At 39.7% G+C, this 144179-nt stretch overlaps 4 protein-coding genes and 1 long non-coding RNA gene across 15 annotated transcripts; 2 read left to right on the top strand and 3 right to left on the bottom strand.

Annotated features, from left to right (window-relative positions):
- Positions 1-3163: 3163 nt before the first annotated feature.
- LOC119741232 lies at positions 3164-5970 on the bottom strand. The gene is made up of 3 exons (XR_005272730.1): positions 5756-5970; positions 4311-4419; positions 3164-3550 (listed from the first exon to the last, which is right to left on the bottom strand). It is a non-coding gene; the product is annotated as an uncharacterized LOC119741232 (long non-coding RNA).
- Positions 5971-6113: 143 nt separating this feature from the next.
- On the top strand, positions 6114-33876 carry LOC119741231 (inversin-B-like). 2 transcript variants are annotated; one of them, XM_038216975.1, is made up of 16 exons: positions 6114-6707; positions 10680-10867; positions 12760-12976; positions 14453-14705; positions 17255-17560; positions 19806-20004; positions 20765-20898; positions 21892-22052; positions 23969-24440; positions 25470-25714; positions 26550-26692; positions 27702-27823; positions 28675-28789; positions 30201-30364; positions 31724-31752; positions 33199-33286. In XM_038216975.1, the coding sequence occupies exons 1-15, from the start codon at positions 6240-6242 to the stop codon at positions 31741-31743; spliced, it is 3207 nt and encodes a 1068-aa protein (XP_038072903.1). In that variant the 5' UTR covers positions 6114-6239; the 3' UTR covers positions 31744-31752; positions 33199-33286. The 2 variants fall into 2 exon arrangements, with proteins under 2 accessions (XP_038072903.1, XP_038072902.1); XM_038216974.1 differs by lacking the exon at positions 31724-31752 and having other exon boundaries at positions 6115-6707; positions 33199-33876.
- A 3709-nt stretch (positions 33877-37585) lies between these two features.
- On the bottom strand, positions 37586-47467 carry LOC119742140 (protein-L-isoaspartate(D-aspartate) O-methyltransferase-like). Of its 8 annotated transcripts, none has more exons than XM_038218172.1 (10): positions 47415-47467; positions 46904-47070; positions 45919-46029; positions 44620-44651; positions 43493-43597; positions 43003-43123; positions 42394-42479; positions 41322-41494; positions 39598-39683; positions 37586-38342 (listed from the first exon to the last, which is right to left on the bottom strand). In XM_038218172.1, exons 1-9 carry the CDS (start codon positions 47432-47434, stop codon positions 39617-39619), a joined length of 882 nt encoding a protein of 293 aa, XP_038074100.1. In that variant the 5' UTR covers positions 47435-47467; the 3' UTR covers positions 37586-38342; positions 39598-39616. The 8 variants fall into 8 exon arrangements, with proteins under 8 accessions (XP_038074100.1, XP_038074101.1, XP_038074102.1 ...); XM_038218173.1 differs by lacking the exon at positions 47415-47467 and adding an exon at positions 47241-47324; XM_038218174.1 differs by lacking the exon at positions 47415-47467 and adding an exon at positions 47237-47252.
- Positions 47468-74841: 27374 nt separating this feature from the next.
- On the top strand, positions 74842-121953 carry LOC119742138. Of its 3 annotated transcripts, none has more exons than XM_038218171.1 (16): positions 74842-74933; positions 87002-88086; positions 88573-88670; positions 96646-96715; positions 97450-97647; positions 100269-100430; positions 105873-105908; positions 107142-107258; positions 108038-108133; positions 109266-109377; positions 110375-110524; positions 112611-112637; positions 115289-115317; positions 115915-116022; positions 117361-117454; positions 117818-121953. In XM_038218171.1, the coding sequence occupies exons 2-16, from the start codon at positions 87010-87012 to the stop codon at positions 120277-120279; spliced, it is 4836 nt and encodes a 1611-aa protein (XP_038074099.1). In that variant the 5' UTR covers positions 74842-74933; positions 87002-87009; the 3' UTR covers positions 120280-121953. The 3 variants fall into 3 exon arrangements, with proteins under 3 accessions (XP_038074099.1, XP_038074097.1, XP_038074098.1); XM_038218169.1 differs by lacking the exon at positions 74842-74933 and adding an exon at positions 83487-83552; XM_038218170.1 differs by lacking the exons at positions 74842-74933; positions 112611-112637 and adding an exon at positions 83487-83552.
- Positions 121954-138212: 16259 nt separating this feature from the next.
- On the bottom strand, positions 138213-143817 carry LOC119741595 (protein yippee-like 5). Its single transcript, XM_038217411.1, has 3 exons — positions 143672-143817; positions 140291-140486; positions 138213-139273 (listed from the first exon to the last, which is right to left on the bottom strand). The coding sequence occupies exon 3, from the start codon at positions 139240-139242 to the stop codon at positions 138883-138885; it is 360 nt and encodes a 119-aa protein (XP_038073339.1). The 5' UTR covers positions 139243-139273; positions 140291-140486; positions 143672-143817; the 3' UTR covers positions 138213-138882.
- Positions 143818-144179: the final 362 nt, after the last annotated feature.

The raw sequence follows: 144179 nt of genomic DNA, 5'->3' as shown, positions 1-144179 counted from the left end.
GCACCTGAAGTGTGTGAACAGTAGAGGCCTGCCTGTCACCAACGACAAGCCAATCATTAAGGTACTTGAACACACGTAATCGGCGAAGGAAGGGGGAGGGACTGAGATGGCTGTTGTCGCAATTAGGCCCAAACAGGCAGCTTACTGTAACTGATCAACTTGGAAAAAAGCTGTTTCAATCTAATTGCCGGCAACATGCAGGAAAAGGTCCTGGCTGTAGCACGATGGCCAATGTCAACGGCAAGTATGTCAAATTTCATCCCCCATGTCTGGGAGGTGAATTGTTTTGTCTCTTCAGCTGGGGCTCGGCGATGCGAGGAAGGCTGCAACTGAGGCACCTCAAACGTTCTCTGAGTACATACCCTGTCAAATGGACCATCTGGCTGTGGTCTTGGGGTCTCATTGTGCATGTAAGAGGCTTACAGGGGTTTGAATAACTTGGGCTGTTGGGGAGCTGTGACATCCGGCTTGGGAAAACTCAGTTCATGGCCATGTCACACTGAGCTATATACGGTTTCTGGTTGCCAGGGAGCTGGCATTGTAGTGTCATCAAGGTCACCCATCGAAGAGCTATACAAAGGGGGGGGGGGGTAGTGATTGGGGTCGTGCTGATTGAATTAGGCTCAAGTTGCTTTGTCTTGTGGCAGATCATCATAAAAGCCGAATTAGCTGGATAATCCATCAGCCGGGTACATGTAGCTGTGTAGGTATACCTTTCTTGGGAGGGGCGAGGGTGGGCGCCGGCTTGGGTAACTCACAGTACAAATCTGATTTGGTGCGTGAGGAGTCTTAGAAAAGACCAATGGAAAAGCAGAAAGGCTCTGAATATAGCAGCCTGGAGCAGGGTGCATCGCAACTAGCAGACTGAGGTGTTACTACTGGTTGTAGACTCATCATGAAATGTCTCTGAAGAAAGCCTTGGGATTGGGATTAAGTCTGAGCTAGGCTGTGGAGATGGGGTCCCAGATGCAACCATGAAGTCTGATGTTGAGGAACAGCTCACTAGTGCAGGCGAAGGTGGGGGAGACCTGAGCTGTATCATGGCTTGGGAAGATATGGAGCCAATGGTCCCAAGTGCCAAGCAGTAACGGCTGCGGGCGCAGAAGGGACTGGAGAAGTGGGAAAAGAGGCTGTGACAGTGGTCTGCTGAGAGACTTCTTGCTGGAACTGGTTTGGCAAGCTTTGGAAGCAATCTTGGGATTCAGCTTTGCTTTTTCTTGGGTTGAGGTGTTTAGTCAGATGAAGGCAGTGCACCTTCAGAAAGGATGGAAGCAGCACGGTGTCTAGAAGGGGCGCTGTTCCTGTAGTTGGCATCATCATATATACATGTAGCAGGAATTGATTGGGGTAAAATCCAGACGAAGCACGTTCAACAAGAAACTCCTTTAAGTTCAAGGGCGTAAATCCTGAAGAGGGGAGGAATGGGGAGTATATCCCCCCTTTTGACCAGGGGATGGGCCTTTGGATCATTCCTAGCTCCAACAGAATTTTTTTGTGGGAAACAAAAAAAAATTATTTTAAGGTTATTTTCTAACTTTCCAAAAGCCTAACGGTATTAAATAGCACAGAAAAATGAAGAATGAATACATAACAGCTTTATGCACCACCTTGATGTATTGTAAGTGCGCCTGTTTGCATAAAATGAACATCATAAACAGTGCCCCCTAGTGGCATGTGGTGTCCGGCACAGATTTACGCCAATGGGAACAAGTGCTTCATTTCAGGCCATCTGACAGGACGTGAGAATAAATAGCCCAACACACGGACAGTAGCGAAGATGCATTCCGAGAAAATAATCAATGCTTCCCAAACATCCGATACATTTGGAATGCCTGGTAAAATAGTCCAATGTGTGTTCCGGTCTTCCTTAGCTGGATGAACCTTTTTCCTCAAAATTACATAGTACAGCTGAGCTGTACAGTACAATGCCACAAAAATGAAATGTAAGATGACCTTTCGATTGACCTGGCTAAAGGAGTGGCCTAGTCATGCTGGAAGACATGTATTCTGATGAATCATCATGAGTGCTCTTCAGGTTCTTCTGGGATCTCTGCTTCATCAACGTTACAGTAGAACACCGCAACAACGAACATGCACGGGATCCATCGTAATAGCGATCGTTCGGTATAGCGACTTTGAGCTGCCAGTGCTCCGGTACTCATTTTTCAATAAATAGTTTTGATGAATAGCTAGATGAACCTTTTTCCTCAAAATTACATGGTACAGCTGAGCTGTACAGTACAATGCCACAAAAATGAAATGTAAGATGACCTTTTGATTGATCTGGCTAAAGGAGTGGCCTAGTCATGCTGGAAGACATGTATTCTGATGAATCATCATGAGTGCTCTTCAGGTTCTTCTGGGATCTCTGCTTCACCAACGTTACAGTAGAACACCGCAACAACGAACATCCACGGGATCCATCGTAATAGTGATCGTTCGGTATAGCGACTTTGAGCTGCCAGTGCTCCGGTACTCATTTTTCAATAAATAGTTTTGATGAATAGCTGGATGAACCTTTTTCCTCAAAATTACATGGTACAGCTGAGCTGTACAGTACAATGCCACAAAAATGAAATGTAAGATGACCTTTTGATTGATCTGGCTAAAGTAGTCAGATGAGTCTGAGTACGATGATGATTGGATGTATTCTGATGAATCATCATGAGTGCTCTTCAGGTTCTTCGGGGATCTCTGCTTCATCAATGTTACAGTAGAACACCGCTATAACAAACATCCCCAGGATCCACAGAAATTGTTCGTAATAGCGATCGTTCGGTATAGCGATTTTCAGCTGCCAGTGCTCTGGTACTCATTTTTCAATAAATAGTGCCCTTCAGAAATTCAGCCAGCATGCCCTGGTACTTCTAGTTACTGAAAGATGACTTTGAACACATGCCGACTATTAAATAATGTAATTACACAGATTGTAATTACACAGATTGTGAGCTTACTATCAGTACCTACAGCAATGGGTGGCTTTTTCCTTCTATTCCTTAGGGAAATAATTGCCGCTTTTCGCTTTTCTGTTGACATTTTTTAACAGCAATATTCGGTACACTTTGTACACAAAAATTAAGAGCCAAGGACGATGTTCGGTATAGCCGAATGTTCGGTATATTTTGGAGTTCAGTATAACGACGTTCCACTGTATCTTCTCCTGCAGCATGGAAGTCTTCGTTGCAAGGCTCAGGCTGTAATTGTGTGCTTTTCTTCAGGCTGGGCATGATCGGTACTGTTGTCTTCAAGGAAGTTGAATGCGCTTCAGCATGCACTGCGACTGTTCATGCAGGTGCAAAATTGTATCCGTATAGGTTGCAACTCACTCCTCAAATGTTTCTGCATGGTTCATTCATTTATAGCATGTGGGCAATTAACCAACTGATTAAATGAAAATAGTGCTTGAGTAACAACAATACGACTCAAGGTCAAATGATGTAAAATATACAGAAACACACTTACTAGTTTTTAGGGTAGGGCTTGGCTTCTCATCAACAGTGTCCGCTTGGCAAGCAGTATCCTGGAATCACAGAGGATCCATGTCGGATTCCTAAATCAAGAAAATTCAAACAAAACTGGAATAAACCTGATAAATCCTGGGCAAGGTAGTAGGGTATAGGACACAGCCAGACCCAGATATTTCCAAATCAGCACGGTCAACTGTTCGGAAACACAGTCAGATGTTTTATTATGGAATTCACTTAAAGTTTTGGAAATGAGATGACTTCACAACGGAGGTACAATTTGATCGATGAGGCTGCCAAGTTTCTCGACTTTACAAAATGATTTCAAAATGCTTAAATGGCATAAAAAAAACCCAGGGTTTTTTAAAACTTTACTTTGTCAATATACATGGTAGACAAAAACTTTGTTTGAAGCCACGTCTGTAAGATATTTACATAATACATCCTGACCTCCAAAACAAACTGACAGCCTCAACCTCAAAAATCCTCCAAAACGTTGAACATGCAGTTTAAATGTTTCTATGAAGATGGTCTACATGTACAAGAGCATGACTGGTCTATACAGAGCTACATGTAGTAATTTATGGCTCAAACTGCGCCCAAACAAATACAAAGTCTGCATTTATCAAGTAAATTTTGGGCATGAGATCACTGACATGTTGCAGAAAAAAATTTGGTCCTCTAAACATTCTACACTATGCACACTGCACAAACCTTATGAGACGGCCTATTATGCTCGACTGACTTCAGCAAAAACCGCAAGCCTCTTCATAAAAAATAAGTTAAGTGAAGTACATGTAGGCCTAACGAGAATGTGCTCGTAATGTGACATTTTTTCAAACCAACCTGTTGCTGAGCAGCAGTCAGTGCTGTGAAGCACTGAGGGAAAGCCCTGATTAGTTGTCTCATCAAAAAGACAGACATCTGTAGTTGTAGTTGGAGTTGCATCACATTCCTAGAATCAAAACAAATAATGAAACCAACTGTCAAGGGACAACATCGATGCACATATGGTCTTCATTTTGCACAAGTACCCACTCAACGGTTACAAATATGGCAGCACAGAGGGATCACACCACAGTGCAAGAGGCTAGTACATTGTAAAAGTCAAAATATTTGGCGAAAAAAAACATGTTTAGTATCCTGCCTTTTTGAAAACAAGGAAGCAGAAGGCTTTTTTCCCCTCAAAAATGGCCAACCAACTGGGCTATTTTTCAAGATGGCCGCCAGTTGTTTTTTGCCTTTGGACCCAGAAAGCGGAAGCTTTATATGGGCTGGATATGCAACAGATAGAGGCCAAAATTATTACATGTCAAGGAGGCGGCCACCATTCCAAAAACTTGAAAAAGGAAGGGGGCGGGGACGCTTACCATGTGTTTTTTAACCGCCTTTAAGCCATGTCAACACTGGTGTGGCCTAGTCATGCCGGAAGACAATTTTTCAACAAAAACATGCTAGGGCCTACTTGTTGAAACGTTGTACTATTGCTAGCCTATATATCTCACGTTTCAGAAAGAATGTTGGGTAATCCTTACTTTTAGGACACCTCTATTTTGTATGAGTTCTGTTCAAAACTGACTTTTGCAGATGACTGTTCAGTACCAAAGTGACTTTTGCAGGCTAAAGAAGTCTTTTTTCTTCAGACAAACTCATGTTATTGTTAGTTATAATTTGGAAAGCACTTTCGAAGAAAATGTGACTTTCCTACCTTTTTTTGCAGTTCACCATCTTGCTTTTTAAATTTATTTTCTGTTTTTCATCGTCGTCTTTAACCCCTCATAAATCAAAACCCTGCCCTCTTTCTACAAAATCAAACCTGCTGATATTCAAGAGGTGTCATTGCCAAATGTTCAAATGTGTCAATAAATATCAGAATGTCACTTTTGAGTGTCATTTAGTCAGCTGTTTTGGTGAGTCTTTCAACCTTATATAGGAAAGGGGTCCTAAAAGTAAGGATTACCGAATGTTGCAACATGCATGACGCTGCAATAGGCTATCATCTCAATAAAGGTCTGTCATTGCAAAAGTTATAATAAGACATGAATCTAGGACTGAGAATTCGGTTCGGAAATACTTAAAAATGTTCTCGACTGATTAAATTGCACAGTACACGTGCATGCAAATTATGCCTCACGAAAGCCACGAAAATCGCTACATTTCCCACACCATTTGCCCTCAAAATCACTCTCAAAGCAATGTGAGATTTGTTATGCATCATTTTATTTAAAGTAAGAGGTAATTAGAGCCATCATTTGGCACCGGTTTAGTGTAAAATCGAGAAACTTTCTTACATATCGCTCCCGCACATCATGGCTGTAGTGTCACACGTGCTTTTTCGTATCAAATTTCCCGCATGGCGCGCACACGTCATCAGCCTCGACTTCGAATGGCCATGCTTGAATGGGTCTGAGCTAAGGAATTTTTGAAACTCGGGATTTGTTTCCAGTTTAGCTTTTTAGCTTCAAAAGCATGTAAGCATTTAGAACTACTTCATGTCCAAACCAAATATAAATCAACTTGAAATTATAGTATAAGAGATTCATGAAGCAAAGTGTTGCCATATATTGAGATGAAGTCCCCAAGACTCGCCAAAGATTATCCTGCCGAAAGTCAATGGAGCCTAACTGACATGAGTCCGGGGTTTGGAACTCCTACGTTGCTGAGATTTGTTGTTTGGCCTTGAAAGAAAGTAGCAAGAGCATGCCCAATTGACGACCGACAAAATGCCCTGATTTATTCTTCCATCAAACAAATGTGGTGTTTCGTTAAGTCAACATGCCGAAAGAGGAAGAAGAGTTTCTACGACTCGCCAGCTGCGGAAACCCTGAGAACCTCGAAGCTTTTCTGGAGGGCATGGGTCAGAAGGTTGACGCAAACTGCAGTTCCCAAGACGGTGCAACTCCGCTGATTCAGTGCGTGCAGCGCTCGGGCCGTGGAGCGGCCCCCACAAGCCCCGGCCCCGGTGGTGCTGCTTGGCACCGCCCGCTTGTGCCGACGGACCATCTCGCGTGCTGTCGTCTGTTGCTACGCCATAATGCTAATCCGGACGCCAGGGATAACTTGGGCAGGACGGCCTTGCACTGGGCTGTCTTCTACAAGAACGTGGACTATGTGGAGACACTGCTGGACCATAAAGCCGATGCTAGTTTGAGAGACGATAAAGGCCAGAATGTTGTCCATTTTGCTGTGCGAGTTAATGCCGATTCCTGTTTACAGTTACTTTGTGAAAGAGTTTCCACTGAGGTACTGCAATCAGTTACAATGCAATCCTCCATGTTGAAACAAAGGTCCCTCACTTCTGCACTAACCAATTTGGAAAGAATGTTACAACCCCAAACTGCTTTTTTTCTTCGTAATATCAAATTTATCATTCTCAATGAAGGTAAGTCGTTGCAGAAATGATTGATAAGCCATGAATCTGGGACTGAGAAACATTTCCAGTTTTGTTAGGAAAATTTTCTTGATTGTCCATAGACTTACATGTAGTGTCAGGTTGCAACATTCTTTCCGCCAATTTTGCCGTTCTTTTTCCATGACGTATTTTTAAAATTTAAATTCAAAAAAGTTAATTAGGGATTGCAAAACATTTAGTTAATAAGGTTGCGCTCCCCTTTGCCCCCACTTGTGGCGTCAATATTGCTGCGCAAAGGTTCAACGCAAGCACAAAGGTACTGACATCACGGGGCAAGCGCTTCCCATGCTAATTCCAAGTTTTACTCCAGAAAAAAATACATTCTTTTTAAATTGCAAATTTTTAGGCTCTAATACAAAAGTTATTCACTTTTGAATGAGACATAAAAAAAAATAATAAGACCGCGTATTTTCAGAGGATTGAAAACATCCAAATTAGGAAAAAATAACTTTCAAATTGAAAATTTGTTGAAGAGAAGAAATTTGAATATGTTGAAAACACCTGTGGAGAAATTTAAGCAAAACGTCTATTCATGCACGACTAATAATGTTCTTGATACCCCACACACTTGTACAAGTTTAACCGGTAGGTATGTAAAGTACGAGTACTACATGTACATGTATACAGGTGTAGTATCCTTAATCCGCAGCCGTTTTTTATTGTTAATTTAGCAGCAAAATTATAATAATGGAAATAGGCCAGTGTTATAAAGAACTCCCCTCCTTTCTACCTTTCGCCAACATTTCAAATTGTCTTTACTTTTCCATGATGTTTTGTCCAAAAAACGAATGTATGGCTTTGTGTGTGTAAGACATAAATTACATTATTTCTTTTGTGCACCTCCCTCAATTAACCCTCGCCCGGCCCTTAATGATGCATTCCCGTGCTATACTTGATATTCACCTGGAAAAAATAGAATGTTTTTTTTGTTTCAATTCTTAATTGCCCAGAAGTATAAAAGTAAATTCAATTTTGAATGAGACAAAATACAAAAAATCCACTGACATTTAGTTATCAAATTATTTCTTCACAAAATTTGAATTATTAGCTGCCAGACAATAATTAGGCTCTTGCAGGACGGACTCATCTATGTGTCTTATGCACAAAATGAAAGCCCTTTTTTTCAGAGTGTTGCAGATGTCAAAATTGGAATAAAGTAGGTTTTTTGGTTAGCAAAATATACACATTGAAAAGTTGTTAGGACTAGGAGAAAAAAAATCTACTTTTTGACTTGCATGGGGTATTTTACTTTAAGTGGCCCAATGCTTGGTGTGAACATTGTTTGCCAGTCTGCATTGAGCATATCTTGTTTACCTGTTTTGCACCACAAGACTAATCTGAGAGATCCGTTGGTTTTTTTTTCTGTCTCGCCAGAATGGTTTTGGACTATTCTTAGAATTTTTTAAGACCTTTGCAGATAATCAATACTGCCTGGATTTTAAAATTACAGTCTTGCATCAAGACTACTATTATATTCTACTTCTCATTTGCCAAAAAAAAAAAAGTCTCCGGTTTCTGGTATGCGCGCGTGTCGCCGTAGCCATGCGCGTCGGCAAAGTGAAAAAAAAAATTTTTCAATGAAAGATGATGTCTCAAAACCGCCAAACTCACTGGTTTGACTGGAATCCTGCTGCTGCACAATTTTAACGTGTTTTTGGATGGGGTTATGATCGAGAATAAGCTTTATGTGGCCTCTCTGGACTCCCATATATTTGCACTAAGTTTAGTTGGGCACCATTTGCAGTCATCAGCCGACATTTGAGGCAAAAAAAATCAGGTAAACAAAATAAAGCCGCGTCGCCGCACCACTTTTTGGGCAAGCTCCATACCAGAAACCGGAGACTTTTTTGGGGGGGCCTAATCTGAGAGATCGTTGTTGCATTCATTTTTTCTGTCTCACCAGAATGGTTTTGGACTATTCTTAGAATTTTTTTAAGACCTTTGCAGACAATCAATACTGCCTGGATTTTAAAATTACAGTCTTGCATCAAGACTACTATTATATTCTACTTCTCATTTTGATATGAATGCCTCTCGACCATTGATGGAAGTAAGCCAAGGTTGTATGCTGCATATGGAATACTCCCACCACTTGAAAATGAACTGAGAGAGTAATGAATTCCAATGGCTTTGAGTCAGTCACTTAATGAGAATTCTGTTGTAAATCAATAGAATTGCTGTGAAGTACTGTGGAAATTAACCTTGGAAGTGTTCAATGGGCTATTGACTTGGATCACTCACATTGGTTGTATCAGAGTAATTGGCTTATTGCGCAAAGGGTTTATTGTAAGTGTGGTAATGAGGTTTTACATTTATCTTCACTCATTTGTTTTTGGTTGGTACATGAAAGTGCTGCAGCCGTTACTACAAGCTTCGTAGCAAAATTTTGGCTTGTCAATGTGTTCCTCTTAACAGTTAAAGGGAAAATACAACATTTGCAAACATCAAAAAATAAAACTACCAAATCATTTTGAAATACCTTGCTGGACTGTTAGTGAATGACAGTGTAAAGCATCCTGTAAAATCATGGCACCTGGTATACTGTCATTTTCAAGAAAAGTGGTATTTTTGTATCAATTTCCAACGCTGATCGGCCGATCAGCGTTGGAAAAAACTGGCTTTTTTTTCAAATACTGGCCACAATTGACCATCGCACTTGTTTGCAATCGATTACAAACCTATGAACGGGCACGAGCCAGCTAGACTGGTTCCCTGACCTTACAATTCCCCAACGTATGTAAACTGCTCTGTTTCTTCTTATATGGAGTCAGGGAACCAGACTACAGGAAAATGATTGTTTTTCTTTGTTTTTATAGCGTTTTCGAACCCAAAACCTCAAAAAGGTCAGTGTAACTATATTTGCTATATATTTCCAACCCCCCAATTCCATCCATTTCTGAAAATTACAGCAAAAGCAAATGATGTATATTCCCTTTAACTGTAACTGTTCCAAGAAATTGGAACACAACAAATTCCCTTGTGTAATCCTAGGCCGGCTACTTGTAATAGAATTTAAAAAAAAATATAATCTTTATGGACAAAAAATATATTAAAGGGAATATATTCCCTTTAATATATTTTTTGTCCATAAAGATTATATATACAACATTTGCAAACATCGAAAAACAAAACTATCAAATATTTACGAAATACCTTACTATGATGTTGATAAATGACAGTCTAAAGCATCCTGTAAAATTATGGCACCTGGTGTGAAGTCATTTTCAAGAAAAGTGGTATTTTGTATAAATGTCCAACAGTGGTCGGCCGACCACCGTTGGAAAAACCTAACTATTTGTTCAACCACTGCTCCAAATGTACCATTTTTTCAGTCCAAAATTTGTTTGCTGTTGGTTACACGTCATGAACGGGTGCAGACCAGCTAGACTGGTTCCCTTACCGTACCTTACAATTTTCCGGCATCTATAAATTGATCCATTTCATCTTCAGTGGAGTCAGGGAACCAGACTACTTGAACATTTTTTGTTTTGCTTGGTTCTTCCAGCATTTTTGAACACAAAACTTCAAACATGTCAGTGAAACAATATTTGATCTATTATACTAACCCCTCAAATAGTTCATTTCTGAAAATTACAGCAATGATGTACATTCCCTTTAATGTCACTTTTTTTCAGAAAAAAGAAATGCCAACCTCCCCGACCCCACCCCTCCTGCACCCAAAACATATGCCACCAGCAGGTGTATATTAATTTGTCATTGCCAGAATACTTTATATTGATCTTAAGCTGGTTTCCCAATACATTGACAGGTGCTTTTTTTTTAAATTAATTAACTCACTACAGGTGTTGGAGCAGCGAGATGTGGAAGGCACACCGCTGCTCATGTACGCTGCCCAGCTGGGTCACGTGCAAGCCGTCAAGATCCTTCTGCGCTACGGTGCAAAACCAGACGCCTGCAACCGGGAGAAACAGACTGCCGCTCACATCGCCGCTTGGGCAGAACGGACGGATTTGCTTGAACTTCTGTTAAGGTGAGTGATTGTTCTTGAAGAGCAGTTGATATCTATCTATAATCTGACATCAGCACTGAACTTGGTTGATTTTTTTTTTTTTTTTGTGTGGAAGCTGGTGTTTGGTTTGCCCATTTTTAAAATCAGGAGCATTTAATTATATATAAGGGTGGATCCAGAGAGGTTACTGGGGGGAGGGGCAGAAGAGCTCTCTCAAGTGTAAAAATGGCCTTATTTGAGAAAGCTTCGGTCACTGCAGGGGGAAGGATTCCCCCTCCGCACCCCCTGAGATACAACATGAATTGTGAACGCAGGTTACAAAGTTGCTCTCGCCACAATTTATTTTATTGACGTGTATTGTTCACTATTTATAAACCAGAGTTAGTTGTCAAAAAACAAGTCTGTGATATTTTGTGATGGGAAGCTGAATTTTTTTTTCATTTATTATATTTTAATTCCAAGTTTGATTTTAGTTAATACTTTTGCCCATGTTTTGTTTTTATCATTTAAATTTGAATTTTTTTTTTGGAGAACAAGTATTGTTTGTTTTCTGAAAAAAACAACTTGATGACAGCTGTTACTCTACAATATTTTTTTTTTTAATCTCAATATATGTTGAGAAATATGTCGGTTCTAAATCAACATGAATGCACCAAACCACCAATGCACACACGTGCGACTAATAACTGTGTCGTACTGTTGTCAAGGTTTTGTCACGTCTGGTGGTAGGAAAAAAAATCAAAATAGGATAAAGTGTATAAAAAAATGTGCATGGGTGAATTTTGCACTGGCTCTGGCTGTATTAAAAATTGAATGGTGGTGGTTTGATTGTGAGATTATTACTGGCGCTGATATAGACTAAATTAATGTATATGGACTTATTGCAAGGAGGATACTGGCAAAGAGCGTGACTTTGGTGTATTGAACTGAACGTTCATGACCAGCATTGTTTTGAAATTGTGAAAATATTATTTTTGTCTAATATGGAGATATTTTGTTTGCTTTCTCTGAATTATTTTTCTAATTTGCGGTTAGTTTTTGTCCCTTTTTTATTGTTGGTATACATTTCTGGTGATGAATTTAAGGTGTTTTTTTTAAGATACATGCCAATGACATTAAATCAGCACAGTTTTTCATGTTTGAAAAAAAAAAGAACTTTGTTACTCTTGGAAGAAAAAAAACATCAGACAGACATCCTTGTGAAATAGAACTTAAGAGAACTGTGCCATCCTCACATTATTTTTTTGTTTGTTTATTTGCTTATTGTTTGTAAAAGATTTCTGATTTGTGTAAAAGATTTACAGTTTTTGTGAGCAGTGCCAGGCTGAAGTAAAGTTTGGAAAGAAAGGAGAGAAATGTTTTTCTTGGGACCAAAAAAACAAAAACAAAACAAAACCAGAAAAATACCATAGTGAAATAGAGTATGACTGTGCCACAGATATAGAACGTGGAGAGGAAAGATTTCCATATAAGAAGTTCACTAATTTTCCTCTGTATTGACTAACAAGCCCCCAGATAGCAATTTCATGTCATCAAAGTCAATTTGAGCAGTGAGAAAATACAAGCAAATTCTTAGAAAACACTTAGATTTTTTCAGTCCACTCTCATAGGATTTGTACACAGGGTGTTGAGTGAACTTCTTATATGGAAATCTTTCCCGTGGAGACACTGTGCTGTCAACATGTTAAGATGGGTCTCAAGATTAGGCCAAAGAGGCAAGACGCGCGAAAAAGAGTGGTGCTGCAAATAGCGTGACCCAAATGGTTTTACACCACCAATATCTAGTGTGATGAACCTCAATTTAGAAACCTCACTACACTGCACGCGTAAATGTCAGTAAACTATCCAAACTGTTGAAAACAATTCTTACCTTATTATTGTACTTTTCTGTACACGTACCTTTAATGATACAGACACGGAGCCAAGTCATACGCTGCAGACGTAAACAACATCACAGTGATTTCTGCGGCCAGTGCTTGTCATAATCCAGAGGTGCTCAGGTTGATCTTGGAGCAGGGTCAGGTAGAGCCCGAGTACCTAGACATCGCTGACGGGGACGGCTTGACACCGTTGATGGTAGCCTGCAGCAAAGGGGGCTCTGAGGTTATGGAAATGCTGATCGATTTTGGAGTGAGTGGGAATATTTTGAAGTCTGTGATTGGAATGGTTAACAGTTGTACTCACCACAGGAATATGTCTAATTTATTATTTATTACTCAATAAGCATACCAGTACTGACTACTAGTTTCAGCATAGGTAATTTTTTCCCCCTGATGAAATATTTGAGGAAGACTGCCAAATTAAAGAATATTGTCACAGACTGACTTTGCTTTTACGTTGCTTTCCATGAAGTGGCCACAAGACTTTGCCAAACTTCCTGTTTGGAGCTTAGCCCTAACAGAACTCAACCCATCAAACCCCAACGGCATGTTTTGTTAGAATCTGTCAGGATGGGTACGGTGCCCCTAAACTGACAGTCTTTTACATTGGGTTGGCACACCTCCAGAAACAAAGTCAGAAATATGTGTGTGCAGTTTCCCATATGGTGTTGGAATTTGCCAGGACGGGTATGGTTCCTAGTAAATCATGCTAGGGAGTTAGGGTTAGTAACTTATATTTTTCCAAAAACAGTTGGTGATTTTTTGGTTTAATTTAACATCAACTATATTTCACGTTATTAAAGCATTTTCTTATAAGTAAATCTAAATTTTTACAACTTCAACAAATTGGATTTTTTTTTCTCGTAACGAATGATCATGTTTCTGTTGAAGAAACCTCAGCTTAAAAAACAGGTGTGGGGGTGGGGAGAAATAACCTAGAAACAGACTTTTCACCTCTGGTTTATCAAACATTTATTTCACAGTAGCATAATGTATGAACCCCCTGCACATACAGGAGATGACGCTGTGTGACAACTCACAAGATTGGTTTGAACAAACAATTTTCATGAAGGTGCACAAATCCGCACGTAGCATCTTTGTGTGTACAACTGGCATGGTGTGGCCATGAATCTAACCCAGTTTTTATGCCCTCGAGACCAATTTAAAGCTGTTAAAGGGAATATACATCATTTGCTTTTGCTGTAATTTTCAGAAATGGATGGAATTAGAGGGTTGGAAATATATAGCAAATATAGTTACACTGACTTTTTTGAGGTTTTGGGTTCGAAAATGCTATAAAAACCAAGAAAAACAATCATTTTCCTGTAGTCTGGTTCCCTGACTCCATTTAAGAAGAAACAGAACAGTTTACATACATTGGGGAATTGTAAGGTCAGGGAACCAGTCTAGCTGGCTTGTACCCGTTCATAGGTGTGTAATCGATTGCAAACAAGTGCGATGGTCAAGCTGGGGCCAGTATTTGAAAAAAAGCCAGTTTTTTCCAACGCTGGTCGGCCGATCAGCGTTGGAAATTGATACAAAAATACCACTTTCTTGAAAATGACAGTATACCAGGTGCCATGATTTTACAGGATGCTTTACACTGTCATTCACTAACAGTCCAGCAAGGTATTTCAAAACGATTTGGTAGTTTTATTTTTTGATGTTTGCAAATGTTGTATTTTCCCTTTAATGTAAAAACTGTTGATTGTTGGTTTACCACCAGGCCACCCTTGATGTGACTGACAAGTCAGGCAAGACCGCAGTGCACCATGCCATCGAGCACCACCACAACGACTGTGTCAGGGCGCTCATAGAAACAGACCCCTCCCTGGCTGCCGTTACCGATGCGGAGGGCAGGAACGCATTGCATCTGGCGACTATAGAGGGCGACATTGAGCTCGTCCAGTTGGTGTTGCCACACGTGGACGTGAATGCGGTCGATAAGGAGAAGCATTCCGCTGTGCATTGGGCAACAGGTGAGATCATCATCATAGAAGTGTGCCAAAATAGTTTTCTATATGAAATCAGAAAAAACTTATATTTTTCACGTACATGTTTTTCTTTAAAAGTGGGAGTACTTCTTGAAATGCAACCAGATTGTACTAACTCTGTATGAAACAGCCTTTCCGTTTCAACCCCCCCCCAAGAAAATAAGGAAGTACTACCCAAGAAACGCACAAAAATACCACAAATCATATCAATTGATAACATTATAATCAAAGTTACAAAAAGTTGCCAGCACCGAGAAAATGTCTTACATGCAATGCTAAATGACCAGTCAGGCCTGTTCTGAATGCTGTGCTACTGCTGTGCCAAACTCAATTAATTTGACTTTTTCAGCTTTAGCATGGTGTTTAGAACCATTTGGCTCGGGCAAATTGAGTTCGGCATGGCACCGTCCTTTGGCTTGACAGGGTTGGCCGTGGTGTTACTGTTCCGAACAGCAGTAGGGGGGAGAATATCAACACCCTCCTCCTCCCCCCCCCCCCCCCCCCCCCCCCCCCCCTCACTGACCAGGGGGGATGGGCCATTGGCCCATCCTCCAGACTTTTTGATGATGGACAAAAAAATGTTGATTTTAAGGTTAATTACTAACTTTCCAACAGCCTAAATGTATTAAGTATCACTGAAAAACGGAGAGCAAACCGCACCGTCTTGATGTATTGCAAGCATACCAGTTTGGATCAGATGTACATAAACAGTGCCCCCAGTACGGATTTAGGCCACAAGTGCACAGCTCAATTCAATTGAGTTTGGCAAGGCAGTGGCAGGGCAGTGGTACGGCTTTTAGAAAGGGCCTCTGTCTACTTAATGTCAAATCTGAGATTTTCATCAATCCCTGTACATGTACAGACGTACATCAATACTGTCCTGATTGATTTCTGCCTTTTCATCAACTCAAGAAAGTTTGCAATTTGAGAGGCTGACTTTGGAAGGCAAACAAGATCAAATGGCACTGTTGACAATAGGCATGCTTATTGATTGATTATTGACTTTATACCCAAAACCTTTTGTGGATTGAATTGATTGACCAGGATTAGGCAAGTACTACACAGGAGAATTCAGAAGGTCGGAGTGTGCACAGCTCTCTGCATTTAATGAGATGTTGTTTTCTATTTTCTGTAGCCTTCCTTCTTTTTGAGTGGTCGGGCACAACCCAACAAAGATTAATCGGAACAATTCTAAACAATGGTCGGGCTGACCCAAGCACAAAAGATTAATCGGAACAATTCTAAACAGTGGTCGGGTCGGCCCGACCACTGTTTAGAATTGTTCCGATTAATGCTTGTTTTCTTTCTTTCTTAATAACTATTCTCCGTGAGTTTTCTCCTCAATGGTTTATGGTATGAAATTGTAAATTTCACCAGATATTGACCCTCATGTCACAATGACGTCATCGGGTATCAAATTATAAGCGATTTTCGTTGAAAACTGAGCAACTTCTTTCATCTATACCTCTTAACCCTAAAGGGGCCGGGTTATTTTGACCATCTCTCAGCAGGGGGGGGGGGGGGGGGGGGGGGGGGGGGGGGGGGGGATTCCACCCCCCCCTAAGATCTCGGCCATCGAGTGACGAAAAATGTTGAAACTCGACAAATGCATAGAGCAACTCTTCCTAAACATACCCAAGAAATTTCATGACTATAGGTCAAAGGGTTTTGGAATTATGGCTAATTAATTATTCATATGTACGAATGGCAATTATGCTCTGTGTCACGACGTATATGCATAAATTCAGTTTTCACGGCGCATAGCGCCGAAAATTTTTTTGCTACGTGGCAACCCGTGGTGTGATTTTTATGTTTTTGGTATCAAAAGATGCGCAAAGCTCGAGGCTAAAAAGTCATAACAGCTCGGGTCGCGAAAAAAAAATTTTTAGAGGCTAGACATGAGCCTGAATTTCAAACAAGCTGAAATTTCTTCCAAACAGTTCATGGGATGCCGATAAAACCTGGTATGAATCTGAACCCTGGTACAAAGATGTTATAAATGTGGTTACACGTACGTCATCAAGAATCAAATTACAAGCGATTTAGGGGCAAAGTTTGACAAAGTAGTTTCAGTTTGTTTGTTTTTTAACTGAAAGGAGTATCGGGTTCGTTTTTGAAGACGGTGCCTTCAGCGACATTTCGTATTCCAAGGCACAAAACTGCTTGACCTTCACTTTCGGTGGTGCAAAGGAAATTGAATATTACTAAAAAGTGGAAACATTTTACTATATAAAAATAAATTATAGAAGTGTTTAGTGAGGAATGGCAGACACCAAAAACTTCATGATGACGCCATCATCAAAAAAGGGTGCCGTCTTGTGGCATACAAATAGAGCTTACTTTTTAAACTGCCATTGAACAAATCTAAAAGCAAACCACAAAGGGAAACTGATTAGGTTCATTTTGAATCACAATCTTACCAAAAAAAGTGACTTGAGTTGGATTTGAACCTTGGACTTCCTGATCAACATACATGTAGCACTCTAGTTTCCCAGTTTATCAAAATGCCTGACATTTTTTTATCTATGTTACAGTGTGCGGCCTGTACAACATCATCGCGCTTCTCATCGAGCGTGGATGCAACCCGGCTACACCAGACACACACGGCGGCTACCCAATCCACTATGCCACCCAGATGTGTGGCGACCCATCTACGGCCACCGTGGGGCTGCGATGCCTGCAGGCCCTGCTGCGTAAGGGAGGCAGCTCGGTGAATTGCGTGGATAGCGGCGGCAAGTCGCCGCTCTTGTGGGCGGCCAGCTCTGGTAACGTCCGCGCCTGTAGGCTTCTGGTGGACCTGAAGGCGGACACAACCATGGCAGATGAAAATGGCTTAACAGGTTAGTTAGTTGGAGTTGTAAGTATCAAGAAAATAAGACAATATCATTTAAACCGTGCACTTCTCATAAATTCAATCTGCCATACATAAAACATATACTAATGTAAGGCCAAAAAAAAAAAAGTCTCCGGTTTCTGGTATGCGCGCGCGTCGCCATAGCCATGCGCGTCGGCAAAATGAAAAAGTTTTTTTTTCAATACAAGATGATGTCTCAAAACCGCCAAACTCACTGGTTTGACTGGAATCCTGCTGCTGCACAATTTTAACGTGTTTTTAGATGGGGTTATGATCGAGAATAAGCTTTATGTGGCCTCTCTGGATTCCCATATATTTGCACTAAGTTTAGTCGGGCACCATTTGCAGTCATCAGCCGACATTTGAAGCCAAAAAAAAAAAAAAAAAAGGGTAAAAAAAAAAAAAAAAAGCCGCGTCGCCGCACCACTTTTGGGGCAAGCTCCATACCAGAAACCGGAGACTTTTTTTTTTTGGCCTAAACCTTTCAAATAAGAACCGTCATAAAAAAAATATCCTAAGACAAAACATCCACCGGTACAAGATTTAAAAGTAAGGTGATATATTAGATTAAAAAGTATAAGTTTCAAAGGTATTTGATTAAAATGTGGCATTTTTGAAATTCCATATTCAAATGATGATCTTTCTTTATGAATAGCATAAATAGATTGTTTTTGTCTCGAATGAACGAAGTTCAGGAAAGAGACCATGCAATCACTATGTCTGTACGTCCGTACTGACCAGGGCCACTTGTGGGGTACTGGTACAAAGGGGGAAGTACCCCACAAGTGAAATCATTTGAGGTCCTTATTAGCAGTTCATACAATTCCACCCTCATTACTACCCACAATTATTTCTACACTGATCAGGGTCCTTTCATCCGCATGACTACCCCTTGCCATTGCCACCCTACAGTGCACACCTCACTCTATCAAAAAAATCAAAAAGAAAACAGGCAACACGAGTGGTTCGAGAACAACCTTGTTGTTGTAAAGTCCCCAAAATATTATTGAGGGTGTACAGTTGCATGTAGAACAGTTCGTAAGCACCAAAATCAGATGTTACTTAGGCACTGAATACACATGAATCCTTAGCACACACCGTGTGCCTTACTCTGATGTTTGCAATACGGAAATACACCTGTGCACATACAAGACGGGAAAAGATCCTGAAGTTCCCTCACCTAAACTGAAAGAGACATTCAACAAAAACCATGGTAAAGGGCCAGTCATATATGCAGTGTTTCTGTAAAATAAACAGTTGCTATATCTGGAACACCCAGAACGGTTCTACATGTTAATTAGCATGAAGTATATATTTATATAAGTCAAAACACCGCGCTGTTGGTGTTTTTGTAATTTTTGTTTAAAAAGAAATTATTGGCCATATTAATTTTAGAAAATATTTGGTAAATTTTGAAATGCTAAAATAAAGGCAAGTTATAGTAGTTGGTTCATCTCATAAATTTGGGGTAAATTTTTTGTGTGTTCCTGTTACATCTGACATGTATAAGATTTTGTAATTCAGGACACATTCTGTAAGGCCTTCTATCTCCAAAAGTGATTGCAAAGCAAAGTACCTGCCAAAAAAACCCCCAAAACCACCAAAATTGGGTGGAGTCAAGTTGAATGATTACTTGAATGGCAAATTTCACAGGTCAGGTGTAACAGGGACAAACAAGAATGTCACACTTTTGGACCCCAAGTTTATGGAATGACCCAGTTGGGTAAACACCATTGATGTGACAAAGAATGCAAAATTTGCCAAATGAACTCCCTGGAAACATCTTAACCTTGAGGCATTTTGGAAGAAATTTTCCTGAATCCTCCGAAATCCCCCAGTGTGGAGGAGCCCAATGGCGCATTCTTTGCTCTCACTTCTCAAATCCTGCAAAATCCTCGAAAACTTCTTGGTGGATTTCTCAAAGATCTGTGAGTGTTTGAGCTCATCATGCTAAATAATAATAATAATAATAATTGGGCTTTTATAGCACTTTCCATCGTATCAACAATCTCAAAGCGCTTTACAATGATCACCCCGTCATCAGGCCGTGGGATCACGCGGCAGGCGATATCAGCACTCAATCGGTCCTTGACCCTCACAGGTACCCATTTATACTCCTGGATGGAGAGAGGTAATTGTAGTTAAGTGTCTTGCCCAAGGGCACAAACACCACGTTCCTGGCCTTCAGGCTCCCTACTAATGCTGTCGGTATTCTTCACTTTATTCATCAGCACTGCACTGTGCAACCTGTCGCAACCACCCAGCCTGCCTGGAATCGCTCCTGAGGGACTGTAGGTGTGATCCCAACCCGGTCGACAAGAAAGGCTGCACGCCGCTGTTCTACGCCATCACCATGGAACATTTCGAGTGTGCTCGCAATCTACTCAAGTACGGAGCCTCGCCAAACTGGCAAGATCAGGCCGGGAAAAGGTGACTTATTGTGTCTTCCGCCTCAGAAAGATTCATAATGTCATTTAACTTTGGCAAAAATATTTTGAATGGACCCTTTTTAAATGCTAAAGTTTGTACAATTCAAATGCCTTTTGATTGACCTTGGTTATTATATTATTATGATATTTATTTCTGGTAATGAAACCAAGGATTCCTCAAAAGTGCCCTAGGCACTGTAGTTGGCAAGCCTGAAGAAACCTAGCTGTGGAGAGGAGACAATGAGAAGAAATAATAGTTTTAGAAGTGGGGGGGGGACCACAGAAGAATATTCTAGGAAAAACCCACAGAATCAACTGAGTAGGGACTGAAAACCCAATCCACATGTTGGCCCATGTGGGATTCGAACCCAGGTTACAATGGTAAAAGACGAGGAAAGTACCACTATGCCAACCTGAAAAGTCGAAAAGAACACCCATTGTGGATGAGTTCAAGTAATTTTACATCGGAATATTAAAGATCCAAATTTGAAATCCATAGTGTTCAACTTATAATTTCCCTCTTTATCAATGGATATTAATTTTTGAGTGTTGCATAAAAAAATTTGGAAACCAAATTGAGTGCACTGTGTAGTAAATGCTATTCTTGCTCAAAAATGCAGATTTCCTCCATAATCTGTTAGCGTGGGAGTGATCCATTAAATGAAATATTTTCAGTAGAGCCCAGTCATACCAAACTTTAAATCTCAAGATTGGATAATGTTCTAACCATCCATTGACATGTCTCGACTTCCTTTCTTCAGTCCTGCATTCTGCGCTGCAGTCCGAGGCTCTCTCCCCTTACTGAAGCTGTTGCATGACTACCGGGCTTCATTCAGTCTCCCTACGATGAGCAAAGACACTCCACTCACCCATTGTGCTGAGGCCGGGTACACAGGTAGCTAGCTTGCCCTAAAACAATTATGATGACAGTCTGTCTCGCATTAATTGTCTACTGCGGATGATGGGCAGAGCGTACTGTCCGAAGCATCGAGTTCCCACTGTATTTTTCAACACTGGTTAATAGTGAATTGAGTTTGAGTCAGACACTGTCAGAGTCACCAAAAAGTGATGCAAGTGAAACTTGAACCTGAGTCTGAGTCACAAGGCAAACATCTCTGATCAACTAGCATGCATCCAAGTTAAGTTAGTTAAACTCTGGTTAAGCATAGTTGATGCTGTGATTGGCAAACTAAAAGGCAAAACAATCTCAAATTGAGCAACCAACATCTCAGACAGTTCAGTACCCAATATACTCTCTCTTAACAGGATTCTGCTGGTATACATGTACATATACAATAGATTTAAAGGCAGAGTACATCATATGTCATTTTTGCATTTTTTTCTTAAAGCTATAAAAGTGCTTAAAATCTAAAGCAGGGTGAAGTTTCAGCTCAGTGAATGCTGTATTTTCCGAGAAAACAATTTTCTAGGATCTTGATTTCATTTCAAAAGTTGCTGAGTCATGTTTTTAATTGCCCTTGAAGTCAATGTTTGGGACACGTTCGCCATTCAGTCGATTGCAGCTATGCGATGTCACACACTGAACTTGCGAATAAAAGCAACTGCGCATGGCGTGTGCTTGTGTCAATGCTTGCGCGCAAAACGAACTACTACCGGAAATTTCCAAAAGTGCGTCTTTAGATGCATCGTTGGAAAAGGTCTTCTTTTATTGTTTTCTTCAAAATGACATCATGCCAGAAAGAATAATTTCATAGGGAGTTTAGTACCATTACCATCTTTAAACCAAGTTTGCGTTTCAACAATAATTTCATTACCTTTTGGATAGCTGCAAATGATGTACTGTACCTTTAATAGACCCGAGCATGATACGATAAGTCATGTTCAGTGTGTTTTAATTAATAACCTAAAATCATTTCTTGGCTCACAGATATTGTGTCATTTTTGTTGGAGCACGGCTGCAATGTCGAAACAAGAGATGGGGCCGGGCGTACATCCTTGCATCTCGCTGCCTTGAAGAACAATTTGTTGCTGTGTAAACTTCTGGTTCATCATAAGGCAAACATCAATTCAGTTTTCAAAGAAAAAGAGGTAAGATACAGCACACTTAGATCACTCATTGCAATTTTTCAATTCATAATGGAACGTAGAATTGAAGATGTGATTTTTATCAATGGACTTTCAAGTCATCTTCCAAATCCCCCAAACTGAGTGTATGTGTGCATCTTGTAACATCAAAATCTGTTGGCGTTACTGGTCCCAAAGTGCCAGCCTAGTGTCCTCTTTGTACCGATTTCATTGACTGACTGACTGACTGACTCATTTCAGTCCTTCTGATTTGAGGCGTGCGATCACACCCCCACACCATCGCACACCTAAAAGCTTCCCGAGAAGTGTGAATAATTGCACGCCTGAATTTCCCTGGACCACAGATCACACACCTAGAAAACCACACACCTAGAAAAAACACACACCTAGAAAAAGCACACACCTACAAAAATCCAGGTGTGCCTTTTTCCACACGCCTGTGATTTTCAAAGCAGAAGGACTGCATTTGTGAGCTTGGCAGTGCTATCATATAGGATTACCCCGGTACGCCAATGAATAGGTCTAAATCTGGCCCATTGTGTAGACCACAGATCCTCTACTCAAGGATAAACGACTTCCCTAAATTTCAGGTTAGAGGCGTGATATGGCACTTGCGTGTCGTGCGTGTGCATGTGCGAGACTCGGCGCGTGACTGCAGTCTTTAAGTGGTCAAATTTCTGTCAGGAAGCCAGCTGCCGGCGATCATGGCGCATGCGCATTGTTCTACATGTTCTGTGCGTTGTTCTATACGCGGACGCGGCATATCACGCATGTAGACAAACCTTGCCGTACATTTTGTAGACAAGCTCAGATGAGTTGTTTATGTGTGTAGACCAGATGCATAAAAGACCTACCATGAATACCCATTCTGAATCAATTGAACACAATTTGTGTGATCTGGGACCTGCTTTACTACATTGTAGGCTACCGATAGTAGGCTTACCTTGGCTTGTTTTTCCAGTGATTGCATTCTGGCCTGAATTAGTTATAGTTCGTATTAGACATTAATTCAATGGTTCTACATATACCAATTTATTATCTGTGTTTGCTTCAATTCATTGCTGAAAATCTTGGGCTGCAAGCTGCTGAACACAGCAATCTACTAAGCACAGAACATATCTATTTAGCAAAAGTAGTTCAGTTCAGTTCAGTTTATTTCCACAAAATATCAATTACAGTGACAATGAGAATCTGATAGAGAATAGCAGAAAAACACTTTGAATAATGTTGAAGATAAGTGAACAATAAGTTTGGAAGATACTGCGGAGGGGCCCATAAAGAAGTAGGGTAGACGTCCCGAATTTCGGCACCATAAGAGTCGATTATTATTTTTCGACATATGCAGTATCGATTTACCCGGTACTCCCGTCAACACACAGCATGTGGGCATAGTGCATGTTGCGATACCAAAACTTAATCAATCCCGAACCTGCTTTGGTAATGTCACGTGACTTTGAAAGACGTTCATGTTGTCTGGAAATTCGGCACCGTGTGCCTAAGTTCGGCATTGCGTGCAGTCACGTGCTTCTGCAATGGGCGGCACCACGTTTCAGCGCGTGGGGAAAAAGTTGCGTTACGCACACGTTTAGTTCCGTAGGTTTATATTTTTACGCCCGTAAAAGTTGTATTCAGGACGTCTACCCTACCTTCCATAACGCCATGCGTATTGATCTTTATTGGTCCTCAGCTGATGTTGGCCAATTACATATATTTCTAACCAGTAGAAAATATATTGTTTAGCAAATTTTCTGTGCTAAGCAAGACCAGCTGAGAATCAGCCAAAGCAATATACATAATAATAAGCTGTTTTGTTGGTACCCTTTCTTTTTCCTAGCAAGTATTTTCTGTGCTAAATATATTTCCTCGCTTAGCAGCGAAGTGAAATTGGACCCTGATACATGAATTTGCCTTTTTTGCAGAAGCCACAAACTCCCCTCGACTGCGCCAAGGAGAAATCCAGCGCACAGTGTGAGGACTACCTCCGCTCCTTGGGGGCCAAGCATGGCGCCGACATCCCTGAGGAGTTATGGCAATGTGAGGTAGAAGCCGGGGACCCAGACCCAAGGAAAGAGGATGAAGATGACGATGCGGGAGGGAGGAGCACCTCGGAGGAAGAGAAACACCAAGAAGGATCTGAGACGGGAAAACAGCCAAGCCCACAAGGGCAGGACGAAGAAAATATCCAGTTAACAGATGACTCGGCCAAAGACCAACATCCATCTCAAAATCTGGCATCCAACGATGGCATGAGTACCGATAGTGCCTTGCTCAAGCCCAGCTCTGATTGGATAGACAAGGAGGCACTTGAGAGATTGTCACGTAATAGCAACGGTGGTGTGGATGCCGAAGAACTACAGACGAAACTCAACAACTGGAACACGTATTTGCAAGGTTTGGCCTTCATTTTGTCCGGAACGTAGTAGTTATTTTACTTTCTTCTTGTCCTTTGAACAAAATCAAATGAATTTTTAATTGAACCTAAGTTTGAACTTTTCTAGTCCCATGCACAAGACGTCACAACCTTCAGATCTTATGATGTAACTCACAGAATTAAACAGCTCAGGAAAACGGACTGGTGAACCAGATATATTTTTCATTCAAAACGAATGTGAGCAAATGCTGTGGCAAAGATGTTTTTTTATTGAGCTTTTTTATTATGTAAAGATTTAAGTTGTCTGAGTCACATTGAAATTTTGTACGAAAAAACTTAACTTTTAAATTTAAATCAGTCAATCAATTGATCAATCCAATGAATGAATCAGTAAATTAACTCAATTTGTGATGCGATCTTGGGTAGAAATTGGTGAGCAAAATGGATTAATTGCTACAATGTAAATGAGATGTTTGTCGACCCTGGTAATTTTTTTTGAAAGGTTTGAAAGGAGCTCAATCTCAGCATTACTGCTGTGAAAACTGCATGCTGATACATCTTTAGTTCAAAAATTATGGAAGTTGAAACACCAAAAGAAGTGATGAAGTGATGTGATGAAGTGGCCCTATTTTGGCCTGAATCTCCAAATGAAAGTTCCCGACAAATGACTTTAGTTTGATCGCATTCACAAAGTCCATTAGTCAAATTGTCATTAAAGTCAGTGATTCTACCCAGTGAATAGTCATTGAATCTGAGTCATAAGCTTGAAAAAATGATCGAACAATCACAGCCACTTTATATTTGTTAGTCTTTGTCAATATTTATATGGGTTTTTGTATAAAATGTTGGCTACACGTTTTTGCACTCCGTAATGAGTCGTCCTCCAAGAGCGATTTCGAATAGCGAACTACCCATCCAACACATCAAAAATACTTGAATGACAAATTACAAATACCAAGGTAGCAGGGACAGGAAAACCTCTTACATTGGACGCTAAATTTACAGAATGACCCACATGTGATGGTTTATCAATCCATGAATCCCGCCAGACAACGTGGAATTTCTGGACGTGGTCATCAACTCCCAAGCCCCCGAGCTGTCGGAGGCGCGCAGACAGGCCAGGAGTCAGAAGAAGGAGCTAGTGGGAAGGCTCGAGGAACTCAAGACCGAGCTGGAGAAGAGCTGTCGACTGCTGGTCAAAGATGTGGAGAGGAAAGAAGAGGACAGGAGAGAGAGATCCATGGCGGATGTGGCCGTCGTCAGAAGATTGCACGACATTGAGGAGAGGTTCCAGGTACAAAGCCTTATCCTCAGAATCACAATAAACATGTATTCATAAATACCTAAGACAGTTTCGGCATTCCTATTGGTCGATAGCCCATGAAATCCGGTGCCTTTTAACGTTTCATTGGTTGAACGTTCAAATTTCCCACGTATATGCATGCGCAATACTACCAGTGAATCAGTTTTTCATGGTCCGAAATTCTTACTACACCAGCCCAGCTGCGTTTTGCCTTGATGACACATATATTATGTGGTCTTTGTCTGTGGCAAGTTTGGAGTCGATCTGATAAGAGACAATGTTAAATTTTTAGAAGAAAAAAATCTGCAAAATTTACAAATTCACCAAAAAATCAACAGACGATTATTGTGATGTAAGTGTACACAGAATTGGGGAAAATTGTTTTTTTTTTTCCTGGATTTAACTTTGGAGTTTGCGTATAAGATATAACTTCCCACCAAGTTTTATAACAATCAGATTTTCCCTTATAAAGTGGCATTAAATTCACCAAAAAATCAACAGACGACGTCATCATGATGTTAGTGTACACAGAATTGATTTTTAATTTTTTTTTTCCCTGGATTTAACTTTGGATTTTGCATATAACAAATAATTTCCCACAAAGTTTTATAACAATAAGATTTTCCCTTACATGTGTTTTAAAAAGTGGCATTTTTCTATGATGTCATGATGACGTCACACATTTTTCACAAATTTGTGCTTATATCTACGACCAAACAAATGCATTAGCACGGTTTGTTCTTGATATATGTTGAAGAAATTCAAAATTCCATAACGAAAAAAGAAACGTGAACATTGAAATGCAGATAATATCACTGTAATTCAGAGAGCCAATGCGTCAGCAGCAGCCAGCCTGGATGAGTTCCTTGCCTCTCATCCCAAGTCCATGGTGAGAGGAGACAGCCAGGATCGTCATGGCGATGAGAGTGATGAGGACTCGGCATGGGAAAATATTTGCAGTAGTGACAGGTAATTAGACTGAGTTTAAAAAAAAATTCTCAACCCGGCGTTTTGGAAAAATGAAGGAGGCTCCCCTTTTTTTTTTAACCCCAAGTCGGCGGATTGTTCAAAATGGTGGATGGATTCATGTCCAAAGGAGCCTGCAACCTTTCTACATACATGTAGCTACAATTTTTTGGGACACAAATTGAAAAGACAATATATTGACAATATAATTTGCAAGATGTATTGCAAAAGTATAAATTAAAAAAAAAAACTAAATAAAAGAAGCCAGGCAGGAAAAAGGAAAGGATGGGGATGGGAAACCGGTTTATGTTTTTACCTATAGATATTATTTTAACAATATGTCAGTGATGGGCAAAACCCAATATTGAATTTACATCACCCTGACGCAACTTCCATCTTATGAATATATTTTTACTTGGTCATTTTCCAAAACTCGGCTGTGTATCTCCAGATTCGGCTCTATTTCCAGTTTTGACTTGAAACATTAAAAACCTGTTGAATATCTCCAAACTGTAGCATTTGGTAATATTTTCTTAAAACTTCAAATAGTGGGATGGGAAAGTCTTGAAGTTGTCTGAAGGGGCAACCAGCTTTTCATGAACCCCAACGACAATGCTGTGAATTTTCCTGTACTAATAGGGCTCACTCAATGACGGCTCAATAACTGCAACTGCGTATTTTACGCAATCAAGCACGCATTGCGCAGTGTTGAAAATGTTCAAAACAAGCGGGCTTGTTGCTCGAATTGAGTTCAAAATATGACGCAGTTACGCTGAAAATGCTGATACACGTGGATGGTCTGTAGGAATGACGTCATTTGAACGAGACCTATAATCCTAATCATTTCATGATGATGAAATTTGTGATGGGTGAGACACACGCAATAGAGGTAATGGTTTGTACTGCACTGCTGAATTTTGTGAAAATGATGCGAAAAATGCCCTTCCAGTAAAATGTAGCATAAGTGAAGTTGTATACAAATATGCGTTAAAGTGTATGGAGTGATCTGCAGGCATGATTCCAGAAGGCAGAAGCACGAAGCTTGGCTGCACAGAAAGAACCAAGACTACATCAATAGAAAGAAGTCACTCCAAGCTCCAACGGTCATCACGTTTGCACCAAACTACAAAGCAGGTACAGCAAAGGTTCCCAATAAGATCAAATTTGAAAGTAGTGTTAAAGGTATAGTCCATCATTTGTAATTTGTGCATTTTGTTCGTTTGAAGCAACAAAAGTGCTCAAGATCTAAAGAAGGGTGCAGAACAACTAACCTGATGAAGTTTCAGCTCAGCTTCAGCTGTATATTTCGAGAAAAACAACATTCTAGGATCTCGATTTCAAATCAAAAGTTGCTGAATCATGTTTTGAATTGGGCCTGAATGCAGCGTCCGAGACATGTTCTCACTGAGCTGACTGCAGCTACGCGATGTTGCACACTGATCCGACGAATTATAGCAACTGCGCGCACGTGTGCGTCGTGCCAATGCTTGCGTGCGCTTTGCTGAATAACAAAACAAACTACTAATTTGAATTAGGCCTTCTTTCTTCAAAATGACAGCTTGCCAGAAAGAATTTTTTCACTGGGAGTTTAGTCCCCTTACTATCTTTCAACCAAGTATGTTTATCAACAGTAATTATGCCAGTTACTTTTTGGAAAGCTGTACAGAAATGTAACTAAAACAATTTCCCTGAACATTTTGGATTTGAAATTCATTTGTAAAAATATTAATTTAACAATAAACCTAAATAAAATTTAAAAGAAATTTGAAATCTTAGAGCCTGTGTCATCTTAAAAACTTCAGTTTCACTCCTTCAAGGTACCCAAACTGAGGTTTGAAAATCCCTTCTTAGACTGAAAATTTAAAGGCATTATTATCTAAGATACCGTGAGCATTATAAACTACAAATCATATAGAAGTCAACAATTTTGTTATAAAGTGCTGGTCAAAATTTCATGGGTTAAAAGGGCATTTTGTTTGTAACAGGCAGCCACCAGGACGGCAGTAAGAACGTCGTGATTCCAACAAGACGTAGTCACTCCATCCCTGACCACCGCACCGTCAAGTCACCGTACAATGCAAAAGTGGTGCTGCCTCTCAGGTAGGCATGTCATAATCTTCAAGGAGGCAAATTCCATCTTATGAATAGTAATAATAATAATTTGGGAGGCTAATCATCCTTACTCGTAGCTGGTTTGCTGAATTGCAAAGGACGCGGCTACAACGTGGTCGGGCCGCTGGCACGTAAAGGCGCCTGTGGCACAGCCTGAGATCGAAAGTGTCTGATTTTTCCGGAGGGAGGAAAACCAGAGGGCCCGGAGAAAAACCCTCGTGGCACAGGAGAGAACCAACGCACAACTCTACTCACATGTGATCCGCGGCCAGGATTCAAACCGTGGTCACCTTGGTGAGAGGCGAGCGCTTTACGCACAAGCCACCCATGCCGCCCAGTTTCAGTTGCTGTACCCGCTGTAAAATGTACATCAGATTCGGACCAGCCAACCGATCCCGCAAGCAGGAGGTCGTGGGTTCGAGTCCCACCTGAGTGGTTTTTTTCTAACTTTCACTCGGGAGGTAACACGCTGAGCGTACAGTGTTTATACGTCGGTGTAGGGCAAAACCTAATATTGACCACAAGGAGGCTATTCTTACGTGGTATTTTTTTTGGTCATTGACAAGTTGGGTTTGAGTTGGAACTGTAGAGAATGCTGTCAATTTTTAATGTGTTCTGGTAATGACACCAAGGATTCTTTAAAAGTGCAAAAACATGGTACGTCGCAAGCCTGAAGAAATCTAGAGGAGTACAGTGAAGAAAGGAGAGAGCCTGAATGGATATTCTGGGGAAAGCTACAAAATCAGGTAGGGACTAAAAACACAATCTCTGGTGCAATTGGCCTGGGTGGGATTTGAATCTGGGTCACAGAGGTGGAAGGCGTGGAAAGTATCACTATGCCAACCTGACTACCTAATGTAAAGTGTACAGTATGCCCTACTCAGAGTAGGGGCACATGCTGCATTTTAGGTCCAACTTGTTATACTATAGTTATCCCGCGAGCGCGAGTAGAACGCGGATTAATGTAGTACATCTGTGTCCCACGTACCACGAGGCCGAAGGCTGAGTGGTATGCGGGACACAGACGCACTACATTTTCTGTGTTCCACGAGCGCGAGCGTGATAACGAATTTATCTTCAAGCAAACTTGACGCGCAGTACAGTTTGAAAGAGCACGCTTTACACGGACATTCAGCAGTTTAGCGTATGCAGCTGGAATGTCGCTCGCATCTTGGAACAGCAGAATACGCGGAGTGCGGTATGGACCGAGACTGTGCTACATGGTTATATGTAGCCAACTTGTTGCCATGGATCGACCAATCAGGATCGAGGATTTAAGTTTACTTAAAGATAAATGTCAATATAGCTATGCCTACATGCACATCATAGCAAATGGGCCTTGGACTTGCTGATTGTCCCCTGCTTGCTGTAACAAGCGGGCCATCATCCTTTCTCCCAGACTGCAGGAGCCTAGACGTCGACGGAGCAACGAGAGTCAGCTGAGCGGCCATGAGCAAGCCGAGCTCCGACGTAGGATGGGAGAACTGAACAATGCCTTTCTGTACCCGAAGGCAGGCCAGTTGCACCTCCGACACAACCATCAGGATGTCTTCAACTTGAAAGGTGAGGTCATTCTTTTCAAGACACACTCCCTCCCCTTGCTGTGAGCATGTGGTACTTCCTGAGCACTAGTTTGTGAAGTATGAGAGTGTACAGGGTGAGTAAAAAAAACGAAACCAAAATGTCGGGACTATTGTTTTATTGAACTTCAAAATCTAGGACATGAAAGCCCAATTCATAAGCTTTCTTTTAGTACAAGAATCTTTCAAATCACTCATGTACTTTTCAAGTTACGGAATTTTAAACACAACCACCATTTTAAAGATCTGTCCACGGATCACAAAAAAGGTGTGCGTTCTTTTTGCAAAACGAAAACAATTCACACACATCCCTATGTGATTTGTTTTCGTTTTGCTGAAAGAATACTGATTTTTTTTGTTATCCGTGGACAGAACCTTAAAACAGTGGTTGTGTTTAAAATTCTGTAACTTGAAAAGTACGTAAGTGATTTGAATGATTCTTGTACTTAAAGAAAGCTTATGAATCGGGCTTTTATATCCTATATTTTGAAAGTGCTTCATGCAGAACTTCACTAAAACAATGGTCCCAACATTTGGGTTTCTTTTTTTTTTTACTCACCCTGTAGTTCTCCTGAACTCATCTTAAGTGGTAGCAGATGTCATTCTGAGTTCATGGAAATGGGGATTTCATCATCCCCTCATGTTGACCTTTTCATATGCAACATGGCAAATAATGTTGTAGTCGAGTCCATCGGAAGTCCTGTCACAAGTAAAAGTGGAATGACCGCATAGAGCTGTATCAAATTACTAGAGCACTCACTCGATGTACGAAGTGATGGCTGCTGGGCGCATCCATGTTTGTGCACAAACCTATGGAAAACTTGAAATTTTGTACGGCTTTTTACAGCTAAACAGGTGCGTCATCGAAGCCGATATGCCCGAAACTGAAACGCACAGTCTCTCCGTAAACAATGCAAATGCATGCGTGTATCTGCGGTTTTATATGATATAGCCGTTACATTTTTTTAGCGTCATGACGCGCTTAAGTTGTTTGAGTATGCGCGTTGCATCTAGAGTACACTTTTAAAATTCACTCCATCTAATTGCATTATATTCTGCAAGCAAGCACATGAATTCAAAAATGTCTGCACCCAGGATGGCTTCAAAGTATCTCCACGCGTAAGAATGAGGAGTTAGCGCTCTAGTAATTTGGTATAACGCTATGATAAACCGTTACAAATGCCATCATCATTTCCATGCCCAACAGGAGTCCCAGCTATATGTCGCTATTTCATGTGGCGATTGATCTAATTATTTTCAAGTATTTCCACATTTGGTGGTATTTTTTATAACATAATGCATTACCTTTGTGTTTCTGCACCCATGCTTTACTGTGCATCAGGATCTGGAGCCTGGAAATAGCGTGTAATGGTAATATATGTTCACATTAGTGTTGAGTTGGCATACAGTGTTGTTGTCTCCTCTTCTCACTGTTTTAAACTGCACATTTTCCCACGGCGGGTGTGAAACACGCCGTGGGCTTGAGCTGGTAATGTTGGTTCGCTCGTACCCCAGCCCTGCAAGCAGGGCGCTGGGAAGGGCAGATGAGCTTCACAGAATCTTGTGAAGGAAGTGGGGATGGTATTCTGGGTCATTTATCATGACCTACATGTATGTATAAAGCATCTGGCTGCAGCTGTTGACCGCGGTTAGCCAATGCGCGCAAATGCAATCGAAAAATTTGCCATAGAAATGCATACACACCATACCAGATGTGATTTCTGTTACATTGCGGACCATGTGGACAAATTTTGTGCGTCGAATGATATGCCTTTCGACCCTACGTGAATTCGAAACCGAGCCTTACAGTAACAGAAAAGTTTTACAGATTTTCCTACATTATTATGCTTTTCAACCAAAAAGGGCGCTGCATTTATAAATGGGAGTGATGAATGACTCGGTTTTAAACGGCCGTTTCAAACCTTGCAGGGTTGTCATGATGACTTGCAGGTAACAGGTCACGCAAAATCTATCCAATCAGAGCGTTAATTCGTCAGCCCTTCCCAGCGTCCTGTTTGCAGGGCGGGGGGTACGAGCGAAGTAATGTTGGTTGGTTGGTGGGTGGAAGGGTGAGTGGGTGGGTTGGTTGGCCATATATTGTATTCATGCAACTTGAGTATTACAGCTTTGCATTCGAAGACCGGATTCGAAGATGCGTCTAATTTGCATATTTTTGCACATTAGATCACAGCCCATTTGTTTTGGTTTTCTGTACTCGCGAGGTACCGGTACGGCCCGGGTGCACAAACGGTGCCTTAAGCCGTCTTCACATGTTACCTCGCTGCCGTGGGTTGCACCACTTGGTACTTGTATCTTGAGCCAACAGAGTCCACGGTTAATCCACGTTAGACTATCTTTGCTTGAAACCAAAGCTATGTCGACCAGTTGAACTAGTGTAGTTGTTTATTAAGGACCAGGCTGAGGTCGGTCACATTGTTAGTTAGAATAGCTGTGTGCGCAGTAATGGGAAGCGGGGAGCCAGAACCAATAAGTTTCATGATTTTTTGACCATCAAATCTAGACTTTGTGCCCGGGCATAAGTCACATCGTGAATCAACCACTAGTCGATTAGTATTCTTCGATTGAATTGCTCTTGGACATATCTGTAAACAAAAGGTCACTTTTGTCACATGGAGCTAGACCTGTAGTTACATCTATCATAAGGAAGGTTCATGTAAATAGTATTTTTAATTGACTTGGAGCTTTTTGCTTGGCTTGAGACAGACTTGACTACAGCACTGTCGGGAACAGCAATCATACAGTCTATCCACACTTTACTTTAATATATTTTTGTCAATTTTCCTGTGTATATTTCAGGAGCGTGTAGTCCAAAGTGGAACGGCAGTGAGAGACCAAGATACGGTCTGCGCTTCGTGGCACCAGAGGAGTTCAAAAGACAGACCCAGGAACAGAAGTAATCAGGACTGTTGATCCACGCTTAGTTCGCAGGAAAACCAAAGATGAATATGATCTTATTCTTGTTAGTAGAACGGAAGTTTTAAACTGTTCCAAACTTCAGTGGTGAGCATCATGAAAATTAATCCGTAGTGCAACCATGGGACATCTGTAGGCAAACTGTACATATTCATAGTGCTATTCGTAGCTATTCATGCATATTCTTGGAGATTTGTTGCTCATTCGTGGTGGAAATCTCTGCAAATTCGTTACGAATGTCCCAAGGATGTGCCCGGATGTGCTAGGGTTCTGCTAAGGTTGTACTTTGAATATCCATGCTTTATTTGTAGAAGAACCTTGGTCACCCGTGACCCAGTTGCAGACACCCGTGGCATTAACTTCATTATTCTTAGTAAATGCAATCAATATTCTTCACCAATCCATCTACATTCTTGACAAACCGTGGTGTATTCGTAGAGAAACCGTGCGACAGTCGTGGCTATCCGTCCTGAAACCGTAGTGCATTTTTAGGAAGTCAATTCTCCACGAACCTTACCAATTCATCATGATCGATTGATCCTTGGTATCCCCTCCGTTCACAAGTACAGTTGGGTATGACCGACCGACGCCATCTTGCCCGACTGCAATTCATTTGCCGCGAAGGCGCGGCCACTGCGTGTACATAGAACAAATCGCCTGGTGTACGTGCGTCACACACAAGGAACGGTGCGCGTCAACCAGCGAAATGTCCCACCCATGGGACGTCGTTAGGTAAAAGGGCGCGCTCATACCATGGATATTTGTAGCTCCAACCGCGAGTGTCTGACTGGGGCTTTCGGTTCTTTTTGACCAAATTCATTTCAACATGACTGTTTATGAAACAGCACTGGACCCAAGTGGGGTATGTTGCTAGTTCATGTTGTTAGGTCAGCTGACAGAGGAAAGATGTGGAAATAGGCATGCAACTTTCCCTCGGATCAGCAGATTTCCTCTTTTTTCACTTCACACTAGTGCCATTAAAAATTGAAAAACACTATACAAAGTCTTATATAGATTGGAGTTTCCTCGTTTTTTGTTTCTTCCAAGTTGCATGCCTGACAAAAGCAAGTCTTGAACAATTCTCATTGAATTTTGCTGCTTCTTTATTTTTCTATTCATATCGCCTGCCACAAACTTTAAAATCAAAGAAGATATTTTGTATTTTAATATGTACATAAAAAGTAATAAAGCTAGTACACTATACTAATAAATGGGTTTTTTTCTTGCAGTAAAAAAGCAAAACAATTGTAAATTATTGAACTTTACAAATGTTGGATTTAGCAGAACAAGAACATGAAATAAATTGGATGAAATAAATTGCTTTTTACACGTATTTGATTCACAATTACTAAATATTAGTATACAACTATAGTATACACACTATTCATCACCGAATTTAACCAATTTCTCAGATATAAATAGTTGTATGTACAAAGGATGCAAATAAAATAAGCCGACTTGTGCATTCCAGTAACAATCCGATCTTTTGTTGTTGACATAATAGTATCACACTTGTTTTTCAGTATAATTGTCCACATAACCATAGTCTACAGTGCATGCGTAAAATGCAAGAAGTTCTGGCAGAAGTATGTTATAAAAAAGTAGCTCTGAAGTGTGCTTTATTAACGTGAATTCCAACATGTAGACCGCTGCATTGCATCCTAGGCAACCACTGTCTAAAGCTGCTCTCAGGTTGACCTTGTGACGACACAAATCAGTCGGTAACTGACTTTCGGGATCGAGCTACGACCGTCAGGAACATATCAGTATTAGGCCAAAAAAAACAATAAGTCAGTCTCTGGTCAGCGCGCGCGTCGATTTTAATCACGCGCGTCAATCTTTTTTTTTTCCCAAAATGTTCCGCGGTAGCTCCAACAGCGCCCTTTATTTCTGCACCTCCTCAATTTTTTTTTTACCAAAGAGCACCAAGGAATGGGAAATTGCACCAAGTTGACGCGAGCATGTTTGTGATTACTTTGTGTCGAGATGCCGCTTGTCACACGACTTCACAGTTTTGTGACACGAGCATTACTTTTCTGCTTGATGCCGACAGTTGCGTCGCGGCGCAAGCAAATCGCGGGCCAACCTGAGGCAACCTAATGAGACTTTCAAACTGAAAGATCTCTGTATAAGCAGCCACTATTTTATAGAGCTGCTAAGCACAAAATAACAAATACAAAAATTACAAGCCTTCAATGGTGGACTAACTTTTTTGGAAGAACTCCCATATGTTTTGTAGTCCACGCTCTCAAAAAGTGGACAGTCGCCCCAATCCTGGACCCCAATGTCCTCTCTTGTTCAGGGTCCACTATTGAATACAGATTCATACTCGGGTTTAAAATGCCAGCCAAATTGTCATGGTGTATTACATTTGACTGGTGTTCAGCCATTCTTGCCAAGAACAATGAAATTACTAGGCAATTGTTTCCTGCTCGGCTGTTATAAGCAATTTGTTACAAACACAGTGGGTAGTGTACTGGCTTGCTTTTATTACACTGCACATGTGAAAGGATGTAGTTTAAATTGGATAAATGCACAATTCAGTAATAAAAGACGTTATAGCTACCTGGTAGAGGACAGTTCATACTTGGCGCGAACGCGAATGGGAATTTGTGAAGTTGCATCAAGTTTTCCCGCTATAAAGTCGCAAAAGTTGAACACGTTTCAAATCCAACAAATTTCACGGCGACCATGTTTCATCGAATTTACATTGCATTCTTATTCAGATTCTTGTGAAGTATGAACTGGCCTAAAGACTTGTCTTGTCAAATTGTAGGCAATGAAAATGTATTTTAATTTCTCACACTATTTCTTATAAAGGCCCACAGTACAATCAAATGCGAGCTTTGAAATTCTAACAAATATTGCCACACCCCTCCATGCCAAAAAGGAAAGTGTGGCTCAATAGTATGTGGTTTTTTCATACATTAATTTTTTATTATTTAAAGCAAAATCAAACAAAAATAACTGTAAAAAAATAATAGCGATATTTCTTGTCCAATTGACCCATCGCAATAGAATCCCGTCAACACAGCTTGTGAAATATTGTCCAATTACATGATAAACAAAACAAATGGATGCGGAATGCGCAAAATCTGAGACAAACAAACAAAACATACCAAATTCCCCATACGGTTGTCTAAGGCCAAAAAAAAAAGTCTCCAGTTTCTGGTATGGAGCTTGCCCCAAAAGCGGTGCGGCAACGCGGCTTTTTTTTTTTCTTTTACTTATTTTTTAATCAAATGTCGGCTGGTGACTGCAAATGGTGCCAGATTAAATTTAATGCAAAATATATGGGAATCCAGAGAAGCCACATGAAGCTTATACTCGATTGTAACCCCATCTAAAAACATGTTAAAATTGTGCAGCAGCAGGATTCCAGTCAAGTCAGTGAGTTTGGCGGATTTGAGACATCATCTTACATTGAAAAAAAAAACATCATCTTACACTGTAAAAAAAACTTTCATTTTGCCGACGCGCATGGCTATGGCGACCCGCGCGCATACCAGAAACTGGAGACTTTTTTTGGGGGGCCTAAGGGCGTGGCTAACTCGCAAACAGCAATAGGTCAATTGGAAGCGGGTTGCATCACCATAAATTTAAAATTCAATTTTTGGCAAAACTCAAAAGCTAAGAAAACAACGCACCTCTTCGTAAAACTGGATCTGTATATCAAATGAAATATTTTTAAAACTCGAGCGAGTTACTAGCAACTAAAAGTTTATGTGGAAAGTACATTTGCGACATGCTCCGACCAAACCCGACTAACGTTTTAATATATTTAATATATTCTGTTAAGGCCAAAAAAAATAATAATTCTGTTTCCGGTTTCCGTACCTTCCCTATTTAGACAGCCGCTACCCTAATTTTTTTTGTGGAAAAATGAGGGAAAAAAATCGAAAACTATCAATTACTACCTTTTACCCTTTACTACACGCAGACACCTCCATATGATCGTACTCAAAAATTGCAACAAAAAAAAATTAAAATTCCCTACCTTATTTTCAAATGCCATGTAATCGGAAGCAGAACCTTTTTTTTTTTTTGGCCTAAGCAGAAATTATTGCTTTGCAATAAAGTGCTTAGCAGAAAGAGATGAGAACCAGTCACAGACAAGTCAGTAAACTGTGTGATGTTTTGGCTGGTAACCATGTTTTTGAAAAGCAACTGCAAGAAATTAGTGCTGTCCCAAATACTCGAATATTTGATAATCAACTGAATATTCCAATAGCTTTTTGTCGGTTTGAATATTCCCCCCAAAAAATTATGAGCATGTATCTTAGGGTATTTACAATATAATTTGAAATGTTCCTAGAAAGGTACATATACTTACTTCCGCTATATGGTAAATTTTGAGTCTTAATATTACATGTATACTGCAAATGTGGCACGCTATGTGTCCTACATGTATGTGTACAAATGTATCTAGGAAATAGTATTAAAAAAAAAAAAAAAAAGTAGAAGCTGATTGGATACAAGCAAAAACGCAACTCACATGTACACCCATTTTTCCAAGGCAGTTCTCTGGGCCACGAAAAAGATAATGTTCTCAAGATTGATACTGGGTTTGGCCTGGGTGTGAAATTTGGGAAGCTGATATAATTACACATTAGAAATGTAAAAAGATAATGTTCTCAAGATTGATACTGGGTTTGGCCTGGGTGTGAAATTTGGGAAGCTGATATAATTATACATTAGAAATGTAAGGAAACAACTAGGCTGCACTCTTGTCTAAAGAAAGAAAAATGTATATTTTCAAAGAGGAAGTTTACTTCTGATTATGCTTGTTTATAAAATAACAACTTTTTAAAAATATACTGTCGAAAGCCACTTTCAGACCATTTCTGCCAGACATTGTTTGACAATCTTCATGCAATTTACAATAATTATTTCAGGAAAACTGTGGGCATATTTACAAGACATCTGGCAAAACGGCAGCAGTAGCAAGTCCACAATATGCAGCAGGGGTCAAGGTTAACAGCTGCAGGTCACGGCCATCAGGAGCTCCTTATAGATCATCTCTACTCCTGTAACAGAAAAGAGAACAAATTTTTTTAGAGAACTGATATTTAAACTTAAAGGGAATATACAACATTTGCAAACATCGAAAAACAAAACTACCATTTTTTTTTACCAAAAACCTTACTAGGATGTTGGTAAATGACAGTCTAAAGCATCCTGTAAAATTATGGCACCTGGTGTGAAGCCATTTTCAAGAAAAGTGGTATTTTGTAAGAGTTTCCAACAGTGGTCGGCCGACCACCGTTGGAAAAACTTAACTATTTTTGAACTACTGCTCCAAATTTATCATTTTTTTTTTCAGTCCAAATTTTGTTTGCTATTGGTTACATGTTCATGAACGGGTGCAGGCCAGTTAGACCGGTTCCATTTCCTTACAATTTTCCGGCATCTATAAATTGATCCATTTCATCTCTAGTGGAGTCAGGGAACCAGACTACTGGAACATTTTTGTTTTTCTTGGTTTTTCCAGCATTTTTGAACACAAAACTTCAAACATGTCAGTGTAACAATATTTGATGTTATACTAACCCCTCAAAATTTGCCAATCCTGTTAATGACAAGAGGGCCCTTCGATTACGTTGAAAGTTGAACTCATCAGCACCTATACTACATTGTACAGGGCGAGTCGGAATATGGCAAATAGTAATTCATATGAATGGTTATTACATTGTCTGCCACAGGAATTTTGAATTTTTCAAATAAGTGGCTGTGATGAGGAGTTAAGCTATTTTCATTGAAGTGGCTCATTTTCCAGTCTGCACACGGAATCGGTTTTGCCTTTTTTAAATATGTTAATAACTTCAAGTGGGTCAGTCACCATGACTAGGTTTTATTTGTTATTACACTGCTTCACATCAGTACGTGATTTCAATACATTTGTTGAATCAAGGAACCGTGGTCAAGCGTGTGTTCGTTGCTAGCGCTTTTCTTCAGAATGGCACAATGGATATATCCATGAAACTGTCACCACATATGTCCAAAATACCGGCCTATAACATATCTCATTTGCACTTGTTTTGATAATTGCTACATATTCTTAATATTTTCTTTAATTTGGGTCGAGATCATTCTGACTCACCCTGTATTAAACAGCATTTATTCACATAAACCTACAGAGTGTTTGTATTTGGCGATTTCTGGCACTACACGGAGTAATGGGTTAAAATGTCAACGTTTGATCTTTGGCAACAATTACAGTAGCAATGGGCATCTTGGGCACTTTCCATGCAACTGTTGCCACGGGTCCGAAACCAGACATACCTAGTTCAACTTTTGTTTTTCACGACGAAGGTCCCGCCTCTTTGCTCTCTCCAGACTTTTGCCGCTTCAGAATTGCCTCTAAAAGTCTGGAAAGAACAAAGAGGTTTATGGCTTCACAAGGCTGCAGCAATGAAAATCGAGTTCGGAAAATTCAGTGAAAGCCAGATACATTCGACTCTCGTTACTAAAAACTCTGTTAATACAAAATTCTGGTTATAACAAACATAAAGCCTTGGTCCCGACTGTGCATTTATGTGCACAATGAATGGGACTGATGTTCCTCTTAAAACAAAACTCTGATATAACAAACAATTTGGCTAGGTCCGAACGAGTTTGTTACAACGAGAGTCGACTGTATATGAGTTTGATCTGTTGACTTCAATATGAGTCCGTGCAGAGCATGTTAATTTTTAAAAAAACAAAACATGCAGGCAATGTACCAAAATGTGTATCCATTTTTTTAAATCTTTTTTATTACTCCAACATTTGTCGGTCAAAAAATTAATATTTCACAAGTTCCTCATTTAAACATAGCCAAATAAAGTGGTGAGAGCCCCTTTACAGGAGTTCAGTGAAAATCCAAGCCAAACCTCAGCCCCTCTGACAGAACCACATTTGAGTAAATAAAATCCCTGTAGTGAGTCTAACTGGACCCACTACAGGGCATGGATCCTGTCAAGACAAGTCTGCAAGCTCAAGTAACGGCCGTTTGCGGTCTTCTGACCACTTTACAACCTAAATTTGATACTTGGCAAATAGTCGAGTGAATTTGGACCCCTAATATAATGTGTACTACAGACTGTTGTTCGGTCCTGCAACCATGCGTGGAAAATGCCATACTAGCACAGATTTTTAATTAAAAAGGTCTTTTATCTGTTGATTTACCCGCGCACACTGCAATGCCTTTCTTAGCTTGACCTCTAACCCCCTGAACAGTCTTCATGGAAGCTTCTCGACTTGACCAATATCCAACATTTTGCAAAGTGCTGCATAATTCTAGACTTTCTTTGTAGCACAACAAAACCGCCATGTCATTTGGACTTGGAACAAAACTGATGGATATGTGTGATTACAGGCTTACAGGCTGTTTAGTCAAAACTTTCAGTTTTTTAGGTCCATACATACTTGAAGAAAGTACATCATCAGCTTGAAAATACCATACTCAAAAAGGAGAAAACTAAAAACTAATCATTCCTGACTAAGTTTTAACTGAATTTTCACAATGCAATACAGTCCTACTGATTTGAGGCGTGCGATCGCACCCCAACGCCATCGCAGCCTAAAAGCTTCCTGAGAAGTGCGAATAATCGCACGCCTGAATCCCTCTGTACTGCACACCACGGCATACATTTATGGCATAATCTGTGAGCCCTTGAAATGGCTTTACTGTAAACCAAGATGAATATTATAAAAAAAAAATACCAGATGGCTAAAAAAAATCCTGTTTGGACCACAGAATCACAAACCTAGAAAAATCACACGCCTAGAAAAATCACAAGCCTAGAAAAATCACAAGCCTAGAAAAATTACATGCCTAGAAAAAACCAGGTGTGCCTTTTTCCACATGCCTGTGATTTTCAAATCAGAAGGACTGTGCAATGCAACTTGACATCCCGTTGAAGGTAGATGGTCACATATATATGCCTCCCTCCCCCTACGCAACACATGATCCACCCCCGAACTCCTATAACAATCAGAGAATATTAACTGACTCTTAGTACCACCTTCCAGGCCACTGTTGCTCTTTACTCGTCAGTGGCACATAGACCACGCCCATCAGGTTCTTCTTTGTCACCCGGCCTTCCATGTCTTTGTCGTACTGTTCTAGCATCTGATTGGCTCCCTGCGGACCAACGGGGATGATCAATCGGCCGCCCGGTTTCAACTGCTCTATTAGCTGTCAAGAAATTTTCAAAATTTTTTTTTCGAGTAAGAAGGAGGTTACCTTGGGATCCTAACAATAACCATGACTCTCTTGGCATTATGACTTGACTAGAAACCTTCCTGCATCCTCCAAAAGGCTGAAAACCAATTGAACATTCTTTGAACTTTCACCTTTACCCCTAACTCCCTAGGCCTTTCTGCTAGGATGTAGCCTTAATCCTGCAAAATCCTCAAATTGGCCTCATGGAAAAATAACATATAGCCTCAATCCTGCAAATCCCTCCATTATTTCTTGAATATGGTCTGTGGAGGGATGACCACTGCCTGAATCCTGCAAAATCCTGCGGCATATGTTGAGGGTGGGCCAGTGACATCCGGGAGCAGTACGGAGGATTTCAAGCATAATCCAACCCTATATGTATGCACGGCTGAGATATGTATGCACGGCTGAGCAAAAACAACACAATGTCCGGCGCAAGACCTTGACAAAGTGCATCCTATGAACTTAGTAACGCACTTTTGCCATGTAACCTCAATCCTCCGAATTCCTTCACTTTGGCAAAGAGGATTTTGAAGGATTCAGGGCAGTTAGGGTTATTAAAAGTAATAGTATTTAGGCTCTACTTTCCTCACTTCTGCAAAATTTGCAACATCTCCCCGTGGAGCTTATTTTGTTTCCCCAACTCATGTGCAACAGAAGGAGGGTTTTAATCCTGTTGGGGATCATGGTGCTTGTGTTCCTTGGCAAGACACTTTACTTCAATTTCCTCTCCCCACCCAGGAGTTTATGTGGGCAAATGCCAGGTACAAATGTGCGTAACTGCACCGTTACTGCCAAGGGTAAAGACGCTTGGTCAAGCTCCGTGGTATAATCAAGGTGGTTGTCAAATTGAGCCAACTTTAAGAACTTACAGCTGGAGGTAAAACTGGGGCTGCTGCACCAACATGGATGGCATCATATGGTGCTCCCTCAAGGTAGCCTCTTCTTCCGTCACCAGCTACATGTTTAAAATAATCATGCAGGGATGAGATTGTCATTTTCCGGAAATTGATGAAATGTCTGGAGAAATGCATAACTTTCTACACTAATAATGTCTTTCTCTCAGATTCAAAAAGTCCGATTTCAAACAAAAAGTCTGAAAAATATCATGCCTGAAAATGAAATTGAACTCATAAAATGTGTTTGTACGTGGTGTGTTTAAAGTAAAGTAACTGTGACACACAGAGAGTCAATGCACACAAAAAACAGCACTGTGGAGAGCAGTGAAGCGTGACCGAGTCTGCCTGCTTGCCCTGAGCTTTTTAACCACACAAAAGAATTGTGCAAGGATTTGAAGGGTTATCCATACTCCACAGAAGATTGCCTCAGAGGAATTTGAAGTATGGGCGCTAACTCTATACGAATGATAAAGTGGTTTTGCAAAACTTGAAAGGTTGAGCTGGGAAGAAGACTCATAGGAGGGTTCAAAACACACCCCAGACTCTGAATTGAGATCTGAATGAACACTGTTGTGCACTTACTGATGAGCTTGACTCTGCCCGATTCCAACAGGTAAGCATGCTCCTTCTGGACGTTGGCTATGGACCAATCAACTAACTCCTTGATATGGTCGATGCCCACGACATGTCCAGTCTCCCCGACCTGCAATAAGATGGCAAACGGGGTGACTTAACAATGGGTGCACAAATAATAAACATCTTCATGTATGCCCAACTTTTGCAGTCTTACAATAGAATTGGGGTTTCATTCAACCCACGCAAATGTTAGCACAAATGTTAGTTATGCCCCTGCAAATATGCCATCCTCAAATGTTATTGAGAAATGGTGGCACCCATTGCTACAAGTCAAGTGTCACAATCAAAAGACTCAATTTCAACTAGAAGCAAAAAACAAACAAATAAATAAATAAATAAATAAAACTAGAAATGGCATTTCACCAGGAATTTCAGTTATCTGGAGATTTTAATGTACAGGGCAAAATTTTAACCCAAAAGACCAAACCAGACTCACCATGATTCCCATACATGCTGTGAGATAGCCGCTACCTGAACCGACATCTAACGCAGTCTTGCCCTCTGTAAGATGATCCTTCAAGAGCTCAAGGGCATGGGCGTGCTGGTGAAAGACAGAAGAAAAAAATGCTGTAATAGACGTATCTTCAGCAATTGGAAATGTCTTTACGTAATGGAGGACTCGATCTGGTTCGTTTGTGTGACGTCATCTCAATTCAACCATGCGTACTTCACAAGGTGTAGCATAGCACAAATGGAACAGAGAGTTAACACAACTCAAGCGTTTATCAAATGGGCGCTAGTTATCAGTGGTGAGCGCGCGTGTATGACCCTCTTACTAACGAAACGGATAATGAAAGTCCAGTCTGTCAGTCCAAGTTTTATTTTACCCGAGGAAGGCACCAAAATACTAAATCAGGACATCTGACTCTTTAAGAGCATTACCGAAATCCTCCCAAATCCTCCCAAATCCTCCAAGTACTGCACAGGAACCCAATGGTACATGCTTTGTACTTTCGGAGATACCTTACACAGTTCTTCAAAATCCTCCAACACCCCAGGGTGGGTTTTGAAGGATCTTGAGGGCCTTTCACACTATCCAAACTCTCAGTGTTGGATCCAGGTCTAACACCAAGATTTTCAGGAACCCCTTTCACTCTAGCAAAAATCCAACAGGGCTTCTTAACACGGGTTCAGGACCTGGTCAGGACCAGGGTTGGGAGGCTCTACCCGAGTAGAAAATCTCTCTGACCTGTGTACAGCCCAGTGCAAGACGTGAACAGTATGCCTTGCTGACCTGTGTTTGATGGTACCCAGTTCTACTTACGGACGACCCGTGATGTTTTCAACAAGGGTAGGGGAGACAATAGTGTGAACGGGCCTTAAGTCAGGACAATAACTCTTAAAGCATAATTTACTAACACTCCAAAATATTCTTCTTGCACAGGAACCCAATGGAACATGCTTTGTTCTTAAAAAAGTTCTACCTCCCACAATCCTTCAACATTCCTCTTTTACTTTGTGAGGGATTTTTGTAGGATGTACGAGTGTTAGGGTTAAGATATTGCTTCTTTTTTCAACATCTAGACACACTGAATGCCTAGTCTAAGAGAAAGCCACACTCACCATATGAGGTGCACTAATAGTAACCGCATAACCTGCAGAGAAGAAAGACCAACTTTAACGTTGCACATTTTTTCTTGCCCTAATAGTATCCAGTGCTCAATAAATATGTGGCAACTAAATATCATTTATAAACATTATATTTACCATTTTGTACTGCGACGGCCACACAGTACAGTACACCACAGAATACCATTACTTTTTTTATGATCCACAAATAAGCCCTTTGAATTTTCCCTCTGCAAGCAAATTTTCAAACGTTCCCTCTTGCAAACAATTTGATGGCAGAGATGTCCCCAAGTTGTCGCAAGACGTGACACAAGTCACAGAACAATGACAAAGTCACCAAAGTCACAAGTTATTCATGAGCCAATCGCAAGTGACTTGTGATAAGACTTGTGATCTGACTTGGGATACGAGTTGTGATACAACTTGTGATACAACTTGTGATACAACTTGTGATGACTTGTGATTTGACCTGTGATTTGACTTGTGATTTGACTTGTTACTTGATATGTGATCTGACTTGTATGACTTGTGAGATGACTTGTGATACAACTTGTGATGACTTGTGATATGACTTGTGATCAGAATCATGATTTGACATGTCATATGACCTGTGACTTGATGTGTCATTTGACTTGTATGACTTGTGAGATGACTTGTGATACAACTTGTGATATGATTTGTGATATGACTTGTGATCAGAATCATGATTTGACGTCATATGACTTGTTACTTGATATGTGATCTGACTTGGATGACTTGTGAGATGACTTGTGATACAACTTGTGATATGACTTGTGATCAGAATTATGATTTGACATATCATATGACTTTTGACTTGATATGTGATCTGACTTGTATGACTTGTGAGATGAATTGTGATACAACTTGTGATATGACTTGTGATATGACTTGTGATCAGAATCATGATTTGACATGTCATATGACTTGTGACTTGATGTGTCATTTGACTTGTATGACTTGTGAGATGACTTGTGATACAGCTTGTGATATGACTTGTGATCAGAATCATGATTTGACATGTTATATGACTTGTGACTTGATGTGTCATTTGACTTGTATGACTTGTGAGATGACTTGTGATACAACTTATGATATGACTTGTGATCAGAATCATGATTTGACATGTCATATGACTTGTTACTTGATATGTGATCTGACTTGTATGACTTGTGATATGACTTGTGATTGACTACAATTCTGCCACATGGTGCCAAGTATATAACAAGCCAGCAGGACGCAGAAAGGTCTTGGGAAGGAAAGAATCACACCCACCTATTCCCTGGGGCGAGTCTGCATACGGGTCAGTTTTGCTCTTGCTGTAATGTTTTCTGTCAACTTGTTTCAAAGCATCGTGGACACTCTCTGATTTGATTATGCCATGTTCTGCAAAGTGAAGAAAGTAAACCTGCAAATTATCAACCAATAATATATACCAACAAATGTGTTTGCGACCATAGTCAATATCATGTGAAAACAATTCAGGAAACACAACTTTCAGGAAATTTAGCATGCATTGCTGTGTGGCTCTAAATATTGAGGAAGTCCAGTACTTGAGAGCAGGGGTGGCGGAACCGGGAGGGGGGGGGGGGGGGAGGGACACTTTTAGTGCCCCTCTCGCGGTTATAAATGTGCTCCCTCGAGATGAAAACAAAACTGCCCCTCAATCAAACGCACATGAAACTGAGAGCACATGATCGCACTAAAATCCTCTCTTGTTATGCAAAACTACCCCTCAAAAACACAAACAGCTCTCTTGCAATAATATTCGTGACATGGCAAATATTATCATAAATATCTGCGAAGATAGGCCAGCTATTTGGAATAATTGAGACATCACAAATATCGCAAATATTTACAAGATACATGAGATATATTATTATTTACAATAATATTTGCAAAATCGCAAATATTTGCGAAGTATTTGCGATATGTGATGTCCCTTCAAGGCCACAATACAATACGGAGGAAGTCCGGTACTAGAGCTTAATTTTAATGGGGCTAGGGAGTAGGGTACGGGCACATGGGGCTACATATAATTATAAAGGGTGGGGAAATTATGCGAGTCAGAGATTGGTTCCCATGCACAGTACTGCAGTAGCGGGGCCGGGGTCCAGAGAGAAAACTTGTCACAGATACATGCATCATTCACTGCTTCAACACTGGAAGCTTGTCATGCTAACGGGAGTTAACCATAACCTTTAAAATGTGTAGCACCAAAGGAACGATTTTATCGCAACCTTGGACAGAATGAACTCACGTTTGAGCTTGTAAACAAGCTCTTCGTGTGTCGAACCGCTGGATCGCCACGCCATTACGGACCGTGAAAATGGCGCCCCCATCGAAATGATCGAATACAACACGGAAAAGGTCACGGCAGCGAAATAGAATCGCCCGGCTGCGGGGGTGGTACCACAATTTATCATTCTGTTGGGAATGAGAAAGTCCAAAGAATAGCAGAAAATATTTATTTAGTCCTGTAGAAATAGTTTTACGGATTCATTCAGACACAAAATAATGTGTAACAAATAAAATTTAAACTCCGTATTGCAGTCTTAAAATGTGTCCTCCCTATTTGGAAAATGCCGTCTACCTACTTCGGGTCACGGCCCTGTTTGTGTTCCTTCCTAGCGGACAACCCTTCCTTGCTTGATGTTTAACTCACAACTGACGGAATTCTTCAGAATCTAGGATTAAAAATGATACATAATGCTAAACATTGTAATAACGATTTTCCAAATTAAGATATGGATTTTACCACGAAGGTTTACCTGGGGGTTCTAAACACCATCTAATGAGTGCTTTCGTCTGTAGCAAGTTGGTGTCAAATTATAAATAAAGGTTAATATTTCTTGGTTATTCCAAAACCATTTTAGGGGTATTTGGTCTTGAGATGAGAAAATATTTTAATTTAGTAGTACTGATTTAATACAATTCAATTTAAATTTTTATAACTAAATAATCTCTTGTTTATTTCACAGGCGTGTATCTTCTGAAATTAATACTTCTTCCTGAAATTACTTGGAATATATGAGCCTTTTTTAATTTTCTAAAGAAAATCCCGTCCCCCGAAAACTGAGGTGTTTAGTGACTAAAAATAGATAAAATGCCAGGTGCGTGGCATATCGCAAGCAAGCATGGCGCGCAGATATCGAGTGGTGGCGCTGTAAACGGTACCGATAACTAGCTAGCGCTAGCTCTCTTCTCATTTTACGGGAGTCCTGTCTGCCGGATTTCTTACTTTTTCGTCTTGAATGACAGCCAGCTAGGTTGATGAATTAGCGATGGAAGCTTGGAAGTCATGGCCAACCATTACTCATCTGCTCTATCTTTAGCGGTTTCTGTTTCACTGAAGTCTTCGTGGAAAGGAAAGGTAAGCACAGCAACACGATATCGGATTATCTCGTTGATCTCGAGCTCGACGTCGTCTTCTTGACTTGTCATGTTTTCGAATTTCGTGTACGTGGCCTGGAGCTGAGGCGGAGCGTGTTGGTAATTGGCATGTCTCAATTTATGTAGCCTACATTCGTAATATTTTATTTAATTCGAACAATTTAAATTTAATCCAGGCCTAAGTAACTCACTATTTATTAATATTCCAAATCAAATGTATTTGTGCCCATTTTTTTTGTATAGCTTTCAGGCTGAAACTAAAGTGAAACTTCGCATAGGCCTATAATTGAATACTCCATTCAATCAGCATAAAAAAAATTGGCAAAAAAAAATGTCCCACCGACCGACCCTATTTTTGATAAATCGGAAGCAGAAGTATACATTTTTTTGGCCTTATCAAAGAATGTTTGCACTCCTAAAATAGTGTTCATCAGATTTTCAACTGAGTTTAGTTTTGCCTTTTTGGTACTTTTTAAATTTTAGGTCATATTAATTATTTAATTTTAAGGAATATGATTATGAGTGGAGGCCGTGTATGGAATTCTTTCTGGAATAACATTAACAGTTAGGGCCTAAATCGCTAACGTTACTCGTTAGTAATTAAAAACATTTTATTTTGCTCCATAATGAATGATGAATGATCAGACTTGTCAGAGGAGGAGTAGGGCAAATCACAAAATGCATTAAACGCAGCAGGATCTGATTTTGTTTTCTTTTTAGACGCCAGCTGATCTTTTTTTAAAGATCTTTAATATTATTGCATGATCATGTTGATATTGAATCATTTAATGTGACGGTATTAGTTCGTACACACGTTTGGACAACCTGGTGCAAAAAAATACATGTAATGTATACCTTTTGGTAAACAGACTTGTAAGCTGTTCCTTTTGTAAAAAAAAAATCTTTCTACACAAGAAAAATATGCTGGTTGCGGACAAGTTGGCCATGGTGGAAGTTGGTAGGGGACAAGTTGGTAAGGGGCGAGTAGTTCAGGGGGGCGAGGGGGCGAGTTGACCTACAAACAATCCTATAAATACACGTACCAAAAACTAAGCACTGTCCTCTTTCCTCAAAAAAACCCATCATGTGCTCAATACCGGTACATCTGTTAGGTTAAAAACTATTAAAAATGTTTGATTCATGCCATTTACAGGTACATGTACTTGCTAAACTTGTGACAAGTTTTATCACATTTTTATCCCATGGGCAAGATGTAGTACCTGAACTGGCTGATTGATAAATTATATTATGGTGGTTTATTAATCATTGAGTTTCAAGAGCATCATACAGACAGAAATCAAAATTCATTTGTTAAATACGTGTAATGTACATACATTGTACATGTACATGTAGGTGTGCTTAATACAAGCACCGTCGCCATCACGGGGCATTAAGGGAGGGGGGGGGGGCACAGTATCAGCTAGTGGGGCACACCACAAGAAAAAAAACACATTGTAGATATTTTTATGCTTATTGTTTTTGCCCCCCCCCCCCCCCCTGTTGGCTGGCTGGCCTGTTGTTGGGGGGGGGGGGGGGCAACAACAGGCCAGCATACATTTGTACATGTACAAGGTACTTTTATTCAGGAGAAAAACTGTAAATTGTACACGGAATGGCCCAGGGATTTTTCTTAATAAAAGATCAAACAAGTAGTAGTTTACTACTACTAGTAAACTAAATTTTAAAAAAAAAGGGTTTGAGGAATTCTCTGAAAAAAATACCAAGGACCAACAAGAGTCAATTACCTCCATGAAAATTCGACGGCGTCACATTAATTTTGTCACAAAGAGCTGCTTTTTATGGAGTTCTCTCCGTAATAATGTGTAGAAGATCCAGGTGGCCCAACTCTTCTTGATGGGCTTCACAACTGTTTACTCCATCGGAATTTTTTCTTTTTATTGTAATCACTGTCCTCTTGCAATGTTGAAGGTTAGGAATGAAAATAAGGGATTATGGCAAGTGTTGGCTTTCACAATAACCATTCACAAACTGCATGATTTGCCAATCCCTTATTCTATAGAGTGGATATTTTGGCCTGTGTGGAAAGGAAAACAGCTTTAACAAGCTTCAGAATGCGACTTCATCAGGAGTTATGGAATGCAGAACTTTGCAAATCCGCAGTGTGTACAATCTATTGTGTTGTCAAATCTTTTGTTAGCTTTTTATGAACCCAGAGAAAAATTTGCTTTGTAATATATGCTTTTTAAAATTTATACTGTATTCAGATCAAAGTAGTGTACCGTGAAAGGTCATTTGCATTAATGGTGATTTATTTGCTGCCAAAAGTTGCGCAAGATGCAGGTTATTTTATGACACTGATGGAAGATGTACCGGTACGTGTACAGACTTTTGCACATTGTACAAATTCCAATTTTTTCTTTGTGAGAAAATACACTGCTTGATGTCTACCATTACTGTGCAATGGGTTTTTTTAATGGAAATTTCACATTTTGCACAGAAAAAACATTGAATTGAATCATTCTCTATTCCCTTGAAAATATAACCTTTGTATCTGTAGGAATACCAAAATATTTATCTTCACCAATTTAAAAGTAATACAACAGTTGCTTTTGCTGTAATTTTCAGAAATGGATGGATTTGGGGGTTAGTATTTTATAGCAAATATTGTTTCACTGACCTCTGTAAATTTTTGTGTTCATAGATGCTGGAAAAACCAGGGAAAAAATGTTGTTCTTGTAAACACTTGGTTCCCTGACCCTACTTCAGACGAAATGGAAAAATGTACATTGTCAGGTCAGGGAACCAGACCAGCTGGATTGCACCCATTCGCGGATGTGTAATCAATTGCAAACAAAATGTGGACTAACTACATTGTAAAGTTGGGGGCAGTATTTGTAGAAAGTCATTTTTTTTTCCCCCAACGATGTTCGGCTGACCATCATTGGAAATTGATACAAAAATTCCACTTTTAAAATGACTGCACACTATGTAGGTGCCATGATTTCACAGGATGAGAATTTTCATCACTTGCAGTCCAGTAAGGTATTTCACAATAATTTGGTATTTGGGTTTTTCAATCTGCAAGTGTTGTATATTACCTTTAAAAATGTCTCAACCTGCCTCTAGAGATCTTGGCAGAACAAAAAAAAAAACCATTTAGCCCTATTCCATTTAAATTTACTTTAGCAATGTAGCTTACACCATGCTTACACCGCCAATCATCTTAAAGCTTTAAGCTTGTCATCAGTCATTCCTGGCAGTTTACAACTGCACTTGTAAGGCCATAGTTTCCTCCATGGTTCACTCCATGTTTATGAGCAAAAACTCGTGGGCTGCCACATGTTTGCAGCTGGAGGTAATTATCCATTTATTCCAATAGATTGATCACAGCCAAGCCCCCAGCCCTCCTGGGCTGACATTACGTAACCCTATGTACAATGTAATTGTCCCTGTACTGACAATAGTCAACCAGCACCGACAACAAGCTGCCTGCAGTGTGCCATATGTGACTCTACATTCTCATCAGATCCCAGACAAGCCAGGCCATAAGCACCCAAACCTGTCATGATGGGCTTGGATGTTGTGTGTTTGCCTAGTGAGCCATGTGACACAGGCTGGGGGATCAATAATGAGGGATTAACAAGCTTATCTTGGATCTGAAACTAGTAATCCTACCAGTAATCCCCTAGAGTTATTTGTGGTGAGCCAGGCCTGAATATGAATAGTGAGGAGGGAAGGCCTTTGGGGATAAACCATTGATCATTGTCTTTAATAACAAGGTAATAAAAATCTGACTCTGTTGTTTCAGGTTTGGGGACTTTTTTCATCAATTTGCTCTGGGTATTTTGACAAGGTGCAAAGATCATTTAACTTGAGTCACAGAATGAGATAAGACATTGTATTTTTTTTCTTTCAAAACGAAGCATCAATATTAATATCATGTACATTGGAACACCTTTATACAATGTAACAAAGTCCTTGGGACTTAAATTACCTTGTTTTTTAACAGGTACCGGTACCTTGTATTATCAGTAATGGAAAACAAAGAAAAGCGAAGACTTGGGACCTAAACTTGTCCTTGTCATAAGCAGGATGTTGTATATTTAACAGTGTTTTTCTTATCAGGTTTTGACTGTACACGTATTTGAATAGCAGTGCAAGGTGACTGCTGTCCTCGGATTGTTCACAAGTTAGTTTGGATTAATTAATAGAAGGGTTTGTTAAGTTATTTCAGCTCACTGAATACAGGTTAAACTTGGTAACTTTTATTTGCCCATGTACATAGTGTATGAATGATACATGGCCAAATGTCCGATTTATTGCAAAATTTGCATTTTATGATGTTGGTTAAGGCTTAGTACATATGTATGTGTCCATTTGGGGGATCCTGGCCAGCCCAACATTGTGTTATCACTTGTGCCAGAATCAACATTTGTGCAAATGGTTTTTTTTCCCAGAAAACAATTAATTAGTACGCCTGAGCCAGACTGATACGGGTATGTACACGGACAAACATTTTTTTTCCCAGAATGGGGTGAGGGGTGCTATCATAGTTTCTTAATTTACAATGTATGATACAGCATACCGTATAATTGATAAGTCAACTGTACAAAGATTGCAAACAGAAATTTGGCATTGATCCAAATGTGCCAAAATTAAACATGCGCAGACCTGTCATTTCTGTATGTGTGTATGTAACCCTATGATTAGAAAAGAAAAAAAGTTTACACTACATGTACATGTACATCCTGATATCAAATCCGGAGATGAACATTGAACTGCTTAGATTACATGGTTATCTTCCAGAATTACACATAAGCTACATGTACATGTACATGAATGTACATTAATTGTATGCAATAATGTTTAATTTGATGCATGACTAGCCAGAATCCAAGTGATTTGTATTCATCATGAATCGCAATTACTGTATAGGCCTTAACTTAATGTACAGTATGTATGGTACCGGTACAGTATGTAACTGGATGCAGAACAGAGGATGAGCTTTCTTACAGATTCTAATGTCCACTAATTTAATAATGATGTAAATTATACACTGTTCAGAATTTCTGAGCCATTGCATGTAAACAGTCCATGCAAAGTGAAACCTTTAAAGTGGGAAGAACGCGTCCAGCAGCTTTTCGCAGTCACCTGCCGGAAACCCACAGCCGGCCAACATGGTTGAATTAGGCAGCAGCTGCTCGGCCATGCCAACCAATATGACAGCTACCCACTTTGGGATGGCTGTTTGATACATGCGGTCATTAAATACTGCTGTGGCCTTTTCGCTAAGAACACCTTGGTCTTATTTATTGATCTAGTCCAACGATTGATGCCGTAAACAAGGGATAATTTTTTAATGCGGTTCTCATGAATGAATCATGTTTCTTAGAAAGCATTCTCATTTATTCCTAATATTCAGGATGATTCCAAATGCAAATTTCATGAATGTTACATTATAGGTATGACCTACAAACAATAACTTATTAAACCCTCCTGTGCAAACATACATTCTGTGCAAAGTTGTCCTTTCAGTCAAAATCAGTCAAGTGACCATTTTTAACAGTTGAGTGCTCCCTGCCTACATGTAAAAGCAGGATTGACTGGTTGTGACCGTTAATGTACAATACATTGTGTGTTCTTGATACAGAGCACTTTGGCTGAAGGTGATTGATAAGCCATGTGTGCCTACCAATTGCCGGCTTTTGTCTGTTGACTGAATTTGACTAGTCACATTGCTTGCTCGAAATTTGATCTGAGTGTTGGTGACTAGCCTGTGTAAAAGGCATGGCCGGGGAAGAGGATTGATTTTTTTTTACTGTCTGTGACTGGCGCGCATTTACCAAAGAGTTTTCAAAAGATTATTTTTTTTTTCTTCTAAAATGTATACATGTACACGTAGTATGTACACACGTTCTCGCTCCATACTTGTGGGGACATACATGTACATGTACACTCGTTTTTGAGGTACATGTACATGTATTTGTGGGAACCGAAAACGCTGTGCATGGGGACTGCAGAAAGTCCCCATAACTCTGTTCTAATTTGGAAATTTGCCTAACAATAAAATACTTCCCTATAACGTGGTGACGGCCGCCCACGCAAAAAATGTATGCATACATGTACAGTATGTGTAGAACACATTTTTTTGTTAACCTTGCTACTGTAAATACAATTTACAAATGAGGACTCGGTACGTGTACACATGTTCATACATACATTTGGTAGCCCGTCCATAAATCATGAATATGTGTGACTTTGTCCCCACTTATGTTTCCATTGTGGCCCAGAAATTCATTTTTTAAACCTCCACTACGAGTATGTAAATCCACTTTTAAACATGCCCATGTAAATCATGGCAGTTTTTACCCGTTGAAATATGATATCGCTGTCAAATTGACAAACGACACCACGTCATGGAGGTATTTGCGGTAGATGTGTCATAAGCCAGTCATTGTAATGTACATGTACAATCAAAGATACAGCAGGTGAAGAATAATGCACTACAAAAGGCATTGTACAGTGCATCAATGGAAACTGCACAAGGGTGGTTATAATTGTATGCAGGCATATTTCAAAAATCAATCCTTTATGCATGGCAAGATGCGTGTATCCAAACACTATCCATTTTAGAATTTCTGTATTGAAGTCTTTTTAAAGGCATACCTGTATAGGATCATTTGCTTTTCATGCATTGTGTTCATTTCCAATAATAACACCCGCAAAATCTAGAGGACCTTCAAAACCTAACCTGTTGAAGTTACAGCTCAGTGGTTTTTCCTTTTACGTTTTTCAAGAAAACAGTGCACAACCTTTTGAACACAAAACACGATGTAGCACTCTGTATTTCCAAAAACCAGTCGATTGACCGGTCATTGGAAATCACCTAAATTTCTTGATTTCTTCTAAATGACAGCAAGCCAGATAGAATAATTTCATGGGGTGTTTAGTAGTAGTACCAGAACAATCTTTCCAATCCAAGTAAGCATTTTGATAATACATGTACATGTACATGTAAATTTGGTAGTTTACTTTTGGGATGAATGCAAATGATCCTAAATACATGTACATAGTATGTCTTTAAACCGAATTGAATTTAAATAAAAAATAAATTTAAGTAAACATAATGCGAAGTTACATGTAGCTACATGTAGCTGGACCTGATTCAAAGTACAAGATGTGTGATCCTTCCTCAAATTTGTATGATTATAAATATAATCGAAGCAACAGTCAAAGTTAGCTACATGTAGCTGGACCTAATTCAAAGTACAAGATGTTTGATCCTTCCTCAAATTTGTATGATTATAATCGAAGCAATAGTCAAAGTTAGCTAGCTGGACCTAATTCAAAGTACAAGATGTTTGATCCTTCCTCAAATTTGTATGATTATAATCGCAGCAATAGTCAGTCATCCACTGGCACGATTTGAGGGCCCAGTGCTAGTTGAAGTTTTGGTCTCTAGTGGCCCATCCATTTTCACAAAGTACAGTGGCCATTAGGGTCCAGCTATAAAGTGCTGATAATGTAAATATTTTGATTGTGTCCAAAGTTTGTATCCGAATGAACTTGAACCCTTTTGACCTGCCTCTATTTTGTATCTCCAACACTTCAAAACATGCACAGCCAAAACAAAATATTTTTTTGAGGCAAAACATTTTTTGAAGCACAAGTACTGGTGTATTGCCTTCTTGTGTTTTTGTGCAGGGATAAATACATTTAACACACCCACAAGGAGCAGGTGATAAATTTGATGTCAAGCCAGATACCGGTAAAGAAACAAAAATGACGGGCTGGTACATTGTACATTGTACATTGTACGATTGTAATCAGTTTTGTTGAGCCAGTTAAAAGTCATCTCCCATTGAACTTGAAGAAGTTGTGAATTTGTACATGTTCCTGTTTTGTGTTGTCAGAACGTTAACAATATAAAAGAGAGCAGTTTCATTCAATTTCAAAGTTTAACCTATGATAACGTCTTTGCCATTACTTTGGGATAAAATACTGAGTACATAATAAGTGTGTGCACAGGTATATGGTGAAGTATTGCACACCATAGTTAAGTGTTTTGTAGCTTTAGGTGAGGTTAGGATTAACCAACTAATTAACACTGAAAAAAAGTTGAAAATGCAGGTCATGATTCTCCAAATCCACAGATTGTTTTTTTTTGGTCAATCTACACACATGTATGTGTGTATTCAGCTTGACAAAAAATGTTTGGTCAATATTATTATTAATCCTGCAACAGGCTTAGCCCTTTAATGCATGCATACATGTGTAGTCCAACCAGTGGCATGTTATCATCTCAATGTCATCTCTTTCGCTTTTACACCAGATACTTTTCTTGGCACTCTTGTGTTCTGCTCTTCTCTAAAAACAACATATCCCTTTCACTCCAGGTTGCGGTTTCACAAGCATGCCCTAACGGCCCAGGCACGCATGGCAACTCGCCGACCGAAATCTGGACTATATAAACTCTGGCTGAGAGCCCTCCTGCCAGTTTTGGGTTAAAAGCTTCAATTTCTCCCCCTCTTGGTCGTGATGTCGGCCGTGGCGGAGGCGGCAGCAGCAAGGGAAGAGGTCATGGAGGGGAGGGACAGTCTTCCAAGGAAGAGCGATGACAGGGGTCCCAAGCCTCTGACTGCGGCTTGTAGAGTGACAGAGATGGAGGAAGGAACAGCTGTCTACATCAGCTCTAGTAGTACCCAACCAGTGGGACAGGCTGACGTTGGCAAAGGTATGTTCAAAGTCATTCCTCTGGTAACCGCGGAATTCTGTAATTATGATAACTTTCTTTCTGTACTTTCAGTGCTTGCAAAAACAGAAAATTGTGTTAATCCACACAGCACAGAATCCTTGGTTATGGGATGTACATGTGCATGTACGCATGCAAACATGCCAATATTCATTGCTTGCACAGCTATTTGTACATGTACCCCGTGAAAATATGCGAGGCATTAGCACAAAATTTTCAAAGATAACCAAGATTCTTCATTTGCAGTGAGCAGAGTTCTTGCCTGTCTGGATTTTTTTTTTTTTGATTACTTTTTTTTTGGGGGGGGGGGGTATCACAGAACTTACCGGTACTTACAATGTTCTGCCAATATACAATATACCGGGTACATGAAAGAGTTGCCTCTCATATTGGCAGATTTAGATTGATCAGTCCAGTGTTCAAAGCTACATTATGCCACATGGCACTGGTACTATTAACCTCCCAACTTGACCTGGCAGGCTGACGGGCCAGTGGAAGTTGAACTACATTGTCAGTACAATTCAATTTGCAGGGCAGGCCTCCAGAATCAAACTTACAAATATTTCACGTTGTGATGGGGAATGTATTGTACTACATTGTACATCTATACGTGTACACATATGTAGCCCAGTGTGCTAAGGAAGAAGGGTTTTGTTTAGCACAAAGCCGGCATAACACTAAATTCAAAAGCATGCAGTGATCGGTGCTGTCACTGTATCCTCTTTCAAGATCCTAATTACATGTACATGTAATATTTGAGCCATACAGTAGTTTCCTGCTTTAAGTATATTTTTTTCTGTCAACAAGCTGGTGCCTGGTAATGCAATCCAGTAGAAGTTAAATATCTGATAGAGATTCATGCAGATTTTAAAAAAGTTGCCCTACAAGCGCACAATTTTCAAAGATAAGGCCAAAAAAAAAATAATAAGTCGGTCTCTGGTCAGCGCGCGCGTCGATTTTAATCATGCGCGTCAATCTTTTTTTTTCCAAAATGTTCCGCTGTAGCTCCAACAGCGCCCTCTATTGCCGCACCTCCTCAATTTTTTTTATCAAAGAGCACCAAGAAATGGGAAATAGCACCAAGGCAAATGATCGAGAGCACCAAGGCAAATTATGGAGGACACCAATGTACATGAGGACACCAAAAAAGCAAAATAGTACCCCACCTTGTCTGTACAATCCAAGCTTAAAGAAAAAAAAAAAAGCCAAAAAAAAACAACAACAAAAACGCGTCCCCGCGCCAATTCCGGAACTTCGGTCTGACCAGAGACCGAATTTTTTTTTTTTTTTGGCCTAACGAAGATTCTTCATCTACAGTGTGCTCAATACAGGTCCATTTGTAAACAGGGTTTCCTGATGTGTTTTCTTCTTTTCAAATGTGCACTTGGCATGGGTTTTCAATGCTTTTGTGGATTCAGGTCCTGATGAAGTTGTGTGGCTTTCATATCCAGGGTCCACTGAACTCAATCCAAAATGAATACATATTTTTTTGACCCATGAGACCAGTGGTAGCCCGGGGTTAAAAATTGGTCACCAGAATAATTTTGGGCTTTCGTGCAAACCTGTACTGTAAGGAAGCAGTATTTTAGCAAGAGGCTAAAGGGACAGTGAATCATCTTTTGAAAAGTTTCCTGTGAGGAACGAACAGGTTCTGTTTTCAGTCAGAAGTGGAATCTACGGAAGATGATTCAAAATGGCAAGCTGCCAAAAAGTACTATAATACCCGGAGAGGCCGGGCATGCATGTTACACATGTACATGTATGTTATTCAAAATATTATTACAAATGAACTTGTACCTGTACTTAGGTCCAGGAAGATCAAAACTTCATAGTGAATTGCTCTTGTTATGGAGGAATTCCTCCATGCTCTTGTGCACCAGGATTTTTTTTCCCGAAAAAAAATCAGCAAGGTGAACATGTACTACATTTATGTATGTACTACATGTACATGTACATGTAGGTTGATTTGCATGACCTTCCATTCGTCATCATCCATCAGCTGCGGAGCAGGTGACTGCAAGATTCTTCCATCTCCTGCGATCTTGGGCAAGTGTTGCGATTTGGTCTGGTCTCAGCATGCCTTCACTTTCTCCAAGCAAGCGTTGAACATCGGTTATGTTTGTGTGAATTGTAAAATATTATCTCAAAATGAACAATTTGTTATCTTGTGGACCTGTGATTGCATCATAATCCAACTCAAGTCACACTCAAGGGGAGGCAAAAAGTTTTGCTCAACTGGTACAGAATAATTCCAATCTTGGCCCACCCCTTTCTATTCAAGTGTTGCATGCATGTACTTTTCCTTTGAGTTTTGACTTTTGATTGACTTTACTTTATGAGTTGAGTTATCAGGTTTCAAGTTGGCTTCAAGTGTTGAGTTGGGTTGTTTTTAAGTTTTCAGTTTTGTGTTGAAATGGTACAGTTTCTATTTGAAAATCAGGCAAGTTTTGAAGTTGAAATGTTGAGTTTCAAGTTGCCTTTTCACGTTTTGAGTGGTCACCATTAACACTGTGCACACAAATTGATCAACATTTAGTACTAATAGCCAAACAAGGACAGCCCTTGAACCTGGTTTTGTTTTGGAAGAGTACACCAATGTTTTCATCCCAAACTCGGTTCTTCACATTACAATATATCATGGAAAACACATGTGGTATGCTTAAATATCTGTTTCGTTCTCAGACGGTATCACAATAAAGTAAAGGAACCCATAACTGGTTGCTGGTCAGAGGATTGGACAGTCTCGCTTGCCCCAACTCAGCCTTTACGATTTGTGTATTTAATGATACTGGCAGATAACGTAGACAATGGAAGAGACAAACAGAATAAGGCAAAGTCGGATGTTTTTCGAGCTGCAATAAGCAGTGCTATTTTTAAAACACAATTGTGACGCCAAAGATGAAAATATGCAAACACTCTAGTACAAGGCAGTACTCCACACACAAATTGACGACCGTAGTTTTGCCTGGACGGTTACAGTGTGGTGGACGATCAGCTTTTTTAAAGGGAATGTACATAATTGGCTTTTGCTGTAATTTTCAGAAATGAACTATTTGAGGGGTTAGTTTAATAGATCAAATATTGTTACGCTGACATGTTTGAAGTTTTGTGTTAGAAAATGCTGGAAAAACCAAGAAAAACAAAAATGTTCAAGTAGTCTGGTCGGCCGACCACCGTTGGAAATGTATACAAAAATACCATTTTCTTGAAAATGACTTGACACCAGGTGCCATAATTTTACAAGATGCTTTGGACTGTCATTTACCAACATCCTAGTAAGGTATTTCGTAAAAACTCGCTAGTTTTATTTTTCGATGTTTGCAAATGTTGTATATTCCCTTTAAACTGCACTCTCTAAAGTGGTTTTGTAAACTGTGTGTTCTGGTGTACTTCACATTCACGCATACAATGTAAGTACACCCACATGTTGCAAAAAGAGACTCCTGACAGTTCATACATACAGCGGTGTCCGGTAAAAGTTACAAAAAATTTGTGAGCACTGTACATGGGTCTACTACAAAACAAACTGTTTTTAGCATGCAATACATGTAGGCTGTTCGAAATATTTAAAGGTTTCATTCTGTTTAAGAGGTATCCACAAAATCTTATTCCTTCCTTCGTCTAGGCCTACATATATTTTCTGGGCCCTTGGAGTTGCAATATTCCCACATTTAGAACAACCTTCCAACTCATCAAATCTCCTAAGCCTGTTGGTGTCATCATTTATCAGGAACCTTGAGATGACATCATTCATCTCTGGAGATAACTAGATAACAACTCCCTGGATCAGCTGACTGCACCCAGGAAGCTGCTACTGGTACTTTTACTTTCGCTTTAATATTTGCTTTTGACATGTTTGATGTAATTTTCAGAAGTGGATGGATTTTGGGGTTAGTATTTTATAGCAAAACTTGTACACTGACCTGTGTAAATGTTTGTGTTCATAGATGCTCGGAGAAAAAAAAAACAAGACAGAAATGTTGTCCTTGAAGTCTGGTTCCACGACCCTACTTCAGACAAAACAGGACAATTAATAGACGTCAGGGAATTGTCAAGTCAAGGAACCAGACTAGCTGGCTTGCACCTATTTGTGCATACATGAAGATGTGTAACAGACTGCAAACATAATGTGAACTAACTAAATTTGGTAAACTGGGGGCAGTATTTGAAAAAAAAATCAGTTTTTCTATAAATCAATACCAAAATTCCACTTTTCTTGGAAATGACAGCACACCAGGTGTCATTATTTCGCAGGATTCTTGAGACTATAATTGTTCACTTTGGAGTAAGGTACATATATTTCATAATAATTTGTAGTTTTGTTTCTTGGTGTTTGGAAATGTTGCATCCTTTAACTTTAAGAACTACCTGTAGGAACTTGATTTTCCAACAAGAAACAGTAACCGAAATCAGAGATGCCTCCTTAAAAAACATACATTTTGAAGATGAGGGGTACTTGATCTGTACTTCCCATTTCAGTGGAAACACACTTTAACAGAATTGTAATTTGCTTAAATTGTTCACTGTAAGGGTTACAAAACATTAACAGAAAAAAAGAAAAAGAAATTGTTTCAAAGTTGTCACAATTGAAACCAAAACTTTGAGATCACAATACATGTTCTGAAAAGTGAAAGACTCTGTGCACATATACATCTTGATGATGGTTTTTTCATGTTTTAAAGTAAATTTTGTGAGAAAAAAAATTGTCCATTACTGCATGGACCCAAGTGTAACAAAGTTCATGTTATGACATGGCAATATTTCCGAGTTCCAAAATTAGTCAGCACATAAATAAAACATTCTTCAAAACAGCCATAAGAACAAGTTGCTAACAATAGTGAAATTTAACAGTTACTGTAAAAAGGAAGTTTATGAAACCACTAGTGAAACCAAAACTTACAGATTTATGATATACGCTACATGTATTGTATTACAATACATGTATTACTAATCATTGTATACCTGTGTACATTTGCAATTTTTTTGTACATACATTGTACATGTGCATGAATAAACTATCATGGGAAACAAGTAAGACCAGTAGAGAAAGCCTGCAATTCTGAAGCTACCTCTCCTTAACAAAAGCTGACAAATGTGTGTCAGAACCCGGAAGGACCCCGTAGATATCTGTGTGATTAGGGATTATTGAGCTATCTCTGACAGTATGAATCATGGAGGTTGAACTTTCGCCTTTTAATACTTTGTCAGGGTTTTTTGGTCGTCAAAGTTCCATCAAAGGACGTGTTCTGGGGTGCGAATGGAAATGAACGTAATTCAATCAAGAGATCAAGGACTTTTTCATTAAAAAGTGTGAGGTAAAGTTTCTTATAGGTTTTTTTTTTCTCTTTCTTTTAATTTGTTAACCTTAACCCTTAGAGTACCTCTTTTTCTTGGTTATTGCATCAAATAAATGAACAGTGTTGAAGTTTTTAGTTAGATTTCTATGGCAGTGCCTACTGTACTGCTGTACTTAGAAAGTAATTAAAACTATTTAAATTGAATTAAAAGTAATCTTCTCGGTTTTTTTCTTTATTGAGTCGTTACAGAATTGAGCTCTTTAAAGGAGATAAAAGCTATACTTTGATGAAATAATGACACTGATTTAAAGTGGACTTACACATTTCAGCCATACGTAATGTCACATTTTATTTTCACTGTACTTAATTTCATAATTCGATCATCCTGTCCTGATGTCATAAAACACGTCCCGGCCTATCGTGCGCGGCCAACTTGACAAGATCAAGTTTGGCGGGTTCCGCTTTGCCCCTGTAACATTTGGGGATTTGGGCCCGGATTTGTAACCGTCCGGTCTGGCTGAGTCGGCACAGGAAGAAGTGCCTGGGAAATGGATGCGTCACCCCGAAGTGAGACAAACTCCTAGATCCAAATATATCTCTGTCACGTCCCCCTCCTTCCCAGAAGCGCACTGGGGATCATACAAAGAGGGTCTCGCAGTTTGCTCAATGGGTGGTCGTATGGGGTGCCGTAAAGTTACAGCAGGGTGGCGGAAAGATGCCTTCCAACGGAAAATTTGCAAAGTTGAGAGTTCTGCTGAAGCGACTGAGCAGGGACTTCTCGACCCCGGTCGGTGTCCCTGGCCAAACGGCAATGGGGAATTGTTATGGATGTAATTCTGAGGAGGAAGGATGGGAGATGGTGAACAAGGAGGATGGGATGGGTGAGTGATCTGCAGAAGGAGAGTTGTACATTTCTTTTATTCATTAGCATCTACAAAGACAGTTATACATGTATAAAAGGAAACCATATTTACTAAACAGTGTAAAAAGTGTTAAGTAAATCTTTGGAAGCCATCATAATAACTCCAAAAACTACTTCTCCCATGACGTGTTTCTACTTGTATTTCTCTTTCCAATTTTTTTCAATATAATAATTTAAATGCAGTTTTTCAGATTTCATTGGTGATACAAGTACCCAGTATGTATCAATTTGAAGAGTCAACCGCTGATCCATGTGCAGTTAATTTCCACAAACATTGACTGTGTTTGAGAGATTCATATCTGGATGTGTAGTGAAACAATAACATAATGTTGTATGCCTTAGTTTAATGTTTACGTTTTGAAAAGTATACGTTTTGAAAACAGTCACACTCTGAATGCAATATTGGAGAGAAAAATCTTAATAATAAATCCAACCAGTCACAGCTAAACAAGGAAAACAGCACGCTTCTAGAAATCATGTTGATAAAACATTCCATGGTGTCTTTTTGCCTGACCATCACAACCGATCGCATCCCAAAAGAGTAAATTGAAGAGTGCATTAAATCATAGAGCAAGGACTTCTCAACCCCAGTCGGTGTCCCTGGCCAAACGGCAATGGGGAATTGTTATGGATGTAATTCAGAGGAGGAAGACTGGGAGATGGTGAACAAGGAGGATGGGATGGGTGAGTGATCTGCAGAAGGAGAGTTGAACATTTCTTGTATTCATCAGCGTCTTCAAAGACAGTTTTATAAAATGGGACACCAACTTTTACTCGGTGTAACAAGTATTTGGTAAATGTTTAAAACCCATCATAATAACTCCAAAAACTACCGGTACATTTGTTTTATTCATTAGCATCTACAAAGACAATTTATAAAAGGGACACCAATTTTTACTAAACAGTGTAAAACGTGTTTAGTAAATCTTTGGAAGCCATCATAATAACTCCAAAAACTACTTCTTCCATGACGTGTTTCTATTTCTCTTTCCATTTTTTTCAATATAATAATTTAAATGCAGTTTTTCAGATTTCATTGGTGATACAATGTACCCAGTATGTGTCAATTTGAAGAGTCAACTGCTGATCCATGCGCATTTAATTTCCACAAACATTGACTGTGTTTGAAAGATTCTTATCTGGATGTGTAATGTGTGTAAGTGAAACAATAACATAATGTTGTATGCCTTAGTTTAATGTTTACGTTTTGAAAAGTATACGTTTTGAAAACAGTCACACTCTGAATGCAATATTGGAGAAATTAAATCTTAATAATAAATCCAACCAGTCACAGCTAAACAAGGAAAACAGCACGCTTCTAGAAATCATGTAATAAAACATTCCATGGTGTCTTTTTGCCTGACCATCACAACCGATCGCATCCCAAAAGAGTAAATTGAAGAGTGCATTAATATAAATGCACCTTGAGTGTACAGTGTATGTAGGGAGAGTTTCATGGAAGTAGTGTTTTGCATTTGAATAATTGATGATGTTGAAAGGGTGAGGCATTGTGCTCGGTTGTTTACCCCGTTCTGCTGTGAAGAAGTGGTGTCCTCCAATGATTGAATTAACACAAAATCAATGCTGATTGGACACACTGAGAATTGCGGCCGGTCAAAATCCTTGCTTACCTTACTTCTCCAAGTAAGGCCAGTTCTGGGAACAAAAACAACCAAAATCAAAAGATAGAAAAGAGATTTTCCAAGAAAAGTCTCTAGATCTACTGTACTACATTGTGTACGTGTACATGTACCGGTTTAACTCAGTGGTGCTGTACTTTAGCTGAAAGCTTTGTGCCATTGTATTTGAACCTTCCAGTGCACTTTTGGCAACGTTTTGGGGATACATTTGTCACTGTGCTTCACTTATTTTTTATTTTTTTTATTAAATTCTAGCTTACGGTTCATTGCATTTTCCAGCAATGGGTCTCTGTAATTTCATTTGCATACAACTGCAGCAAATATGATTCTGGGAAGTGGTTGTCAAGTGTTCATTGAAGTCTAGCTTGACAGCCAGGGTGCCATTTAGAAATTATAAAAGGACTGACCTTTTGACACTGCCTGTGTGATTAAACCATCTTGAGCAGGTCTTTATTTTATCCAGAGCTGATTTTAAGGCATCAAGGGTCATTTGCATTCATCCTGAACGTATCTGCTGAATTATCAAAAACCTCACTTGGATTAAAGGTCGTACTCAGTACTGGTACTAAAACACCCTGTGAAATTATTCCGTCTGACTTCCTGTCATTTAGAAGAAATCAAGAAATGTGGGTGGTTTCTAGCGATCAGTCAATTGACTGATTTTTTTGGAAATAAAATGGAAATAAAAGAGTGCTGGACAAAATTGTGGTTTGTGATTAAAAAGGTTGTGCATGTTTTTTACACTGTTTTCTCAAAAAGTGTAATATCCACTGAGCTGAAACTTCCACAGATTATAATTAGGTTTTGAACATTCCTCTTTGGTTTTCGAGTGGTGTTATTATTAGAAACAAACAAATTTCATGACAAGCAAATGATCCTACATTAACACTTTAGGGATAAGCAATGAAAGGTAACTGATGAAAAATTTGCAACACAGAACTTGAGTGCAAATGTTTTTTGTTTGTTTGTGTTTGTGTAGCGAGGTTTTTTTTTTTTTACATGTATATGATGCAGTTATTTTAGGATGGGAAATTTTCTTCGATAAAAGCAAAACGGATGCCAGGTTGTGAATTTGTGTGGTGTGTACACATGTATACTGTATGTAAATGGATGATGATGAACTATGTGTTAGGTGTTTACATGTTTATCCCTGCAAACAAAGAATCATGAAGATATTGAAAAAGCCAAAAGGCCAACAAAACCCAGTGGTTACCCCTATCTCAAACCCACTGCTGCAAGGTCACTCTTTACCCATCACAAATTTGTTGACATGCCTCATCAGAAGGGCCTCTTTTAACAAAAAAAAACCTCAAGTTGTTTTTCTTAAGTTACAAGAGACTCAGAAGTGCCCGGGCTCAAAAGATGGTCGTTCTGTCCGAACATCATTTATCAGGAGTTCCTCGCCCAGGCCCGAGTCTGTGTCACCCTATTTGTGAGCATTGTATTCATAGTTGCACCCTGATTGGCCAAGCCTTTTGTTGCAGCTGCTATTTTGTCAGGCCTTGGACAGCAGAGTGATAAGCTGAAAATAACGAGGACATCCTCTTTTACTGAAAATGATAAAATGTACCAGATGCAACCTACCTGTGCAGGTACGTACCTCCGGTTACCAGTAGATTTCTTATTACAAAAGTGTTTGTGGATTAGAAAATGATCCGTCGGTCTTTCCATGAAGTACACGTAGGGAAACGTCTTGTGACACTATGCCACATTTGTACAATGTTCACTGAGTCTGTTTGCTCTGACTTGTTTGGATGGTGAGATCCCGGAGGTGTAAATTGTAACATTTCAAAAATTGAAATTGTAATTATCTTCTAAAGGGTTGTGCAGAAGTGTGCAAAGTCCCTTAAAAATGTATTGGCAGGATTGACAATTGGTCGGAATATTGACATCCATATCAATCTAATTTGCCATTGTCAAAATTGCGCATTACATTGTTTTTTGCAGTAAGTCTCTGTCATGCAAAGAAGGGAAAAACAACAATTCCAAGCCACACAAGAATATCTGCAAGAGACTGTTAATGGCATATTATCCATAGAAAGTTAAGGAAAAGTTTTGTGTTTAAAGGTCCCACCCCATACATTTAGCACGTCAGTGTTCTGATGCTTGTCTGGTCTATGCGGAAATTGTTCAGGCCAACTACATCCTGTATGCTGGACAGCGTGAACGCACCAGTACCAACACTCTCATGAGTATGGCCTTTCCAGCCATTTCATTTGCCAACAACTCAAGTCTCCTTGAGACCGATTTCACATTGAATTAGACACGGCCAATAGGGGCGCACTAGTGGCTAATTCGGTTGTATTCTACCAGCGTTATCTGAGCATGCTTGGTTTGCTCTCTACAGGACAGCACCTGTAAACAGTCTCAATCAATCTGGGGGCTTCTTTTGATCGCGGTTGTCATCTTTTGATCCATCCTCTTTTTGGTGTGTGAGAAAGGTCGTAACCTGAGCCATTTGAATTGTGTTTGGTGCCATGTGTTGGATAAACAGAAATGTGATTGTTGATTGTTGCTTGTAGTCTATTTTTCTGTTTTCTTTTTGAGTTTCTATAGCTTGGAGAAACCTTGTAAGTGCAACTTTGGCAAACCAGTAACACCATAACAGTCACTCATAGTGTGAGACTCACTTCTCCTTGCTTGTTGTTGCATTTAATTCATGCAAAATATGTGCATGGGCATGTAGCATTTAGTATCAAAATGCTCTTATTTTAACCAGAATTAATTTTCTTGGCTGAAATTCGGACTTAATATCCCTTTTCTAAAACTCTACCGTTTGCGACAATACCGGTACCTTGGAAATTCCTAATTTTTGAGTAAAATCATATTTCATGAAAACCTTGTGGAGAAGTATTCATCTATAGAAATTGCCCTGTGGAGACGTATACAATCTTTTGATCCCTATTGTGTGCATGTCTCCAGAGGGCACGGTGTATCAGATCATGCTTCCTTGCATATGTATGTACACGAACACCTCCATGTGTGCATGTACACATGAAATGCCAGGAAAAACTGAATAACAGGAAGATTGTTTCATTCACATTCAATGCATCAGATGCTGAAATGCCAAATATGGTGCTCTACATTTCAAGATGCAGTCTACGTGAAGGCATGCAGAAATTTACAGGGCTGTCATAAAAATGAATCTTCTGTGCTATACATGTACATGTACATGTACCGGTACATGTACATACCGGTACAGTACATGTACATGTATGTATGGATTTGTAAAACATGGAGGTCAACACATTTGAGAAACCAGTGATTATGTACAATGTACGTACATTGCTTTCCATGAATATCTGAAAGGGTTTAACTGTTGTTACATCCGCATGGGACATAGCGTGCACAAATTCTTTTACCTACATGTAGCTGCCCATCATTTAAACTGCATGTAGATATCATTTAAACCAGTGGTAATGTATTAGAAGATTTACAGCGTATTTAATTAGGAACAGATTAATTACCTTCGTATACATGAATATGACCACACCCCATGTGTACACACGTATACATTGTACATATAATGTACATGTACATGTATGTAAAATAACAACATTTTTTTCAATGCAGTGCCTAAACATATTGGAAACATATCAAAGATATGCTGGAAGATGAATCTATTTTTGTACACAGTCCTCCGCCTGGTCTAGGGATCGGTAATATGCAATTATGCAACTATTTCAAGAACTTCCTAAACAAACGCATCAAGATTACTTTTGCCTTTGTCGTTTTCCCAGTAATACAAACCCCAAACATTACTGGATGTCTGCGGCCATTGTAGTCGAGACTACATGTAGTGCTGACAGTAAATCACACACAACGCAAGGAAACCACACTTTCACTAAAGTGAAAGGGATCTCGGCAAACCCTGGCAATTGTTGACAGTGCGCCTTGCTGCCACAGTTACTGTACTGTCTGTCTGCCCATGTCCCTGTGCTAATTTGAAGAGCGGTTTAGAAGTTTACCAAAATGTTGGACCTCTGTTCTGAGCAAATCCGTTTTATTATTATTGCTACAATCCTGCACATTGTTATTTGATAAAAAGATGAGTGCTTCATGTACATTCTTTCTCTCGTATTAGTTGTGTAACATGTAAGATATAAAGTGGAACGCCGCTATATAATACCAAACACCGCTATACCGAACATTTGGCTGTAGATGCGGAACACTATCCTTGGCTCCCGATTTTAATGTACAAAACTTATCAAACACTGTTGAAAAAAGTCAACAGATTAACAAAAAATCTACCAGTTGTACATGTATTAAACACTATTTGGGCCACTTTTAATTCCCAAACATCAAATGACCCATCGTGTTTGAATGTTGAAGAACGATCTATAGATGGCTATTATGCCCCCAAGGAATAGAAGGGAAAACCACTCGTGAGAAATGCCAGTTTGTCAAAAGAGGGTACCGGCGGTTCAAAATCACTATACCGAACGATCATTATTATGAACACTTTCTGTGGATCCAATGATGTTCGTTGCAGCGGCGTTCCACTGTATATGTACGGTATGTAATACAATTCAAACATGGAGATGATATACAATGTATACATGTACCGGTACATGTACATGTATGTGCTAAACGTTTTGTCACATTTTCTTCGACTCCAAATACATTTGTACCGGTACATGTCAGTAGCGTGTCGAAGTTCATATTTACATTTTTTAAAGGAACCGGTACATTAACTACGGTCCGGCTTGCATCTAATGTAACATCATGGGCCCTTGATGCAGACTTTGTCATGTAACTAGGAAGCTACATGTATTTATCAATTTTTTTTTACTTCACTTCGCTTTTGAATTTTGGAGGAAATTACTTGAAATTGAGAATTGTGTAGCAATAAACAGGTGTTCAGGTAAGTTATTCATGGTACAATGTATACCTGCACCATACTGTACATGTATCGGTACATTGTAATTTTTGCAAGTTCTGTATAAGAATGATACATGAACACCCTTGCAGCTTTCATGAAAAGCTCCTAAAAGTTTCTTTCATACCCCTGTATGAGGAGACAAGGGAAATCACATTAATGAAAAAGGAAATTAGTCACTTAAGAAAAGTGCGTGCAGCCAGGTCACAAAATGTCTCACTGTCTGTCTCATAAGGTGATACAATGTTGTACCGGTATGTGTACACTCTTCCTTGCTCGTACCCAGAGCTAAGTGTGCACCAATTGCTATTCAGATAATGTTTTAAAATAAAACCTCTGAAGTTGCTTCCATCTACAGGCAATTGCAAGTATCCCATGACTGCATTTTAACATTTTGTACATTTTAACATTGAATCAGAGTACACATACATTGTTCAGTTGGACTGAATAGATTTCAGTCAGTTTTTAATTGAAAAACATTATGATACCCACTGATTCTCTGTACAAATGTGTGAAAATCAAAAGTTAAAAACTTTTGGGAATTGAAATTCTAAAGATTACATTGTACGTTCGTGTACGTTTGTGTGGACTGCTTGAAATGTGACTACTTTAGACAATTAAAATACAAGCGTTCATAGACTTTAAGTGTACACCTGTGTTTCCTTCTTTATAGTCTGGCCAGTGTCTCACAGGTAGTTGTACAGTGTAGTAAACTCTAGCCAAAATAACCAGGAGCTGTCACTTGTCAGTGATTCAGCATCCTTCCAGATCACGAGATAATCAAACACTTATGGTCACCTTTAGGACAGGAAAAGAGGCAATGCACACAGGGGTTGAACTCAAGGTGTGGTTCAGTTTGTGGTCAGTGATCACCGTGCTAATAGTTAACTTTGGTCAAGGCGTTCGACAATGAAGTCCGATGATCGATGGTCGGCTGCCAACAAAAACAGTAGCCTCACACTAAGCAATCACACGTACTTTACGAAGTGCGAACAGCGACCTCACGCAGCTACCGGTAGGCTACAATATGCAAATCAGGTGGTGCTGAATGAATGCCTTGGAACATCTGTTGAATATCTTAGGACAGTTTAGGTAAAGGTAAATGGGACGAACCTGTATTCACAGAAACAGAGTGCCCATCTCTCTTTCGAAGTGATTGGGCCAGACTAGAGTCCATGAAATGCTGCTATGAGTGAGTCACCACACCTCCTCCACAGCGAGTCTGTTACCTTCCCAGCACTGAATAACGCGGTACCCATTTAACACCTGGGTTGAGAGGAGTGATTGAGGTAAAGCGCGTTACTCAAGGGCACAATAGGCATGGTCACGGCGGGGCTCGAACCCACAATCTTACGATCATTACTCCTATGCTCCACCACTAGACCACACTTTGCATAATCACACGATCACAGACTACCGGTACATATTATTATGTTCACTGAGACCAAAAACTTTTCACATTGAATTTGATTATAATAGTGACTAATATGACACATACTGGTAACTGGATTTCCAATTTTCTTTGCAGTCCCTTTCTCAAATTTCGACAATGGAAGGTATGTACCGGTAATTTCCATTCTCAAATTTGGACAATGGAAGGTATGCAATAGTATGCCAAGAATGTAACGACCATAGTCTGGCAGAAAGTCTGGACTAAACCCAGTCCTCGTCATCTGACTTATTAAGGACCTCCCGAATACCAAAGCAAAAACACCCGGTTTTATTTGCGGGCGCTCAACGGTGCAGTTGTTTGACATTCAAAGGCACAGTCTCTGCATGCCTCTGCTTTGATCGCAAAGCTGGGATCGGAGCATTGTGGTTTGAAAGACACCCTGACCCTAGAAGAAGAAATGTCAAGAACACAATGGCGAATTTTACGGATGATTAGGCCCTGGCAGGCTGTGCTGCAGGAATTTGGAGTTACTCACTAAACACTGATTTCTTTGAGAGTACATCATGTACAATACGCAGCGGCATAAAACATGCATACAATGCGTCTCGACTCTCAAAGTTCATATCTGACGGGGAGCCACTCCTGTCTAGTCCACATTTACCGGTAGTCTAGTCAATGCAAGTTTCAAGGGAATATGATTCTGTGGACTTGTGAATGAAAACTGAGTACATTGATTCAGGTTTTTCTGACACATGTACCCCAGTACTAGTTGATGTGGTTCCTTGACATTGGTGCTCGGTTTTTTTTGGAGTGTGGTAATGGATAAAGTGTAGTTGGATGGCACTAATGGTAAGTATACAGTATTTTGGGATCAAGAGTGTTGGAATGGTACATGTAATAAGTTGACAATTTTGAGAAGGGATGACTGATGAGTAAGAAGGATTTTGTCTTGGATCCGTGGATTCAGGTTGGGGGAAGTGGGATTACTCAGACAAGCAATGGACTAGGGGCACAATGGAGAAAAAAGGTGAGGAAAGAATGTTGCATCCTGACTCCTACTTTTTTTCATCATACAGTATCATCTCAGTGAAGGTCAGTCATTACGAACATATTCAAAAGTCATGAATCTGGCACTGAGAAACATTTCCAATTTTGTTTAAAATATCTTGTGAAAATTTACTTGACTCTCCATAGATTTTGTACACAACCAAAGAAGTGGCGTCTGGATACCACATTCTTTCCAAAATTGGCAAACAATGAGAAGATGCACAACCTTTTAAACAAAGTAATTCGGCTCAGTGGCAATCTATCTTGGGTTTTTTTCACCTTTTTTTTTCTCAATATTCCTTACCATCAATTAAAAAACCTTTCCATTAAAACCTATTCTGTGTAATTGATGATGCATTCTCTGGCTGAGGGTCACTGAAATTATTTCTTGCTGGACCCAAAGGGCCAGGCTATTGCCCTCTGATTGACTGAGTCACCGACTTACTGACCGACTGACCATGGAGCTATATTTTTTTTAGCTCCATGGACTGACTGACTCAGTCACCGACTATAGTCTATACCAGTCCGAAAATTTGGGACTCTCAATACTGTGTATGAGAGTCCCAAAACTTAAGTATTGAAAACATGCAATACATGAAAATGGACTGGCACCTGAAACAACCAGTCCAACACCGCTTCAGTACTGCATCAATCAACCATGCCAAAAGAAACATGTGGCATGAACCAGGAACTACATGCACCGTAGTCTCTATTTCTACACATTTCTCCATAGTCAGCCACCAGACTTAAATGACACTGAATGAAAAGGTCAGTCTTTTCAAATAGATTGAACCATGGTTAGACACGTACCAGTCTAGTGTTTAGCCTCATTTTGAAATCACTTGACTTCCCTCTCCTGTGCAAAATATTGAAGAAATGTCTCCTTTAAAAATTGAATTGAGTCTTCAAAGTTGGTTTGTGAAATACCGGTACTGAGGACCTTTTCTTTGCCCAATGTAATTTTTGGAGAAATTTGCTTGCTAAAGAGTGAGTGAAGCTGCTGGCCTGATTTAGGTTTGCACGTTTCAGGGCACTCCAGGTCTCAGTCTGAGTCTATACATGTCCTCAATTGAGGCTTTTGGGTACAACATGACCAGGCGAGGGTTTGATCAGCTACAGGAAAGCAAACCTTTCCCAGATCCCACATCAGACTTTTATTATACACGACCTGAATACATCAACTCAACCATGGACTCTCTGCTGGGAACCCCTGATCCTATGACAACTTCTCAGGTCAACCATGAACCCTATTGCTGGACAGGTGTGAACCTCATAAAAAAACACCATGTTGAGTGACAGAGGCTTGGGAAGTGGTTTCTCAGCTGTGCTTGTGGGAATGGGACTTTGGTGCATTATGAAACTAGAGTAAAGTGAGGATGAGGGAAGACATTGGCTTTTTTCCCACCCCCTATTCACGAGGAAGCCAGTTTTGATCGTGTTCCTTGAATGTGTTTTATAAATTGTAAACTGTTGAATGGGATGGTGCCAGACTATTTATGAGTTCCAAGCCTCACTTTAATTTTTTTTTTATTGAAATGTGGCTTAAAACATTAGGGTACCGGTATGTTTACATGTTATCCCAAATTTTAAATTATTCATTATAAATAGCAGATTGGTAGGCCTAGTAATTTGTAATTAACTTTATTTCATTGCTTTCATTTAATTCACAAGTTCCAAAAATGAAGCTTGCAATTTAAAATGGCCGACCCACACACAGGGCTCTCATGGGTGGTTCTGATGAGGCCCAATAGACCATTACAATGTTGCGCCTGTCTTGATTTTTCCCATTCAAATCAATGTAGCCAAAGCAAAGCTGGAAGAAAATATAGTCTGGTTCCTTTTTGCACAAAAAAACATCATTCAGTACTGTGATTGGATACAGGGAACATGACTGCAATGGTGGCAGCATGATAACAGTCTATAAAGTCTGGACTCCATACAGTACTCCAGAAATACATCCAGCCATGGATCCCATGTTTCCTTCAGTGAACAATCTGATCACGGTCAATAGATGTTTGGAGGCCGAAGATGAGAAGGATGTGTGAAGCCATCCGTATTGGCATCCTACACTCTGGAATTTATAATCGCTCTGGTTGAATAGTTGCATGCAACATGCAGGTCTATGTACATGTACATGTATGTGCTTTGTAATGTAGGCACGACAATGTCAAGTTTTAAGCAATGTACAGAAGAAAATGTTTGTGTGTCATTCCTGTATACTAGCTGTGTCCTTTCTTTGTGGTCATTGCCCTGTGTTTGAACTGATTATTATGCTGGTACCTCAGGTAGTAAACATGTTATGTCAGCATATTTCTGTGGATATCCTTTACAAACATGAAAAAATAATCCTTGTTCACTTAGTCAATAAAATGTAATGTCCTTTTGTGACTTTGAAGACCGGTGTGCAGTTACGTGTAAATGAGATATGTTATAAAAACAATGGTCTAGCCCTGAAAAATCCTTACTTTCAGATCAGTTAACCCTTTGGACACGTTTTACCTTTTCTTGGTTTATACAGTAATGATTTCATCGTCCTTGCAAGCAATGTTAATTGCAATGGCCTACATCTTGACCTCTGGCTGACCCTGTTACTGACCGGAAAAATCAAACTTTGGACCAGAACGAACCATTTTTTGTGGGTTAATCACTTTGTTCACATGTGACTGTGAGTACGGTACAGACTGCACAGTGTTCTGTGAGGCAATAGCCCATGTGTACATGTATGTACATGTACATGTGTCAAGGTACACATTTGTGCTAGAACATAGTACACAAAAGAACTGTGGGCATTCATTTCTCAAATGTATAAGAACAGCCCATTGACATGATTGAAGGCAGTATTGATTTAAACACAGACAAGCTTTGGACTTTGCATACATGTACATAGTACAAATGTACATGTACAATGCATTATGGTCCAATGCAGTGGACGGCCTGTATTGTGAACATCGCTCTGTCTGTCTGTGTGTGTGACTGTGTATTGGAGACAATTACGTCAGTGCTCAGGTATGGCAGATATTCATAACAATATTCTTTCATTAACGTTCCCATTTGAGGCTCATAATACCTGTGTGCCATTGAGAGTGATGACTCACGTGCCGGAAATCTACAACTGTGTGCGTATAATTTAATATTGATTTTTGTAACAGGAAATTATCGGTGGGATTCCTAATGGAACATGTGTACAGTGTACAGGTACGGTAGGTGTACTGGTACGGTACCGGTAGGTCCCTAATGAAAGGATACAGTGTACATATCCATGTACAGTATGTACACGTGAGTATCAAAATTTGGGTCACTTTCATTCTTGTACCGCTACATGTACGGTATGAGAAGAAATGGGTGTTCACATGTTTTCACTGCACACTACAGCTTACATATCATGTACATTTATTTAGCCATTGATTTGGGTCACAGATGGAGAGAATTCTTTTAGACACTTGAAGAGACAAGACCCACGGATGACATCACACAACAACTTTTGTTTTTATGTGAATATTTTATGCGTTTGTTGAAGAATACGTTTTTTTATGTACATGTTTAAAAAAAGGAGACAAGACCCACGAATGACATCACACAACAACTTTTGTTTTATGTGAATATTGCGTTTGTTGAAGAATCAGTTTCTTTATACATGTACATGTTAAAAAAAAAGTAGGGACATAAATTCAGTTTAGGACTGAATTCAGTTTGGGACTGACCACATGTAGATTTTCTGATGTCAGATGACACTCTACAGGTGTATCACAGTTCTAAAGTCCCAAACCCATGTTCACGTGTACAAAACAGTCAGCAGTGTAGTCTTGTTGCTGTTACAGTTTTCACAATCAATGTACAATGTAATTTAGTGAATATTTCTAAGGAAAATCAAAATGATATAACTATGGAGCTATGTAACCAAGGTACCGGTACATGTACTTGCTCTGAACATGCAGCATGCTTCATCAATGGTCAAAGTTGACTTCCGAAAAATACATCAATTTTAAAACACATCACATGACCGTTACTCAAGTACATGAGAGTTCAAAGTTTACATTACATGTACATGTCATACATGGGTGTGATGAGGGTGTGTCCAAAAAATTCCATCAAGAGTTGGTGTGTCAAAATATAATGATCCAAACAAGAATTTAAAGCAACATGGCTTTAGCATGCCCACAGATTTATTAGTGTCACATGTTCATGCACATGCAAGTGTACTTAATATGCACAGGCATCATACCAGTACGTGTGGGTTGTTTCCTTTTCTACTTTATTCAGAGATGTTTATTTTGACTGCAGTTTATCTGTCCTCTCCCATGGGTCATTCTTACTCCATTCAATAGCAGTCTGTTGGTAGACTTTGGATTTCCATCGCAATGTTGACATTGCACAGACAACAGGATCATAAAGGATTAACTCCAAGCCAATATTGACCTTCTAGATGGAAACCAGGGAGATGTTCAATGATCGATAGATCCCTTGGATGAGCCAGCCTCAAAAGTTTAACCCTGGTACTGGCTGCACATACCGTATGCTCACAAATGTTTATTTGAATGGAAGGAGGCTTGAATCATGACTGTTCTCTCAGACGTGAGGCACAGCATTGCATCAACAAACAGAAGATGATTTGCACGCTTGGTGAGGGGTTCATCAGCAGAGAACAATCGCCGCAGTGAGTGGATAATATGTGGCAGGGTTAAATCATTGAAAGATACGTCATACTCCAAAACGGACATCTTAAGATCGTACGTCATACTCCAAAATGGACATCTTGAGATCGTGTGGAAACAAAAGCCTGGATTGTGTCTGAAGTGAGAAGATTGTTAATTTGAAAGATTCAGGATTGCTGCATTTTATTCTTGATGGACTTTGCAAAAGCTGATGCCACTCACAGGAAAACTTCACCCGAAAGGAAGGCTTCCTTTATAGCTCACAGATCTCTTTATAGGGCAAGTATTTTAAAAACATAACAAGAACAGCATGTACATGTACGGTACATGTACTATTTTTCATACTGTAAGTATGCATTCCTGAAGAGCGTTAAACTATAGAGCAAGGAACTAGCCTTTTCTTGTCCCTCACTTTTCCTTAGTTGTCCCCTCTCGCAATATGAGGCACAGCATTGCATCAACAAACAGAACAAGCTTGGTGAGAAGTTTAGCAGAGAACAATCGCCTTGGCAAGTGGATGATTTGTGGCAGGGTTAAATCGTTGAAAGATACGTCATACTCCAAAAATGGACATCTTGAGATCGTGTGGAAACATGAGCATGGATTAATATTGTGTCTGAAGTGAGAAGATTGTTAATTTGAAAGATTCAGGATTGCTGCATCTTATTCTTGATGGACTTTGCAAAAGCTGATGCCACTCACAGGAAAACTTCACCCAAAAGGATGGCTTCCTTCACAGCTTAGGGCAAGTATTTAAAAAACAAAACGAACCATTTTTCGTATCATACAGGCTATACTGTAAGTAGTAGGAATTGCATTCGTGATGGGTGTTAGCTTTTTCTTGTCCCTCACTTTTCCTTAGTTGTCCCCTCTTGCAATGCTGTACTGTTTTACTTTTGCCTCCCACTGTGAAGTGGTTGAACCCTATGACTCATTCTGCTTGCATTAATAATAGCGCTGCTGCCTCAAGAGCCCAGAAATCACTATTCACAGAGCAGGGGATTTATTTTGATTTCCGAGGGGCATATTTTCCCATCCATTGTCTGCAAATTTAGGAAGAATACAGTAGATGTTTCTGTTCCCAATGTCCTTCTGGAGTGTGTGTCTTTGTATGGCCATGGAGGGTATGCTGCGGAAGTACATTTATATTGTTCGGAACGTTTCCTTCGGTATTATGGAAATGAGCTTAAAGAAGGTTTTTGCCACAAAAAAAGCCTTTGGTTACTAATTAAGGGTCAAATATTAAGCTATGGGTGGTTGAGCTTCATTCTGAAAGGGAAATTTGAGTTCAGGCAGAGTTCATTGAGATTCAGAATTGTGTTTGAAGTGGGTCCGCCTCTGTGAGGATTGCCTGCAGTTAAATGCTAATTTTGGATGAAACCGCAGAAAGGAAACCTGTGTGGCTGTACTGTAGAACCTGTGATGGAAGATTGTGATGGAACTGTTTGATTTTTTTATACATTTTAAAAGTGTCTGCCATTAAATAAAATGTGAAGTTCCTTTTTTGTAATAAAGGTTATATTTGAATTTGAATTGTGAATTTGTCTCTAAATTTACACTTACACATTGCACATCATTTAAAAGTTGACATAAATTTGATTTTTTTTTCTTACATGTAAATCAGTATTTGGCTATATTGTATGCATTTACCTGTATGTATGTATTCTCCGGCCTACTGGTCCATACAGTACACGTATACATACTTTTATTTTTACATGTACTTACCTTGTACATGTATGACATGTCAAGTTTAATTTGGGAGAAAATCTTTCACGCTCCGGCAGATTTTATTCAGACCTAATTAATCAACTCGACTAGTTAGCCAAAAGGATTTCCTCTGGTCATATTTATAGTCAATAAATTTCATCATCTGCGAGTTACGGTACCTCCATCTGCATGTTCACATCCCCAAGGCGAAGAGATGCCTGAAATAGCATCGTTAGGATTACCTCATCTGAACGAACGGTAAAGGTCACTCCCAATCAATGCCAGGCTTGCCAGCGTGCATCGACCGTGTGGAACTGGTCGCGGGAATTCTGAATGGAATTATTAAATGGCGCAGTTCCAACGTGGAACTGCCAACCCTGGCCTGGGAACAATGATGTAATGGTTCTCATGGCATCAGCTCTGCTTTGACAGATGCGTGGGTATATAAGCCCTGCCGCGTGGATGTTGCCGATTTTACGTCTTTGGTTTTGGTTTGAAAGCAAGTTGTGCTCTGGCATGGTCTGACGAATGCAAAAGTTGTGTCAGTTTTTCCACATGCTTACTTAGATTGACTAATCTGCATTGTTTGGCTTTGGTGTGTTTGTTTGTGGGATGGACTGTTTGGACTTTGACCTCCTGTGACCTCTACTTGGATGTTTTGACTGTCGGTCGTGGGTGAATCATGCTGTGTTTTGTTCTTCCTGGGTTTGGTAAATTACGAAGGAAGAAGAGGAGAACCAAGAATCTCAAGATGATGAAGCTCAATGGTAATACATTGGAGATTGCAGTGATATGTTTTTCATTTAATATACGATAGATTTATTTATTTTTCTTTGTAACAGAAAATTGTGTATATTGTAGGAATTATGAAAATACCGGTATAATGGTCCAAATATTTAAAAGCTTCCGGTAGGTAGCATTGATGTAGAGTTGTGGATGTGCTTATTTTGTTTGTTGGGTTTTTCTTTCAAACAAAGTAAAGGATTTGGGTTTATTTTCTACGGTACAGCACACCATACAAAAATGTACAGTATACTAGTGCAATATTTCTTGTATTGCTTTTAGCATGTGAACCATTGAATTTCAGGATTTTTCAAGATAAACTGTCTCTGACATTCACACTGGAGGGAGTTTGGTGAAACAACATGCACTTTTTTCATTGCTATGCCCTGAGGTTAGCATGCATGGTGTACCAGTACGGTAACTGTATCTTTCTATGTACAAATACCGGTACTTTGTTTAAAAATTGTTGAGTTAAAGAAGGTGACCTTCACTTCATGTTCTTGGATTGTAGTTATTGGTCAATGGTCATGCAATAGTTGATGTACTGTACAAGACACAGTGTGACTTTCTATATCAGATGGTGTCTAGACTACCTTGTTAATCTGTGTTGTTTATTTTCCCAATTACCGGTAGGTACATATAGGGTACATGTACCTCCTATTAAAGTGATGGCTTGTTGCCACCTTTATTGTGTAATAATGCTTGTTCAGTGTGGCCTGGTCCATGGTTGATTTATTTGTATAGCCTGATCTGTTTAGGAAATGTGGGCAGATAATAGGAAGGAATCACTCTAAACAAATAGAGGGTTACTTCCTGATGAGATAGTTAATAACTTCCACCACAGTGACTGAGCTACTGGTACATGTAGTCTCTGTCTACATGAGGTGGAAATTGTGAATCCAAGCTTGGTAATTTGTGGACCCATAGAGCTGACAGGTCACTGTCGGTTTTAGAAATGATTAATTGGTGCACGTGCAGCTACCAGTAGGGTATGGACAGAGGAAGATGGGAAAGGCTGGTATATGTATAGGTTTGGAAATATGTGTACGTGCATGGTTAGTTGGCTGTGCCCACAAGATTTGACATGACTTTGCTTTCTAAATAGTCAGTGGTTTTTCAGTTTTAAACAAAATTTGCAAGTACGACCTATGTAACGAAATTGGTATTCTGTCTTAAGAATTATTTTAAAAGTGTCCTACACTACAGAGAAAATGCAGCATTATAATGTGTTTCATGAAAATTGAAAATACCACACCTTTGATTTCATCATTGACTACATATATTAGCAACACTGCCTCCGTCATTTCCAGATTTGAAGGTTTTTTTTAAACCTAACCCCTAGGGGGTGTGCAAAATTATATGAAAACTTTGAGTCCTCACCAGGTACCAGGTAGGTACCAGTAAACTTGTACACATGTTCATGAATTATTCCTTCAATTGATTAATGTAAAGAGATTCTTCAACAGGTGCAGCGGTATTGTTTCTTTTCCTTAGCAAGGAAACATGTGTTGACACTTCATTCCACCAAGGATCTTGATTTGTTGTGACATGTACTTGGTTTTCATTATGTGGTTACAAGCGTCCAACTTGCATTGTTTTCACACTGTTCACTTTCCCTATGGTCCTTGACCTGTGAACGGTGACAAGCACAACCCATAAATTTGCCACATTATCAGAGAAAAAAGGTGTGACCAAAAAGGCCAGAACAAATGTTTGATAGGCTGCATAGCAGTGCTTGTTTAGGCTGGGATCCCATGGGGCCTGATAATGTCTGGATAATCCCAGACCCCATTAAATCTTTCAGCTGGCCCTTCAGCTTACAGCTGGCCTTACAGGGTTCTGCTGGCCTGACCACAGTTTTACTGAGGTAGCCAGTCTACTAGACATTTACATGGATGTTTGCTTGTAGTTCTGGCACCTCATGCACATGCTGTCATAATTTTTAAACTTGTTGAGATTTAAGCTTGATCACATCAATCTCTGGGCGTGTTATTGTCATGAAGTCAGGCACTGGATTGGAATATGGGTTCTTTTCTTTTTTTCAAAGTTAGCCTGGGCAGATATACAATGTTCATGTACATGTAGGTTCTTCAACATGCATACAACATCTGATACCGATTTGTGGTCAATTGGTATATTTTATGGGAACATGGGGGGGGGGGAGAACAATCAAACAAAAACATGGTATTATTACATTGCTTAAATACTGTCTGGCACATCAGTTGCATCACAAAGGTGCAGCACATTATATGTAGTTAAGCAGGCCATACCGGTACATCCATGTACATGTACGTACATGTATGTATGTAAATGTACAGTATGTACCTAGGCAACACATATGTACATGTACAAATGTACATGTACATGTACATGTATCATTGTACATGTGTATGTTTGGCTGTGTCACACATCATCAGAGCTGATTCATTTTGCTTAACCCTAATCTCTGCAGAATTGAATCGGGGTACATGTACATGTACATGCTGGGGGGTACCGGTAATTACGGGTACCAAATGCTACAAAATACGGTACATTGTACTGCTAATTAGTATTTGGGGGTGAAGTACCAAATGCTGCAAAAGAGTACACAAATACTGGAAACTACGGTACATGTACTAAGCTAGTAGAATACAACAAATTAGTACTCAACATGAGATCGTCAAGTGTACATGTACATGTACATGGACACATACTGGTAATTACCGGTTAATAATACTGGAGGCTTTTACGCTCAGTGAGTAAACCCACCAGGCATTTGCGGGGTTACATGTAAAGCTTTAGACCCGGCCAGGTTAAGCCACTCAGAATAGAAAGCAGAATTTGGTCAGGATAAATTGGATTGTATGGATTAGGTCAGAGAGGCCTTATGTCAAACTCTGGAGTCTCAGGGTCAGCTGGTCTGGTTTCTGTCATCTTGGCTGGTTTACATGTATTACAGGCTACTGTAACTTGATCTGGAAACTGCATGCTGGGCTCACAAATTGACCGTGGACTTAGTAAGAGGACAACCCAGCTGGATTTTGGCCAAAATTATACAGAATAAAAAATGCATCGTATGTACCGGTATATTTACATGTACATGTACCAATCATGCAAGTGAATACTTAGCCCTGTACCATCAGTGCCAAATTTTCTTGGCTCTGCTTACAGTTAGCGAAAAATCCCTGCTTACTATAGCAGAAACTAACTATGTTAGCGAGGAATTTTGGCTTCTGCGCATGCGCACAACCGGCAACTAAGGATTCTGTGCTTACAGGGTTAGCACAGAATATTTCTGCTAGCGCGGTTACCACAGAAAATGGTGATCGTGAAAAAAATTGCCCAACCAACCCTTCACAAGTACTCGGTGTCCTACCGCCTACCGGGTATGTTGATATAATTACTCAACCTTCTCTATTTGTCCAACATGTTAACATGCTAATTCCTGTACCGTTTGTTTTCATAAGGTTGTGGGGAAAGGATTTTTTTCCTGAGGAAGTACATGTGTATCTCAAAAGAGTTGCAATATATGTGGACACTTGGCCCATCCCACAACATACATGAACAGTAATCATTTCCTGTGGTCGCCAAACCAGAAAACCCACACAAAGCATTTGCCTTTGTCATTGCCAAGTGAACTGTACAGTGTATATTTTTATAATGCAGGTTTTAACCCAAAGGCATGTGGGTATTTCCATTATGCATAATGTGGGGGCCGTGGTTGACTCAGTGGCACTCTACCTCCTACAGTCAGGAATGCGTGCAGACGCGCACATAAATTTGTCAAGTCTGTTCAGTCTCATTTTGAACTTGGGATTACATTTTGGAGACATGGTGTTACAATTGCAAATCTGGACTACGGTACCCACAACTACAAGTACGTGTATATGGTACAACTACTAGGAGACCGAGTCTCTCCCTTCTGTGAAATTATGACTGCTATATTCAGGTGAATACAGTTTGATACGGTACATGTGTATATCCCTCAAAAAGTTCTAACTGGGAACCACCACTGATGTTCACAGAGTGGAACAGTCTACAGGAAAGAACAAAGCCAGCGTTGTTCAGCACCAGTTGTTCAGGTATTTCATTTGACAGGTTTTGGCATGAAATCACTGCTGCACCATCCTGTGTGTATTGTGAAGACTAAATTGCCCCCAAGGACCTTGTCTAGATCCCAGGCTCAATCTTGGGGCCTTGCTGTGGATTTCGGTGCAGGGAGACTGTCCAAGCCCTTGGCTGGCCCACATGGTGTAGGGCAGTAACCTGTAACTTGTCAGGCATTTCTCATTCTGTGAGTCAAGTGAGCGAGTGGCAGTTAGGGACGATGTAAAAATCAGTCTGGGTGGATTTAGTGCTATTACTGACGTTTATTGGGATTAATACTGCAAGATACGTGTACGTGTGTAACTGTAAGAATTGCCAGTCATGTCAGTGGCAATGTTGTTTGATTTTGAGCTCCGAAAGATGATTGAGACCAGTGAGAGGGAACTTTTTTCTGCAGGTAAATGTTTTCTTGCTTCACTTTCTGTTCACTTTTTTGAATTTCTGAAATGTATTCAGTAAAAAATAAATGCACATGTGATTGTGAAGTACATGTATTCTTTATGAATAATGACTGAATTTCACTATTGGGACCATAAGTCAATCCTGACCTTTGTTTTTTACATTTTTGTTTGACATTTCAACTTTAATTTTTCCATACGGTTTTGTTCATTTATAAGATTTTCTTTAAATTGCATGCATGTTATTAATTTTTCGCTGAGTTACAAAAAGGGACGAAAGGGGATGAACCTGTGTTCACAGGAACAGAGTGCCCATCTCTCTTTAATAGCGATTGGGCCAGACTCATATGCTGCTGTGGGGGGATCACCACACCTCCTCCACAGCGAGTCTGTTACCTTCCCAGCATTGAACATGTTGAATAATGCCGGTAGTGCGGTACCCATTTAACACCTGGGTTGAGAGGAGTAATTGAGGTAAAGCGCCTTACTCAAGGGCACAACACGTATGGCCACGGCGGGGCTCCAACCCACAACCTCACGATCATGAATCCTGTGCTCCACATGAATCCTGTGCTCCACCGCTAGACCACACGTGCCCTCAAAATTATTATTACACAATCTTGTTCAGTAGCTTTTGGGGACCACACCTGTACTGTTAATGGGGACCGAAGACACTATGGGGACAGCAGAAAGTCCCCGTAACTCGTTAGTAATTTCCCAAACAACAGAAAACTTCCTCATAGCGCAGTGTTGGCACGCCAACTGGTACCGACAACAATAAACCACTCCTCTGACTGTGTTATATGGCATTTTTTAATTTGTGAAATAAAATTTACAAACATACTTTTGGCATGTTTTGATATTTTGTGTTGAATTACACGTGCAAGTACATGTAGGAAAGTCCAATTGATGTAAAATCTGTTTGAATCTTCGAAAGGCAGAAACTACATGTAGATTTAAAATGAACAGTCTCAGGCTGTTTCTTTTGTAAATGTAATCTATTCTCCTGAATTTTTTTCCACTTCAAGTCCCAAAACTGTATACATGTTAAACAAATGTCTGGTTATTAGTTCGCCTCTCCCATTACCCCATGAAACATCAGAATTGTGGGACAAATTGTTCAGACCTGTAGTATGTAATGGAACCTATCCCTCAGGGCTACAGATAGGGTGAAGTGGGTTATTTCACCAGTGCAAGTTTTGCTGTTGTTCCCAACAGGTAACATTTCTGTTTATTTAGTGATTCGAGACTTTTGTAACCCAGTATTGTCCAAATGGGATGAAAGGTAAACAAATTAGCGATCATATGGCAATCAGTTTGGGGCAGATTGAATTTGGGGTATGGTCCACATTTTCTGTACTTTTTTCTGTTGTTCAAGGGGACATGTGATACAGGTTTAACATTTTTGTTGAAAAAAAACTTAAGGAATATAATTAAGTAAAAGAAACACGTGGTGCTGGTACCAGGGTACATTGTACATGTAAAAAAATGTATGTCATGAATGATTGGTATTTGGAAAAGAAAACCTACACACATGTATGTATGAGTAATGTGTCTAACTTTTGTTTCTCAAGTCAGACTAGACGCAATGCCAGTAGTTTGATTTTCTTTTGTAAATTATCAGCTTTTAAAATTTTCATAATCAGGTTGATACAGGGTGAACTTGTTTTAGGATTAAAGTTCATGTCTCTTCCTCTATTGTTCCTCTTTGGGCCCTTGTTCCTGTTTCTAATGACATACATGTAGAAACCTATGTACATGTTACAGTTGAAGCGAAGTTGTGTTTCCATTGAAGAAATCATGTGATCAGCTTTCAGTTTCTTCACTCTTTCCCGGTGGAAACTGGGGAGAAGTCCCTAAAATTACGGGCAGTTTCCAGGTTTTTAGTACGTACAGTGCATGTACAATAAATGCTGGTGGTCCCTCAGCTATATGCTCAGTGGAATATGCAACTTTGCAACAAGTATTAGCATTACAAGATAATTGAATATCCAGTGTCATGTTTATAAGGCACTTGGGCCCTCTTAGCCTGTCCAAACCACAAATCTGTGCCGCCCATGCACCCTCCCCTTGGGCCTCCAGCAACACAAGGCAAACTTTTCTTTTCCACTCCAGTTGCGCCTAATTTACAATCAACACCCCTCTAGCAAAATCAGTATTTTTTTTTATTAACTCAGGCACTGTGGGGTTTTCAGAGAGGTCCAGTTGTAGGACAGACCGGCCTTTCTTGTTTGAGGTCTCGGTGGTGCAGTGTGGAATGTAGCAGGTGTAACCTCAAACCTTGAATGTTTGGTCTGAGACCCAGGGAATCTTCGGGCCATTAAGTGGACCCTTCCAGTGAATTGCACAATGCTTCCTCAATGGGGGATTGAGAAGTTTGTAGTGGAGGATTTGGCCAATTGTGAATTGTCCCATCCAGTGTTGACAGATTTTTAGGGTGCCATTTTGGTTGTCTTCCCAAGTTCATTTGTTGTGACTGTTCATTGGTTTTTCAACATCTGTTGAGTGAGCAGATGTGTGCACAACAAGTATGTTTTGTCAACAAACAGAGCCATTACTGGTAGTTTCAGGAATTTGACACAGTTACATGTACTATCACCTTACATGTATATGCATGGTAAATAATACGTCTAACTTTTGCAGAAAAAAATTTATAACTTTATACCTACTTCTCCATGGCATTATACTGGTACTTTATACTTCTCCGTTAATTGTATGGTAGGTACCTGTTAACATAATATCATGTACACAGTATTTTGCTCAGAAATGTTTTGACAATACTTGAGTCTTGACTGTGTTATCCGAAGGATATTACATAAATTTATTAACAGGAAGGTTGAAACTTGAAGGCAGTTCTTCTTTTCATATCTGAACCGAATTTCTCTGCATGTGAAAATGTACAATGTACCGTCACTGGTGGATGTAGGTGGTCATTTCCATGTGGATAATCACAATATGCAAGGGTAAATCATGAATTTATGTTTGGCTAATGGAACTTCACAAAAATGTAAAGTTTGTTTAATCTTTATGATGTACACATACATTCACTTCAGACTTGGACTCTGATCGGAATGGAGTGACTCAAAACGTTAACTCAGAATCAAGAACTTGGCTGATAGGTCTTCTCTCAAATGACGTCACTTCCTACAGATTTCCACGTGCATCAGCATTTTGTGCGTCAACTTGTTGTGATGCTCATCGGCTGCACCGTATTTTGAAGAAATTTTGAGCAACATGCGCACGTGTATAGAACATTTTGCAAGCGGCGAGCACACGCACCTGATGGTGTTGAATACGCAGTTTGTAATTTTCCTACAAAAAAGCATCCTATAGTATGAGAGAGATCTATTGATAGTTGGAAACTACATGTAAGTGTGCATTCAACAATTTGTTTTCCACCGTCAGACCCTAATGTCCAGTGCTTTTTTTTTTTTTTTGTTCTCTGCAGATTCCTCTATGGACATAGCCCCCTCCTTGATTACTCTGTATGATAAGTATGCATCAACAGACAACGAACTCATGTCGATCAAGGAGAACACAACCACCACGACGGAGTCACCTGACAGGACCAGCAGTGATGGCATCATCACAGCCGAGACAGGAACCACTGAAATCGCCGGGAACCAGGAAGATGCCATGGCAGTTGAAGCCACGGGCGCCATGGATGGGCCTCTGAGTAACAGTGACTCTCCCGCTCCGGCCGAACCGACAGATGAGACTACTAAGGCTGAGGAAGCAAACACTATGCCAAATCCCCCTAACCAAAGTTTTCTATACAGTTCTCTCTCGTCTGTGAAGTTGGACTTATCAGATGAGGAAAAAGACACATTTGATACGGATGTGAGTAGCTTGAAACCAAGGAGCGAGAGTTGCCCCGGAATTTTGGACGAAGACTGTGAACAAAGTACTAACGCAACTGTGGAGACTGAAATAGAACGTACTACTGCAGCGCCTACTGAGAGTAAACAGAAGACATCAAATCTAGAATCCAAATCCTCTGGTCGCGACTCGCGGTCATCAAGTCTTGAGAAAAACAGCCATCCACCACCAAGGCGTAAATCAGCAGCATCCTCGCCGCCAGAGCGGACAGACACTAATGCCAATCTGAGAGGTTTCCAAAGAACATTGTCATTCGGTGCGCGGCTAGCGAGGACGAAATTCAGCCAGTTTATCGAGAGCAACGCTCTTGGAAAATCCAAAAGTGAAGCACCGGCGAACAAGAAGGCCGGCGAGGCACCGACGGCCAAGCCAAGAGGCCGATTACGAAGCGACTCGGAACCAGTGCCCCTGTCAGCCATCAAACTGGACTATAAGAGAAAATCCTCCCGTACCGGTATCAACCCGACCATTTCGTCCGCAGTGGAGGCTGATATTGATGTGTTGTCTCCTTCGCCCTCCCCAGTCTCGACTCCGCCCCTTCGGTCCAGGTCCCAACAGTCCTCCAGACTCAGCATGTCTTATATGGATCAGAAGTGCAAAGAACTAATAGACACTGAGGAGAGTTACGTGATGGATTTGGCAGATGTTATACAGGTGAATGAGTTGAACTATACATTGTACTGTTCTAGAGCAATACTGATAGTCTAGTAATGATCTTTCCCATTGTAGCTTGTAGAGAATCTTCTTACAGGCAGTTAGGCACAACATTTGCTTCATCCGGACCCCAAGAATGATCTGTCAACTCAATTTAGCACATAAGAAAAAACAAATGTCAACATCACAAAACATTCACCCATCACAATTTATATTTCCAAATTAATCAAGTGTTCTTATGCATTACTCAGTTCGTCTTTGGAAGCTGGTAGACAAAAGCCCTTGCAAGGAAATATTTGCTGGATACATTACCGGTACATGAAAATTGACTGTTTGAAGATTCCTTGGGTGTATGTTTCATTGAAAATTATGAAATAGTGCATAAAATTTTCTTGAAACTTTAATCCAGGTATGCCAAGAAATTTTGATATACTTCATAACATTTTTCAGTCTTGTTGTAAATTCATGTATTTTGACACCCCACAGGGCTACAAGCAAGCAATAGCAGCCACCATCAATCTCATCACGGAAGATGACCAAGACACCCTGTTTGGCAACATCCAGGAAATTCACGACTTCAATAAGTAAGTCACCCAGGACCCACCTCTTTCTGGGGAAAAGGTTTTTGGCCCAAGTATGGTGGGAGGGTTTCTATTCTTTGGGTTACGGGTTTCGAGTTAAGTTTTTGAGTTCCAAGTTGACTTTTGGAGTTTCGAGTTGACTTTTGGAGTTTCGAGTTAATTTTTCGAGTTTCGAGTCAAATTTTTGAGTTTCGAGTTTCGAGTTGACGTTTCGAGTTTCAAGGTAACTTTTCGAGTTTCGAGTTGGATTTTCGAGTTTTGAGTTGGATCTTCGAGTTTCGAGTTGGATTTTCAAGTTTCGAGTTGACTTTTCGAGTTTCGAGTTGACTTTTCGAGTTTGGAGTTAACTTTTCGAGTTTCGAGTCATAGGTCCCTATTGTTTCCCTTTGCGATCACAGTGGCAAAGTGTGTCGCTCATCATTCCGACCTCATTAAGTCTGGTCACGGACTCTTAATGAATTACTCCAACTCAGTGGGAGCCCATGTTGGGTGGGATCTAATCAAATTCTATACTGCCCTCTGGAGGGCAATACGGGATTCCATCGGTATACATTATGAATGCCCCGAGCCACTGATGGATACCAGCCAAAGAAACTGCCAATTTGGATCTTATCAAATTATTTATCACCGAGTACGCAATTATGCAGTTCTGCTTTGGTAACTTCTTGATATCACAATTTCTTGACTTCCTGGCGGATTGCTGTTTCTGAAGACTGGTCTCTTCCTAAAGCATTTACCCTAACCACCTCTAACCCATGGTTAGGCTTACCACCATGTAATCGGAGTCGAACAATTTGGGTGTAGAGTTTACCATTATGGTGTTGGATTTTTGCATGGGTATAAGGAAGGTGGTTCCTTATAAATCACTCAAGGCATGCAAGGGGGTTAGGGAGGGTTAAACGGAATGTACATCATTGGCTTTTGCTGTAATATTCAGAAATGAATTATTTGAGGGGTTAGTATAATAGATCAAATATTGTTAGTGTTACACTGACATTTGTGTTCGAAAATGCTGGAAAAACCAAGAAAAACAAAAATGATCAAGTAGTCTGGTTCCTTGACTCCACTAAAGATAAAATGGATCAATTTATAGATGCCAGAAAAGTGTAAGGTAAGGGAACCAGTCTAGCTGGCCTGCACCCGTTCATGAATATGTAACCAATAGCAAACAAAATTTGGACTGAAAAAAAAGGTAAATTTGGAGCAGTAGTTGAAAAATAGTTAGGTTTTTCCAGCGGTGGTCGGCCGAGTCAGAGGCTTAGTTCTGTATCGTGTACCAGTAGGATAAAGTCAGGGGAGCAGTTCAGCATGAGATGTCTTGTCAGTTGTCAACCTTAGGAAATGGAAATAATTTTGGAACCTTGTACCACCTTGGAATCCTCTAGGGATTCTAGACTGGCGGGCCTTTTTCTTGAACTTTCCGTCTCCGTCTTTTTTGTTGACATCGAGGACCTATGATTCATGTGACTGGTGACCTAGGTAGGGTCGTCAACACCTTGGGTTGAAGATTGAATGTGACAGTGTACACAATCCCAGTGAGGCAGGTTCAGCTTTTATAGTTGACCTTATTGTCTTGTCACCATGAGACCCTTGCTTTTGGAGAGGAGTCATCATCCCTGCCGCCGGAAATTGACAATGGCGGGAGTACTTTGTGTCTGAAGGAGGACATTTGTCTGAAGATCATGCAAATTAAGCTGTGTCACGGTCATCGAGACCGATCTCCCATCACTGACACCTTCAATATAACTGTTTATAAGTTCAAGGAAATGGTTCCAAAATACTGAAAGTGGTGCTGCAAATTGTAGACCACTAGCATTATTTTAACACAGTTATAATATCTGGAAGATACCACAGGAAAAGAAGTGTGTGTCTTGAGTAGATTATGGTGTCAGAAAAGGCAAAAATTTTGTCTTTGAATTTCTATAAAATGCATGAAATTCTGTAATCTATGGAATAGGTGCTTGCATACAGGAAGTGTCTATGAAACAAGTGCAGATCAGTATGCAAAACAACACTTGACCTCCAGATTCTGACATTCAACAGACACTTTCTGTCCTGTCTTCGGTAACCCGATGTTGTATGAGGAACAACATGGAAGCTGTTGAGCAAGCAATAGCTTTGCCTGAAATTCTGCTCGAAATGACACCACAACTTCTAAAGACGGCTCTGTCGGCTGGCGCGTGAGGTCCCATACAATTTGCATGCTCTGATATATCGGACATTGTAGTGTGGCTCTGCACTCATGAACGTCTGGTACCTACCTGTAGATTACAAATATATTCCCATGAGAATTGAAAATGTAAAAATCGTTGGAGTCATTGAAACTCTGTATTAAGATTATTAATCTGTACAAAACAGCTATTCAGAGAGAGTCAAAATCAGGTGCACATGCCCGTACATTGACACGAGCTCCCTGGACTAATCATGTCAATGTAAGTGCCACAAAAAAATACCTTATGGAAGGGTTTACTGCCCCCAGATGTGTGTTGCACATGACTGAAAGTTGGCATTCCCTCCGGCCCTAGCTTGACGCGTGACATTTTTTGTCGGTTTCCTCGTTCATCGTGACAAATTGGTGATGACAGAGAGAATCTACCCTTTAAAACTGTTGCAGAAGCAGTTGTGACATTTTTGATGCATTTTATTTTTAAAAGGGCTCGCTCACTCCCTCTTGAAAAATCTAGTGGGAGTTGGCTCAGGTTGGGGATTTATACGTGGCTTCCGGTGAGTCACTGTTTAGGGAGGGAAGCTGTGTGGATTTTTTTTTGTTTATGGAAAAACTGCTGAAGTTAAGGTTTCTAGGGGGGAAAAAGACAGGATGGAGGGTTTTGGGTCAGAAAGGCCGCAGGTACAAATTAGCACAAGTTTGAAAACTGAAATTCAATACACAAACATTCAAGTGATGTGGATAGGCTTGCACTGAACAGGTACTTACGTACAATGTACATATGAGCCATTCTATAAATATGGGGTCCATTTTATTTTTTCTGTCCGTGTTAGTGTTACATTTGACATGATTTTATAAAGTAATTCTGATGCACTCCTTAATGCAGTCATCCTGCGAGAGTGATTATGTATAGCAAGCTATCTACCCAACAAAATAATAAAGAATCATTTGAAGTCATTGTCAATGATAATTGAATGGAAAATTACGAAGCACCAAGGTAACAGAGACAGGAAAAATAATGTCACACTTTTGGACCCTAAATTTATTGAATGGCCAATCTTTTTCTTTTTTGCGGAATTCTGTGCAATTTTGGACACAAACTTTTGGTGTTGCTCGAAGGCCTGGTGTACTCAACTTGTAAAATTACACAAATGCCTCAATTAATGACAATATGGAAACAAGTCCAAGACTTTCATTTTCATTAGAGTGAAAAAATAATCTCAAGAAGCGAAGATTTCAACAACTACTAGAGAAACGTTCCCAGGGTCTGGGTATGAGCGCCTCTGATTCACATTGCACAGGGGAGGCTTATCAGGCCAGGCAACATCCGCAAACTAGTCACATGCGGATGAGCTTAGCTGATTGTGCGTGCCTTAGGGTTGCTGTCGAAACTAAACTTTTGATCCCCCCTGTTTCATGTTACTCTCAAGGGAATAATGTTTCTTTCCACAAACGGCCGTTGAAAAGGATTATTTCCTTCATGTACATGTAATATACATGTACATGTATTATACAAAAAATTCATCATTCTAAAATTGTTCTTTTATTAATGCTAAATGCATCGAAAAGCAGTGCTGGTTAAAAGTATGTACATTGGAATTAGCAGTTAGCAGAAGTTGGAAGGTACACTGATTATGTCACGCAGTGCCAAGGCTGTTGATTTGATACACCGTGCCCTCTGGAGACCTGAGTGCAATAGGGAACAAAAGAGTTTACGTCTCCACAGGGCAATTTCTATAGATGAATACGTCTCCACAAGGTTTTCACGAAATAGATATATGGATTTTACTCAAAAACTAGGAATTTCCAAGCTATGTTGATCTGTCGCAAATGGAAGAGTTTTAGAAAAGGGATATTAAGTCCAAATTTCAGCCAAGGAAATTAATTCTGGTTAAAATAAGAGCACTTTTAAGCTACACTTTCAAACTCGAAAACTTTAGTACACGAGAACAAAGGAATGTCTCCACAAGGATACAAATTCCAGTATGGGTGTTGTTCCAGTACACTGCACAACAGTGCAACAAAATGTACCGTTGAGTTTTGCTCATGCTGGTTGTTGTTGCATTTCGCTGGGTTCTCAAATTTGCATTGAATTTTGTTGCATCTACATGAACAACGTACATGTACATAGATGAAGCAGGGTGCATCATGACAACCTGATGGGTGTTAGGGAGACACAACATGGCACTTGCCAAGTTGCTCAGCCTTGTACTTGTATTACTCACGATGATGAGGCAGTTTTTTTTCTTTAATAGAAATGACTTCATGATTGCATATCTGTGCCTGGCTTACTTTACTCAAGTCACCCAGATCACTGTATGTCCGGCTTTCACTAACAATGCGAACAGCCTCTGAAATATACCTAGCATGTGTTCAGCTTTGAAGCCTCATTTTGTGACACACGCTCTGTGAATGGAAGTGTGAGTTTGTGCACAAATTGTGAAAGTTGGTAAATCATCCACGAGCCTGTTTTTTCAGTGCCAGACCTTTTGACAACTCCTAGTGAACAATTTTGTGTAGAGCCGAGTGTATTGTTGGGAGGGACAAACTTAAACTGGATGTCAAGCTAAAGAGAGGGTTCCCTTTGTCCTGGCATTTTGGTCGATCCAGGTTAGCTCAAACGACAGAAGTGCATTGTGGAGACACCAAAGCAAGGGGTAGTTAGCATGAATTGCCACCACTGAAAAAGTGGAGTTCATGTGATTTGCTATTTTAACCTTTTAATGCCTGTTATTGATCATTAAACCTTTCCTTTCCCAGAGCACTTTTGTGTGATTGATGGCTCGAGACATAAAAGTGGCGCTGCTACTCTCATGGGGCCCACAGTGCAGGTCCAAATAATAATCACGGTGTAAAGATGTCATCCTGAGCATAAATAAAAAAAGGGGCCTGTTCAGGAAATGGACTTATCGCTGTTTGCGAGGTAGCCACGCCCCTTAGACAACCCTATGGAGTTTTTGTACACTAAGTTTTGTTTGTCTCAGATTGTGCGCGTTCTGCATCCATTTGTGTATCATGTAATTGGAGAATATTTCACAAGCTGTGTTGACGCAATTCTAACGCGATTCTATTGGGATAGATCAATTGCTTTCATTTTTCAAAGGGAAATGTCAAGGAATTCACACTGCATTCCACCCAGGGAAAAAAGTGATGTCTTTAAGCCAGTACTTCAGCCTCACTGAACCCAAGGAATACAGAATCTCTGAAATGACACAAGGGCTTTATTAGTTTCATGATACTGTAATTGAGGAATGCTAATCCCATCCAATTTCACTCTATCAGTAGTTTCTCTATGATTACTCATTCAGACCCCAGTGTGAGCTCATGCATACCGGTACATGTATCCAAGAGACCGTGTCCCCTGTACCGGAACATGAAGTTCAAAAGTTGATCTGCACTGCCCAGGTGGACTTCATTTTTTGGTTCTTATCGGGGATCCTGTAGGTCACTACACATGATGGTGACTTCCGTCATTTGATTAGTCTTTCATCCGCAGTATACCCACGTTTACCGTGAGAAGTACATGTACTATACGTACAAAATGTAGCTGTGGGAACTGATGCTAACATGTGAACAAAGTTACACCAGGCACATGTACAACTTAAGATATGACTTATCCTCCCATGAGATCACGAACAACACAAACAGTCGGTATTGAAGTTCAGGGCAATGGGTAGAAATCGCCAGCATCTAATTGGAGGGCAAGCTCTTCCTGCCAGAGTTTGATTGGACAATCCCTGTTGCCGGGATACTGGACTCCGGTTGTCAACTTGGCCTTCAGCCCTACACCTGTGGTGGTGTGATAGATGGCAGCCACCAAGGGGATGGTTGGTGAAATATTTGCTGAGACAACTGTAAGCTAAATTTATCTGTTGTCATCCGCGGTTGGTCTGGATTTGTTGTGGATGACACAACAACTGGTGGGAGTGGCAGTACAGGCGCATCGGCCACTCAAGCTGCAAAAGCTTAATCAATTGTTAAGAAAGCTTGGTTTCCATATAAAAGATATCTTCATGCCAAAAAGGTACAAATTTCATAATCTCAATTTAAAAAAAAGCTTGATTAAATTTAAACTTAAATCAAAAGATGACTGCCTCAAAGTCAGATAAGAATAAACAGACATACATTGATGATCATGTTTCTGTACAGTTACATGGGCAGGGGGTTCAAGGCAAGGAAATGAAGGAAAAAAAACAACCATAACTTTAAATACCAGTTTTGTTGCTCTGTCTGGGATGGATCTGTGTATTAACAATCTCCAACAGTCATAACATACATACATGTACATGTACATTTGTATTCTATATGTTTTCATGTTGTCTTTTCTTGATTGCCCGCCAAATTCCCCTCCACCAAGCCACTGTGAATCACTACTAAGGTCACAAAAAAATAGTTCTGCTTCCGATTACATGGCAATTGAAAATAGGGTAGGTAGGTAGGGAAATAATTTTATTTTGCCAATTTTTTTTGTGTACGATCATATGGAGGCGTCTGCAGGCAGTCAAGAGTAAAAGGTAGAAAATGATGGTTTGGGGTGTTTTTTCAATAAAAATATTAGGGTAGGGGCTGTCAGAATAGGGTAGGTAGGGAAACCGGACGCAGAAGGTATTCTCATTTTTAATCTTAATTCTTATAGAAATGACCAACGTCACTGCTCATTTAACACTCTGATGATGATTGAACACATCCGTTCAGGAATATGTACCCAGTATCTACTGCCTGAAAATCAATCATTCATTGTACATTCTATAAACCTGAGACAGAAAGCTTGTAGTGTGGCCAAGACCAGTCTTTCCGTCTGTGTGATTACCGTAAATGTCAAGGCATAGATGTCTGGGGTGAAAACTAGTTCAGCCAAGACTTTTTCCCCCGTTGGTTCAGAGAAGTTGGGCTTGGCTTTCAACTTGACTCAAGGGAATTTCCAGGTTTTACACGTCTGTCTACACTTGGTATTAGCTCTGTCTAACGAGTGGAATTTATTAACACGTACATGTACATGTGCACGTACGTGTTCAGTAGCATTAGGCTGTATACATTGTGTACATGTACTGCAAGTGCGTGTACATGTGTATTAGCACTTAGCAGGTAATTCTTGGTTAAACTTACATTGTACATGTACATGTAGAAACGGTAAAATAATGGATACATTTTTTTTATATGCTGGTGCCAAAGCTAATAAAAGGTACATGTACCAGTACATCCCATTCTAATGTCATGTACCGGTATGTATGATGTACAATCAGGGGTGTGAAATCTCAGCTTAAGCTGATTTCAGCTATTTTCGTTTTGGATTTCAGCTTTTTTCCCTCACTTTCTGTGTACAAAAGTATAGGAGATTTCCAAAGTTCAGATTTTTTACACCCTTTTCAGCTTTTTTTCAGCTTTTTTTATCAGTGGTCACACACACCCCTGACAATACGGTTTTTGGGGACCATGATTGTACTAGTAGTACACTCAATGTTATTTGTAATAATGGACATGCATATTGCGAGTGAGCATACCAGATATAAGGATTCCTGATTTTCCAATCACCAACTTCCCTCTCAAGCAGAACGTGTTGTTGAAGTTGAAGTACCGGTACTCAAGTAGTGATGATAACTTTGAGTTCTGAAAGACGTAAATCATCAGCTGCAAGTTCCAAAGATGTGTAGGATGTTTTAATTAAAAGAATGTGTACATTTTTACTACTTGTCTTCAATCATCTTAACTCAATTCATAATGTACATCAAATTCAAGTGTAATAAATCCCATAGTGTTATTTGTTAAACTGTAAACATTAATATGTTTCCAAATGTTCTATTGTCTTTTCAGAAAACTTTTGAAGGAATTACAACAGTGCAATAATGACCCAGTACTGATCGCCGAGTGCTTCCTTGATAATGTAAGACTTCGGATTTTACATGTTTCAAATTACTTCTCATTTAAACAAAAAGAGAACTTTTTGACAACTTCTGCATTAATTTTAAAACCTGAAATCAAGTAAAACTGAATTTTTTTAGAATGAATTGGAAATTGTAAGTCTTTCCAAATTGTCAACACCTGTACCGGTACATTAAAGTGCAACCTAGTTTACCCATTTCTTGATACCGCTTGTACGTTGACCATGCAGTTGTGCCCACATACCTTTGGAACTTGGATGGCTATTGAACCCCTGAAGTTTCACTTAAAAGTATAGGTATCTGAACTACTTAAGTAGATGACCCTCATGCTTACTTAATAAGAGATATGAACTTGATCTTGATGCATTTAGCATTTGGGTTTTGAGCAAAATACAAAAGAAATGCAAGTCTCTGTTAATGTTATAACCATATCAGAATACCCAAGATGTCATCACAATGATCTTGTCACATTTTGTAATTTTAAGAAAAATTTCCCCAATTTTATTAACTAATTTGTAAACATCAACCTCCTCCGACTCTTAAAACAATTTTCACCAGAATGTTTCTCATTGGCAGTGCATAGTATTGTTCATGTCTCAGCAGCATGCGATCCAAAAATGAGGGGAGGTCAAAAGAAATAATATCCAAAAAGTGGATCTAGACAAATGTTCCCTTGCCTCCTCCACCCCGTCACCCACGGTTAAAACTGACAGAAGTCTTTCTCTTCACCCCATAGGAGAAGAATTTCCGAGTGTACACGGACTACTGTACCAACTACCCAAGCACCATGGAGGTGTTGATAGATTATACCAAGTATGAAGATGTCGCGGAGTTCTTCAGGGAATGCCAGTCGTATCTTGGGCATCCTCTGCCACTCGGAGCATACCTCCTCAAGCCAGTTCAGAGGGTTCTCAAGTATCATCTGCTCTTCCAGGTATAATATATGACTGAGATCTCACATAGGGCCTTTCATACTGTCCAAAATCTCCATGTTAACATACCCGGGTCAAACACAGAGGTTTGGCAACCGCTTTCACACTAGCAAGAATCTAACCCAAGGGTTCAGAATCTCTACCTGGGTAGAAAATCCAAAATATATTCAACTTGTGAACACATGGGTAGGCATTACATTCACTGTGTGGACTTCCAAACAAAAGAGGTCCACATACATTTGTAAACCAGGTAGAGGCGACGTTGTGTGGACTTGGGCAAGTCCACACAGTGTTTCCCCCTTTCTGGAAATTAGGTTTAGAGGCATTTTTGGATTAGGTTTATCTGTGGCAGAATGAAAAGAAACACTCAAGGGAATCATAGAAAAAAAATTGGATTGAAAGAGTTTTCACAGTTAGAGTAAAATGATTTTTTTTCAGAGGTTTTTCTTAACTTCACGAAACCAAGGGAATGTCCACACTTGGTATGTAACGTAAACATGGGTGTGTCTACTCGTGTTCATTGGGACCGGTTATGCGTACGGTGGACCCGTGTTGATTTCAACACGGGTACCGGCAGGTGAGACAAAACTGTGAAAAGGCCTACATAGAGGGATGTTTGTGTTCCGTTTTGTTTTTTCGTGTGTGTGTTATTGTCTTTTGGGGTTTTTTGAGGAAGATCATTTGATCAGATCATTTTTGTAGTTACATGGACAAGGGTCGTTTGAAATTAAGTAAAAGAAAGAACTTCAGACTTTTGCAATTAAGTTTTGTAAATATCACATGTGGTTTCATTTTTCCGAAACATTGTAAAAACAAAACTTCTATTGGTCGATCTCGGCCCTTTTTTTTTGCCTAGCCAGTTTGGTGACACTCCCCTCTATGTTTCAATTACACCCTGTACAAATTGTCCATATGGCATTGGTTTGCAGGTGATTGCATTAGGCCTGATACAGCAGAGACCATTTGTGTTTTATTCAAGCTTTCCCATTTTTGTCCTTTTTTGTAATTCTGTGTTCCAAATTTTCCGTCTGATAGAAAACAGATGAAATGAACATTCAAATAATTTAAAGGTGTTCTACCCTTGCTCTTCAACATATTGATTTATTTTTTACTCCAAACAAATTTTCAGTTCGTATGTTTTATTTACTTGGAAAAACTACTTTTTTTTTTTTCTTTTGGGCGTTTTCAATCCTCTTTTTATTTTGGGTTGCTTTCACGCCTATAGTGCACAAAAGATACGCCTGAATTATTGTCGAGCCACAAATAATTCAAAATTTGTATAGTAATTTTTCATAACTAAACGTGGGCGGCTTTTTGTTCGATATCTCATTCAAAAGTGAATAACTTTTGTATTGCTATATACAAAACAGCAGTTAAAAAAAACCTAGGGTTTTTTTTTGGGGGGGGGGGGTTGTTTTTGTTTTTTTGTGTGAATATGTGGGATTAGTGTAATGCAAAAGAAACCACAGAAGTAACATGAAACATGATATGAAACCAAGATTTTTTTATTTCTGGTTTATTGGGTTACTTCCTGATCTCAATGAAACCTGATAATGATTTACACATGTACTGAATGTAGACTTTAAAAGCGGACATATTCATAGCGAAAGAAATGGCGCTACAATATTGCAACCGTTTTTTTCCTTTTTCCTGTTTCACTCTTGAGCGTGGAAGAAAACTTTCATTCGCCTCAATACCTTTTGTATCCCAACACCACTGCCAACTTACAGCATGAACCACTATCGGGAAGAAACACCCAGGTGTACGCTATACTCAAGGGCCCTGTTTGTCACAAACAAATGTATTTACCAACAACTGCTCAACCATGATGCGTCTCACATGGCAGGAATAACTGAAATAAAAAACCCATAAACACAGCTAGTGAAGTTGTCACTCGATGTGAGAGGTTTCCCCACTGAGTTTCATTGCCACTTTGGTACTGACCTTCAGCTGGGCCTGTATTGAAATAGCTTGATCAAGTGTACACATCTGGTTGACATTTGGTCTGCGGGACTGTGTGTTTCCCAGCATGGCTTTCGTATGAATTGCAATCAGGTTTTTTTTTCTGCCATTGGTTATGTTGTACTTGTAGATGTTTTTTGCATTAGCATAGTATTTGTTGTTACCTACATCATAGTATTGGTCTTACAATGTCCTGGAAGAAATGTGTGGTCGCCTGCAGTGCGCAACCGAACAACATTGATGATGATGTTAACATGAAAATGTTAAACAAATAAAAGGGGCCGAATTAAAAGAAAATGACAAATTTGTAGAAGGCAAAGAGTTGTTCCTTCCCCTGAATTTAACCAAGAAAAATATGATTTCCAGCAATATTTAAAAAAAAAAAGTTTTTCTTCCCATCTGTTCAAACTTTTAGACTAAAATGCATGAGTTGTAGTTAAAGATTTATTGGACAAATTGCAACTTTTTCCATTTTTCCATTTTTTTTTTTTTTTTTTTTTTGGCGAGAGTTCAAGTGAAAGAGAGAGTGTGACTTGAACATTTTGAAATATTATCCTACAATATCCTCCTCCTCTCTTCTCCACAGTTTGATAAACTAACAACGCTATCCTTGTAGTTTCCACAGTGGGAAAGTTATTGTTTCTTTCGCTTTTAATCTCAGGACATGTACAAACACTTTGACAAGGACGAGGACGGTTACGAAACCATCGGCGACGCCCTGGTGTGCATGACGGGCATTGCTCACTACATCAACGAGATGAAACGGAAACACGAAGCCTCGGTCCACGTGCAGGAGATCCAGAGCCAACTGGTTGGCTGGGAGGTAATTGAAAATAACATTATTATGGAGAGGGGAGGGGGGGGGGCAGCGAATGACGACTTTACGTGCTTTCAGTCAAACCAAAGTAGGCAAATTGAAAGTTAGTTTAGACCTCACGAGAGTGATAATGGCAAACGCAAAAGGAAGTTGAGTTTGGGAAACATGCGCACAAAATACACTGCACAGTTGTAAACTGTTTAGCCGTTGCAAATTTGCAGTGTGAATACTCACCCTAACATCACAAATTCACTATTGCACTTTCTATTGCGCAGCGTATGAACCATCCCCGACTTTTGTATTCAGATGGAACTTGTGAAACTGCTGTTCAAAATGTATTCATGTTGTTAATCTACCGGGTACATGAACAATGTAGGATTAATACCCATTATCCTAGCTTAAACCTTAGTTTTTACTTGAGCCCGAACAAAATCCCTTTATCTTGTGCTATGTCTTGATTAAGTTTGGCCAAATGAATTGAATCCCTAAATTTAGCCACACTATACATGTACACGCAGATTTAACTGATTAATTTACGTGCATACACATGTATGCACAGCTGTTCATCAGCTAATTTTCTTTTTAACTTAAAGTATAGAAATGTTTTTATGGATGAACATCTTTTTGCCTCTCAATTTTTTCAACTACCCAGCCTGCCCTTTGCTCTCTCTCAAAAATTACGTCCTTTTTCATGGTGAACGCCAAAACCATTTAAAGTGAACTTGGGTCTCCTTTATTCACCTGCCTCTATAATTGGGAGGTAAAACCAACACAGGCGGCTTTAAAATCCCAACCTCTGCGTAGGACCTGGCCCTCGAGGGACACTGGCTATAGTCTTAAAAATAGGCCCCCAAGACTCAATTAGTCCAGCAGATACCACATACCAAGTTTGAACCGGGGCTTCAACTGAAGCAAAGCACCTGGACTTGGAAAATTGCAAAACCCTATGATGTACACTTTGTACGATAAACACTATTACATGCTTTTTGACAACTGTTTATGCGTAGCGGTAAATTTTGATAAATGGTCTTGTGAGGACTGTAGTCTGACATTTGATGTCTGCATTCGTAGGGTATCCATTTCAAACAATGACTACTGAGCTTCTGGAACTGTAGCGCCATGCAAGTTGGGGCTGTCATGTTGTCTGATTTATGAACAAATTTCAGTCTATTGAATGACATTTCTTTGCCAACTATACATACCGAGGTTTTTTTTATGGCACCTTTTATTGCCTCATTTTTGAGAAGTCAAGTGCCAAAGGGCAGGGAAACGTGACTCAATGTGCAGCGTTCCGTCTGTCTATGCCATTCTGCTGATATGAATTTTTTGCTTGTCCAAGTTGGCCAGTCTCTTCTTATTACCTATCCTACCTTTCTTATTACCTATCCTACCTCACTGAAAAAGAAACTGACATGCTCACAGACTTCACTGACTGACTGACTGTCACTTTTGAGTCGGGCAGTGCTGTCGTATATGATAACCCCATAATACCAATGAATGGGCTAAATCTGCCAAATGAATAGCCTTATGAATATGAATTAACTGAATAGATGTCTGTGTGCTTTGGACAGGAACCAAATTTACCTTTTTACCCCTCAGCCGAGAGGCTCGAGGGGTATTGTCATCGCCTAGGGCGTCCGTCCGTCCGGATGTATGTCTGTCCGTCCGTCCGTCCGTCCGGGCAGCTTAGTTTCCGGATGATAACTTGAGTTAGAAATGTTGTTTGGGGTTGTAACTTCGGTAGGGGGTTGCCCTTTGGAGTAGGCAAGTTGGGATTGGTTTTGAGGTCAAAAGGTCAAAGGTCAAGGTCACCGTGGTGAGTTAAATGTAAATGGTTTCCGGATGATAACTTGAGTTAGAAATGAGATTTTGGTGTCTAACTTTGGAAGAGGGTTGCCCTTGGGAGAAGGCAAGTTGGGATTGGTTTTGGGGTCAAAAGGTCAAAGGTCAAGGTCAGCATGGTGAGATAAAGGTAAATGGTTTCCGGATGATAACTTGAGTTAGAAATGAGATTTTGGTGTCTAACTTTGATAGGGGGTTGCCCTTGGGAGTAGGCAAGTTGGGATTGGTTTTGGGGTCAAAAGGTCAAAGGTCAAGGTCACCGTGGTGAGTTAAATGTAAATGGTTTCAGGATGATAACTTGAGTTAGAAATGAGATTTTGGTGTCTAACTTTGGTAGAGGGTTGCCCTTGGGAGTAGGCAAGTTGGGATTGGTTTTGGGGTCAAAAGGTCAAAGGTCAAGGTCACCATTGTGAGTTAAAGGTAAATGGTTTCCGGATGATAACTTGAGTTAGAAATGCGATTTTGGTGTCTAACTTTGGAAGAGGGTTCCCCTTGGGAGAAGGCAAGTTGGGATTGGTTTTGGGGTCAAAAGGTCAAAGGTCAAGGTCAGCATGGTGAGATAAAGGTAAATGGTTTCCGGATGATAACTTGAGTTAGAAATGAGATTTTGGTGTCTGACTGAGGTAGGGGTTTGCCCTTGGGTACAGGCAAGTTGGGGTTAGTTTTGGGGTCAAAAGGTCAAAGGTCAAGGTCACCGTGGTGAGTTCAATGTAAATGGTTCCGAATGATCACTTGAGTTAGAAATGAAATGTTGGTGTCTAACTTCGGTAGGGGGTTTCCCATTGGTACAGGCATGTTGGGACTGGTTCTGGGGTCAAAGGCCAAAGGTCAAGGTCACCACGTTGAGTTAAAGGTTAATGGTTTCCGGATGATAACTTGACTCTGGCTGAGGGGTTTCAACAGCAACGCTGTTATTTTTTATTTTGTGCACCTCATGATTTTTTAGCTACTTTGTACATGTATATGTACATGTATCAACATACAGGCAATTCCATTATGAAAGGAAGTGTAATGTTCTTGACAGAGCCATTTTACCATGATATCTAAGTAATAATTCAGAGAAATGATCTAAAACTCCTAGTCTGTAATCTCCGTGACCATTAGTACACGTACAGGGTGGAGGTATAAGATTCGAAAAGTACATTTTCAGATTTATTGAACTCCTAAAAACTCTGTCACAGACATTACATGACGCTAGAATTGCGCGCACTGTTTATAAATTAGGTACTTCTGCAGCTTCACAGCTTTAAAATATGATATACACTTCCTCAATTTGTATTTAATCCACTCGGAAGCTGTCTAAAAAAAATACTGCATTTATGACCAATCTGCATTGCTCATGCCTCAATGATAAAAATTCCTCACACTTTCCTTTCAAATAAGCTGGTAAAATCTAGCCACTAATCCTGACAAACCACTGTCCGCAGACAAGGGCATTATTTCCGCCTCTGTACACATTATAAAAAGTAGGGCATTCCAATCGGTGTTATAGATTTCATGCACCTGAGCTTTTTGATCTGGGTGTACCTAATCCTTGAGGTCAAGGTAACGACGGTAAACAAAACCTGGGAATTTCATCATCATAATTAATTTTCTGCTTTGATGAATATCAATGCTTTATATGCTTTACACAATTTGTGTCTTTACTTAGATTTTTTTTTATTGGGGGTCATGATGATGTCGCATGCTATGGCGATCTGGTTGTATTGTCCGTAAGCCAGGGTCTCGCTAGGTCCTTGGCCGAATGAAGGGCTGCGATGCCAACAGTAAAGCGGGAGAGTCGAGCAGGGATAAAAGTTCCTGTGAGAAGTTTTTGTTAGCTTTCATACTAATGACCCTGAACAAATTTCAGCCTTAAATAAGTTCCTCCTGTGGTATTTAATACCCCACATGTATTTCAGGGATTTGTCAAACCAGACTTGTTTTGGTACCGGTAGGTTAGGTGAATGGATCTGAACTTAGCAATTTTATATTTTTCGGGTGCAAGATAATTTCGACTGAGGAGCTTGAAACATTCTTAGTTACATCCTCGCACCGGAGTTATGCCAGAGCAATGATAGACTGACATATGCTCATTTATTTGTATAATCTGTCAACAAATAAAACACATGACCCTTGTTTACGGGTATTTTCCAAAACCAGGGTTTTTTTTCAGCTGTGGTTTTAGGTATTAGGTTCATGATTTTTGGCTCAATAGTTGAGACCATTCAGCTCAATGAAACTTTGTTTTCTGCTTCAAAAACACAACATTTCAAAATCTGAGAACAAACTTCAAAATCTGAGGACAAACTTCCAAACCTGAGGACAAAACTTCAAAATCTGAGGACAAACTTCCAAATTTGAGGACAGAATTCAAAATCTGAGGACAAACTTCCAAAATCTGAGGACAGACTTCAAAATCTGAGGACAAACTTCAAAATCTGAGGACAAACTTCAAAATCTGAGGACAAACTTCAAAATCTGAGGACAAAATTAGCAGTTTTTCATTCAATTCCAGCAATGAAAACTTTCGAAATGTTTCTAAAACCTGAAATGTTGTAGGAGCCAAAAAGGCAAAGACGAAACCAACATTTCGGAAAATGTTGCACGCTGAGAGGCTATTTCCAGGGCATGCTTTATCCATCTCCCTCTTGGCCTTCATGTTATGAGATTAGGGGCCAAGCATGCCAAGGATTCCTATCAGGAATTCCATCCACGCTGCCTCTTCATCAAACCAAGACGCTCAGTGAAGTAGAGCCATCTGCCGAGCTCTTCATCTTCTGCCTCCCCTTCCGCCTCTCCCTCGCATCCCTCACATCCGCAGGGCTTTTTCTTTTTCTGTTTTTTTTCTGTTTCTTTTTCTTTTTCTTTTTCTTTTTCTTTTTCTTTTTCTTTTTGGCTGTTTCGGCAACTGCTGGAAACAGCATTTGTTTTCGTTGAGATGGGTTTTTTTTTCAGACCCTGTCCGTAGGATACGTGCACGGTATTTTTTTAAAAATCAATTTTGTGTTTGTGTGTGTGTGATCATGGAGATATAGCTCCGTGGCGCAATTGTGCTTTCAATTCTCTGTACCAGTGCTTGGGTTTAAGTTGAACCAGATGTAAAACTGGAAATCAGTACCTCCCCATACGAAGTTTGGTCAAATTTCCTGTTTGGAAATTGACTACATGTGCAAAAGGTTCGCAGACAATTTGAAAGTTCATGTAGTAGGGTTTCGTGAAGAACAATTATGTGCATTAATGTTATGTTGAATTTAACTTTGTGTTTATTTTTTTCTGAATATTAGTTTACTTTTTTTATTTTTACTTTGAAAAAAGGAATGGGCTGTATTATGACCAAAAGCAAGATGTACCTTATGATCATTCTAGCTTTAAATGATTGCTCCAACAACAAAGAAAATGTAAAAAAAAATAAAAAATAAAAAAAAATTGACTTTTTTGGTTTTGTTTGAGATAATCCCAAATTTGTTTTGGGTTAAAAAAAACCGGGTCATCCAAAAGGACATGACATCCCAGTTCACCCCTATTTCAAGTACCGGAACAGGCCAATATTTACAATATCACACACTTTACCTTAAATAAAACCTGCACTTTTCCAATTCCTTCTGTTTTTCTGTTATCCTACAGGGTGACCTCATGTCAAGTGGCGATCTTGTTCTCGAGGTAAGCTTGAAAGAACCTGTCACTCCACTTAAAAACTACCTTCCATGTGCGAAAAAAGACATTTACCTATTTCTAAACAGCTGTCTGGCATCCCTGACACTCACAAAGAAAAACAAGTAAACCAAGCCGTCTTTTTTTTAAAAATCATTCAATAGAGGCTGGTAGAGCTTTCATAAGTTGTGTTTGTATAATTTCCTATTTTTCTTCGGTCCACTTGAAGTACTCAACACTTTAGCAAGCTAAATGGGGAAGCTTTTGTACCAGAGTTGAATCAAAGTTCAAATCTGCCTGACGTTTACTTAATTTTAAGAGTGTCAATGGAAAAAAAAGGGCTGCAATGTTGATAAACAACGTTGACGAGCATTTTATAGTATAGAATCCCACCAAAAAAGCTGTACAAACATGTTTATTAAACTGAATATGAGGATTCTTTCGGCATCTTCAGCAATAAAGTCTACACAATTTTAAGTTGAAATCCAACTCTTTTTAGTCCCCTTGTTGGTTTTAAGGTGCTAAGCAACAAGAATGAAAAAAGTATTTGGGTGTTTTCTGCCCATTCAAAATTGGTGAATATTTATTTTCTTGTAAAGAAAAAGGGTCTTTAAAGGTAGCGTCCATCATTTGTAATTTGTGCATTATACCGGTATATTCGTTTGAAGCAACAAAAGTGCCCAAAATCTAAAGATGGGTGCTGAACAACTAACATGATGGAGTTTCAGCTCAGTGAATGCTGTATATCCTGAGAAAACAATATTCTAGGATCTCGATTTCAAATCAAAAGTTGCTGAATCGTGTTTTGAATGGAGCCTGAATTCAGCATCCGAGACACGTTCTCACTGAACCGATTGCAGCTCCGCGAAGTCGTGCACTGATCCAACGAATTATAGCAACCTCGCGCATGTGTGCTTGGTGTCAACGCTTTGCGCGAATAAAAAAAAAAACTACTAACGGAAATTTCCAACGATGCATTGTTGGAAAGGCCTTCTTTTATTGATATCTTCAAAATGACAGCTTACCAGAAAGAATAATTTCACAGGGAGTTTAGTCCCATTACTATGCTTTTCAACAATAATTACATCAGTTACTTTTTGGATAGCTGCAAATGATGGACTGTACCTTTAATGGCATCACACAAATTGGCTCAGTGTGCAGAAATCTGCAAAAAAAGTAGGTAGTGTGCAGTAACTTGAGGGATTACCGATTTGTAAAACTGTAAATGTGCATTTGCGTCAGGATGTATTCCGGATGCAAGGAGCCAGGGCAGAGCGCTACCTCTACCTATTTGAGAAGGTTTTACTCATCGGCAAGAAACGGGAGGATGGGTTAATCAGCGTCAAGACGCATATACCTGTAAGTATCACACAATAACGGATGGGGGATGGCAATGTTTAACCTTGTGTAAACTTAGCAAGTTAACTTGAGCCAAGTTCAGGCAAGGACCATTAGTCGACTAGTGGTTGATTTGTGACGTACCTTACGCCTGCGCAGTAATAGCAACGTGCGAACGTCTCTAGTCGAACGCTGGTCAAAATGTTATCGCAGAACTTCTGGATCCTGGCTCCCTGCTAGCGTTATGAATGCGCGCGGCTATTGGTTACCAGCGAAGCAACCAGCCCCAGTAGGCTGGTTCCAAATAGTCGACTAGCGTAGTCAACCATCGTCGACTAGACAGAGTTCGGGCAAACGTTAGTTGACCATTGGTCAACTTTAGTCCTTGCGCGAACTTGGCCCTTGCGTGTACATTTATGTTTATTTTTTAGCAGAGGCCTTGCTTCAACAAAGTCTTTCCTTTTCTGTTTTCCTTCATCTGTTATCAAGAAAAAGTACCAATTCACATTGTTTTACTTCTCACAGATGGCTTCAAACCGTTGTTACCCTTCCAGTTTCACTCTCATGGTGATCAGAGTCCAATACAAACAAAAAAACTCATTTGTTTTTGTTTGTCTTAACATGATATAAGAGATTAATATCATGATAAACAGACCACAAAAGTGTGGAGAGTGGTAATACAATATTGAAGATTTCCTGTTGTGTTGTGATTTCAATGTTTGCCCTTCCTGGTCCAAGTTTTGGTTTTGCTTTTGGATCCCAGCATAACTGACTGTACTTTCTGTTTCTTTATCCCGCAGTGTTCCAACCTGATGTTGATTGAGAGCATACAGAAGGAGCCGCTTGGCTTTAACGTGATTCCCTTCGACAATCCCAGCATTCAGTACACAATCCTGGTAAGGCCTACTTTTACAAGAAATTTGCTTTCATCAAATCTTCTTTTGTTTAAAGGGAAAATACAACATTTGCAAACATCAAAAAATAAAACTACCAAATCATTTTGCTGGACTGTTAGTGAATGACAGTGTAAAGCATCCTGTAAAATCATGGCACCTGGTATACTGTCATTTTCAAGAAAAGTCGTATTTTTGTATCAATTTCCAATGCTGGTCGGCCGACCAGCGTTGGCTTTTTTTCAAATACTGGCCCCCATTGGCCATCGCACTTGTTTGCAATCGATTGCACACCTATGAACGGGTACAAGCCAGCTAAACTGGTTCCCTGACCTTACAATTCCCAAATGTATGTAAACTGCTCTGTTTCTTCTTAAATGGAGTCAGGGAACCAGACTACAGGAAAATGATTGTTCTTCTTGGTTTTTATAGCATTTTCGAACCCAAAACCTCAAAAAAGTCAGTGTAACTATATTTGCTATATACCGGTATTTCCAACCCCCCAATTCCATCCATTTCTGAAAAGTACAGCAAAAGCAAATATTCCCTTTAAACACATTCAAATTTGAGGTCACAATTCTTCTTACTTATTATTCCATATACATGTACAATTTGAAAGATCAGTTGTTCATTTTTTTTTCCTTAAAATTTGTTGAAAATATCACCATTAGTTTTCCTCAACCATGTGAGGTGATAAACAATTTTCAAAGTTAATTTGATTAAGTTGTGTAATTTGAATTTTGGTATCAATTCAATCAAAATTGGTATCTATAGAAATAACATTCCAGTTTTCAGTGCCACTATTTCATATAATAATAATAATAATAACAGATAATTTATAAGGCGCACAGTATCTGGAGAACCATTCAAAGGCGCCGGTCACTAGCAAATCACTGTGGTTTAAATGATAGATTGAAAAAATGAGTCTTAAGATGGCGTTTGAATGATGACATATCAGTTGTGTCCCTTAACTCGTCTGGCAAGGAATTCCAGAGACGCGGTGCACAGCTGGAAAAGGCCTGGTCCCTGTGATTTTTAAAGGCACTTCAATCCAAGCTATGCACACTTTCATCTTATTTTTTCATTTATTAATTGATTATTATGTTTTGGCCACAACTTGAATGCTATTTTTCAGGCACGCAATGTTGACCAGAAGAAACTCTGGAGCCACGAAATCAAGCGACTGATCTTGGAGAATTACGGCAGTACAATACCCACCAAGGTCTACGAGCTCATCCTCAGAAGCAGTAAGCTAGCAACTTCAATGTCACAGACTGCACAGGCCTTGAATCATTTACCCTCGTACCCCTAACAGCCCTGAATCCTCCAATTTTAATACGATTTTGCACACGCCCTAGGGAATTAGGGTTAATCCTCTCAGATCCTTATAAATCCACCAAGAAGGTTTGGAGGATTGGGGAAGTTACAGGGTTGGAGAAGTTACAGACTGGTGACTAGTATACAAATATTGACTGCTTTAACTTGTGGTATAGTAAAACTAGGCTCCATCAGTCAATATTTGTTTTATAACACCTCATCCACAGATTCTGCTTGATACAATTAAAATGTATTTCTATTTCAATACAAAATTAGTTAAAACTGTACTTGAACTTTTCCAAACCACTCCTTCACGAAATGTTTGAACCCAGCTCTGTAGCGCTAGTGCTTGGGAACAATAAGCGCAACGAGCACACCCGTATGCATTTGCACACAATACCGGTTGCGCGCTTATAGCACTTTGGTTGCTATGCGTATAGTCTTTTTGTATGTTCGTTAAGACTGTTGTGCTATTGAGCTATTAACCTGCTTTTTGTTTTGTTTTGTTGGTCACATTTGAAGCCAGGAGACTTCTGTATGTAGGAGTTCACCAAGCACTTGGCCATATCCCTCAAGCTCTTACAGCTCTTACAGAGCACATCAGTTCATTTTTTCAGACAGGTGCAAATGTTCTTGTCTTTAAATTATAACAGCAAACTACAGAAAGTTTAAAGTTTCATTATGGGGTTGCTCGGACAATCAGGCTGTTATGTTCTTTTCCATGAGCACAGTGATTTTGAATATGTATTTATTTGAACTCTGAGCACTCTCCTGTGCCCCCAAAAATTAATTTTCCTCGTTATCCTTCATCAGACAGGTTTCTTCTTTCCCGTAATTGGATGGAATTTGTTTTACTGGACAGACACCACACCAATTAAGAATGTTTTTGAATTTAATGAAAACTCTTGTTCTTGTTCTCGTTTCCAGCCATGTCGGCCAAGACAGAGTCAGACAAAGAGGTCCCACCAGACCCTGACCTGACACGAGATAAGAAAGAGAGGAAGTCCAAACGAAGACAGAAACGACGCAACTCAGAACCAATGGGCAAGCTGATCCGAGGTCAAAAGCAGGTCAAAGGTGGGTCAAAGGTCACAATGTCCTTCACAGTTAGAAGTGTTGGAAATTAACTCGCTGCTGTTGAGATTCGATGTTAGTCGTTGTCATTTTCTTTGCTTTTAATACCAAGTTTGTTTTGAGAGTAATCTCTAGTTTTATAAACTCTTATCTTTGCAACTAATGCTTCATAATTACTGGAATAACTAAGGGCATTTAAATCTGGAATATTTTCTTCATCATACTGGTTTAAAACTTTGTAATGGTGGCAAAATCTCAATCTTGATGGAACAAGAAAATTATTCAAAATTACCAGTAATGTCAGATTTTGACCAGCGTAACATTTGGTGGGGTTGTTTTTGGATAGCAAAAAACTGTGCCAAACATATTTTCTGCCCAATTGTTCATCATCAGAATATATTCACCCAATACATCTTCTATGTATTCATAGACTTCTTACTTCTGTTGAACTTAAATGCGTAGCTCATTAAATCTCTGATATACTTCTGGCAGTACTAATCATTTCATATTCCTTATCACTTTCTGGTGTTGGTTCTCAATAATGCATTTCAATGGTTGTGTTTATGGCAATTGTAAAACATGTTAAATGGTGATGTCCATCTGAACAACCTGTAAATGTCAAATAAAACTTCAAGTTTTTCATGAATGACATTACAAGGTTTATTGTTTTACAAATAACATATCCACAACCATCTGACATTCTTCATTAGGCGATTAATATTTTTGGTTTGTTTCTTTTCACACTGTTGGTTAGGGGTTAATGTCACCTCCAATTTTCCACAAATAGGCAAAATTTTCAAAACCTTAAGTTACAAGGCTTGTTAAAAAAAAAACATTCTTCACCAAACTAAAACAAGACTGACAAGAAACCCTGATTTATTCCTTTCTAAGACTAAAATGGATGTGCATTCTGTGTGTTCCAAAAAAAATTCAGTCCTCTGGCACCATTTGCTGTGATTTCACAACTAAACAAATAACATTTTTGTTTGAGATTTGAAAGTGACGAATTGATGATTTGAAGTGTTGTTTTGACTGTTCATACAACTAAACTGTGATATTTTATCACCAAAACGGCACTCTCTGTTAAATTTTGTACAAGAATTTTACTCAAAATTGTTTCAATCCAATTACAGTAAACTCCGGCTAAACCGACATCGTACAACTCGTCAAATCACTCAAGTCGGCCGTCTGACTAAAGTCCCGATTGTCCGTAATGCATTTCCATTTAATTTTTTATTTCTAAGTCGGCTTTTATAAGTCGCCACTTCGCTCAAGTCGTTGTGTTACTCTCGGTCCCCTTTCCATCAAAAGCATTACAAAATCCTTTGTGTAAGTCGGCATTCAACAACATCACGCATTGGCATAGACTTCCTGTACTGCGGTTGGCAAAGTGTCGAGTGAAAAGTGGTTTCGCACGGCCCGTGATAGTTGCATGCATTGGTGTCGAAAAAGGGTGTCCTACTGCATACATCGCATATGCATCGTGAGCATATCAATACTAGTAACCCCTCTAGGCTGTACGCATGCGCTCTGTCCATTTTGGGGGTCGTCTTATTGAATGACTAGTGCTGCAGTCAATGCGTGCGTGGTAAATACCGGACCATGCACGCATTTAATTCATTACTGTGCATGGTACATATGTATCGTGGTCTCCACTATCAATACCCCAAACGTGATGATACAATTCGAGGATTAATTTGCTGGATTCAACTCCAGCATTAAGGAGATAATCCAAGGTAAATCGAAGCCAATTAGTGCCATGAATCATGTGTACAAAAGACCATTCATGTAAGCCGGCAAAATGATGTCTTGCAGCAGATATCGGCATTCGCGTAAGTCATCACAAATTCTCGGGTCCCGAGAATGCCGACTTAGCCAGAGTTTACTATACTTGGATCAAAGCCCTTAAACTTTTAAACAGAAAGTGCATTCCAGGAAAGTGAATGTGACACAAAGACACATGCATGCTCTCACTTTGGCAGTCTTGCGCACATGGTGACGCACATGGTGACAGACACCCAGGGGCATAGTAGCTTTTTGCCATATTAACCCATGGTTTTTTCCCACCATTGCTTGTTTTACACTACAGCTGCAGTGGAAAGCATGATTACTAAAGGTGAGTTTGCATGGCTTCCTCTATTCATTGCTGCTTGTGAAACACAACAGGGCGATTAAAAAAAAAAAAACGCATCACAAATGGCAGGACCAATTTTTGAATGAAGTTTTGCCTGTAGCACTTTCAAAATCTAGGATATGAAAGCCCAATCAATGAGCTTTCTTATAGTACAAGAATCATTTAAATCACTCATGTACTTTTCAAGTTACGGCAATTTGAACACAAACACCGTTTTAAAGTTCTGTCCACGGATCACCGAAAGGGTACGTGTTCTTTCAGCAAAACGAATTCACGTGCATCCCTATGAGAATTGTTTTCATTTTGCTGAAAGAACACTTATTTTTTGTGATCCATGGACAGAACTTTAAAACTGTGTTTGAGTTCAAAATTCTGTTACTTGAAAAATTTCATGAGTGATCTGAATGATTCTTGTACTAAATGAAAGCTTAATACTGTAACTGGGCTTTCATAGCCTTTTAAAGGTGAGGTACTCACTGTAAGGTGAGGTAATACTGTAACTGGGCTTTCATAGCCTAGATTTTGAAAGTGCTACAGGCAAAACTGCATCCAAAAATTGGTCCTGCAATTTGGGATATGTTTTTTTTTTTTACTCACCCTGTATATGGACTCTGTGCATGAATAGTAGATGGTGCTTTTTTTACCGCTTTCGGGAGCCCTGTTTATGGAGCACGCCGCTTGTGCATACCGGTGCATGCGTATGGTGCGAAGTGCGCATGGCTAATTCTGTTCTGAATGTGCACGAACCTGTAGCATCTTCACATGAGCGCTAGGCGTCGTCTGAAATGCGAATGTTTCGCCCAGTGGTCTCCCCAACTCTCCCTTTGTAACCATCGAGAGGGGTACTTGTGCACAGAGCCCATAGACCGAACCTCCAGTTTACATGTACAGCCAAACATTGCATCCTGGTCTAGCTAATAATGGTCATATTTTGTTTTTACATGTTTGTCATGAACATAAATCAAATGTTTACTAAACTGGGGGTTCGCAAACAAAACAAACCTCACATAGTGTGCAGTCAGGTTTGAGGACAGTTGCAATTAATGAAAATTATGTATGTACGTTGTATCATCAAATCTGAGTACAGTTGAATCTCGTTAGTACAAACTCTGTTAATACAAAATTCTGGTTATAACAAACATAAAGCCTTAGTCCCGACTGTGCATTTATGTGCACAATGAATGGGACTGATGTTCCTCTTAATACAAAATTCTGATATAACAAACAATTTGGCTAGGTCCGAACGAGTTTGTATTAACGAGACTCGACTGTACTCAGTTCCTGCACAAAACCCGTGCCTCAGTTTAAAACAACAGCTTTAATCATTCTTCAGTGTCATAGTTCTTGCAAAAATGTGCAATGTTTTGTAGTAAAATAACCACTAGATTGCTCCGCAAAACTCTGCCACTTGAAGCTTCTTTTTAAATTTGCCAAAATCACTTTGGTAAGCAGCACACACAGATGTGGAGAAGTTACATCTTTGGTCTCAATGAATTGTTCATCGCTAGTCATTCGATTCCAAGAAATCATGTCGTGAGACCAGTTGGTTGGGTGACCCAGGGATTCGTCTGTAGTGAGAAAGACAAAAGCTATCTGCCATCATGAAGAGTAAAGCACCCAAATATTGCATGCTGCATAAAATCCTATTGCATGCCTAACTTAATAACATGTATACAGCGGCATAGCCAATCGTCACGCCCCCACAGGAAATTTGTAATCCACTTAAAGTGACCATGGTTAAAAAATTTTTAAGGTTGCGCAAATGTCGGCTTTTGTGCTGCCATGAAAAGTGCCACCTATTGTTCGATAGTGTCTATGATTGTCCGCTTTGAACTACGCCCCCAGAGGTAGATGGTGTCCAGCCCCCTTCCTATCCCCCCCCCCCCCCCCCCCATGGTGAGAACACTTGCTACACCGCTGGATGTATAGAGGCATCTCCAAAATCCCTGACTCCCATATCTGCACCCAAGCACAACCCACTTTGTGGCTTACCAATAAAACTTATGCTTAGCTTGCATTTAGCCTTAGAAAATTGCACCGATCGTCTGCCATTTGAAGCAAAGGCTTTGCTCCAGTCTGCTGGCTTCTTGTTATCAGAAATATCCATCTATCTAGTAGTCAAACACTTTTTTTGCATTTATTAGTACTCCTGGTTGGGCAGAGCATAGAGCAAGGACAGAGTGAACTGCCTTGTAATGTGAATAAACAAAGATTTGTTTCCAACACATTGAAAATAACACTCACTTAAAAAAATCCTGATCCAAAAGTGTATCATTTTGTTGTGATCCCAACTTATCTGTATTGCTTTTAGAAGTTAAATAAACTTCAAATTATACAAGTGCAATATAAATCTGTTCACTTATTCTGTGAAGTTTGGTTGGTTGTGTCCCCTAAACTGGTGAGGAACAAGGTTTGCTACAATGGAAGTTCACTGCTTTTTGTTGCTTAAAAAATCTGAGTTATTGGTAAAACAACTGCCGAAGATAAGTGCCTAAGAAAAAAAAATGGGTCTGGAAAAAATTCTAGGACACCTTTTTTGGAATTCTAATGTTATTCTACATGTATATGTTGATGATAATGTTGAAACAGCTACCCTAGAAATAAGTCCATATTTTGTTTTGTCGTTTTTGTAGGAATGAAGAGGCCAGAGCTGTCTAAATGGGTGAGTGTAGTACATAGATGTAGAACTATTTATCTAGAATAGGCATGTCTGCAAAACAGACCATTGTGCAAGGAATGTCATTTGACGTTTTCAAATCTCCAAATTTCAAATCTGTCAGTGTCATCTCCAACTTTGGATTCATCGCAAACTCGCATAGAAGCCATCAGTGTTCAAACCAAATGAAAGTGCTTGACACTTTTTTTCTCAAATTGTCGTGTTCCTGAAGCATACCAATTGACCAATATTGAGCCAGAGTCTTGAAATCGGGGGACTGAAATAATGGATCGGAAGCAAGAGACAACGCCCAAATTGTGGTTCACCAACGGAAATAAACAAAAGAAAAATAAACATGACATGATAATCAGTAATACCACTATTAATTGATGCCTACTTTGGCGTGATGGCCACTCTAGGTATTGGCTGTCTGGTCTTCTGGGTGTCCTGATTTGTCTGGCTATTAATTCTGATTGATTATCTGGCTATTCAATAATGATTAAATTATATTTCTCCCGAAATAAAGGAAAATCGCAAGATTGTGAGAACCAGTCATTACCCATTGTCATTAACTTTGTATTTGATATCTTGTGTGTGTTACAGAATGGCAGACAATCCAGTGGTGATGTCAGAGCAGAGACATGGAACGCGACGGACGAGTCCGATAACGAATCTTTGGAATCCCCTCATGGACAGTCTACATCCCGTCTGGTACGTGTCTTCCTTACATTTATTGGGCCCTGTATCTGAAACCTGACAGTGCATTCATTTGCAAATCCAAATGTTTAGATGCATATCCAACTTCAGCGTCAACTGCATTTCATCCTTGAACTTAACTAGGACCTTTTACCTTTTTTCCCCACGTTCCCGTATTGTTCATTACTTCATTTTACAAGTCACAACACTTGGCAATCACAGATCATACCATAAGTAATCACAGACCATGTCATAAGTAATCACATACCATGTCATAAGTAATCACAGACCATGTCATAAGTAATCACAGACCATGTCATAAGTAATCACAGACCATGCCATAAGTAATCACAGACCATGTCATAAGTAACAGGGGATGAGCAATACCAAGGAATACCCTTTCCACAGTTCATGTACATGTAATTACCTGGTTACTTGGTATGGGACTGCATGACTTGTGATTGATCAAATTAGGTTTAGCCCTTCACCGACGTATAAACAGTGTGTTACCTCCCGAGTGAACACCCAATACTCTGTGTGTTACCTCCTGAGTGAAAGTTGGAAAAAATCACTCGGGTGGGACTCAAACCCACAACCTCCTGCTTTCTAGGGCAGACGTCTTATGACTCGACCACTAGAAAGCAGGAGGTCATGGGTTCGAGTCCCAACCGAGTGATTTTTTCCAACTTTCACTCGGGAGGCAACACACAGAGTATACAGTGTTCATACGTCGGTGAAGGGCAAAACCTAATTTGATTTACATTACCCCGACGCAAAATTCTGAGGACTAACCAACAATTCTGGGTAATGCCAGTTGCCAGCGCTCAATGTGCAATGTTTTGTTAACAGAAAAATACACATGACATCCTTTTGGTAGCCCTAGGCCGTGTCCGAAACGAGCTTCAAGAGCTATGGCTACGTCTTTTGTCAGCGCGTCCCCACATATTTTCAATGGGCGCAGACCTAGACCTGATTCTCTAGACAGCTGATTCGGATGAAGCCTTAATTTGCTTTTGTGTGGCTCCCATCTATATTACTTTTGTAGACAAACAAACTGTGAAGATCTAAAAGACAAGCTTAGGATGCTTGATTTGGTGCAGCATGTGTACATTGCCAATGTCACATTAAGTTAACAAACTGAAAAGCCTGATCTTCCGATTTGTAAAAGACAGCTATTTCAAACTTCAGTGGATGCATGTGAATCAACACTGGGCAGAAAATGCTTTAAAACTACATAGGGAAAACATGGAAGGACAAGCCTTGTTCATGAGTGTTTGCTTAATTCTAAGAGCACTTGTAACGGTGTATTTGAATTTGTAAAATGACTCTTTGTTATTGTTTTATTTTTTACAGAATGAGGACACCCCAGAGCGAAGGAGCAGTTTGTCAGCTTGCTCAGACTCTACAAGAACCCCTGACTCAAGAAGCCCTGACAAACAACCAATAGGTAAATAGAATCAAAGAATCAAATTAAAGCATCACCATAATACTTATTTAAAAGAGCCTGATCATCACAGTTCTCCTTTTGGACAAAAATTGTCTGCAGTGAATACATTTCAGGTTTTAAAGACCTGGACAGAAATATCAAATTCAGCGTCATCAAAGAATGGGAGTCAAATTCAATTAGAGTACAATACAGGTCAGATATGATCCTGCTGATGCAAGAGTTGAAAGCCAAGGAAAATGCCATCTGACCGTCCTGAAAGATGGGTATAACAAACACTGTTCTGAATGTGAAGGAGAGTTCTTAAACAATTATCACACAGACTGGCTAAATGTTCATCTTTGCTATTCCATCTCTCTTTTACAGCAGATAACCTTAGCCAAAGACTGAGCCGCAACAGCATGGAGCTTGATGGCAGCGTGTCGAGCACACACAGCGATGAGGAGAAAGAGCGGGCGGCTGTACGGAGCAACCTGACCAAGAAACGGGAATCCAACAGAGACTCTGGCATCGGTAGCATGACACTGTCTGAACACACTAGCACTGAAGGAGACCGAGATGCTAATGGCTCAGGCAGGCGGAGTGGAACTGATAGGGGTAAGAGCTCTGAAGACCCAGCCAAGAAGCCAGATCTTGTCCGGAGACGTCTTGGCTTGGAAGGCAGCGAGGAGGATGACAATGCCATTGAGGAACTTATCGAGAATATGGAAAGTCCTGATGAGCTGGAAGCCTTAGAATCCTTGCCTGAAATTGTCCCTAATGCTAGCGTGGGAAACGAGGATGCTGTGGACCTGGAATCCTTGCCGTCTTACATCAAGAAGGTTTCCCCTTCGGAACCGTTCAAGCTCCGACACTCAAACATCAAGAGCTACCGGCCTCTTGGCACTCGTAAAAATGGAGACGTGTGGCTTCCAATGTCCTCGGAGACTTATGTCAGGAACCGGAGTTTATCATACGGTGCCCGGCCTCTCAGTGCAGACGTAGCAATGCATGTACCTCTCAAGGTTCCGCTTTCTCGGTCCAACAGTGATGACAGATGCATGTTAGCTGCTGTTAGTGAGATGCACAACCGATCACACTCAGATCCCAATATGCTGGACACAAACACAGAGGACAGGAGTGGTAGCCCAACTCGCAAAGAGATCCTAGATGCGTCTCCATCATCTCATGGAGCATCAGGAGAACTGTCCTCCTATTCCTCCAATGAAAATCTTCTAGAATCTGTCAACAGTGCCTTCAAAAAGCTAGGAGAGAAGTATTCGCAGTTCCACCTCTCTGATAATGAGGATGCCAAAACTGAAGCAGGAAAAGCGGCATCAGACGATATAACTAGTACATGCACTGTTTCAACAGGTAAGAGGTTTGAAGAGGAGAAACCCAACTCAGAGCCAGCGAAATCTTGTCAACCAGAAGAAGATCACACAAAAGATGAAGCTCCGGCAGCTGTTGTACCAAAGACAGTCATCAAGCTTGCTCGTGAGTTTAGCCGCAAGGCCAAAGAGAGTCCCAAACTTGTTGTGACAAGGCATGTCTTTAGTGATCCTTACGTAGATCGGGATGGCACAGCTCACACTGAGGGTTTCTCAATAAAGGAAGACAAGGATGGACATGCTGTTGTCAGACCCAAGACAGCTAGCAAGGTCACTAGTAAAATTGAGACCTTCCAGAGGGCCATGACAGAGAATGAGTCATGGATAGCACCCTCCAGGGGTCGGGTACGTCATATCTCGGATTCAGTCTTTCATGCCACTCTTGTCCGTAGCACTGGATCGTCTTCAGATGAGGACAAAACTGAATCCCTGAGCCAGGACAACACTCCATCATTGAGTCGCAACAATCGGAACAGGAAGTCAGTGCGAGATGTGGTCAAGAAATTTGAGAAACCTTCATCAAAAAAGAAAGAATCCAAAGTTGTGACCCCAGTCTCGATGGGAATACAGCAACGCCTGCAATCCATCCGGCAGAACGCAGAGTTCCACAAGCAGTCACAGGACGAGGCCAGCAGCTCCAAGATAAAGTCTCTGCGGGAGAGGAGGCAAGAGCTTCAGGAATGGGTCTCCAGACCCATCCCCAAGAGGTACAACAAGACTGAGGGAAGCACCCTGGAGATGTCTTACTCAGACACGGCATCTCACTGCTCAGATGAGCCAGACGGGATGAGCAGCTATGCTAGCAGCTTGCAGAGCAGCGCCCATGCTTCACCTGTCCATGTAGCAAGAGGTACCCTCAACCTGACCGGGTTTAGGGTTGAGAGTAGAGAGAGCAGTGCCCATGCTTCACCTGTCCATGTAGCAAGGAGTCCCCTTAACCTGACCGGGTCGGAAACATCCACTGAGCCTTCCCCTCAAGACTCGGAGCCCATCCTCTTCCGATCGCTCAAGGAGCGCTTTCAAGAGCTTGAGAAGGCTGTCTCGAAGCCTGTCCCCAGGACTTGCGTCAACCCTAAGGAAGAAATTAAAGCAGAGAAACAAAACAAAGCAGAGGAGCAACGGTTGCTGTCACAGTCGTCTATCAAAGAAGATGAACTGGTTGAGGGCACAAAACCAGAAGCAAAAGAGGTGGAAGAGGAAGTGGAGTTTAAAGAGAATATGGAAGAGGAGGAAACAGAACAACAAAAACAGTGTGAAGAAGACACCCACAGATCATCTTGCAGACCAAACGTCACGTCCAACAGCAGCCCTGTGTTTTTGAGAGCCCAGAGCTCTGAAGGTCTTCACAGGGCCACATCCTGTGAGAGTAATTACACTGACGCTAGGTCCGAATTCTCTACTCAGGATTCCTCTGAAGAAAGCTTTCATTCTGGCTATGCAACCCCCACCGAGTCCTAGCTTTATCCACTTAAGAGTCGGTTTGTTATAGTATATTGTGAGTTATATTTTTTGAGTTAAGAAAATGTTTGACCCTACTGGAGGTCTTTATAATTAAAACATAAAATTAAAGAAAATTGTTCAGACAAATTCTCTCATCTCGTTTCAAAAGGTCACAAAGAAGATTTGTGAATTTGTTTTCACTTATTCAGAAGTACCACATTACATTGATCAAAAATGCTCCTGTGGCTAGTCCTTGCGACTAGTCGTAATCACAAATAAATCAGATGTTGCATTGTTTCCGGGGAAAAAGTAGTAACTTGCTTTTTTATGCTGCCTATTTTTAGTTTTTCGCCTGGGCAAAAGGAAAGCAAAAATCTAAGGGAAGAGTTAGTGCCAATATTCAAGTATATTACTGGAAACTGTTGTTTCACAATATTTTCTTATATGGAAAAGTCCATGTAAATACTTGTAAAAGAAAGTGATATTGTAATTACGGACACATAACAGGTTTTTTTTAATGAATGAAAACAAAAATTTGTATAACTGTCAATTTTTTTATTCAAATACCCAAAGATCATAGTTGTTCTGTACATTTGTACGTATTACCCTTTAAACGGATTTGAAAAAAATTTGACTTAGCCACATTTTTTGGCATGTATTGTAATGTAAAAAAAAAGAAGTAATGCTAACAAGTAAACGTACAATGTAAGTTAGAAATATGACTATTTGCTCTTTTAATGGTGCGGCTAATCCACTTTTTTGGTCTATCAGTGGATTGTTGATTTTAGTGTGTGTGTGTACAACTTGTAATTAATAGCGTATTATTATCTACATGTATAGTTTATTTAATAATGTTGTTCATATTGTACATTGCTTAAAGCTATTGTATTTTTTGTTCTTTTTTTTGAAATCCTAGCAACCTAGGCTGTTATAGTTGTGTTCATGAAAAAATGTTTTCATTTTTGTGTACACTTCTTCACTTTCACGTAGACTGTAAAACCATAAGGGTCATGATGCAATTCTGGAGTATCTATTCCGAAAGGTAACACCCAAGTTTTGTAGTGTCGAACAACAGGGACTGTTAATGGGCTGTGAGTGCAATTACACAGGTTTGAAAAGAACAAAGTGGTAAATTCACCCAGAAACCAGAACCCAATTTTACGGCGCTGCTTAACAGTTAGCAAAAAAGTTGTGCTTAGCATAGCAGAAAATTTTGCTAACCTTAAGCACTTCACGGTGTGGATGTGCTAAAGGTCACGCGTGCATGGAGATTTCTTTTGTAACGTCACTAAGCTAAGCAAATTTTTCCTCTGAAGTAAGCATGCCTTTTGCTGTGCTTATGCTTATGGTCTCCATGAAATAGATGGAGGCTCTGTTAGCGGAAAATCATGTGCTTAGCAGCACCGTGAAATTGGGCCGAGGTGTTTTATAGATGAATCTGGGCACGTGATCACTACACACATACAAGGCCCCCTTCGATGGTGAAAGCATTGTGCAAGCTATTGTACAAAGTGTCTGCCCCACGATGCCCACAATGCTTTCGCCATGGAAGGGGGCCTTCGTGATAGAACTGATAGCATGGTACAGATGGGCTTCATTTTCATTGTAGGTGACAGCCAGTAAGGTTTGTATCAAATAAGTACATGTATTACCATACTATGCCAACACATGATCAGCCTTATTGCTCAAGAATTTAATTTTTTAGACACGTTCAAGGTTCTTGAAGTTAGTCCTTGTGTTGTAACAATTTAAGACTTTTCGGAAACAAAATGCAGCAGGGATATCTAATTCAGCTTTTGGTGGTTGTTGACTTGAAAAAGTCTCTGGTCTGAAATCCCTCACTCAGCCACAAAGACAGTGTTGGTCCGTCGCGCTGATCTCCTGTGCCCACGTCAAACAGCTTGGTTCCAAACTTCTCTACTCTGAAATAGAAACACCAAAAGAAATCTTGGAAAGAAACTGATATGCCTGCTGCCTTGAGTGCGCTTAAAAGTCTCCCAACTGTGTTTTTTAGGTTAAAAATGGATCCTTTCACCGCAGTAAGGAGGGAATGAGAGGGGAGTACCAAGTTTTGACCTTTGACCCCTCCCAACTATCCACACTATGTACAGCAACACATTGAGTTACAAGAAGTTTAAAAACTGATGAGCTTGTTAGTCCCATCTTTGGATTTGTTTAATATGTTGGTCTTGGATAACTGATGCAAATCATACTTAAAACAATCATACTTACAGAGAAAATGACCTGAATCATCGGCTCAGGCAAACACTGTCTTCCAACGGTATTGTCCTTGATTCCGTATTCCATTTTTGAATATATCGGGAAATCCATGAAGCTGAACTAGCATGGATAGCTCATCGTTAGGTGGGATGATGAGGTCAATAAAAGAACGTGTTTCTGGTGCTCACATTTCAATATTCTCTCTTTCTGTCTGCCTCCTTCAGGTGAAGGATCCCTTTCTCTGTTATCTTTATTTTTTAATGTTTTAATGTTAATACTGTCTTTCTTTTGAATTGAAGTTGTCATGGTATTTTCCATCATACCAAAAACCTGTGAAAAACTCCTGTTGTCTAAAAAATGTGTAACCACCAACTTTGTAAAAATTGTTCCGTGCATTAGGGGATGTTTTGGCTACCAGCCTCTTACCTGACCCTATACTCCCTCATCCCAACCCCCCTCCCACTACAGCCCCACTCCCACCGCCAACCCAACCCACCCAACCCGAACAAACGGCAAATTTGAAGTACATAATACTCATTGATGTCTCTCCACTGAAAACATAGATGCTCAAAAAGTGAATTGCAAAAAGGGTCGGAGATTCCTGTAGAGAATTTGTAAGATTCCTGTCACACTCACTGCACTAAAAATGTTGCCTCTTGTATCTGTCATCATTTGATACTGATTTTGCTGACAATCTGTGATGAACATATTTTGAAAAACATTTAAAGTTGACATGTCGTTTTCCTTACAAAATGTTCTTGAACAAAAACATATACCTCTTACACGGAAGTGTTTTCAGTAGTAGTCAGTATTTGTGCACCTCGTACATGAGAATTCAATGTCCGCCTTCATATTGTTATTGCAAAAATTATGGTCTCATACAAACAGTAAGACTTTTGATGTATACCTGAAAAAAAAGTGCTAGAACATACATATACCTCTAATACTGAAAGGTTTTCAGTATGTTTTGTACATTTTATTACATTTATGTAAAGAATGACTTATGATATGATCATTTTGTAGTAATTTCTAGCCATTTAACATGATTCTCAAATGTGTGTAATCATAATAATCACCTACTTGTATCAATAATGAGCAAAGAGCAACAACACTTTCCAGAAAAGTGCCTTTTGTTAATATTGCACATCCAATTTGTCGGTTCAACTTGCTATAAACCAACAAAGCCCGACCCTATCTTCAGTTTTACGGTAGCTAAAGAGTACATTCGATTGTCTTCTTGCCAGTAAATTATTAGATGGCCATTTCAACTATCTGTATGGCGAGCGAAAATACCCTTAATAATAGCATTGGCAAGAGACAATTGTACAAGCAGATAACTTTAAATTAAGTTTGTTTAAATTGTCTAACAAGGCAATTACTTCTGACATGTTATATTCTCAAAGATGTGACAAACACCTAAATTTGTGTATTGGACACAGTTTACATCACATCGAAGAACAGTGCTAGTGCCCATTCCAAACACAGTCATATGTTGCTGTGATAACGCCCCCCCCCCCCAACTTACACAGACAACCTTCATAGGTGTGGTTACAAATTTATGTGACCCAAAATACCAACCTTTATGTACATGTAGGTAGTGTATGATATTTATTTATCCAAGAATATATGGTGAGTACGTGCGTATATCCTCTTTAAAAGAGGCCATTATGTATAATACTGTACATAGATATAACCATTTGGGTCCTTCACAATATCAAATGCTAATTTCATTTTCTTTTCAAAAAGGAAAAGTTGTTGTTACTCCTTTTTTTATCCACCATAGCACAATGTGCTTGGCTTCACCAGTTTTTGTTATCACCTGTACTTTCAGAAAAATTCCTTTAGTTATTTCAAAACCCACAGCAGTTGTAAAAAAGGAAATTAAGAAACATGAGAATTAACAGTAGACTTTATGAACTACTGCTGCGTTTGATGTCGACAGAATGCTCTGAAATACTTTCACATGGGAATCTTTGACTTATATTTAAAAAAAAAAAAATTACACAATGTATGTTTAAGTCGAAAGTACCGTTGATATCTAAAAAGAAAATATCACAAACAAATGTGTGGAAAATTTACTACAATGTCTGCCAACGCAGCACTGGTAACTTTCATAGGTTTTCAAATGTTTTTATGCTGCACTTGATTTTTACTGTCATTTTTATTAGCAGAAACTATCATGTACTGGTACATGTGTATCTGGAATGTAAGGTTCCTTTGCAGGTTTAAAACTTGTGTGGATTTTTGTCTGTTCTTATGGATGCCTTGTAATAATAAAACAGTCATTCATGAATTTATAAGTTTCATTGTCTAGTTTTTTTTTAGTATACACGATGTACATGTGTCAGGTGTTTTTTTAAATGCTTGTTTCCCATTCGTAAGTGGCACACTTGAAACAGCCTACATCACATTTGTTAAATTTTCAGTTGGACAATCTCCTTCAAGTTGTTCTCTCTGCGCTGTTTTCAAGTTTCACCTAGAAAAATACATGTACATGTCGGTAGATTCTTCTTTAGGCAAAAAAAAAGTCTCCGGTTTCTGGTATGCGCGCGCGTCGCCGTAGCCATGCGCGTCGGCAAAATGAAAAAGTGTTGGTTTTTTTTCAATGAAGATGATGTCTCAAAACTGCCAAACTCACTCGTTTGACTGGAATCCTGCTGCTGCACAATTTAAACGTATTTTTAGATGGGGTTATGATTGAGAATAAGCTTGATGTGGCCTCTCTGGACTCCCATATATTTGCGCTAAGTGTAGTCGGGCACCATTTGCAGTCATCAGCCGACATTTGAAGGAAAAAAAGGTAAAAAAAAAAAAAGCCGCGTCGCCGCACCATGTTTTGGGGAAGCTCCATACCAGAAACCTGAGACATTTTTTGGCCTTAAATGCAGCTTTTTTGGCAATAAAAAAGTCATTCAGTTTTGAACGGAAACATTGAACCAAATGTTATATGAAATAATTAACGCACAAGTTTCAAATAATTCGTAGCTTAACAATAATTCATTTTTTCCAGGGTACATATAGAGATTGGGTCAACCCCCCCCCCCCCCAAAAAAAAAACATCAGGATCAGCGATCGATGTAGGGACTGCAGGGAACCCGTGTGATCACTAGGCGAATCTATCTGTGTGCAAAAGCAACTAAAAAATATCAAATCAATTTTCAAAGATTCGCTGATGCCCAAAATCCCCCTACAGAAATGTGGGCTGATTCTACTATCCCTTAGGCATCACTACATGCATTATTCTCCCAGAGGGCGGTAGCCATTCGCTTAGATTATTTCCCACAGTAACTTGCGGGCTGCCCACCATGACGCATCCTCTGTTGTCGAGGGTATATATGCGCATATTAGTCAATGTGTGCGCGAGACTGGGGACCTAAGTCGATATCACATTTCATATCAATGTACTAATTACTTACGTCAGAGGCGGATCTAGTAACTTTTGCTGGGGTTGGGTTGGGAGGAGGGGGAGTGGTTCAGGCCCGTCAGATACATATTAATGTGTTCTTATTCCTCCATGATATTAATAACCACTGCAGAATATCTTTACCTTATTGTGTCATTAGAGCAAAAGAGGGGTTCGACCCCCCCCCCCCCCAGCCGGCTGGATCCGTGACTGTCTGTCACTGACAGTCAAAGGCAAGTCTGTAAAAGCCCCATGTTATGGAATTTTCAAATTCAATCCTCAAGGTACATTCGGGTATTTTGTATTTCCAGTTTTAAGGGTGAGGGGCTTTGTTTTCTTGCGATTTCCTATTTTGCGAATTACTATACTATGATATTTTGGGAATGTTCACAATTAAAGAAATATTATTATTTTGAAACGTAATAAACTTATTACAATGTACATTTTTATTTTTGCCCGGTGTAATATTGCATACTGCGTACCTTACTCCAATAATAATGGCATAGTCATATTGATCGAACAAAACTTCGTTTTGATTATAGTCAATTATTAAAAATTCATTGATTTATTACTTTGCTTTGTTTATAATACTACCGTAGGCCTGCCGAGCAGATGTAAACATCAAACTTATTAAACAACAGTTTAAAAAAAAATAGGGAAAAAAAAATCAAAAAGTTATGTGCTAGCCAAGCATTCAGGGATCGGTCTGAGCCATAACAATGCCCCAGCCAATCCCTTAGGACTCTTCTGGGATCTCGGCGTTCCCGGCCAATACACACTTCCTTCCCTGTCCATCCATGTAACCCCGGAGGGCCAGTCACCATGTAAAAGCAAAGAGCTAAGGGAGGAATAGGGCGGCCCCCTAAGCCCTGATCCTCCGAGTGGACCACATGCCCTGAACCTGTACGAAGGTGCCAACCTGGAACTCGCGGACAGTACCAGCAGCAGTGCTTACCGATTAAGCTAAGGTACTGTTGGTATTCTACGACGGGAAATTAAACATCTTATAATGACTGAATAGAACGCGTGCGGTGAGAAGCAAAACAGACACCGACGGGATTCGATCCCCGGACTCCGCGATTCGTGGACGACGAATCTAACCACTCGGCCATCATGCTTTCTTAGAATTCTCCTCAAAAACAATTAGTCTTAATAATAGGCCGAGAAACCTGAAACATTGCTGTGTGCATCTGTTTTGGCTCCATGCAATAACGAGTGTTTTCATTTGTTTGGAAAATAAATAATGCATACGGCAGCCTCGTTAGTCGTTGACCTATACGTGTGCTAAACATACACTGTTAAAAATGCCCGTCAATTTACGGACTCCGTAAAGTGAAATATTCCGTGTTTTCGCCGTATTTTTACGGACTTTCCGTAAATGCAAATATTAATTATGCTAATTAGCTTGATTACAATTAACCACATCGGCCCAATTAAACACCTCTACACATGATAGAGTACAAAGTACATTTATTTCTCACAAAATCGATGATTTTGCCCAAATCTTTCAAACATTGGGTGTTTAAATATTGATTGGTGCTCCTCTGACTTCGAACTGCATTGTTTGAGAAAAGTCAATTGTTGGCCAAATTTGGATAAAGAGGTAAGGCTAGCCCCTTGTATTTTTTTCAATTTTCACCAAAAACCCCCGAAATTTCTTGTAACTTGCTAGAAAGATGCCTAAGGGACCTTAGAACACATTTCAACTCCATTTGTAGACAGGATTTGTTTTTCATCAGAAAATATGGACGAAAATATGGGGTAAAATCAGTCAGAAATGTTCATTCATTTTTTACAAATTCGATGGTTTTTGCACAAATTTTCAAAATATTGGGTGTTTGAGTATTGATAAGTGCTCCTCTGACTTCGAAAGGAAGTTCCTTGAAACTTGCTAGAAAAATGCTTTTAGGACCCTACAACACATTCCAACTCCAATTGTGTAAAGATTTGCTTTTCAAAAGAAAATATGGATGAAAATATTGGGTAAAATCTGTCAAAAATGTTAATTGATTTCTCACAAAATCGATAGTTTTTGCCCAAATCTTACAAATATGGGGTGTTTGAGTTTTGATTGGTGCTCCTCTGACTTCGAAAGTAAGTTCTGCACTGATTCGGAGAAAAGTCAATTTTTGGGCAAATTTAGATGAAAAAGTATGGCTAACCCCTTGCATTTTTTTTACAATTTTGACCAAAAACGAAATTTCTTGTAACTTGCTTGAAAGTTGCCTAAGGGACCTTAGAACACATTCCAACTCCAATTGTGTAAAGATTTGCTTTTCAAAAGAAAATATGGATGAAAACATGGGGTAAAATCAGTGAAAAATGTTAATTGATTTCTCACAAAATCCATGGTTTTTGCCCAAATCTTCCAAATATTGGGTGTTTGAGTATTGATTGGTGCTCCTCTGACTTCAAAAGGAAGTTCTACATTGTTTGGAAAAAAGTCAATTTTTGGCCAAATTTGGATATAAAATTAAGGCTAACCCCTTGCATTTTTTTCAATTTTTACCAAAAAATGAAATTCCTTGAAACTTGCGAGAAAGCTGCCAAAGGGACCATACAACACATTCCAACTCCAATTGTGACAAGATTTGCTTTTCAAAAGAAAATATGGATGAAAATATAGGGTAATATCAGTGAAAAAAATATTAATTGATTTCTCACAAAATCCATGGTTTTTGCCCAAATCTTCCAAATATTGGGTGTTTCAGTATGGATTAGTGCTCCTCTGACTTCGAAAGGAAGTTCTACATTGTTTGGAGAAAAGTCAATTTTTGGCCAAATTTGGATAAAAAAGTAAGGCTAATCCCTTGCATTTTTTTCCATTTTGACCAAAAAATGAAATTCCTTGAAACTTGCTAGAAAGATGCCTAAGGGACCCTACAACACATTCCAACTCCAATTGTGACAAAATTTGCTTTTCAAAAGAAAATATGGATGAAAATCTGGGGTAATATCAGTGAAAAATGTGAATTGCTTTCACACAAAATCCATGGTTTTTGCCCAAATCTTCGAAATATTGGGTGTTTGAGTATTGATTAGTGCTCCTCTAACTTCGAAAGGAAGTTCTACAATGTTTGGAGAAAAGTCAATTTTTGGCCAAATTTGGATAAAAAAAAGTAAGGCTAACCCCTTGTATTTTTTTGTATTTTGACCAAAAAATGAAATTCCTTGAAACTTGCTAGAAAGATGCCAAAGGGACCCTACAACACATTCCAACTCCGTGTGAAAAGATTTGCTTTTCAAAAGAAAATATGGATGGAAATCTGGGGTAATATCAGTGAAAAATATTAATTGATTGCTCACAAAATCCATGGTTTTTGCCCTAATCTTCCAAATATTGGGTGTTTGAGTATTGATTGGTGCTCCTCTGACTTCAAAAGGAAGTTCTGCATTGTTTGGAGAAAAGTCAATTTTTGGCCAAATTTGGATAAAAAAGTAAGGCTAACCCCTTGCATTTTTTTTCAATTTTGACCAAAAAATGAAATTCCTTGAAAATTGCTAGAAAGATGCCTAAGGGACCCTAGAACACATTCCAACTCCAATTGTGTAAAGATTTGCTTTTCAAAAGAAAATATGGATGAAAATCTGGGGTAATATCAGTGAAAAATAATAATTGATTTCTCACAAAATCCATGGTTTTTGCCCAAATCTTCCAAATATTGGGTGTTTCAGTATGGATTAGTGCTCCTCTGACTTCGAAAGGAAGTTCTACAATGTTTGCAGAAAAGTCAATTTTTGGCCAAATTTGGATAAAAAAAGTAAGGCTAACCCCTTGCATTTTTTTCAATTTTGACCAAAAAATGAAATTCCTTGAAACTTGCTAGAAAGATGCCAAAGGGACCCTACAACACATTCCAACTCCAATTGTGACAAGATTTGCTTTTCAAAAGAAAATATGGATGAAAATCTGGGGTAATATCAGTGAAAAATGTGAATTTATTTCTCACAAAATCCATGGTTTTTGCCCTAATCTTCCAAATATTGGGTGTTTGAGTATGGATAAGTGCTCCTCTGACTTCGAAAGGAAGTTCTGCATTGTTTGCAGAAAAGTCAATTTTTGGCCAAATTTGGATAAAAAAGTAAGGCTAACCCCTTTCATTTTTTTCAATTTTGACCAAAAAATGAAATTCCTTGAAACTTGCTAGAAAGATGCCAAAGGGACCCTACAACACATTCCAACTCCGTGTGACAAGATTTGCTTTTCAAAAGAAAATATGGATGGAAATCTGGGGTAATATCAGTGAAAAATGTTAATTGATTTCTCACAAAATCCATGGTTTTTGCCCTAATCTTCCAAATATTGGGTGTTTGAGTATTGATTGGTGCTCCTCTGACTTCAAAAGGAAGTTCTGCATTGTTTGGAGAAAAGTCAATTTTTGGCCAAATTTGGATAAAAAAGTAAGGCTAACCCCTTGCATTTTTTTTCAATTTTGACCAGAAAATGGAATTCCTTGAAACTTGCTTTAAAAAAAGGCCTAAGGAACCCCAGAACAAATTCCAACTCCAATTGTGTAAAGATTTGCTTTTCAAAAGAAAATCTTTACACAAAATCTGGGGTAATATCAGTGAAAAATATTAAATGATTTCTCACAAAATCCATGGTTTTTGCCCAAATCTTCCAAATACAATGTATTGGGTGTTTGAGTATTGATTAGTGCTCCTCTGACTTCGAAAGGAAAATGTGCATTGTTTGCAGAAAAGTCAAGTTTTGGCCAAATTTGGATAAAAAAGTAAGGCTAACCCCTTGCATTTTTTTTCAGTTTTGACCAGAAAATGGAATTCCTTGAAACTTGCTTTAAAAAAAGGCCTAAGGGACCCTAGAACACATTCCAACTCCAATTGTGTAAAGATTTGCTTTTCAAAAGAAAATATGGATGAAAATCTGGGGTAATATCAGTGAAAAATGTTAATTGATTTCTCACAAAATCCATGGTTTTTGCCCAAATCTTCCAAATATTGGGTGTTTGAGTATTGATTGGTGCTCCTCTGACTTCAAAAGGAAGTTCTGCATTGTTTGGAGAAAAGTCAATTTTTGGCCAAATTTGGATAAAAAAGTAAGGCTAACCCCTTGCATTTTTTTTCAATTTTGACCAAAAAATGAAATTCCTTGAAACTTGCTAGAAAGATGCCAAAGGGACCCTACAACACATTCCAACTCCGTGTGACAAGATTTGCTTCTCAAAAGAAAATATGGATGGAAATCTGGGGTAATATCAGTGAAAAATATTAATTGATTTCTCACAAAATCCATGGTTTTTGCCCTAATCTTCCAAATATTGGGTGTTTGAGTATTGATTGGTGCTCCTCTGACTTCAAAAGGAAGTTCTGCATTGTTTGGAGAAAAGTCAATTTTTGGCCAAATTTGGATAAATTTTTTCAATTTTGACCAAAAAATGAAATTCCTTGAAACTTGCTAGAAAGATGCCTAAGGGACCCTAGAAAGCATTCCAACTCCAATTGTGTAAAGATTTGCTTTTCAAAAGAAAATATGGATGAAAATCTGGGGTAATATCAGTGAAAAATAATAATTGATTTCTCACAAAATCCATGGTTTTTGCCCTAATCTTCCAAATATTGGGTGTTTGAGTATTGATTGGTGCTCCTCTGACTTCGAAAGGAAGTTCTGCATTGTTTGCAGAAAAGTCAAGTTTTGGCCAAATTTGGATAAAAAAGTAAAGCTAACCACTTGCATTTTTTTCAATTTTCACCAAAAAATGAAATTCCTTGAAACTTGCTAGAAAGATGCCAAAGGGACCCTACAACACATTCAAACTCCGTGTGACAAGATTTGCTTTTCAAAAGAAAATATGGATGGAAATCTGGGGTAATATCAGTGAAAAGTATTAATTGATTTCTCACAAAATCCATGGTTTTTGCCCTAATCTTCCAAATATTGGGTGTTTGAGTATGGATTAGTGCTCCTCTGACTTCGAAAGGAAGTTCTACAATGTTTGCAGAAAAGTCAATTTTTGGCCAAATTTGGATAAAAAAAGTAAGGCTAACCCCTTGCATTTTTTTTTCAATTTTGACCAAAAAATGAAATTCCTTGAAACTTGCTAGCAAGATGCCAAAGGGACCCTACAACACATTCCAACTCAAATTGTGACAAGATTCGCTTTTCAAAAGAAAATATGGATGAAAATCTGGGGTAATATCAGTGAAAAATGTTAATTGATTTCTCACAAAATCCATGGTTTTTGCCCTAATCTTCCAAATATTGGGTGTTTGAGTATGGATAAGTGCTCCTCTGACTTCGAAAGGAAGTTCTGCATTGTTTGCAGAAAAGTCAATTTTTGGCCAAATTTGGATAAAAAAGTAAGGCTAACCACTTGCATTTTTTTCAATTTTGACCAAAAAATGAAATTCCTTGAAAATTGCTAGAAAGATGCCAAAGGGACCCTACAACACATTCAAACTCCAATTGTAACGAGCTTTGCTTTTCAAAAGAAGTTATGGATGAAAATATGGTGTAAAATTATTGAAAAGTGTTAATTGATTTCTCACAAAATCCATGGTTTTTGCCCTAATCTTCCAAATATTGGGTGTTTGAGTATGGATAAGTGCTCCTCTGACTTCGAAAGGAAGTTCTACAATGTTTGCAGAAAAGTCAATTTTTGGCCAAATTTGGATAAAAAAGTAAGGCTAACCCCTTGCATTTTTTTCAATTTTGACCAAAAAATGAAATTCCTTGAAACTTGCTAGAAAGATGCCAAAGGGACCCTACAACACATTCAAACTCCGTGTGACAAGATTTGCTTTTAAAAAGAAAATATGGATGGAAATCTTGGGTAATATCAGTGAAAAATGTTAATTGATTTCTCACAAAATCCATGGTTTTTGCCCTAATCTTCCAAATATTGGGTGTTTGAGTATTGATTAGTGCTCCTCTGACTTCGAAAGGAAAATGTGCATTGTTTGCAGAAAAGTCAAGTTTTGGCCAAATTTTGATAAAAAAGTAAGGCTAACCCCTTGCATTTTTTTTCAATTTTGACCAGAAAATGGAATTCCTTGAAACTTGCTTTAAAAAAAGGCCTAAGGGACCCTAGAACATATTCCAACTCCAATTGTGTAAAGATTTGCTTTTCAAAAGAAAATATGGATGAAAATCTGGGGTAATATCAGTGAAAAATGTTAATTGATTTCTCACAAAATCCATGGTTTTTGCCCAAATCTTCCAAATATTGGGTGTTTGAGTATTGATTGGTGCTCCTCTGACTTCAAAAGGAAGTTCTGCATTGTTTGGAGAAAAGTCAATTTTTGGCCAAATTTGGATAAAAAAGTAAGGCTAACCCCTTGCATTTTTTTTCAATTTTGACCAAAAAATGAAATTCCTTGAAACTTGCTAGAAAGATGCCAAAGGGACCCTACAACACATTCCAACTCCGTGTGACAAGATTTGCTTCTCAAAAGAAAATATGGATGGAAATCTGGGGTAATATCAGTGAAAAATATTAATTGATTTCTCACAAAATCCATGGTTTTTGCCCTAATCTTCCAAATGTTGGGTGTTTGAGTATTGATTGGTGCTCCTCTGACTTCAAAAGGAAGTTCTGCATTGTTTGGAGAAAAGTCAATTTTTGGCCAAATTTGGATGAAAAAGTAAGGCTAACCCCTTGCATTTTTTTCAATTTTGACCAAAAAATGAAATTCCTTGAAAATTGCTAGAAAGATGCCAAAGGGACCCTACAACACATTCAAACTCCAATTGTAACGAGATTTGCTTTTCAAAAGAAGTTATGGATGAAAATATGGTGTAAAATTATTGAAAAGTGTTAATTTATTTGTCACAAAATTGATGTTTTTTGCCCAAATCTTTCAAATATTGGAGAAAAACTTGTCTACATTGCAGATATTTGTTTGCTGATGAACTCCCCTCCCCCTGCCAACATTTCTGCTTCCGCCCCTGCTGCCTGTTTGGTTCCACGATTTTTGCGGGTCATTTATATTCATCATCGGAAATTTTGTAAGGTGTCAAAAGGCAACTATAACGGATAAGCCATCTTTACTTTTTTATTGTGTCGGAGCAGGAGAGGGGTTGATCCCCCCAGCCGGCTGGATCCGTGACTGTCTGTCACTGACAGTCAAAGGCAAGTTTGTAAAAGTCCCATGTTATGGAATTTTCAAAATCGGTCCTCAAGGTACATTCATACAGGTGTTATCCACTTGACTTTATTTTCTTTATTTTGTATTTCCAGTTACAAGGGTGAGGGGCTTTAGTTTCTTTCGATTTCCTATTTCGCGAATTACTATATATTTGGGGAATGTTCACAATTAAAGAAATATTATTATTTTGAAACCGATGTAATAAACATATTAAGATGTACATTTTTATTTTTGCCCGGTACAATATTGCATACTGCGTTCTCTTATTAAATTGGAAATTGCGACATTAATAATGGCATAGTCATATTGATCGAGCAAAACTTCGTCTTGATTATAGTCAATTATTAAAAATTCATTGATTTATTACTTTGCTTTGTTTGTAATACTACTGTATAGGCCTGCCGAGTAGATGTAAAAATAAAACTTATTAAACAACAGTTTTAAAAAATATAGGATAAAAAAATCAATAAGTTATGTGCTAGCCAAGCATTCAGGGATCGGTCTGAGCCATAACAATGCCCCAGCCAATCCCTTAGGACTCTTCTGGGATCTCGGCGTTCCCGGCCAATACACACTTCCTCCCCTGTCCATCCATATAACCCCGGAGGGCCAGGCACCATGTAAAAGCAAAGAGCTAAGGGAGATACAGGGCGGCAGACACTGACGGGATTCGATCCCCGGACTCCGCGATTCGTGGACGGCGATTCGTGGACGACGAGTCTAACCACTCGGCCATCAGGCTTTCTTAGAATTCACCTCAAAAACAATTTGTCTTAATAATATTTTGATACTACCCGTAGACCTGCCGAGCAGCTGTAGATATCAAACTAAACCAAAGTATAAAAGATAGAGGGTTAAAAAAAATCAAAAAGTTATGTGCTAGTCAAGCTTTCAGGGATCGGTCTGAGCCATAACAATGCCCCAGCCGATCCCTTAGTTCTCTTCCGGGGTCTCGGCGTCCCCGACCAATACACACTTCCTTCCCTATCCATCCATATAACCCCGGAGGGCCAGGCACCATGTAAAAGCAAAGAGCTAAGGGAGGAACAGGGCGGCCCCTAAGCCCTGATCCTCCGAGTGGACCACATGCCCTGAACCTGTACGAAGGCGCCAACCTGGAACTCGCGGACAGTACCAGCAGCAGTGCTTACCGATTAAGCTAAGGTACTGTTGGTACTTTACGACGGGAAATTAAATCTCTTATAGTGAATAATTGAACTCATACGTTAAAAACCAAAAAGACACTGACGGGATTCGATCCCCGGACTCCGCGATTCGTGGACGACGAGTCTAACCACTCGGCCATCAGGCTTTCTTAGAATTCTCCTCAAAACCAATTTGTCTTAATAATAGGCCGAGAAACCTGGAACAGAACGCTCCAGTTCTGAAATTGCGCACACTATATTCAGAACGAATTAGGAGCGTCCAGCTCTTATGATTCGAAAGTTGAAATTAATTGATATGCTTCGCATGGGCCGATCTTTTTCGTGCAATGTCTCATTTGAATAAAAGCTCACTGAAACTTTCGAATTTTTTTTTTTGGGGGGGGGGTTAAATTTCATTTGTAATTGTAAACAACATGTTTTCGGTCACAAGTAAGACTTTTATTCACACGACGTATGGTCCGACGTCTCGCCGGCAGATACTATCAAATTCTAGCACTGTACAAGAGCCGCCCAGGCCACGATCCAGGAGGGGGAGGTCCAACCCCCCAGCTCTGTTAAACAATTCTTTTCATTAGATATTACCTAAAAAATAATGTGAACCCCCCCCCCAAAAAAAGCCCTCTATACTGGTAATAATGTCCGCCTGTGCTAAACATACGGACAGTAGAGGCAGCTTCGTCGTGGAGTATTTGTACGCTATTCTGTAGTAATATGGCGTTAATAATCGTCGGATTTGAACTGCGCCCAAACAGTACTTAAAAACAGTAGTCCCGACATTTGGATTTCTTTTTTTTACTCACCCTGTATTGCGGACGAAGTTACAAAAAAAAAACGCTTGCAAGGAACGCTGGTGCGTACGCAAGTCAAAATCTAGATTTGTTTTTCCTGGCTTTTTTTATGAAAAGAGAATTTGGATTTTCAATTATCTATCTTCACCCATCCACCAACAATTTGGAAAAAAAAATCCCAATTCCAAAACATTGAAAATGTTGAATGTCCTCTAAAACATTTGCCGTTTGTGATTTTTTTTTTTTCGTTTGAAGCAACAACATTACTCAAAATCTTAACAATGGTGCACAACAACTAACTTGGTGAAGTTTCAGCTCAGCAGATACTACACAGAGAAAACAGAGAAAACGTACAATGTATGCACAATTTTTGGGGTCCGCGGACACACTGTTTATTTCCCGAATGAAACTTTGTTCAGATGAAAATATTTCACAGGGTATTTTTTACCAGTCCTACATGAATCTTCACTTAAAGTAAGGATTTTCTCGTTAAATCGGCAGGTACATTTCCCCTTAATTGCAGTGTCCCTGCATGCCTTAAAGTCTTTGGTACAGTTTATGAACAAAGGTCCGGGGTTTATATACTTGGTATCCTCATGTACCAGGATTAAGAAGTAACCCATAGCCTTCCATTGACTTTGGCCTCAGACTGCATGCACTACAGTGAAACGCCGCTATAACGAACATTTGGTTTTATACAACACCTGAATAAATCCCCATTATCTGATTGGTGGATCGTTGATCACATGTCATTGAATTATTCGTACCAACGCACGGTGCGCGCGTGGCGCACAGCGCACAGTGCAATGGAAGTTCTATTGCACGGTGAATAGAAGTTCCATTGCACGGTGTCACTGCTGCTGGTTGTTCTCAACCTGTTAAACAGTTTGCATTCATATAAATATGATGAACTTGTCGAACTTTTAAACAGTTTTTAACATGGATAATCTGGCTATTAAAAGTCAACCAATCAGATGACAAGGATTTATTCAGGTGTTATATAAAACAAATAATGAATGTTTCACGTTCGTGCAATGGAAAGAATAATTCATTCAGTGACAGATGAAATGTTCCATTCCACTCGGCTACGCCTCGTGGAATGGAACATTTCATCTGTCACCTCATGAAATTATTCTTACCATTGTACTCACAAACATTCATTATTTGTATAATAAAGAACGTCCCCACGGGCTCCCAAATTAGTGAATTCTATAAAATGCACAAATACTATAACGAACAATTACTATAGCAAACACTTTCTGTGGACCCCATCATGTTCCTTAAAGTGGCGTTTCACTGTAATCAAGATAAAGTACTATGGTTTCTTAATTTACCTTGTGTGCCAACAATTAACGGATGCCAACCTGAAACAGCATAAAATGCACTGATTCAGCAATCAACCCATAAATTAATTTTGGTGAATCAAGTTGGGGAATGGCAGGAGCAGCATTTACAAAACAAAATCCACACCACCTGTTAATATCATAAGTTGTACAACATGAAGCACCATCAATGACAAATACAAAGTAAAATACATAAAATGAAGAGTTACATACTTGCTTTACCATAACGTCACATAAAATGTCCAAAGTTCGCTGTAAAGCATAAAAGGTGTGCTTATTACCTTCAGCATATTTTGTGATGTACATGTATGCTTTATGTTAAATGCTTAATACTGACATGGGGAATTTTTTGTACTGTTTCTCAACTACTTTAGGCCAAAAAAAAGTCTCCGGTTTCTGGTATGAAGCTTGCCCAAAAAGTGGTGCCGCGACGTGGCTTTTTTTTTTCACCTGTTTTTTTTTGCTTCAAAGGTCGGCTGATGACTGCAAATGGTACCCAACTAAACTTAGTGCAAATCTATGGGAGTCCAGAGAAGCCACATAAAGCTTATTCTCGATCATAACCCCATCTAAAAACACGTTAAAATTGTGCAGCAGCAGGATTCCAGTCAAACCAGTGAGTTTGGTTGTTTTGAGACATCATCTTTTATTGAAAAAAAAAAGACTTTCTCATTTTGCCAACGCGCATGGCTACGACGACGCGCGCGCATACCAGAAACCGGAGACTTTTTTTTTTTGGCCTTATGTAAAGTCTGCCTCTTTAGTAATTGTGCACTTAATGCTATGGTGGCCGTGAAGTGAATGGTATCTCAGTCAGCACAAATTAGCAGTGCCATTAAACTGGTCACCAATTTTCACTGGAATGGTACTTAACTGTTTGCAGAACATACTGACAAACTGCATTTCCTGCAAAAAAAATATTGCCGTGTAACTGTATACAAACACAAAAAAGATTAAAAAGTCATTAAAAAATTAATGGTTTAAAACCCAATCAACAGCATATTATTTTAAAAGGCAAAACGTTCGACTAAGTTGAGAAATTATTCGCACATGGTGTTTCCGCGAACCTTTCATTATTTAGTTCGACTAACAGTTTGTAGAGAGGTCATTTCAATCAGTAGACAGTTAATCACACCTAAAATATTAAATTTTACACCTAAAATATAAAATATCTTCCAAAATCTCAACGGCAAATATTTCCAAGGGGTAATTCAAATGCTCCCAGGCAGAACATATATTTTTGAGTGACAATGCATGACCCTGAAACATCACACAACAATGTTTTAAATGTACATAATTCTGTGCACCCACAATTTTGTCCAGCCCCTCAAATGTCCCAACTCGACCTCGGTCAAGTCAATTCTTCTCAGTCAGTGATCATCTTGGCTGATCACAAAATATCTGCGAGTGTTCCAGTACCTCCACGATAGTACAGACAACAGCCATTTTGTTCCCGGATACCCTCTGATCATGACATGGAGCCTGTCTTTCCACGACAGTGCTCAAGGGCAAGCATGGTGGGTAAACATGCACATCCAACCCTGTCTCGGCTTTCCAAAAACCTCAGATTGCACCCAGTGGACCGACAGGTCTCCTCATACCTCGCCGAGATGCTCCTCGATGCCCTCGCTCTCGGTGATCAGCGCCCGTTCCAGGATAACCTTGCCTTCCTTATAGCGCTGGCTCTCCTCAGTGGCAAACTCGTAGATCCAGCCCAGCTTGGAATCGCAGTTCTTGCAGAAGACGTCGCGGACAATGTGCCGGCCCGTCAGCATGACGCGGTCCTGTACCTCGCTGAAGGACAAGTTGACGACCTTCTTGAAGAGGAAAGCGCGCCCCGTGGAGCCGGTGAAGCGCGTGGACATGAGCTCGATCCGATTGGTCAGGACCGTGTCGCAGTTGGCGCAGGAGAACAACCGGGTGCCGCCGATGTGCTCTAAGAATATTCTGCCCATGTTGCTCGTCTGTGATGCTTCAGCAAGCAATCTAGTGAAGGACAAATATCAAAGAATCAATGCTTTGTGGTACTCTGAACAAAACAACGTTAGCATAAATTGCTAGGGGACAAGTTCACAGAATGCAACCCTGTAAGGAGACTGCCCTTAATAGAGAAGTGTGGTCATGATAAGAAGAAGCTATATTAACTTCTGGTTCTTTTCAGAACCATACGTTTCTTTTTCAAGCTAGCCGCATCCAAATCTCCTGTCTAAAGCTATTTTCGATAGCCGTAGCCATAGCTCTGTCACTAGACTCTTTGAGTCTTGAACGCATTAGCCCGGGACTCCGTTCACAAGTACACCGTCAACGGTTACAAAGAGAAAGAGAGAGTCAGCTGGAATTCTTGGAGGCATTGCCGCCTATGCCAGGCACTCGCACAAATATATGCCATACTTTAGTGCAAATTTACACAAAGATGAAGTTATGTTTGCATACTCTGTGTCATATGGCATGGTGAGCAAGCAGTGTGTCTGCACATGCATGGAGCTCTCACCAACGCCATCTAGCGTTTATGCACAGGGTCCATGGTGACGCCTAGAAATCATTTTGAAGGAATAAAACTTAAGGAAATAATTTGCCATAAGGTCCATCTGGATAGGCAGTATTATGTTTTTGGTGTTAAAAAGGTCTAAGCTATACAAGAAAATTATGCCATGCTTTTTGTGCTAATGTTCTCATGCAAATGAAAATAAAATTCTCATGTTCCACATCGTTCCTAACAGCCCTACTAAAACGAGAAATGCACCAGCAACAAGATGGTTTTTGCTATTCGTATACATTTAGTTACACTATTTTCCTTTGTGCTTCATTGAGTGGTACACAGGAGCACTGCACATAAACAGTGCCTTACATACATGTACATGTATGTATGTATTAGCCTTCTAGATCTGCATTACTATACCAGACAATGCATGCAATCAATATTGTTCAGAATTAGCCTTGCAGGCGTACAACATGCAAATCAACTGTTTCTTTTTCTACTCTATTACTTTTTAGGAATCATACCTGTTATGTGTGAATTGAGTTGACCAGTTCAGCACAGTCCTTTGAGTTGATGCTGTAATGATCTAAGTCTGAATTTATGTGTAGTGGCAGCTAGCTACAGGCAGTGAAGAGCAGACGTGTGTACTCAATGGGTAGATGTAGCTTGTTTACCACACGAATGAATGAGTTCCTCTCAACAGCTGATCACGCAGTATACCTGCATATGTGACATGAATACAGAATAAGTAATAAGGGGTGCGTACTGCAATCAATTATGCAATGTAATACAGGAGGGGCTTTTGAAGTGTTACAGGAATTGCTGGCAAGTCGCTGGGAGGGTGAGGGATGAATAATCTGCCTTGTTATTTGTGACTGAGAAATTAAACCATGAGCTTTAAATTAATAATGCAGGTTGTGTTTCTTTCTCCGTTTGTTGAGTTAGGTTGGGTTGGGATAGATTACAGAATGGTTGGGTGGGTCATGGAGGTACCGGTAGAAATGGCCAGCCTGGGGTGGGGTCGATTGGAATTGGATTGGTGAGACAAGTTTCGAGTGGGGTGGGGTGGGGTGGCTTGGGAATAGGGTGGGTGCGGATGGGTGCAGATGGGTGGATTGGGGTTGGATTGGGATTGGAGTGGATGAGTTGGATTGAGCATGGAGGTAGGTCGGTCTTCTAATAATACTAAACATTACATTTTCATGAGACGTGGCAAGGTGTGGACTGGGTTGGGTTGGGCTACAGTGGGGTGGGTTAGGGTAGTGTGCGTGGGTTTGGGTGGGTTTGGGTGGGTTTGGGTGGGGTGGGGCAGGGGTACGGTTAGGTGGAGTGGGGTTAGGAGTTATTGAGGGGAAATAAGATAAAATGTAACTTTTGTTTCTTCATTGAAGGAAGATCATTAAACAGTACATGTATTTCTTACACCAAAAAAGAAAATATTTTGACACGTTTTCACAAAATAATATCAACCTTTTTTCACAGATTTTCTAACATTTATAAACAACAGAAAGAACAACCATCTATCCTACATACTGATAATTATAGAGAAGACAATCTATTTCATTTTGCAAGGAAAACCCACCACTTTTTTTATTTTCAAGGGGAAATAAATCATTAGAAACAAAGAATAATTTATGGGAGTTTGCTTCAATGAAGCTCCAGGTGCAAGTTGAACAATAAATACCAGTATGGGTCTTTCTACATTGTACTTCACAATGAACATGCACTTTAGCAAACAAAGGGACTTTGTGTACTGTCTGCATACAGCAAGTGATAGAAGCTGGACTTGAACACATCACAGCTGAAGGACCACAGAATAGTGGCCTTCCATTATATCCAAATACAACACTGAAAGGGCTTCATTATGTACCTGTACACTTACACCTGTTCAGCATGCATTGTGTGAATGCTTAACACTGTGTCAATGTCCTAACACAGTGTGCACTGGGTTACTGATATGCAAATGGTCTACATACATGCTGTAAATTGCACTGCACTTTTCTATTTTCAGTAGCACAGTAAATTTAATATACATGTAGTCAGAAAATCTAATGCGACAGTTTCAAAAGGGTTAATAAAAGTATTATTTGCCAACACCTTCATATGATGTTCTATAAAGTGTCTGTTTTGCAAAAAATATATTATTGGAAAGAAATTTGCCAAAGGATTGACGACATTGACAAAAGGAGTGATGGGTTAATGTTTTTGACAAATACTTTTACAATGCCCTACGATTTTTTTATAGTTTTTTTTTTTTTTTTTTTGGGGGGGGGGGGATTTGTTAGGGGGTGCGGAGGGGGTGTCCCCCCCCCCCCTGCCAGTGACAGAAATTGTCTAAAATAAGGCCATTTTTCACTTGTGAGAGCCCTTCTGTCCCCCGGCACAGCCTCACACCCCCCCCCCCCCCCCCGGCACTAACCTCTCTGGATCTGCCATAGACACACATTGTACTCGTCAATGTCAAATCCTTTTTCCCTGCTTGTAATGACCAACAATCACTGTTTACATAATGAAAACATTGATACTATCCGCTCCGTTCACAAGTACCCCCTCACCGGCAAAGAAAGTACAGTTGGGGGTGACCAAACTGCCATCTTGGGGCAAGTTCGCGCAAGGACTATAGTTAACCATTGGTCGACTAACGCTTGCCCGAACTCTGTCTAGTCGACGATGGTTAACTACGCTAGTCGACTATTTGGAACCAACCTACTGGGGTTGGTTGCTTCGCTGTAACCATAGCCGCGCGCGTTCATAACGTACAGCAGGGAGCCAGGATCCAGACGTTTTGCAATGACATTTTGACCAGCGTTCGACTAGAGACGTTCGCACTTTGCTATTAGTGCGCAGGCGTAAGGTACGTCACAAATCAACCACTCGTCGACTAATGGTCCTTGCCCGAACTTGGCCCTGCCTGACTGCAATTCATTTACCGCGAAGCGCGGCCACTGCGTGTACATAGTACAAATCCCCTGGTGTACGTGCATCACACACAAGGAACGGTGCGCGTCAACCAGCGAAATGTCCCGCCCATGTTACGTTGTTGCTAGGTAAAGGGGCGCCCTCTTGGTCGGCGCACGGAGCCTATTCAGCTAGTCAATCAGCATAAGGAAGTGCATTAACCAGTTCGCGCTTGGATTATTTTGACATTGACCAGACCCAGGCGCAGTATTGTTTTCACGAACCTCGATGACAGACGGGTTCAGGCCGTCATCTGCGGGTAGCACACCCTGATATTTCCAGCCTCGCTCGCCGCGAGCGGGTCGCAGACAGATATTTCTGGCCTTGCTCGTTGCGTGTTTATCCGTCATCCGTTCCGATTACTGCAAAACCTTAGCGTGTATACACGTCATCCGACGTGAACTGGTTAAAATCATCGCAGTGGCCGTTGTTACGGCAGTCGACCGTCTCGCCCGTCGATTCCCTGACCAGAAACAGTAACGTCAGGATCTTTGACTCTTGGGAACCAGACTATCCACGGAATGGTTCTTAGACTTTATAGTAAAAGGGCCTGTAACATTATTTACTTTTTAAAAAAAAATTCCCAAGCCAAGTACGGAATCGATGCCAGGACCTTTGGCATTCAACGTCTGAACGTTAAACAAATGGACCAAATTGATTGTCATGATGGTCGTGATGGATGGTTGGAAGGGCAGTTACAAAATATAGATTCACAATGGTATTTTTGCAATGCTGTAACGATAGCAGTTGAAAATCACGTTACGGCTGCCGTAACGATAGCCACAAGGCCTACATTGTACGTAAAAAAAAATCATTATTTGTTCAGGCCAGCCAAGAGTAACGTGCATTTATACTGCCTACCGGCATAAAAAGAAAGGTCTCAAATCTCATTCGAAATTCATGCAATATTGAGAGAAATATAACCCCAAAATTACCTACATACTCACCTTTAATTTTGGTTTCAAGGTTGCGATAGAAAACACCAATAACTGCGGAGAATACGTGACAAAATTGCTTTTTCTTTCCTCACTCAATCTGTGATAATAAAAACAGCGGAAATTGATGGAACGTGCTGACGTCACAACATTAACAGCTGACTTCCGCATACCGGTGATGCTGTAGTACATATGTACGTGCATGCAGTGATGTGTGGCGCGCCACCTAGGGCTACCCGCGCTAAATCAAAATGAAATTTACTCTTAATACATGACATCTTATCAACACTTGTTCATCTCCAAATGATTTTCAATTTAAATGTTTTATTTTCACGAAACTGCAGGGTGAGTCAAAAACAGCGGAAACCCATACCCCCAAAATATATATTTCATTAAAAAAATATGTAGCACCAAAAAAGATAATGACTGGAAAGTCAACTTCATAAACTACTTTTAGATAAAAAAATACTGAAATTGCTCAATCCGTTCAAAGAATATCACCATTTAAATGCAACGACCC

Source organism: Patiria miniata, unplaced genomic scaffold (genome assembly GCF_015706575.1).
Source record: "Patiria miniata isolate m_02_andy unplaced genomic scaffold, ASM1570657v1 HiC_scaffold_5, whole genome shotgun sequence".
NCBI classification, from domain to species: domain Eukaryota; kingdom Metazoa; phylum Echinodermata; class Asteroidea; order Valvatida; family Asterinidae; genus Patiria; species Patiria miniata.
The sequence above is the reverse complement of the archived record's forward strand: the minus strand, read 5'-3'. Positions and strand labels throughout refer to the sequence as shown.

Excerpts from the sequence above, each read along its gene's own strand:
- LOC119741231 (XM_038216974.1), top strand. The coding sequence starts at position 6,240 with ATGCCGAAAGAGGAAGAAGAGTTTCTACGACTCGCCAGCTGCGGAAAC. Across the intron at positions 22,053-23,968 it reads CAGTTTTCAAAGAAAAAGAG|AAGCCACAAACTCCCCTCGA; the intron begins GTAAGATACAGC and ends CCTTTTTTGCAG. Across the intron at positions 28,790-30,200 it reads AAAGTGGTGCTGCCTCTCAG|ACTGCAGGAGCCTAGACGTC; the intron begins GTAGGCATGTCA and ends CCTTTCTCCCAG.
- LOC119741595 (XM_038217411.1), bottom strand. The coding sequence starts at position 139,242 with ATGGGCAGAATATTCTTAGAGCACATCGGCGGCACCCGGTTGTTCTCC.
- LOC119742140 (XM_038218172.1), bottom strand. The coding sequence starts at position 47,434 with ATGGTGTTTAGAACCCCCAG. Across the intron at positions 46,030-46,903 it reads GCTTGTTTACAAGCTCAAAC|AACATGGCATAATCAAATCA; the intron begins GTGAGTTCATTC and ends TTCACTTTGCAG. Across the intron at positions 41,495-42,393 it reads CCCCAGTTTTACCTCCAGCT|CTAATAGAGCAGTTGAAACC; the intron begins GTAAGTTCTTAA and ends ATTTCTTGACAG.
- LOC119742138 (XM_038218169.1), top strand. The coding sequence starts at position 83,489 with ATGTTGTTTGATTTTGAGCTCCGAAAGATGATTGAGACCAGTGAGAGG. Across the intron at positions 83,553-87,001 it reads GAGGGAACTTTTTTCTGCAG|ATTCCTCTATGGACATAGCC; the intron begins GTAAATGTTTTC and ends TGTTCTCTGCAG. Across the intron at positions 88,087-88,572 it reads ATTTGGCAGATGTTATACAG|GGCTACAAGCAAGCAATAGC; the intron begins GTGAATGAGTTG and ends GACACCCCACAG.